A 144,179-nucleotide genomic window follows, 5' to 3' on the forward strand; every position below is an offset into this window, starting at 1 on the left:
GATTTTCATTCACAGTAACGTGGCGATCGTTCTCGTCAACGAAAAAATATGGGCCAATTACGCCGCCGGCATGTAAACCGCACCAAACAGTGATTTTTTCGGGATGCAACGGTGCCTCATGAATCACGTGTGGATTGCTTTCTGCCCAGTAACGCATATTTTGCTTGTTGACAAAGCCATTGAGCCAAAAGTGAGCTTCATCACTGAAGATGATTTTTTGGAAAATTTATAAATTTTCATAAAAAATTTGCACGATTATTTTCATAAAAAATTTGCACGATTTGCAATCGTTGCTCAAGTGTGTAGCGTTCCATGATGAAATGTATACTAATGAAGTTTACAAATGACAAGCGAAAAATAAAAAATATTGCGTCGTTCGCCCTCCCTATCGGAAAAAAGTTGAAGTGCACCTATTGAAAAACCCTATATTTTGACCTTTACGCGCTCCATTGCCTTTCTGTTTGTACTTAACGCAACTGTCTAGCTCACAAGTGTCAAATATAATTGACGTACGACGCCATTTGCAAAAATTCTGCGCCACCTTGCATTCATACAATGCAATGTTTTGTGATGGATACTCTGTGAATTCGAGATTCGCACGTAAAAGAGATTTTTAATGGTGAGTTGTAATAAATTTTAATTGACTTCATTATTAATATTAATTTATGGAGAAAGAAATATATTAATTTTGCGTACAATTTTTGCGCAAATGGTTTAAAGCTGTTTTAAGGTCCAACCCTGAAGCTAAAGGGCTATACTACGACTGCTAATGTGTCGACTATTTCTATGATTTTATCGACATTTTCCACACTTTCGACATTTTCTTTAACATCCAAAATGCCTCAACGGAATCGACGAAACCAAAATTGCACGCAATTGGCTGTTACGAAGGCGAATTGAGGACTTTCTGTAACATTCTTCCGCTTTTACAGTATCGGCACCATTCTCAATTTATGCGGCCTGACTCAAGAATGATAGAGAGAAGGGTACTCAATTCGGCTTGAACCTGGCTTGTGTTTTCGCCTTTATCAAAAATCTAAAATATACCAAATTTTCTCTTTGTTGACTTCCCTTGTTAACACCCTGTAACACACAATTAAATAGAACAAAGAAAAAACTGCAAACGATTTTTTTTAGTGTGAAATGCCACCTTGACAACTTGCGTAACCCTTTAATTGTTTGATCGATACTTTACGGGATATCGATCACTACAGTCATCTACCGAGAAAATCACGCATTTTAAGGTTATATACCAGAGCAATGTAATTTAGCGAATTTTCTTTATTTTTTCACCTGAAGCCCTGCAACCCATAACGGGCTTCGCAAAAACAAAACTGAGTCCAGAATTAAAAAAAAGTTTTAGGCGTATTTCTGTGGAAGTCGATGGTAAAAATTCTCCATGAATACAAAGTCATGGTAGAAAATGTAACTGCCCGACGAGAGTTTGATGCGCACAGGTAGCGATCTCGAGCGAAATGCACTTGAAAGTTTAAACTCGTTTTACTCGAAACTACTTTTTTCGGCATTTTCTGCATGATAACTCAATTTAATATTTTTTGAAGCGGTTTTCTTAACATTCGAAAGTGTTTTCTTTATAAATTTGATTTTTGATATTTTTATTAAAAAATTTTATAAACATAATAATAATATATATAATAAAAATGTGACATTTATGACATAAAACGCATACTTTTTTTAAATGCCGTAAGTTGCAAAATTTTTCGAAATTCAAAAATCCGGCTCGGCAGATTTATTATTTTACAAGAATTTTTTTTACTTTTTACAGATCCATCAACATTTCAAGGAGAAATGATGCAGACCATGGAGCAACTTTTTTCCACGTGACTTTTTATATACTAATTTTTGTAAAGAAAAATTAAAACAAATTTTTTTTAAGGTTTAGGTACTAATAAACAATGTATACAATTTTTTTATATCTATTTCTATTGTTATCTCCTCTAAGAACAGTTTTTTAGCACATTTTTGGTGCTGCTGGACGTATGCAACCCCTTAACTTAAAAATTACATTTTATTTTTTTGAGTTCTCTTTTAATTAAATAATTAATTTTTTATAACCACTTGAAAACTGCAGCTTTTTGCAAACAAAGTGGAAGTAATTCCAAGTTACAATTTTGCTTACTACTTTTTTTTATCACTCTTTAACAACTTCTTGGCATCCATGTACGGCAGTTGCCTTTCATATCATGCGCACGATAATGAAAACACAGTAAAATAGTAATGAAAATGGCTTTATTATTTTTCATTGGAGAAGCTGCAACATGACCAAATTTTCCGAAAAACCAGCCGAACAATTGCTTGGAGGTGATTCTACCGCGACCAACTTTTATTGGTCTAAGCTCGTCTTGAAACATTTTGTCGATTGTTATATTCTTTCCAACACATATGCATAGCTTCGTCACCTGTTACGATGTCATAAACGTACTTTAAGAGGGGCCTCTACTGTAAAACTTAAAAAAAATCGATTTTTTACTTTTTGTTGAAACATACTCAGAAACAACTCCAGAATGTTCCATGAAAATCTTAAAAAGAAATCTTGAATAGTTTTCAAGTTATAAAAGTTTTAGCAAAGCAGGTATAAACTGAGCGCTCGAGCGGTTTACGGTCATATGCGCTTGATAATGCGCTTGTTTAAGCGTGTTTTTCTCGAAACCACGTTTTCAAAATTGCCCACATCACAGCTCCGTGAAAAATTAACATATCAAGCTCAAACTTTGATAGTATATTTTTAACAATATTTACTAGTTTTTAACGCTATGGTGGGAAAAAATTTATTATTTATAACCCCTTTTTTAATAACAAAATGGCAACAAAAAAATGTCGATTTTTTAAAAAACTTCAAAATATTACAAAAAAAATTTTTTTTTTCAAGTAATAGGCTTAACAACTAAAAATAATGATATATAATAAAAAAAAATTGGTTTTTTTCATTTCAGATTTTTTTAAATGCGCGACAGTGTGGGCAGATTTCAAAAGGCGTTTCGGGGGAGCGGCTGTACAGCTGCCATTTTGAAATGAAAATAAATTTAAAAAATTTTTTTGTACACTCAAGACCTGTGTTTATGTAACCCTAAACTTTTTTTTACTAATTAAATTAATACAAGTATGAAAACAAAATCCATGAAAATTTGATTTTTACAGTAGAATCCCCCCTTAAACCACCGCAGCTGAATTTCTTCATTATTTCCGTATGTCAACCGACACGAGTCCTTTTTTGGGCATTAGCCGAATTATACGGTATCCAACGAGAACAACCTATGTATTCAAATTATCAAACTCCGCACTCAATATATCGACGAATTGCTAAGTCTCTAAAAGTCTATTAAAAAGATCATCACCGTCTCTTGTGCTACGCTTATCTATAAGCCCATTAACCCACCGATCTCCTCCTCCTATTTGTCAGAGGGATCTACAATTTTATGCCGAATCCAAATGGCAGATTGTTTTTTTATGAGGAGCTTTTTCTTGGCAGAAATACATTGGAAAATTTACCATAGCCTGCCGAGGGGCGACCGCTAACAAAAAAAGTGTTCAGTCATTTGGTGTTTCGTGCCGGGATTTTGATCACGGCCACTTCCGAATTACATATAGTCACGTATCAACAGATTCGACTACGACGACAAACATTTAACTATGCTTAACTATTAGTTTTTGAGAAAGTAAGAATTCAGAATTGCCTAGGAAAACATATGGAGAACATCCGCCATCGAGAAGTCGAAGATATGAAAACCATATAAATCCCGATTTCAAACTTCGAGCAAATTAAAAAACAAAAATTCAACTAATTTCCATTAAATTTCAAAGCATTTGATCTAATTAAAAAAAATCAAGTTCGTAGTATTATTGCCAATTATATTTTGATATAATAAAGAGGAAGTTTGAAGAGGCTCACAAATTGCGATGGTTTCGTTTTTTTCTGACGCTTTTCGGCATTTGCTCCTAAAAACAATGCTCGAAATTTTTTTATAAATATCTGAATGAAAGTTTGTGACTCTTCACCAGTTCCAGTGATTGCCCAGCTCATATTAACTATCAAAAAGATTTTGTTGTATGCTTAGTGGGAATCGCAGAGTTTCATACATTATGAGCCAACCAGGGCGCCAAGTACTTCAATCTTAACCCTATTTTCAGCAGCTGATTAGGTTGAAGCTGGCGATCGAGCAAAGGTAGGCAGAATTAACGAATAGGCAGGGTGTTGTATTTCATCAAGACAACGCTCGCTTGCGTAAATCTGTAACGACGCGTCAGAAACACCAAGAACTCGGATGGTAAGTATTAATACATCAACGATATGGTCCAGTCCTCGCACCAAACGATTATCCTTTTTTCAGGCATTTGAAAAATATTTTTAAAGGTATGAAACTGGCCCCAAAATAGGCCTGTTGAAATGAGTTGCTCAGATTTTTACTCAGAGAAACGAGAAATTCCGCGTATTTGAAAACTTGCTTCCAAAGTGGGCATGTGCCAATAAAACTGTGCATCCTTACGAGGCTGATTTCATCGTTGAAGTAAGGTGAAAAATGATCCGAATTGTTTACTTTGTTCCCGAGATGAGCTTCGCTTTTAAAGGATAAATATATGACACTTATAAGCAACGATAGACGCAGCAACCTGTTGAAAAAGTATTTTTTTAGCTAAAGCGCGGCTTGCGCAAGTGAAAAACTCCACATACTTTTTGAATAAAATTTACACCATCGAGTGATGAACTTTTTGTTATTATTTTTCATTTCTTGCGTGCAAAAAAAAAATTACCTCAAATAAAATACACAACAAAAGCATAGCTCGGTGATTTCTTCTGGATTCGCCTGCACAATTTTGGTTCGAAAAGAAAAAAACAAAGTCACATAAAATAATATTTTTTCTACTCCACTCTTCAGTTAAACTGTAAATTGTGAATCGGAATTCGTAAGCAAATACACTTTAATCCCTGCGTGCGCTATTCTCTCCACAGCTCCATGTCTGTTGCATTGCCGCAAAAAAATTGGGAGTAAAAAAATGTCCAATGGTGCTAAAGCTCACGCAAGGCAATGGGAAATCGTACTTAATATTATTTAATTTTTAAACAAATGCCTGTACGCCCAACTGCAACGAATCATTGCGCAGAACAGAACAGAGAGGGAGCGCAGTTGGGAAGCGGTAATGTAATGCTGGCCATATGAAAAAGTTGAATTTAAAAGCCCAATATTCCACTTTCGCAGCTGTGCAAAAACAAACTCAAATAGGAAAAACAAACGAAAAAATCGCGACAATGATAGTCAAATAGTGGCTTAACAACAAAAAAATAAAGAAAAATTGCACTTAACTTCTATTTGAATCAGCTGCCATCAGAAACTATAAGCAACTCGGTGCACCATGGGCCAGAAGCCGCTCAAATGTGGCGAAAATATTAACGAATTGGTCGACTTTTTTTAAACTTCACATAACGAAGGCCACTAATTATGAATCTAAAGTTAATTTTTCAAAGTTCAAAATGGCGCCAGGATTTATAAAAAATAATAATACGTTTTTAATTAAACTTCTTATAGGACGCTATCTGTCCATAGCTGGATGAAAGACTTATTTCGGTTAGTGGAAGCAGCGCTTACAGTTAAACGCTGATGAGGTGCTTTACTTGAAATACTTATTCATATACCAGGTGGCGCAAAATTAATCACCTTATTGGAAATAATTTCTTAATAATTGACATTTGGGAACTAGACAGCTGCAGTATACAAACAGACAAGCAATGGAGGGCGTAAAGATTTAGGTACTCAAATTACTCAAAAATCAATCATACAATCATTTTTTTGTTTTTAATTAATTAAATATTTTTTTTATTTAGTAAAAAAGTTATTCAAAAATAACATTGGATGTTTTACGCCACCTTATAAAGGGTTTTTCAATTGGCGCGGGTCGATTTTGGCGCCCTGTGGCAGCCATTTTGTTTTGGTGATATCTGTCAAATCTTTTGTTTATTATTCAGTTGTTTATGCCAAATCATCATGGCAAGTTACACGATTGAACAGCACGTTCAAATGATACAACTTTATTATCAAAATGAGTGTTCATTAACGCAAACGTTGCGCGCATTGCGCCCATTTTTCGGTAGACGTGGGGGGCCCTTCAAAGTCGACTCTTCAACGTTTGGTGGCCAAATTTGAGACGACCGGGTCCGTAAACAATCAGCCAACACCCGTACATTCAAGGAACGCAAGATCAGTCGAGAACATTGCCGCGGTCCGTGAAAGTGTACAGCAGAACCCGAGGCAGTCTATTCCTCGCCGTGCACAAGAACTTGGCCTTTCGCAGACTTCAACTTGGCGAATTTTGCGTCGGGACTTGGGCCTACACTCGTACAAGATCCAACTGACCCAGGAGCTCAAAGTTGATGACCATAGACAACGCCGTTTGTTCGCTGACTGGGCTTCGAATCGTTTGGAAGAGAACCTCAGTTTTGGGCGAAAAATCATCTTTAGTGACGAGGCGCATTTTTGGATGAATGGCTGTGTTAACAAACAAAATTTCCGTATATGGGACGACACCAATCCACACGAGGTTCACCAGGTGATAATGCATCCTCAAAAAGTTACCGTTTGGTGTGGATTTTGGGCCGGCGGCGTCATTGGTCCGTACTTTTTTGAAAACGACGTTGGTGAGGCGGTCATCGTCAACAGCGAGCGCTACACAACGATGATAACCAATTTCTTATGGCCCATATTGAACCATATGGACCTAGACGACATGTGGTTCCAGCAGGACGGCGCTACGTGCCCTCTACCCGCCCTTATTGAAACACCCTTTATTTAAAGAAAAAGCTCCATGCAAAACAACAAAGTATCAGCGTGTTATGACCGCAAATAATATTTTTTTATGCTGTATTCTAAAATTATCGCAGATTTTTTATTCGCTAAATATCAAAGCTAAGAATGCAATTTATAAAAATTGAAAAACTTTAAATTAAAAAGAATTTTAAGAAAAAATAAAAAAAAATTAAGAAAAATTAAAATTTTCTTTTTTTTTAATTTCAAAAGTTATTTATAAAAATTACCAAAAAAAATTAAAAACAAATTTGCAATCTCCACGTCGCGCACCCTAAGGACTTACATTGAGAACTGCAGGCGTTACCACACAAGCAAAACGGACTTCAGACTGACTTGAAACCTACGAAACTTGCCAACAATGCGAAGTCTTATCGTCCTTTGCCCAATATTGAAGACACTTGACGCCACCCTACTCCGACGATTCACAAAACACCCGACCCCTGCCTCACATGAACATAGTTTCCGCAGACTGCACAATACCCCACAGCACTCACCGCCATAAACACAGCTCAAAACAAAGGAGGATAAAGAAAGAAGTGTCGCAGGGAGGTCTGCTTTCACTCTTGTTTTCAAATTTCTATACCAACCACCAGAGTGAGTTTGACTCCTATGCTGTCGAGTGTTCGACAATGGGGTCCATTGATGACATTGATGACTTGTGTTGCAAAGCGAATATTTATATCCCCAGCAATACATTCACAATGAGGCTTCAGTGCTCCCGGTTAAAGAGCACCGTAGTATCATCAGCATCACCGCTGCAGACATTTTCAACAGCTTGAGCCACCTTCCACGCTAGTCAGGAGACACCACCTCAGCTACTGGATCGGACAGTAAATAGACAGACATCAAGCGACATTCATCAGGAGTCTCTCACCACCTTCCTAAACTGCCGACCCCCGAATCTCGTCATCGGAATCCAACCACCACCCATTGCAGATGACGGGCCTTAGCTGGCTCAGCTTGGCTCACTTACGGTCTGGATATTGTAGTAGGTCAAACTCCCGCTTATCCATAATTAACTCCAACATACTTAATATACATATGCCAGTCATGTGAAGGTACTACGCACGTTACTAACCATCTATTCACATGGCCTCTGAAGTCAACTCACATAACACCCATGACCCTCTGGACCCAACCGGTCGAAACAGAATGTTCCCTGAACCCACCGTTCGATGAGTTAAACGATGACGATCGGTGGCTATTGGCACTGGTATGGCTTAATGGACTGCTACAATAAATCACATCTATAACATTTTGGATGCGAGCCTAAAAAATTGTATAAAGTCGCATAAACTCCTCGGATTGTATACTCTATGGAATAAAATGTTCCTCAAGTCGTTTTAAAATAGTGGTTAATGGATGTTGATGGTTACTTAGTAGAACGCCAAGCGCTGAGAACGGTGGTGAGAGTTATACATTTCATTTCACTTCTAGTCCTTCTTCACAGTCCAGTCCATTTAATCAATTTCAGGGCCTGATCGCTAAACTTTCGCCGCTTTTGGGTGGCTTCTGGCCCATAGTGCGCGGCCACGTACCGTAAGTGCTTACACCAGCCATCAGCCAATAGAGTTGCATAAAAAATGTATACTGAAACATACACCAAGGTGTACCTGTTAAATTGGAATGCAAGGTGTGCACAACGTAAAACAACAACGTATGCGCCTGCAAGTATGCAGTAACCTGTTGTGAAATAAAAATAAAATATTTAACACTTTTAGACAGGCGAGGAGCGCGCGGTGTGCACACGAAGGGCAAAACAAATGCGCCACTTGCTCTCCACGGATGTGCATGCGAGGTTAAACAAAATAGGATAATAAATTTCAATTCCGCCAATACATAACTGCTAGCAAGGATAGTGCGAATGTTAAATGGGAAATTGCGAAAAATTTGCATCAGTGTGAAAATGGTATTGATGCAGCAGGGCCGGTGAATGCGAAATGCATCCGCACAGGAGCCAGAACTTGAGGTGGGAGTAAATGATGTGCGCCTGATACAAATGATTTTAAAATTGGCAGGATGGCAACCGCATCAAAAAGGTGGAACAGTGTGAGTGAGAGGGAAGGAGAGGGAAGGTGAGAAAGGCAGTTGTTGTAGGAAAATAAGCGCGAAGGTGCATGTCTGCGCGTTTGACGAATCGTAGAAAATTGAAATCACATTTATTAAGCGAAATTCCAACAGCGCAACGGGGAAAATCTTGTCAAACGTTGTTTGTGGATGTTGTAAGCTGGCCAGTGCAGCTTAGCTAGCTTGCTGTTTGCTTTGCGATTTTCTTTTTTATTCGAATTTTCGTTTGCTTTCGCTGGTAATACCATTGGATAGTTTGAAAAGCGGATTAGTAAGGGGTTTGTAAAATATATTTTTTGTATGAAAAAAAAAATTAAAAAAATAAAATACAATGAATTCCAACGTTGCATTTGCACTTAAAAATTGCGCAGCTTTGTAAAGTGAAAAAGTTTAATTAAATGTAGGCTCATAGAAACTGCTTTAACTCGTTTGAGAAAATCAGCTTAAAAATTTGGTAATGAAACTAATCGAATATTTCTTCTTACCTCGCGAGAGCTCTCAGTGTAAGCTGGCTCAAAACGCTTTCGAATGCAATCGGAAATACAAGCAGACACAAGATTTAATGAGAAAGTTGAAAATGTAATAAGTCGAAAAAGTCACGAGGACCTTATCAAGACTACAACGCACTATGGCCACCTGTTGCACCGGAGCTTCCCCGACTACTTCAGGCCTGGCATTAGATGCTCTGGTTAGTCTACCACCACTTCATGTTTCCATTCAAGGAGAGGCCTTGAAGGCGATCTGCAGCCTGAAACACAATGGGAATTGGTACGGCTCCTGTCCGGCATTGGACAACAGAGAAGGCATGGACTTCGATCCAAAGATTTCCTCCATATCCCTTGATTCCATATCATCAGAAGTCATACTTGAAAAGTGGTACAGGGAGGGGCTGCCAGAGGTTCAATTGTGGTCAAACCATGAAAATGAGCCCAGCAAATACTGTTGTATTCGTATTTTCACGGATATCTTCAAGACCGTGCATGGTTTCGGTGCTGTGGTGTACGTAGAGTCCAGCGGGACAAAACTACACTTAGCCCCTGGAAAGTACGCATCTGTGTGTCAAGCGGAGGTGTGTGCTATTCAAGCAATAAACTTTGTTGTGGAAAACAGATGGAGAGGCAAATCTGTATCTGTATGCAGCTACAGCAAAGCTGCGCTCATGGCCTTAGACAGCCCTCCAACCACCTCAAGGGTAGTTGTGTCCTGTAAATTCAGGCTGAACTGATGCTAACACGGGTCCAGGGTATCACGCGTAAGAAGACCTCTGACTAGGATGACTCTTCTGCAGCCAATCAAAGCCTCGGTTAGCAAACAGGTTATTTCAACCCACAAACGAGCCTGACAGCCTTAGAGAGGCAGCAGATGGACAAAACTGATGTTACCTGTCACGTCCGACCGACTACCGCAGAATCTTCTCTCATTACGCAGCAGGGACTGTAGGCAACTGCTTGAACTGATGACGGGCAACTTTCTTTGAGCAATGCACATAGAAAAGGTAGACTTTCACACAGTGCGCTCTGCCCAGCAAGAGGAGAGGAGAATGAGTCCGTGAACCACTTTCTGTGCGTCTGCCTGGCTTTCGCTCGAATCAGACTTGAGGTCTTTTCGGGGCGACTTCGGCTTAGTAAGCAATACAAATTACTCTCTCAAATGTTCTGTTCCGAGTCCGCGCGGGTGGCCTCGGATGCGCAAAGAAATACACAGAATGTTAGGATTACTCGATTTATCTTAGGTCAAAGATGCGCATACTATTATTCACCAACTTTTGTCCATCTTGAAGGCAATTTCATAATTCCGCTATGAAAGAAGATCTCGCGTTTATTTCCTAAAACCTTGCCAGCTCATTTTTATACACCTATATTGAGATCAATTTGTATTTTTCAGATGAGTTTGAAAAACCTGAAAAAATTATAACCATTTGGTGCCAAGGCTGGCACTTTCCATCTAAGCTCTCAGTGCGGCCGATGCGCCGTTAAAAATGTGCACGAAACCTTGATGGCACGCAATACCCTTCCTATTCGTCAGTTCTTGCCAATTCTTTACGATTGCCCGCTTTAAGCTGGTCTGTTGTCGACAGCAGAGGTTCAAATAGATTGTTTGGTGTGGCAGGGGCAGCTCATAGTGGACTCCCTTCCAATTCCAACAAGCAAGCATACAGAAAAACCTTGTTAACCTTTAATTCTAGCTTTTCGATCATTTTGGTTGGCTCACCGCGTATTAACCGCTTTCCTCTTTAGCTCTTGTTTTCAATTTCAGAAAAACATCGCAGACATGAATTCGGTCCAAAAGTTTCTTTTGCCCTAGCTCGTGTGACACCCACATATGGAGCTGTTCTTCAAACCATCCTTCAGACTAATCTTCGGTTTTTGGGCAATAGAATAAGTGCTCACATCTGGTCCGGTTCAACGATTTCTCTGATATTATCGACCATTGACGTAACACAATGACGTGTTCCGGGCAGATCTATGTTAAGAAGCACTTCGCCCTGTTTGTGGTGTGCGTCTTGATGTTGTTCCACAAATGGAAGGACCTACAGTTTTAATCCGACTCCGACTGGTAGGTAATTTTTGTATCATTGACTGACGAGAGGCGGCCGCTATTAGAAAAAGCTTTTCTCTATAACTTGGTGCGTCATGCATGGAGATTCGAAGTTGCGGACTAATGAATACGGCCGCCAACTTCGATAACATTCGGCTCGTTAATATATAGTCTTATTCTTTTCTTGCCTTCTCTGGTGTCCCCCAAGGCAGTGTCCTAGGTCAGTTACTGGTCATTTTCATTAATGATAATTCTTTCTGTGTTTCCAAGTGTAATTTTAGTGAATTAAAAGGCCAAAGTGTATACTTTGACTCCAAGCTCAACTTCACCACTCACATAAATTCTATTGTTTCTAATCTTTCGCAATGTTAGCCTTTATTCGACGAAATAATTTTCCGTTTCTGTTCCTTATACTCTCAAACTCTTGTGCTCGTCCTATGTTCGGTCCAGTTTAGAATATGCGGTAGTCCTTCGGAGACCGTTTCATGCAATCTACATTAATAGATTAGAGAGCTTTTGTGCGTTTTGCTTTGCTTTATTTTCCATAGAACCAAAATTTTTTCTTAAGAACAATTTTTGAATGCAATCGAACCGCTGAGTGTAAGGGAACTCCACGCAATAGAAAGATTCGTGCACTTTAACCAGGAACGCAACTATGACAACAGAGGCATGGCTATGCTTTCTGATATCCAGGTAGCAGTCAAGGCTCCCAACTCTTTCCAAGTTATATCAGAACTGGTGCTGAAATGTTTTGATGAGCTGCATATCTTAGGCCAGAACAACCAGGTACGAATTGGAACGATATATTGTCGTCTAAGAAAGTGATTCCTTGTAGTCTTCCTCTCCTATGTAGGAAGTAGAAAATACAATCTGTACTGTATTCGCTTCAATCAAAATCATGCCGTCTCATGAGATGTCGGCATCTGCTAGTTCGCGTAACATCGACGTTCTCCAAGTATGTTTTGGTCGACCGCGACTTCTGCTCCCCTGCAGGTTCCAGTCAAGTGCCGTTCTCGTGATGATATCTGGTGATTTCCTCAACGTGTGACCTATCCATCGGCACTTTCTGCGTTTTATTTGCCTAAGAATGGATTCCTCAGTTCGTCGTTACTGATGGTGTTTGGCCAGAATATTCTGCAAATGATGCGGAGGCATTTGTTGACGAAAGATTTAACCTAAACCGACTTAAAGATTGTATGGAACGAAATAATAGTCATTTAAGAATCATCACAGAAATCCTACATAACAAGGAATTGTAGCTTAAATTATTGTCTTACAAAATTGGAAAAACTTTAAAGACATGCAGGTTATGAAAAGAGGAAGATGAAACTGTCAATCATGTTTTGGCATCGTGTCCAGCACAGAGGCATAAGCGAGACAAGCACCTGGGAAAACGTCGTTACCGAAGGAGGAAAAATAATAAAATAGGACAAATACTAAAATTTATTGCGGATGTTTGGCTCAGCGAAATAGTCTGGCTCCATTTTGCGGTATAATAGATCGTTCACGGCGCAGTGCTAAATTCTCTCACAATAATAATAGATAATAACCGCCGAGTGCAAAAAAAAATGCTGCTGAAAAATACAAATTTCAGTTAAAACAACAAATGCAAGTATTACCATTATTTATTTGTTGATATTTCCACTTCAATTATAAGCCACCATATTAGGAGAGTTATGCCCTTTTTTGGACCCCTATTACAGAGAATCTCCTCACCCGCTTATCATTCCTTGTTCATGAAAAAATTACTGTCACAGTTTGAAATATGTAACTTTTGGGCTATGAAGAATTGAATAATATATTAAATCATAATTTTTTTTTAAATATAGGATTTGTTTGAATATCAATCCATGCGGCGATTTGTGAAAATATTGCAACTTTAGTAAATGTCAAAGGAAGAATATTCGAGAACTTCGAATTTTAACATTTTATGCGCAGAAACTGGCAGCAGCCAAATTGTAGATGGGAGAAGAAAAGTCAGCAAAATCGTTGTGGTTCTTATTTTTTGTAAAATTATAGCTCATTATGCTCACATACAGACACCAATGCACAGGCATTGAACGTTTCAGAATACGCAAAAAGTGAGAAATATATACATATCGCCCAGTTGCAACTGAATTATTTTAAAGAAATTTGCCGGTTTTATCTCTGCTCGCTTCTTAAAAATGTCGGTCATAAACCACTTTTTTCCGCAGAAAACTTTGGCAGGTTGCCTTTATCAGTGATTTCCAAGCTATCTACTTCTAAACTAACAAAAAAAAATTTACCTGCTTCTTCAAAGTTTCTCTATTTGCGCCGATCCTTGCTTGATTTCTTTCAGTTGCTGATCTTGAGTTTCCCTGTGTCATATTCTAGTTCGTCAATCTATCTTGATCTTGGTCTGTCTCGTGCTTTCGTTGCAAATATTTTATCGTCAGTTATATTTCGTTGAGCTCTCGTCGGGTCTATTCTTACGACATGGCCTAGCTATCTTAGTCTTTGAGCTTTGATGAATTGTACAACATTTTGTCTGCTTATAAGTTGGTCCAGTTCATGGTTCCAACTTATACGCTACTCGCCGTTGTCTTGGACTGCACCATGTCTCCGATCCATAGCAAAGAACTGGCCGAACTATAGATTTATACTTACAGCGAAATTTTGAAAGGTCTGTTCAGCAGCTTCGACTTAAAAAGTTTAATAATACGTTGCCTGTATCTCGTCTTTGCAAATATTTTTTAGTTTGGTCGTTTCTAACATCGTTCTTGCATTCCAGGTTCCGAATCATGTCCTTCATTTCATGCCAAAGTTCGTCAACTGTATCAGGCTCCGGATTTAATCTTATTCGTTGAGGTTGCAATAATGTTGTCGCGCTCTGGCAAGCCATAAAGCAAGAAACGATTGAAATTGAAATCACTAAACGTAAGTGAAACTGGCTTGGCCACTACTTACGCAGATCAAACAAAGACATCACCAGCAATGCAGTTGAGTGGAACCCGCAGGGCAGCCGCCGCAGAGGAAGACCGTCAAACACATGGAAACGGATGAGAGAGATGGAAATGGAGATGAAGAAGAACGAAAATAATTTACTGGCGAAAAATCGAGACCAGTGGAAACAATTTGTTGACGCACTATGTTCAGAATATAAGGAATTCCATATAAGAATACTCATTGCGCTGTTATGGCTTAGTTTAAACTCCAAATACGTGAAGGTTTCACCTCTTCAAATTCATATCCCCGATTTTTATTGTACCAGGTAGCACATCATTTTTTCTGAACATCAACATAAATTTTGATTTTTCCTCGTTAATGCTCATTCCAATTTTACCGGTTGCCTTTTGTATAATATATCACAGAAAGTATTTGATAATGCATTAAAATCCAAACCGTGCGGAATATCCGAAACTAGCAACAGAGCGGCAAAAGAGTTTAAGGGCTGTAGTATTACAGCAATTACATATTGAGTAACACGAAAAAGCCCATATTCTTTTATTTGGGCTTTTCAAGTCTACCTATCCCCTTAGGCGATATTTTAGAGGAAATTTGTCTTACTTAGTCCACCTTCGTTCGATAACGCATCCCAAAGCACCGAACAGAACAGCCAAAGATACTTACTCACATTTATTCCACTCCCTTTCGGATGACTCATAAAAGAAAGATTTAAAATGTTTGCTTTACTAAATGTGACAATTATTTATTTTAATTTAGACTTTTTATCCATAATCATTAGGTGTAATATTTTTTTGTTTTGTTTTTGTTTCTTTTTTCCACTACGCATGTTTTCTGCTTTTGTTTTACGTTTGTGAATTTAAATTCAATGTATTTCTTGTGTGTGATCTCTCTCCTGTTGTTTTACGTTTGTAATATTTATCTTAATTAAAATTTAATCGTAATTACATTTAGTGCTTTTTTCTGCTTATTAATTATCATAAAATAATTCTATACTTTTAATTAGTATATAAGTTATGCGTGGTTTCGATAGGTTTGGGCATAGTCATTTATTTAAATATACGTACATTTATTATTGTTGTTATTGGTTTGTGTTGTTCTAATCCTTTATTCCACGCAATGGTAATTTGAATTGCTTTCATTGTGATAAATGGAACTATGTTTTGTTCAGTTGGTGAATTGCATATGTTGGATGAGGGTTTACATTTTTTATTGCTAAATATTATAATTTAAATTTTTTATATTTTTGTGTTTTTATGTTGTTTTTTTGTTTCTTATTCGGACACGTATTTTCCTTATGTATATTAGTTTTTATGTGTTTATTATAACTTATTCCCCATTGTATGTTCCGCTTTGCTCATGTTTGCGTTTTTAATGGGCATCGCAATGCAAATATGTGAATCTCTGTTAGAGATGGCAATACCGAAATCCGTATAAATCTTAGTTTTTCTTAATTCTCGACAATCCCGAATTAGTTTATCCCGAAATAATCTGATACCGAAATTAGATAATCCCGAAAATATAAAATCTTATTCATAGGTTTACCATCACTGAAATCTCTCTATTTCGTAGTATTTTTCAGGTGATGGCAGTCCCGTAATTATATTAGTTAATCCCGAAACTAACTAATCCCGACAATATAAAAACTTGTTCCCAAATTTACCACTAACAAAGTTTCTCCATTTGTTAATAATTTTCTAGTGTTGACAATACCAAAATTAGCCGATCCCGAAATAAGCTAATCTCGAAAAAATAAAATCTTATTGCCAAGGTTACCACCAACAAAATTTCTCCAATTCTCAATAATTTGCAAGTGTTGACAATCCCGAAATTAACTAACCCCGAAAGCAGATAATTTTGCCAGAAGGTCACTAGCATCCAGCATTACACTACATTATATAGCGCATAAAATAAATATGCCTGCTCAATTGCTGAATTGCTTCCAATTCAAGGGATTGCTGGATTTTGTCCGTATTTTAATGCTTTTGTGCTAAATATCAAAGGAAGTGAAAAAATTTAAGAAGAATAGGATGCAAATACAGTGCACTCGCGATAACTCGAACTAATTAAAACAGGCGCTGTTCGATTTATCGAATTTGTTCGACTTATCAATTGAGTGTGCTATGTTAAAAAAACAGTCATCGATATCGATTTTTTTCAATTAAATTTATTTATTTATTTACATATGGATATGAACATGAATATGTTTAAAATAATTAATTCGTTTCAATATTTTTCATCAAATATTTGGCAGTCTTTGCGTCAGTTACACAAAAAAAGTCAGCTTTAACAGAAAAGTTAGGCCGAAAAGAAAGTTGTAATGTGTGTTTGTCTTTTCTTGCCTGCAGCAATGTTGAATATGACTTTTTCACGCAGCAATTGAAGAGTGTTAACCTTTGCGGGGCTTACTTGTTCAGTTGTGGCCCACTGAATTACCTTATTGATAGAGCTAACTGCCTCCTCAGATGATATCCGCTCACATATCTCAGTTGTGTTGTTAAACTCAGACTCAGAATCACTAGTTTCAATTATTACTTCTGTGTCGGTAAATTCGGCACCATCATTCCATTTGTTAACATCATAAAGCGTAAATTCGACCTGTAAATTATGTTTTTCATGTTATGTTCTTTCAAGATGAGTCCACTTATTGGGTAATCCTTTTTTCTTTGGCACAGAAACCATTTGTATAAAGCGGCTTTCATTTTAGGAAACTCAGAAGCTTTTAAAGTTCTCCTCTTCCCAGGACCCAAAAACGTGTTGTTTACTGCTTTTAAAACTACCTTGTCTTTCTTTTTTATAAGACTTATGGTGGACTTGGCTACCCCATATTCCTTCGCTAGAGAAGTAACACTACATCCACGTTTAATTTTGTTAAGGACTTCAGCCCTCTCTTTTAATGTTAAACACTTCAACCTTTTACGATCCATTACTCACATGCACTGATACACTACAAATGACAAATTTAAAGCAATTTGGTCAATGCAAGATGTTGTTCCCAGAAAACTAACGGGATATTAACGTCGAAATATTCATATGGACAATACACTAGTATACGTATAATTTATATACATATACTATTACATATGTATGTATGTACAAAATGTACATGTTTGAAAAGAATGTGTGTACAAATAAATTTGTTTTTTTGCTCGAGTTATAGCGCTTTAATATTGTTCGAGTTACAAACTAGTCAATAGGGAAAAAAATGTGTTCGAGTTAGCACGTCGTTCGACTTAGCGGCTATTCGAGTTACCGCGAGTGCACTGTACAAGTGTTAAAAAGTTCCGGAAAATTATTTTGCTGAATTTATTTAACCGTAGATCAGCCCTACAAAAAGCTTTACAATTCTATACCGTGTATCTTTTTTGATACATACTGAATTATTATTAAAAATGAAACAAGCCAATGTGTTTTTAACTAGATTTTGAGTTAGTTATAAAATTAAGCTTTATTGACGCATTTTGTACAAATATTTTCCACATGTTTGTCTTTACAATAAGGTTTTTTGCATTTGCTGCAATATAAAGAGGTCCATTTGTATTTATTTTCTCCGGAACTATAACACATACAACATCTTGCTCGATTCTTTTTTTCCAAACTTTCCATTTTAGCCTTTTTTGATGATCCAGCTTCGTTCTCGTCTGCACTGTTGACGACGCCAGTAAAGAAAATCGACGAAAGCATGCCAGTATGAGTACGTTGGGATTGTTTTTCAACATAAGGTTTAGCTAATGAAATAGCAAGTTCATGAAGAAAACACTTGCGTTTTGTGTACTTCGTTGTAGACTTCCAGTTTGGATCTATTTCATTATATATAATATATGAGTTTAATGCTGAGATGTCAATCATATTGGAAAAAACTGCCATAGTCCAATGATTGTTTTTTCGCTTGCAATTGTAACAGGTTAACATTTTGTCCACCGTATCAACTCCTCCTTTCGTCGAGTTATAAAAGGAAATTAATTCTGGGAATTTTTTTGAGTTACCTAGAACATTCGCGTCGTGGTGCATTGTGCTCATAACAATTGTGCATTTGTTTTTATGGCTCATATACGAAACAAGAGTAGTGTCCGGAGTAAATGCAAAAGTTGAATTAAATCTAGGAATGTTTTTGCACTGAAGTAACTTTGGAGGAATGGATCTCTTATTTTTGCGCATTGTTCCAACCATTGTTAGATTTCGTTTTAAAAGTTTTTGGCCCAAAGTATGCGACGAGAAAAAGTTGTCCATGGTAACGTTGTGACCTTTCAATCCTTCCACTAAATCAAGTACGACCCGTTCGCCTTGGTGGCACTCTGGAACTCCAGTAATTCCTTTTCCCAAATAAAGCTGTATTTTCCAAACATAACATGTTTCGGAATCAACGGCCAACCAAAACTTTATACCGTACTTCTCGGGTTTCGACGGAATGTACTGGCGAAAACCCAATAATTGTTCGTCTACTGTGATGCAATCATGAGGATTATAGAATGTAGGGAGTACTTTTACCCACCGTTCCCAAAGATCGCGAATTGGTGCAAATTTATCTTCACTTCTTCTCTCTCGTCGACTAAGTACGTCATCAAAGCGTATAACTTTCAATACATATAAAAATGTTTTTTCGGTCATAATTGTGCGAAATATAGGTCGCCCATATGTAGTATCGAATAAATCATGCAAAGTTTCACTTTTAGATCTATATAAGTATTCCAAAAAAATAATTTTTGATTTATGATAGCCAGAAAATGCCAGAAGTAGATCTTCATCAATTTCTAAATGCTTATCTCCATGCAATTCTTTCCCATACTTATTCGAATTTTCAATTATTATTTTCGTAATCGATGTAGGGAAAAATAATAGCATGGAATCTCGGATGTTTCCAACTCGGCTAGATGCGTTTCTTGTTACTCCTAAAAGAAGTAAGTCAGTATGTAAATTGAAAAATCGTAATATAAAAAAGCACAGTTAGAAACCTGGTCTGAAACTAATGACGTGTTCCGCCCTTGAACGACCGATGGTGTTTGGCTCTGGATTCCATATGGTACCATCTTTTGCAGTATATAACGGATCAATATCAAAGTTGAGACCAATATTCTCAGAAATATCTGATAAAAAACTTTCATTTGAGTCATTTTCAAACACATAGTCCTCCGCCTCAGTTTCTGAATTTCAAAAATTTCCATTTTCAGATTCATCGTTTGAACTGTTATCTAGAACTTCATTCACCAGCTCCTCTAAAGTTAAATATTGCGGACGCGACATTTTTGAACCAAACTTCACTAACAAAACGTCCGAATAATGTCAAAACAAGGATGAAACTAAAACTATTCGCACGAAAAATCATTAAAAATTTCATATGTATCAAATATGATACAATGAGTAGAATTATGAAGTTTTCGTTTTTCTCGCGGCCTACTTGATTTTAAAATTTGAAACTCAGTTTAAAATGCTTATATCAACGGAACAAACAAAGTCATAAAAGTTGAGGTAAGTGTTGCCAACGTGGACGAATTTATTGGCTTCTAAAGTATGAAATGTATCATTTTTGATACAAAGAACGATCTACGGTTAAAATCTTTTTTTTTTGCGAATTTGAGAAAATTTTAATAATAAATGCAAATTCGCCTAATTATTTTATAATTAAATTTTTATGGTTAAATTTCAAGGGCCGATATTGAATGTGAACCATACAAAAATACTTGACGCTTATCTACATTTCATTTGACATTTTTCAATTTCAGACAAACTCAATTTGAACCATGGAAAGATACACTATCGACCAACGCGTTAAAGTTATTCAGGCTTATTATGAAAACGGGCGTTCAAATCAAAATGCATATCGAAGAAAATCATCTTCAGTGATGAGGCACATTTTCGCCTCAGTGGATTCGTCAATAAGCAGTATTGCCGCATTTGAGCGAATGATAATCCAAGAGTGATTGCCGAAAAATCAATGCACCCACAAAGAGTGACTTTTTGGTGCGGTTTATGGGCCGGCGGCATCATTGGGCCGTATTTTTTCCAAAATGATCCCGGTCAGGCAGTTACTATTAATAGTGTTCACTATCGTGAGATGATAACGAACTTTTTATGGCCCGAATTGGAAGATATGGATGTGGACGATATGTGGTTTCAACAGGACGGTACCACTTGTCACACAGCTAACGAAACAATGGCTCTTTTGCGCGAAAAATTTGATGACCGAATAATCTCACGTCGCGGCGATGTCAATTAGCCGCCAAGATCATGTGATTTGACACCGTTGGACTTCTTTCTTTGGAGTTAGTTGAAAGAAAAGATGTACGTCAATAAGCCAGCAACAATTCAAGAGCTAAAGGATGAGATAATTCGGCACATTAACGGCATAGAACCTCAATTATGCCTCAGCGTCATCGAAAATTTTGACCATCGGATGGAGGTGTGCCGCCAAGGCCGCTGCGGTCATTTGGGCGATATTTTGTTCCGCACGTAGTTAAGCTATACCAATATTATTGTATCATAATAAAGAGAAATGTTAATAATTTTCGAAAAAAATTGTATTTTATTCAAAATCAACACCGGCCCTTGAAACTTAACCACCCTTTATATTTATAAACATTTTGCCAATTTGCTGTGTACGTTGGTGAGCAGTATACAGAAAACGCAACCAGCCACTTCAGTTCAAACTCACAGGTTAAATTTATCTTCAAGTCAAATAGCAAAAAATCTCACGAAATATATATTATCTACCCGAAGGGCAATATTTTGTTCTAAAATTTACGCGATAGGTGGCGCCGGGGTCGAGATATCTTTAAAAATCGCATTTGTGGTCCTATCTGGCTCATGGTCCTATCTGAAACATAAATGAGTCTATTAGCTGCTGACAAGGAAATATTTTGCTCCAAATTTTACGCGATAGGTGGCGCCGGGGTCGAGATAACTTTAAAAATCTGACTTATAATGCAATTCGGCTCAAACTCAATGCGAATATTAGATAGAGGAAGTGAAATTTGTATCTTAAATTTGATTGAGCCACTGCGAAGCGTGATCGGCTTTACTATTTTTAAGTAAAATAGTTTTTATTGGATTTACAGCATTTATTAATTAAAATCACTGGTCCAGTTTCGGAACTATATTAAATATGATACGAAATGGATATTGAAATGTTTGAAATTCTCATAAATGAAGCAATTTCATTAAATTTTTTCTAAGAGCTTAAAAGTTACTTTACAACGTGGTATCGAAGTTGCTAATAATCGTTTTTACCTGCAATTAACTCAATTTCATTGAATTTTTAAAGAAAATTAGAACTTGGAATAAGTCCTGAAATTTCGGAGTCAAATTAAAAATATCTATTGCTTATAGCGAAGTTGTCAATATTCGTTTTTACCTACAAATTAACTCAATTTTATTGAAGTTTTGCTTAAAGTAATTAAATAAAAATTAGGGATCAGTCCCGAAATTTCGGGCCTAATTATTACTATATATTCCGGACATTGAAGGTGCAAATTATCTGCAAATTAACTCAATTTCATTAAAGTTTTACTAAATATAAAGAAATAAGAACTCGGGATCAGTCCGGAAATTTCAGGATTTAATTAAAAATATCTATTACGGACACTGAAGTTGCTAACAACCGTTTTTACCCGCAAATTAATTCAATTTCATTGTAGTTTTACTAAACGTAAACGTGATTAAATAAAAGTTCGGGGCAGTCCCGAAAGTTCGGGATTAAATAATATAATTTCGGGATTAAATATATAATTAATAATAATTGCTTTTACCAGCGTCTTTGTGGCCGCTATTAAATTTTAATGTTTTTCGTTCTCTCAATTAAAACTATTTTCTCTCCGTTTTTCATTATGTCGTTGGTTGCAGAATTTTTTTACCTTAAACTCCATAGAAACGTATTTGAGCGCTGCTTCTGCAACTCATTAAGATTTTTAATTTAATTTTTATTGCAAAATGCAAATATGCGTTCACTGATTTCACTTGCAGGGGATGCAAATTGTATGTATTACTCTGCAATCTTTATTAATTTAAAAATTATTGTGTGCGTATCCGATTAAAAGTGGACTTCACCATTCAAATATTTTTTTTATTATTTTGACAATTATGTGCAATTTTGTGTGTGTGTGTGTTGATATAAAAATAACATTGCAAACAATGTGTTAATTTTCTTTTATTTAACTATATTTTAGCTAAGAGTGAAATATGTATAAAATATGCCACTAAAATATATGAAATTCAATATCTACCTAAAGAAAATGCAAAAATACACTTAGGTGCTGTTATCTATGTAAAATTACTAAACTATTAAACCATTTAAATTTTATTAATTTTATAATTATTATTTACTTGTTTTGTTGTTCTTAATGGCAGCTTTCTGGGTGTTATTTGTTGCGCCTACGATTTGTGGTAATATTTTTTAATTTCATATTTTTTTACATAGTCATAAATTTCAAAATTCATTTTTAGACACATACCCATACATTTATTTCAAACAAATTCACTTAGTACTTATAAGGGCTAACACAGCGAAAGCTAAATACAGTATTTCTTCCAAACAATGCCAACTCTTTAAACGGGTAAAAGCTTCTAACAAGCGTAAATCGGCATATTGAACTGAGTCGCGTAAAGTCCCGAAATATTTTCTGGATTGTGACTTTACTTCGTGACTCTGGTGTTGTTAAGTGCATTTTAGTAGGTTTCCACAAAAATCCCGAAATCAATTTTATTACAACGGGATTATATAAAAAATATCCCGTAATAAAAGTTTCTAGATACCCAAGCAAAAGTTTCAATTCGTTGATGAATGAACCACTAACTTAATATACTAAAACTTCGATAAATCCTAAAAAACCCAACCCTTAAACGTTCTTTAATACAGTGCAGAAAATGTGAACTTTTTTTCACACATATGAGAAAACTGTTATCTGAGCTGAATTATTTGAGAACCCGCATTTTTCACTTCAAAAATGTCCCTTGCAAAGTTATGCTTCAATATCTTTGAAGACTTTCGATTTACTTATGTGAGAGAAGCACTGCCGCACATTGAAATCATGGACATTGATGCCACAAACAAGTAAAGTTATTTAATCCGAGATAAATTAATTTAAATACCTCCATCTCAACCCACTCACAGAGAAATATCGTATTTACGCAACTGAGTAACCAGAATGCGCTTCAGACCAAACAAACAACTTTTGACAGCTATTACAAAAACTAATTAATTTGCCACACTTACGCGCACAAGGGATGTGAAGCCATGTGGCCATAATTCATAAGCTACGAGCATTGGCATGGTAAATAAATATTTAATTTTGCAATGAGTTAAATTACTTTGTGCTGCATGTCCTTGAAATCGCGCCACGTGTCGAGTGTGGTAATGAAAATGAGTTTGCAGTTGGACAACCAATCACAAAGAATAAATTTGATATGAGTAAAGAAAGGAGAGGTTTCAGTATTCAGAAATCTAGCTAATACCAAGGGAAGTATAACTGATTGTTTTCTCTTTCCGTCCTTTTCCTTGCAATATTTCTTTTTAATTATTATTCCTTGGCTCAATTTTCTGAAGCTTAAAGAAGCTGCCTGTTTCTAATCTCACTCACCACATTTTTGCTTTATTTCTATATATGTATGTATTTACTTTGTGTATTGGAGTAATTTTTCAAATAATAATCTAAAATCGAAATTTTAATTGAATCCCGAAAAGCTCTTAGCAAATTTCGAAATTAATTTTTAGACACATTCTCATACACACACATATGTACATATTTCAATAATCACAATTCCAATAATCGCAAATCAATTTCTTCAATTTTATTTCTAATAATCGCAAATCGGAGTATTGAACCAAGTCCACTCTGACATTGTTTAGTGACACATTTGCTTAGTACAACAACTCTCACATTTGTTTAGTGCAAAAATCGTGAAGCAACCGAAGCACTGTAACAGCGGGATTAGAGAAGATTTATTTTCCCAAAGCTACCAAACTTTCTAAGAAACAAAAGTTTCTAGAGAACGAATAATAAATTTCACTGCCTTCATGAAAAAATCCACTTCCTACTAAATCTTAAACAGTGCTGTTAAGCTTCTCCTCAAAGAAAACTTTAAACATTTCAATTTATGTTACAGTTTTATTAAGGGGGGTTTTACTACACTAGAATCTAGAATTTCGAAAAAAGTCTAGATACCTTTTTCTGCATATTTTCAAAATCTAGACATTTAGGAATATGTCATTAAGAGGATTTTTTAAAATTCCTATTATTTCATAAGTTTTTGCCTTTTGGGGACATGGCATCGTTTCCTATACATTTTGTCTGAAATCTTTGAACGCGTTTTTCTCGAAACTACATTCACATCAAAACATTTGACACGATATCTCAAGTTCTACTGAACCGTTTCGCTTGAATTTTGGTATGAGTCATCTCAGTACATATCTCTAACGTAAAAATTTTATTATTTTATTAAAATTAAATTTTTTTTGGTATTTTTAAAAAATTCATAAATGTACAAAAAAGTAGGAAAACATGTTTTTTGCTATTTTTAAACAATTCGGAAATGTCCAAAATGTAGGAAAAATGTACTATTTTTTCGGACAGCCGTAATTTAAGAAAAACAAAGTCTTTTTCCACTTATTCTCAGTTGTACGTTAGTGGCAATCATCTAAATTAATAATATTTCACATTTTTTGTTTCAGATCATTAGAAAGCTTGCAATCATGACAAATTTAGCGCCCCATTTATTTTGCACCCCCCACTTCAACAGCTTATAAAAACATCAGTTTTTATTTTTTGTCTTTTTTATGCATTGTTAAAAGATTAATAAATGTCTGGTAAAAAATGGATAGTAAGTATTTTTCGTTTGTCGTTTATAGCATCCGCAAAAACATCTCAAATTCATGCCTCTGCACTAGAATACCCCCTTAACTGATCTTAAAGGCTGTAGGCTACACGATAAACCATGTATGCCACACATGAGCTGGCAAAAACTATAGCATCACTTACATATGACAATCAGGCTGCTGAAAATCCATAGAACGCACTACCAATTAAAAATTTCCACTATCTCAAGCTCTGATTGGGAGCTATTAAGTACCATGCATACGGGATGCCGCAAGGTAAAGTATGTGGTGATGGTATCCCAACCGATTTAAGCTGACAGACAACCCCTACTGCCCACACTGCTCCAACACAATCGAAGATGCGGAGCATGTTATCATCCAAAGTGACCATTTTAAAGACGAGCCTCAAACACTGGAAGTTTTACTTGCACTCCCGTTGCAAGTAAACAATCTGATACCAGTCATGTATGTATCAATCAATAAATGGAATTCTGTGAAAACTTATTCAGCAAAGCAGCGCCTCCTATATGTGGGGTGGGCGACTGAAGCGTAGAAACTCATGAGTAAGGAGTCAATAATTGTGTGACTCACGACGATATCAGGCGGGAACAAATCGGTACTAACAAATTTGATATCGCATTCTTCCGATGTTCCTTTCGCTTCAAAAGGCGGAGCAATTGAGACTATCGATGACATAAAGCCTCCATATATCAACAGGAACTACTTGTAGTAAATAGACACAAACGCGGCACAGATAGAGGCATAAGAAGACGTGCCTCTAGCAGGAAGCTGGCTACAAATATGCTGGACACAGACGTTTTGGACCCCCCCCCCCCCCCCCCCCCTTGAAGTAATGCGGAAAGTAGTTCCGGGAAGGGAGTCTCCCCAGAAGAAGAGAAGGGATTGTTTTAGTGGTCACACCACTTAACACTGTAGACGACGGTCGCTGTAAGTGCGAAGGCATCTTGAAAAAAAAAAACATGTAAAGCATGCATAGGATGTACCCAGCGTGCAATTAATCACGATTTAGGTGTCTTGATGTTACATTCTTTACTTCGTCGAGGGAGTTTGTTGCGCAGCGAATCAGCGATTTACTATAACTCCTAAAACCGCGCATCTTGAATTATAACTACAGTTTGCGCCAACAAAGCTTCAAGTTACCATATTAGTGCTGTGGTCTATCTAAAATTACTGTTGATCAAAAGAGTTGACCTAACCCATTGTACAAAAATACAAGTAAAAACATTCTTCTTCTTCCTATTCTTTGACAAACATCCTTGGTGTGAGCTTGAGAGGCAGTCAAGTGACTGATGGTGCAAGGATTTGGTATTTTTGCTTGAGCGTATTGACGAGGTTGCAATGCCAAAGTAGACTTTTTATGGTAGCATTAAAATAGAAAAAAATTCAAAATAATAAACTTAACTTGGATATAACAAGATTTTTAATATATTTCTTAGCTGTAATAAGGCTTTTTATTAAGAAATATCTGAGTTTTTACGTAATTTTTTGGACTTTTTGATACGATTTTCTATGAAATTTAATCATTCCTTATGCAACCATGTTATATGAAAGAGCGTTTTTAAATCAGCTGAATTCAGCTGTGGGCATTATTTGGCAACCAGCTGAGAGTGTTTTTACTTTTGGGTCTGTACAATGACCTAACCTAATCTAACCGTTGGACCTACAAACTCATACCACGTGTTGATGAGTGGTTACTAAGAAAACATGGAGACACCGTCTACCACCTTTCACAGTTGCTCAGCGGACATGGCTGTTTTCAGGAATACCTGCCCCGTCTTAAGCTGGCAGACAGCCCTTTCTGTCCAAACTGCCCAAATACAGACGAAAACGCAGAACACGTCATGTTTTATTGCGACCGCTTTAGAGAGGAACGAGCTATACTGGACCAAGCCCTGGGTCATCAACCGTCCTCCAGCACCCTCATAAGAGATATGTGCGCAACGTGGGCGGAAAGTGGGAGGCAACGCAAACGTTTGCAGGTAAGATTATGACGCGACTTCGCCATATGGACTGGGAACGCAAAGCGTTTCAGCAACAGAGAAGGCGGACAGTCTCTGACGAACCGACAACAAGCACAGACGTTTGAGTGAAACACTCAGTACAGTATCATACAGAAGACAAGACGGTAGTGAATTAAGATAACACTACTGCAAGCTTTCCGATGCCTCCTTTACTTTGGACCACCTATAAACATAGTGGGAGTAATTGAGACTATCGGCGGTGTATAGCCTTCATACGCCTACAGGAGAGGAACCTGGACGCGGGTACCTGTTGTGTCTTCGGACATAAACGGGACTCTAACCAGAAGTTATACTTTTGTGGTCCCTGGGTAGAACTAGCCGAGGTGAAGATTGTTATAGTATATATTAGTGGGAGCGTGCCCCACATACCATTGGATTAACGGCACCTTTGAGATGTTTCTGACATTTTGATTTCAACCTCCTTACAAAAAAAAACAAAAAAAAACAAAACCTAACCTAACAGTGGAATTAATGCTCTTTATCTCTTTTTTTTGTGCTCTAGCCTGCTTATGTGCTAGCTAAAGACTCAGCTTTTCAGAAAAATTGTGCAACACTAATGAGCTCCCTTTTCCATATCTTTCACCCTCTTGACAATAAAAGGTAACAATTCTATGTGCCACCTGGCATCGCTGTTGATCAGTCAGCCAAACCGCACCTAACCCCGTGTAAGCAACGTTTCATGTTTTTATTTTTTGCCACATTCCCGCTAATGCGCTAAATATTAGAAATTTTGAAATTAAATATTTCTACACCAAGAAAATGTTTCATCAATACCACCATTTTGAAGTAACCGAGTCTTTTCGTCGTATTCGTTCTTCACTAAGGCAAAATGTAAAGCAAAATTAAGCAAAGAATTGTATAAGCAACTTAATTATATTCTAATTCGAAACTATTCATAATTACGTACTTCCATACCAATATAAGAAACCTGCTAAGCACCGCGCCATTTCCAGCACTAATCATAAAAAAAGCTAAGCACGAAATAAGTCACTTGTGTTGCTCTGTGTTTCACATGTCCCATATTCCAATATTTTTAGTAGTTTATGTGCTTACGTGTTTACGAATTTACGTTTCACATTCGTTTTTCGTTTTACCGCATACCATACACATATTTTTTTTTTACTTCTTTGTTTCTTCGCCTACTTCTTTCCATGCAGCATACATTTTCAACCATAATTTGCAACCTTAACTTTTAGTTTACATCGATTTCTATGCGTTTATTTGCCTTTTAATCTAAATATTTCGACTACAAGCTTTCTTCTACTTGTTAGACTCTGCGTCATTGTATGCGTCTGTCAATTTTGACACTAACTTTTACATTTTGTTACTTACACATAGACTTAGGTATGGCTATTATTCTTATACTTCATTTTTCATCTTACTTCACCGTTTTGTATATTCCGTCTTTGTTTTTTTTTTTTGTTTTTGTTTTTGGTTAATTCCTGTTTTACGTTTTCCTTTAACATTTACGTTACGTTAACTTTCGTTTACAGACATCTAACTTAACTCATACGCTAACATTTACTTTGTTGGCAAACATTTTTCTGTTACTCTCCTCTCACTTAAACTTAGAGCACAAGCGCAACTGTACGACTGGCGGCTGTTACATGTGTGTTACACACACATACAGGGTATCTCTAAAAGTGGTTAAATTTTCTTTGCTATTCCTATTGCTATTTTGTATATTCTTTTAAGTTTTGAACAATCCTATACGTTCTATATAGAGTCATTTGAATTTTCGTTTTGAATTTTAAATATTTTGTGTAAGTACTTAAGTTCAGTTTAAGTTTGTTATGTACGCTTATTGCTCTCTCTTTGCAATAAAGCATTTATATTGGTTTTTTTATTTTAATATGTAATTATTTCTTAGGGTTATTTTCGTTTCAATTGTTACCTGTTAGAATCTAATTGCCACTGGGTTGCATGGGATGTATTTAAGTGTAATTGTAAATTTGTAAAATTCATGTCACGTAACTATTTGATTATGCGTGTAATTTATGCACTGCAAATTACATTATGATTCCTCGATTATTTGGGTTTCGTTTTTTCACTTGTTGCTTCTATTTCTCCTGCCATTTTTTTTTACTTGATTTCAACTCTTTTTTCGATTCGTTTACTTCAACGCAGTTGCGTTACTTACTGTGTAAACATTTAACATTAAAACAGTTGCATTACGTCGCTTACGTTTCTGCATCAAATTTGCGGTATTACTACTAGCTTTTTATTTTGCGTGATTTGAGTGATACGAGTAATATTTGAGTGAGAATGCTGCATTGTTGAATGAGAAACTTATACTTTGAGTGTGTATGTGTACTATACATACATACAAATGTCCTTAATTCTGTGCCTAAGATGAATGTATGGAAGTGCATTTTGAGTGAATTTACGAAAAAAAGTTGACTAAGTATATAATTTTTGAAGGTACCACAAATTGTGAAGTAAATGAGTGCATTTGTGAGTGAATTTACAAAGAAAAAAGTTACTTGAGTGTGTAATTTGAGAAAGCACCACAAATTGTTAAGTAAATGAGTGCGTTTGTGAGTAAACTTACAAAGAAAAATGTTATTTGAGTGTGTTATTTGAGACAGTTCCAGAAATTTTGAAGTAATTGAGTGAGTTTTTGAGTGAATTTGCAAAGAAAAAAGTTACTGGAGTGCGTAATTTCAGAAAGTTCGACAAATTGTGCAGTAAATGAGTGAATTTGCAAAGAAAAAAGTAATTTGAGTGTGGAATTTGAGACACTTCCGAAAATATTGAAGTAAATGAATGCAACTCAGTGTGAATTTACAAAGAAAAAAGTGGCTTGAGTCCGTAATTTGAGAAGGCACCACAAATTGCGAAGTAAATGAGTGCGTTTGTGAGTGAATTTACAAAAAGTGGATTCCACAAATAGCGCCCTTGTGAGGGAATTTACAAAAAAAAAGGAAAATAATTTTTCCATTGAGATAGTTGCACAAAATGTGAGGGAAAATGATGTATTTGTGAGTGAGTTTAAAAAACAAAATGAATGGCAAACGACTTACTTAATTCGAGATAGTTTTGAAATAAACTGATATTTCAATGAGTCAAAGTTAATAGCTGAATGCTTTGAAATTTATTAAAATATGGCAAAAAAATATAGACATTTTTTTTATAATAATAATAAATTTATATATAGCGCGTAGATATTACATATATGGCACATTTTTCAATGCATTGCTTAAGTAACCACTCAAAACTGAGTTATTTTATGGCGAAAGATAAAAGACTCACCTAAGAATTTGTTTAATGAAGTGAAAATAGAAAAAATATTTGGAGATTAAGGGTGAATGGCATAGAATGAGAAAAAAACAATAAACAAATAAGTGAAATACTTCAGTAATTTCAATAAAAGATTTTTATATTTTGTACAATACCGTAAGTGAATAAATATTATTATAACTGATGGAGATTGAGTTGTTTTGAGAGACACATAGTCTGCTACAGTCTGCTAGTCTGAAAATTACATTTCTGAGTAAAGAAAGTATATATTTTAAGAGTATGAAAGATGAGTGGCTTTCAATAAAAAATACCAGCAAATAATACAAATTTAATCGAGTGAACGACTCAAATGCTGAGTGGCTTTATAACCTACTAGTAATTTTTAATATCATGAAAACATAATATTGTTGAGTGATTGCGAGCTAATGGCATCAAAACTGAAAGAATCAACAACCCAATAGTACAAATTCAATTGAGTGAAACTCCTAAATTCTGAGTGAATATAAAACTTCCTATTCACTTGTAGTAACATGAGTGAAAAAACCACACATGTCGGGGCGATGGATGGTGAGTCACTCTCTTTATAAAATAAGAAAAAATATACCAGCAAATAATACAAACGGAATTTAGTGAACGACTGAAATATTGAGTGACTTTATAATTTCACAAGTGATGTTATTTAATGTGGGTGACTTTGTTGTATGCGCGAAAATTACAGGGAATCTATCAAATAACATAAATACTTCAGTAATTTAATTAAATGAGCAACTCAAATACTGAGTGATTTTAAGACGTTTTTAATAACTTGAGTGAAAGCATAATATTGTTAGGTAATGAAAGGTAAGTGTGATTGGCAATCAATCTAGTGCCACGTAATAAAAAAATTAATTGAGCGAACAACTCAAATACTGAGTGACTACACAGCAAACCAATGATCGTGTTTTAAGAGAAATTGGTTTTTATATGAGTGAATGTTAAAAAGAATCTGGTACCAAATAACAGTAAGTATTTCTAAGCAAGTTTTTATTTGAGTGAAAACTCAAATACTGAGTGATTGCATAACTGAATAATCTCTTATAGCATGAGTGAACAACTCAAATTCTGAGTGACTTTTTAACGGACCAATGATCGTGTTTTAAGAAATTGGTTTTTGTATGAGTGAAACTTAGAAAGAATCTAGTATTAAAGAATAGAAAAATGTTTTTGAGTGAATGTGTGCAACTAAGTTTTAAAGGATTTAAAACATATAGTAATACTAGTGTCAAATTGAACTGAGTATTTGTGTAACGAGTTTCATGTGAAAGCGTCATCATTAAGTGTAGTTTCTTAGTTTGTATCATTTCGTCGAAATGTAAACAAAAAATTTTTTTATACAAAGACTATGTCAGCTTTTGTGCCTACAAAACTTCATTCGCGGGAAGTATTGCTATTTTGCTTCCATCTGAAGAAAAGTGCAGCGGAAAGTTATCGGATGCTGTGTGAGGCTTACGGTGAGAATGCTCCATCAATTTCAACCTGCGAGTACTGGTTCCGACGATTCAAAAGTGGTGACTTTGACACAGCCGACAAGGAGCGCGAGGGAAGGCCACCAACTTTTGAAGACGCCGAATTGGAGACAATTTTGGACGAAGACCCGTGTCAAACCCAAGAAGAACTTGCGACAACGTTAGGCGTGACTCATCAAGCCATTTCAAAGCGGCTGAAAGCCATTGGAATGGTCCAGAAAGTCGGAAACTGGGTGCCTTACGAACTCAAACCAAGGGATATCGAACGCCGTGTCACTGCTTCCGAAATGTTGCTTCAACGATACAAAGAGAAGTCGTTTTTGCATCGCATTATTACTGGCGATGAGAAATGGATTCACTACGACAATCCGAAGCGCAAGGCAGCGTATGTTAAGCGTGGCGAACCCGGACCATCGACGCCAAAGCCAAATATCCATGGCAGCAAGGTAATGCTCTGCGTTTGGTGGGACCAGAAGGGAATCGTTTACCACGAACTACTGAAAAGTGGTCAGACGATAAACGGAGCACTCTACAGACAACAACTTATGCGATTGAAGCGAGCAATTGCGGAAAAACGTCCGGAATGGGAAATCAGACATGAGACATTGATCTTTCATCATGACAATGCCCGGCCGCATGTCGCACAAGTGGTCAAAACCTATCTCGATGGTAGCGGATGGGAAGTTCTACCCCACCCGCCTTATAGCCCAGATCTTGCACCATCAGATTACCATTTGTTCCGGTCGATGCAGAATGCCCTTATGGGAGTGCGTTTCACTTCGGTTGAAGGAATCCAAAATTGGCTTGATGAGTTCTTCGCCTCCAAAAGCGAGCAGTTTTATTGGGACGGAATCCATGCATTACCAGAGAAGTGGGAAAAAGTTATAGCTAGTGATGGACAGTATTTTGGATAAAATAGGTTGTACCAATTTTTAACAATAAATTTTTGAAATCGAAAAAAAACCTTTAAAACTTAGTTGCACACCAAGTATGAGTGAAAAATAAAATATTTGGGGTAATGAAGCCTGAGTGACTTTACATTTGAAAATATCTAACACCAAATAATAGAGAAATTAAATTGAGTCAACTACTCAATTATGGATAGCCTGCATAACTTACCGATGACCCTTTTTAAAGAGAGTTTTTTATATGAGTGAGAATTAGAAAGAATATGATATGAAATAAAAGAGTTATTGAATTGACTGAACCACTCAAATACTGAGTGATTTCGCAGCTAAAGGAATTTCTAACACAGTAAATGAGAAGTAAAATATTCTCGAGTAATAGAGGACGAGTGACTTTGAATTAGAATGAGATTTCTCTCAAATGGTCAAAATACTGCAGTAATTTAATGGAGTGAACAACTCAAATACTGAGTGACTTCTTGATATACTAATGATTTCTTGAAAATCAGGGTGAAAAATAAAATATTATTACATAAACAAGGTTGGATGCCATTTAATGAGAGGAAATTTTTTTCCAAAGGACATACATTTTATATTTTAGTTATTAAATTGAGTGAACCACTCAGTTACTGAGTGATTTCAAAGCTTATTATGTTTTTTAATTTACATATGAGTGAATGATAAAATATTATTATTTGAAGGGGGACTTCAAATGAGAAGATATCTGCTACTAAATTTGCAAATGCTTCTTTAAATGAATTGAGTGAAAAACTCAACCGCCAAGTAAGTTTCGTAACTAATTAATGATGTTTTTAGTGTGAGCAATTTTTGGAATGAAAATTATTAACAAATACTTTAATAACTGCATTGAGTGAAAACTAAATTAATGAGTGATTTCACAACTTATAAACGATTTCGTTTCAATATAAGCAATTTTTTAATAAAAGTTGAATTTCTAAATCAACTAGTACCAGAAAGTAGAAATACTTCAGCAATTTAGTGAAGTGAAAAACTCAAATGCTAAAGATTTTAGAATTTTTAAATGATGTTTTTGAATGATATCAATGAAAAACTGTAATCTTTTCAACTGATAGAGGACGGGTGACTTTAAAAGAGAAGCTGTTTTTTACCCAATTAATACAAAAGATATATTTTCGTGAATACTAAACACTTTGAGTGATTTTAGAGTGGGTCATACAATGGCAACCCACTCAGATTTCTTCATCAAATGCATATTCTGGCGCATAATAACAATACATAAGATTGAGTAATTTTAGTAACTCAATATGCATAATTTCAAAAATTGAGTCGAGTGAGTTAAAGTCCTTTGTGCGTGAGAACATGCATAGTTTTATGAGTGAGTGCCTAGTAGTGAGTAGGTATATGAGTGCAAAATAGTATTGAGGCATGAGTAATATTTACAATGCTTGAGTAGTGCTTATTTGTATATTAGAGTGAGTTTTTGAGTTATATTGTGGAAAAAAGCTAAAATGTCAGTGCCATTTACTTTTATCTGCTGCATTTAGCATCTGCATGTAAACTCTCTTTCACTTGCCTATTAAAATTAATTCGTTAGCAAGCTTTGTATTTACTTTTCAATTTACTTAACATTTTGACTGCCAGCGCGAGTGTTTTTCGAGTGTTTCTATGTTTTCTATGCGCACTTTTCTTTAGCAATAAAATCTTTTCTCGTTTCTATGTATTTGTGTGTATATTTTTGCAAAATTTTAAATCTATATGTTTTTTTTCTTCGTTCGGCTGATATTCTTCCAGCGGCAATTGGCCCGATTCCATACAAACACCAAAGTAAAACTAATTTCAATTTTTTATTGTAGTATCTTCGCATACACATAAGCCGTACGTTAACTGTCAATTACATACAATACATATTGATTTACCGTTATCAATTCATCAGCCACAATAAAAGCTGCAACCGTTCGCCTTCCTCTACCATGCCGTTCGTACACTTAACCCTTCTCCTTGCAGATGCTCTCCAAATTTCAAGTTATACTACTGAAAATCGGTAGTCAAATATCGTTCGTTTTGTTATTATTGTTGCCACCAGCTGTCATCGTCTTTTGCTGATTATTATTGTGTGTGTTTGCTGTTGCCGCCGCGTGTGTCTCGACGATAGTCACCACATCGACGGAGGTCATTTGTGCCTCCATTGCCGCCATGCGTTGTGCTGCTGCTGCTGCCGCTACTGCCGCCGCCGCTACACTTTGCACTTGTTCGATTGTCTTGTTTGTTGTAATAGTCTGTTGTTGTTGTTGTTGCTGAGATGTCAGTACACCACCAATATTTACTGTAGTTGTGTTTGCTGTTATAGTTGTTGTTGTATTTGTGTTTGTTGTAATTGTTGTTGTTGTTTGCGCTACATCCATATTCAATTGTCGACTGATCTCCATATCAATGGCCTCCGCATCTTCCGGATAACGTTCGGAGCAGAAAATGGCGCCCTCGCGTAACAGCTTTAACAGGTTAATTCGGTCCTCAGCGTTTCGCTTTGCACACAATGGTCTGCATTTGAGAGGGATGAGAGAAGCGAAAAATTAGATAAGATTAGAAAAGTACGACAAGCGAGCGAAAGCGTGCTGCGATGAGTAATGCATAAGAAACACAAGTACGAGTGAATAAGTCTCAGGACCCTTCCCATCAGTAATGGCTGAAATTTTGGAAGGTGCACTGGCTACACCCAGTAGTTGGGCTGCCAGTTGCGGTCTCAGAGGCACCTTTGACAAAACGGGGTTCATGCTATTCACCAGGAAATAGAATACAAACCTCCACCTTTTAAGCTTCCAATACTAAACAACCAGTGTCTTACACTCGCATCTTGGTGTAATACTAGACCCCAAGCTCCACTGGCAGCTGCACATAGAAAATCGAGTTAAGAAGGCCAGTATAGCCTGATACGCCTGTACATCTATGTTCGGCAAAAACTGGGGTCTTAAGCCACGTGTCGTACTTTGGATGAACAACTTAGTGGATCTGCCAATTTTGGCATATGGTTGCCTACTTTGGTAGGTAGCTCTTCAGAAGGACTACAACACCACTAAGCTAGAGAGAGTGCAGAGAACTGCATGTGTGCGCATCACTGGTGCTTGTAGAACATGTCCCACTGCTGCGCTCAACTTTTATTCTGCACTTACTTCCTGTGGATCTGCAATTTAAATCCATTACTTCTCAGAACGCTATTAGGTTGAAGGAGATTTGCCATTGGAGATAATTTCCCGTAGGACATAGTAGCATCTTGAAGCAGATCTCCACTCCCTTCTCTGATCTTCGCACTGATCTCTCCATCCGCAAACTGGATTTTGAGGGTTGTGCTATGGCTATCTTTCCGAGCAGGCAAGAATGAAAAGGGTCAGCACCGAAGCTTGCACCAGTGTCTTCACTGGCGGATCCAAGATGGAATCTGAAGTGAGAGCGGGGGTTTTCTCTAAATCAGCCAGCATTTCGGTATCCTTTAAACTGCCAGAAACGAGCAGCGTTTTTCAAGCAGAGGTCTTCGCGATCCTGCAAGCATGCAAAATGCTTCGGGATCGCTGTTGGGAGGGAGACATTCATTTTTTTTCCGATAGCCAGGCTGCGATCAAGACTCTGTTGTCGCCGTATTGCAGCTCTCTTCTGGTGAGCTCCTGTAAGGAGGAACTCAAACATCTCGATCGAGCAGGAAACATCTCCCTTATCTGGGTTGCTTTCCAGAAAGCGGTCGACAGAACCGGTTTCAGCCTCAATACAATATAAACAGAACGCTTATGGTTATGGGAATCCACCGCCATTCAATTTCCAAACTCATTTCGGTGTTCACTGGTCACTGGGTGATCGGTACTCATGCGGAGGAGCTTGGACTTCCGCACAACCCCTATTGCAGAAGCTGTGGGGATCCTGCAGAGAAAGAGACTATTGAGAGAGACTGTCTGTGCAAGTTTCCGGATCTGGCGACTAGGCGCTTGGGATTCCTTAGCGTACCCTTTGGAGATGGCCTGAGGAAATTCTCCAGCCTGGATCACTTTTATCTCCTCCACTACATCTACAGTACTGGATGGCTGTAAATGGTTCTCTTCCTACCCTTTTTCGCAGGTAGTAGTCCACGTTATGGTATCAAAACGGCACGTAAGTGCCTCTTGAAGTGTGCCTTGAGTACTCTTGCCATCTTACCTACCTACCGACCTACCTAAATAAGTGTCCAAGTATTTGAGCAGCGAAATATCTGCTTTTCTCATAGTCGCACATAAAAAAGGGAGTATTTCAGATAATGCAGCAACAGGGTTCTTAGAACTCTACAAATGAGTATGAATTTCTTTTTTTATATTCGATCCACTTATTTTAAACTCGTTTACTCAATGTTGTGGAGTTAAATGGGCAAGCTGGAGTATGAAATGAATGAGTGAATGAGTGAGTGTACAATCAGAAAGTTACGCAATGCAACAACAAAGAAGGTATTGAGTTATATATGTATGTTTATTCGTATATAATATAAGCTGTGCATTACTAGTGCTACCAGATTGTTTTTTTTTTTTTTTTTTTTGTGAAGCCAATAAATTAAAAAAGTGATATCTAAAACGAAACGAATTTTTTTAAAATAAAGATTTTTAAATATTATTATACATAAATTACAAAAAAGTATTCAATGAAAATAAAATAACATAAACATGAATGGAATTCAGTTTCGTTAAGGAATTCAGTTTCATTACTACATACATTATATTTGTATTTACATATATAATAGGGTGTTCGGCCGAACAGGTCTTCCTATTTGTGGTGCGCGATTTAATGTTTTCCACAAAAGTGGGGACCTACGGTTTTAATATAAGTCGCCTTCGAATAGTAGATAGATTTTTGGTTTTCATGCAAAACTTTTTCATGGAAGAAATACACTCGGAGGTTTGCTATTGTCAGTCGAGTAGCGATTGCACTTAAAAAAACTCCTTTTTTCAATTGCCGTTTCATGCTCACGCTGGGTTTAGAACTTGCGCACCTGCGAATGGTAGTCACGCAGGCGGTTTCATTATTTCTCATAAATTGCTTCGATCATTTTTTTTTACATTTGCAATCAGAAGCCTTATTTTTTTAAGAAACCTCTTGTTCTTACAATACCAAAGATGGCTGAAATTCTAATCATTTGTTATTTTGCTTTATTTAAATTGATTTGGGCAAATATTCCTTCAATATTTCCTGCGGTCACTGAATTCAAAGTATAGCTGAAACCATTTGTTTCAAAAAAAGGCACTTTTCACCTCTAATACGCCCTTTTTTGTATTAAAATTTATATTTTAGACTAGGAAAGCTGTGATGTGATGTAATTCGCGCCATTCTTTTTCACCTGCCAGCAATTATTCATTAATTCTTTCATTTATCATATTCATTATCGAATGAAGAATGCTCGACGTCGAAAAACTGCACTCGCAACAGGCAGCCAAAATATTCGCCACTCAACTCCCACCCCTGCCCTCAGGGAGTACTGCCCAACAAGTCGGCATGCACGAACGATGGAGCACCATTTCTCGTTCTTTACGTACCGCCGCCGGAGAAAGAAGAAGAAGAAATCGGATTTCGGCGCGCCTGAAAAAACAATTGGTACGACGAGGAAGGTCATGCTGCCGCAGAAAGAAAAGATGCTGCCTATAGAGCCACACTGCGATCGGGCGAAACGCGAGCCATGTGCGATCGTTACCGGGAGCTGAAAAACAAAAATAAGCGTATTATCCAAATGAAAAAACGAGAGGCTGAATTTCGTGAAATTGCAGGCCAATAGGAAAAACGCCCGAAAGTTCTACCAGAAAGTTCGGCGGTTTACAGAAGATTTCAAGGCCTGTAACAACACAGGCGGCCATCTGGTGCCCAGGTCATACTTAAATTATGGAGGGAACACTTCTCGAACCTGTTAAACAGTGATTGCTGCGCGTGTCACAGAGAATGAGAAGATTCCGATACCCCAATCGTTGACCAGGAATTTGTCGTTCCGCTACCCGACCATGACGAGGTGAGAATAGCGATAATGCGGCTAAAGAACAACAACGCCGCGGGCGCCGACAGACTGCTGTTACAAAAACTTTCAAGAACATTTTTAATAAAATATTTTATCATTTTTTGAACGATCGACATTTTTAATTAAAAAAAAATTTTTAAAATTTAAACAAAAATTTTATTTTTAAAAAATTTAAATTTTATAATTTTTTTTTTTTTAATTTAAATTAAATTTTGAAAACTTAAAACCAAAATTTGAAAATTTTGAAATTTCTTTTTTCTTAGTTTAAACTTTTTTGACAATTAAAAAAAAGGAAAAAATTTTGAAATTTTGTTTTTAAAATTTTGATTTCTTTTTTTACTTTTAAAATTAAAAAAAAAAATAAAAAATTTCAAATTTTTTTTTTATTTAAAAGTTTGTTTTTGAAATTTTTTTTTGGTAATAAATTTTTTGAAAACATTTTTGTTTTACTTTTTTCAAAAATTTTGATAATTGTAAAAAAGTAATTCGCACAAGTTTTTTAGTAGAAAATCTTTTGGAATTTTGTTTACAATTTTATTCGAAAACTCGGCATTTGTGATTTTTGTAAAAAGCCATTTAACATTTTTGGTAAAACATTTGTTTTTCAAAGCTCGTTACTTTTAATTTGTTTTTAATTAAGATAAAATTAAATTTTCAGTTTTTTCTTTAAAATGGTATTAAAGTATATAAAGGATGGTTAAATTTCAAGGGCCGATTTTAAATGTAAACCACTCCTAAACGTCAAGTTGTTTTCTACACCTTATTTGAAATTTTTTAATTTCAGACTAACTCAATTTGAACGACGGAAAGATACATAATCGAGCTACGCGTTAAAGTTGTTCAAGCTTATTATGAACACGGGCGTTCAAACCAACTTCGTGATTTTTTCGGTCAATTTTATCGTCCAAATATGCGTACAATCGGAAAAATTCTGCAAAAATTTGAGCGAACCGGGTCTGAAGGAGATGTGAAAATACCAGTGCATGCTGGTACAGCTCGTACTGCAGAAAATATTGCTGCTGTTCGCGATAGTGTGGTTGAAGAGCCGTCCACCTCAACTCGTCGTCGTGCCCAACAATTGCACCTCTCACGCTCGTCGTTGATGAACATTATGCATAAAGACTTGCATTTACACGCTTACAAGGTGCAATTGACTCTAGAACTAAAGCCTCTTGACCATTTTAAGCGTCGTCAATGGTGAGAATGGTGGCAGGCAATGGCAACAGTGAATGACCAATTTTCGAAGAAAATCATCTCCAGTGATGAGGCACATTTTCACCTCAGTGGGTTCGTCAGCAGAATTACCGCATTTGGGCGAATGATAATCCAAGAGTGATTGCCGAAAAATCAATGCACCCACAAAGAGTGACTGTTTGGTGCGGTTTATGGGCCGGCGGCATCATTGGGCCGTATTTTTTCCAAAATGAGGACGGTCAAGCAGTTACAGTGTTCGCTATCGTGAGATAATAACAAACTTTTTATGGCCCGAATTGGAAGATATGGATATGGACGATATGTGGTTTCAACAGGAAGGTGCCACTTGTCACACAGCAAACGAAACAATGGCTCTTTTGCGCGAAAAATTTGATGGCCGAATAATCTCACGTCGCGGCGATGTCAATTGGCCGCCAAGATCATGTCGTTTGACACCGTTGCACTTCTTTCTTTGGGGTTATTTGAAACAAAAGGTGTACGTCGATAAGCCAGCAACAATTCAAGAGCTAAGGGATGAGATAATTCGGCACATTAACGGCATCGAACCTCAATTATGCCTCAGCGTCAACGAAAATTTGAACCATCGGATGGAGGTGTGCCGCCGAGGCCTCGGCGGCCATTTGGCCGATATTTTGCTTTATACGTAATTGAGCCATACCAATATTATCATAATAAAGAGAAATGACAATTATTTCCTAAAAAAATTATATTTTATTCAAAATCAATACCGGCCCTTGAAACTTAACCACCCTTTATATAAAAAAGTTTATTCAAAAACGAAATTGGATAATTAATTTCGTGCCTCAATTCATAGACGTTTTTTTGTGAATAAATTATTGTATATTGCCAGTTCATGTGAGGTACCCGACTTTTTAATTTGTTTTTTTTTTTTTTTATAATAAACACCGCCATTCCGAAACACAGAATACCTTTAATGTCAATCAAAATTCCACAACTCAGTTATTATCAGCTTTAAAGAACACCAACCGACAGACCTTCTTTCTACCTGCTTTATCCTCCCAACCACAACAAGTAATTAAGGACAACAAAACACGCTTTTGATCAGTTAAAAGCGTTTACTTTGAAAAAAAGGAAAATTACATCAACTTGAAACCACACAGTTTAATCAAAAAGTAGCACAACAGCACGCAGATAAGTAAATGAAGGTAAATAAATATTTAAAGAGATGTCTGCATCATTCCTGTGCGTGTAGGTATATGAACCAACGCACATATGCAAATAGGAATGCGCGTGAAAGCAACCGCCGCAGAAAACCATTAATTCAACGGTGTTTTTGAATTTAACAGCGTACAAAAACGCACAAATGGTCTTGAGTTATACAATATATATGCACGTTCATAAATGTATGTATGTATATGAGAAGTAGTCTGTATTTGTCTAGCCAGACGCACTCCTGCCACGTTCCGCTTTATGAGCTGGTTCACTTGTGTGTGTTTGTGTGCAGATGGCTGCGTGGTTTGCATGCAGATGACGTTTTCATTATTCAAACCGCACACAAGCGTGTACTTGTACATACGTGTATATGTATATGTACATATGTGCGCGCATAAAATATTGTACAAATGCATATATGCATGTAAAACAAAAATATTGCTTCGTTAGAGACATGACCAACGAGCCTGTGGGACTGAAGCTCGAGGCATTGGAACTACCTTGAAAGTGACAGCTGACCATCAGCTCAGGCGCCATCACAAATGATGGGCTGCAAGGAGGCTGTATGCTCGGACTTGAATGACTGTACGGTTGTACAGTAAAAACAGCTGTGATACCTATACATACATATATGTATATATGTGCATATATACAATAGAAAACTTTAGCCGAAAGGCACACTGGCGAGGAGATGGTAGCATTCGCTGGCGTTGAAATGCGTTTAATTGCATATTTGCATACAAACATAGACACACATACATGAGAAAACCCTTGAAGAAAGAATCTAAGCTTCTGAGTAAGCATTTCAGTTCAAGAACTATGACTTGAATATACTAGTTCGAGAGCGACTAGTATGGTACTAGTTGCAAAATTACTAATTAGATGCGTTTACAAAGCAAATATTAGAAAAAAATTTACTCCAAATAAAAATCTGTTTGATGTTCTGAAGATGAGGGCACGCAACGAGGAAATAAATTTTGTTGGGATACTTTTTTTTGAGTAATGAATGTTAGAACTCCAACTTATCATTGCTCGACTGATCGTCCTTCCAGTCAATCGAAAGTGAAACTTTCAAATATTTAGCAAATTTTAAAAGACTAAATAAAATTGATTAATAGAATTTGAATTTAAAATCATATTTCAGGTAAAGTAAAGTTAAAAAAAAAAATTGAGAAATAGAAATTATAGCAAACGAAAAAATTTTATGTAATATTTTAATTCATAAATAAATATTTTTGAATTTTTAATTAATCACTTTTTTTTATTTTTCTTACTTGTCTAATCATCCACATATTAAAAATTCAATTAATTATTACTTTAATGAGGGAACAAATATAAGATAACAGAACATTTAAATAAAAAACCAAATGAAATTGAAAAGCGGATCTTTAATTTTATATTTAAAATCAACTTTTTTAATTTTAAATTTTATATTGATATATATTTATTGATATATATTAATATTTTCAATATAAAATTTAAAATTATATTTCATGAGATGTAAAATTAAAAAAAAATAAAATCATTTCGATAAGTAAGTAAATCAATTTCCATTTACTTTTTCAGGTCGTCCAAAACGGGTGATTTTCGGCACAAAATGGACTAGTATTTTTTGGGTCAACTATGAACTAGTTCGGTAAGTGGTATAATTTGGCGGTATATTCCGTGTAGTATCCCTAACGAATAGCGGAACTTTAATTTTACATGTTTAATAATTTTTTTTTTTAATTTAAATTCTTAATATACATTTTCAGACGTAAAATTTTTAAAATTAAAATTATAGCAAGTCTAAGAAAACATTTAGAGGAAACAATAATGTACTAATATTTTGATTCATAAGTAAATCAATTTTCATTTGCTTTTTCAGCTTGGCCAAAACAGGTGATTTTCGACACAAAATGGCCCAGTATATTTTGGGTAAATTAAGAACTAGTTCGGTAAGTGGTATAATTTGGCGGTATATTCCGTGTAGTATTCCTAACTAATAGCGTAGCTTTAATTTTAAATTTTAAATATTTTTTTTATTTAAACTTTTCAATTTATATTTCATGAGCCGTAAAATCAAAGTCAATCAAGTCGAAGAACACATTTAGAGAAAACGTCCAAAACTAGTGATTTTTAATACAAATTGGACTGGTATTTTTTGGGTCTATTATGAGCTAACTAATATAATTTTGATATATATACTGCGTAGTTTGCTAACTAGTAGCCCTAAAAGATTTAGGCGATGGAAACTAAACATACAAAAACTTTTTACTAAGGGTTTCAACATTTTTTATATAAGCAAAAGAGAACACACGGCTCGGCTCTTCATCTCACACTCACAAATTTTATGTATATGAAGGAGTGAAACCAATAATGAGAGACTCAAAACATATAATTGGTTTGTGCAGCCTAAATTTTTTAAGCCGCTGATAAGTCAGAAACTGACCAGAGTAGGGTAGGTTAGGTTAGGTTTTTATGGCATTCGGTTTAGAATAGCCAACTCACTTAGATCATACAGACCTGTTGGGATACCACGGGAACCTCTGTGTTTATTCATCATGGAACCATTTAGATGCTCCTCCTCTATTCTAACACCGGATAGTTCCGTTAGAGAGAGCCAAGAGAGTATTTTCCGAACAAAGTTCGCCTACACCTATCTAAGGCTGGACAATTACGAAGGAAGTGTTCTGCTGTTTCTTCCTCTTCCGCGTCTCTATACTCCCTCGTCTTCTGTAGTATTCATGAGAAATCTAGCAGAAGTCTAGCAGAGTGCCTACCTAACAGCCATTGACCAGTGACACAAGCCACGATCTTCGAGATGTTCTATCTTGAGATGTTGAGCAATTCTTCTGAGCTTTTCTTATCTATTTGCGGCCAAATTAGCCTGGTTGTAAGACACGTGTTTTTTTCTCTACATTACTTATTGGCCTCCTGGAGAATATTATTTTGTATCCTTAATTTACGACTTGAAACATAGGAATTCCAATATTGGAGCTATTTTCAAGCAGTGAAATATTGAGTACAAATCTTCCGGCTGACTCATCAGCCTCGCAATTTTCTTCAATATCTTTATGTCCCGGAGCCCATATAAGACTGGCCTTAAAGACGGTGCTAATATCATTTAGAGCTGCTAGGCATTCCTGAGCAACCTTTGATCTTAGTATAACTGCCTCCATTGGTCTGATGCCCGCCTGACTATCCGAGAAGGTAGCGTAGTTTTTGCTACGGCGTTTGTCTTAAGGTACACAGTCAACCTCTTTATGCCTAAGACTTCTGCCTGGCAGACGCTACAGTAGTTCGAAAGACGTGTAGATAATTTTGTTCTAATTCCCTTGAAAAAACTTCATAGCTTACTTTATTTTCTAGCTTGGATACAGATAAAAGTTTATTTCGCCTCTTCTCCATGGTCTTGAGTTTGCCACTCTCTTCTCCTGTCACTGTTCTTGTAGTTAGTTTAGTGGTGCAGAGGCGAAGTGGTTCGATAACTGCTATGATGAACGATTCATTGCCATTTCACCGCCATTGAAAGCATTGAAAGCGAACTACTTTCTTCTGTTGCAAAGCCAATTGGTAGTAAGCAAGTTCACAGCTAGTGGGTCTGACTGTCGGGTATTTACACGCAAACATACACACACATACATGGGTGTGTGCGGCTTAGTAAGTCACACAAGCATTCGGTGTTTCTGCTATCCACACACAATACCACGTACGAGTGCATTTCTATGCGAAAAACGTTTCCATTTATCACACTTTATTAAATCATTTGAAGCTGCTAGCTTTTGTCGCATGCAATACATATCCTTTCTGACCGCCTAGTTTCTCTGCTTTTCAATGGCAGCAGCCAGGGTAACATGCTCCATAATTCAATTGCCTGTTTCGAGTCATATTTTTCATTGCCACATCTGCTGAATTTCAATCACCTGCTCACCAACTGCGAACGAACACACTCTAACCACCAGGTTTTTACTCAGCGCTCAGCGTGCAAGTCAACCAAATAGGCTCGCTTGGTTTTTTATGGCCTCCAACTATCTCGCACACCTTGTGCACCCTTTCAGCTCTATGGAAATCTCATCAACTACTTTTTCAGGCTGCCACTTTTCCGGCTGCTCACTTTGACTACCTTCTTCCATCTCTGGCAACTATTTTTCGTTAGCAATATTTTCTGTCTCTTTTTTTTTTTAATGAATTCACCATCCATTTTGCGGTATGAATAAACTATGTATATCGCCCCGGTATAGTTTGACACAGCAAAGGAAATTTAAAATGCCTGTTCATGTCCTGCCCGTTCGCTCGTTTGTCAAAAATTTGATAAATTATTGCTCGCTGCAGTAAAAAAATGTTCTATGCGAATAGGGCAGAAAAGGAAATTCGTTAATGGTTCGCTGGTACGGCGCCTATTAAATATTACCAGCCGCTATTGGCAAAATCGAATTAAGAGTACAGCATACCATATTCTGGGGAAATAGTTTAATGTAAAAAAGCCTAGTTGAACAATTTGCTTTCTGAATTTTAAATGCGAACTTAAGGTTTTGTATTGATTTAAGTTTTTCCAGAGAGCAGCAGTGAAAAAATGATTCACTAGTTAAGTGCGCAAACAAATGGAATTTTTTAGTAGCTAAAAGTTTTGTGAAAAAAACGAACTAAAAAATGTGTTAATGAACTGCCCGTTAATTAATTAAACCGCTTTGCAAGCGTGTTGCAAAAAAATTTGGTTGAGTTAGAAGGTCTGCTTATAAAAAATAGTTACCCCAGTGGCCACAAAAGTCCATTTCACGGCTGACTGCCATTTCTCGACTTATTGATTCGATGCCGTCAACCGAGGCAGGGCCCATTTTGCAACCATCCCTTTTGGGCTCTTAGACTGACCACGTCCCACTAGAACAAACTACCGCCAAAGTGCTGCGGTAGTTTGTTCTAGTTTGTTCTTTCGGGACGCCCAGAAAAACTCCTGGTACATCATATAAATCTATGAGGCGGTATCATTATCCACCATCCGTGAAGCGCCCGATGGAGGGCCAGGAACTCCACAGGGACGAATAAGACGGAACCTAAATCCCAAAATTTTGAATGTCTCCTTCGATAGTTTCTCTTCTTCTCGACTCATATAATCCTACGACAAAAAAATGTTGCTGGCGATATTTAAAGCAATTGGACCGTCGGTAATAAATTAATCTGTTCCCGTCTTTTGGTGTGATACTAATGATTCACAGTGGACAAAGCCGCAGACCTGTCAAAATACTGGCTGCCAAAAGAAAAATCAGCACAGTCACGGGATTTCTCCTGATGTCATCACCGCGGCCCACAGAAGACAGAACCGCGGCCGCGGAACACAGTAAAATCTTCAATAAGTAAGTTCTGCTTGGAAGTTACGGCAGGAGTCACCACTGGCGACATTTAAGCCACCTCCCAGGCGAGTCGCGAGCCATCTCTTCGACTACACCGATGAGATCCAGAACCAAGCACGTCCACAATTACTAGATCGGGCAGTATATAGACAGGCACGATTAAACGACATTCATTAGGAGACTCTAACCAACTTCCTGAACTCCCGGCCCTTCAACGCTGTTATCGGAATGCAACCACCACCCATTAGAAACGAAGAGCTTAAACTATCTCTTGAGATCCGCGTGACTTTGGCTCATTTATAGTCTGGATATTGTAGTAAGTTAAACTTCTTCTGCTTTCCCTACCCAGCCTGTCATTGAAGAAGCTCAACATGATTTTTATGCTATGGTGGGGCAGTCTCAATTATGGTTTTGATATTGTAGCAAGTTAAACTTCTCAAAGTTTTCTGACTGTGGGACTAAAAATGCCTTCTCTTCCCACCCTGTCATTGAAGTAGCCGGTCGGATTTTTATGTTATGGTGGGGTAGTACTCAAAAGTACGTTGTTAGCATCCACTTTTGGTCGCATTGTTTTTCTCTTTCCGCAGAGGGTGGACGCAAATGAACTCTTCCACCAAAGTAAACGAAAGTATTGTACTTGTCAGCGAAGTCTCTTTTCCACCACGAAACCGGCACTACCGATCTCAATTCAGTATAGAACACCAGTACCAAATGTATTAAATGGAGCTGGTGTCAGTTATCTCCTTCACCTTCGGCAATTAGGTCATAACATAGATAGCACAAGGCGAACAACTCCAGAATTACCAAACTCATATGGCCTGAATGTAAATGTTTTAGAAAGGCCCAAGAATGACAGTGAGCGGTTCGCCATTGGCCTGACTAGACATCAGCATATTAGCACCAGTCTCAGGAGGCTCATGATTACTGCAGAAGCTCTAGTGGTTAAAAGGAATATAAGGCAGTTAGGCGCCTTCGTATAGAACTAATCTGGAGTTGCCTGAGTATATTTTTCTGCAAAATTGCCCAACCACAGCAGCATAATTAATTTTATCAAGTGCGTTGGTTGCTTTTTTAATGGGCTTCTATAGGATAGGGCGTTATATGTGGTGGCACTCAGGTGTTACGTAGACCTTGAGTCTCTTGCCTACTATCTTAAGCTAGCCAAATCTGACCTTAATTATACAATTTTGTAATTCTTCAGGTAACTTTACTAAATTGTGTTTTTTGGTTTCTTTTTAATTTTTCACATTTGTATCTAAAATTCTGTTAATAAACTTACAACAAATTTATGTAAGCTAAGCAGTGGAATAAGGGAGTCCCTGTATGAGGCATACTCGTATTTGTTAAAACAAAAATCAAAAAAATGCATACAAATGTACAACAAAAGTAAGTGTCTTGAAAGCTCTATGTAAAAGTACTACAAAAAAAATTTATATATATAAGTACAGTAGGTGCATATAGTATGTGGAATCTCATATAACGTAAATTAGATAGAAAGAAAGAAAGCACATCGAGACAAAGATGTTGGGGGGGATAACCACCACATCTGGGCCTCTCCCCCTAACCTGCCTGAATCCTTCAATTGCTCCATGAAGTCCTTGCCCGTTATATCCACTAAAGAATTGGGATCCATATTCGACAAAGAATCCAAGTCCGGATCACTCAAAACCGACACATTGCACAGGTTGTTCTGTAGTTGTCCGACCAATTGTTTGATACGCGCCGTCTCAGCCGCAGCATCCGTGGTATCGCCAGGCTGCTCAACACCACCACCACCACCACCAACGCCTACACCATTGCCACCACCACCAACAATGCCGCTATTGCTGCCACGATGACAAACATAGTTTGTGGGCTGCAAAGAAAAGGAAATGGGAAAAAAGTTAGATGACATTGAAAAATATGGAAATTTGGATAAAATTTGTGTGTTCAAAGAGCTAAAGTATGGTATATAAAGTGTATATCTAGATCTTATAAAATAAAGTACCAAAATATGTATGTATGTACACTAATAACTTTGCGCAGTATACTTCGATTTACATCAGTTTGCTTATATTTTAAAGCAAATCCCTCTCGAAATGTTTTTTTGGTATAAATTTACAAAATAGCCGCGCCTGCAGGCAAAAAATGCTAGAAAAGAGAAAATTAATTTTTCAACCGATTTGAGCATGGTTTTTTTTTTGCTATAAAATTTTAAAATATTTATTATAAATACTATCCCATAATATTAAATATTTATTGTACAAGGTGGCGCAAAAGTAACCTTCCGATGTAATTAAAAAAAAAAATTAAAAACTTTGATTCTTCTTGTGGATTATTTTTATTTGGTCTTTTAATTTTTTTTACATCGAGTCGAGAATATGATGTCATGTAAATGGCCGCCGCCACAGTTGATTGCCATTTGAGCCCTTTTTATTACATTTTCCATCACTTTGGCCAAAACTTCCGGCGATAGGTCCTCACATTCTTGACGGATATTGTTTTTAAGAGCTGCAAGAGTCTAAGGCTTGTTGACATAAACCCGCGACTTCAAAAAGCCCCACAAAAAGAAGTTTGGAGCGGTCAAATCAGGCGATCTTGCTGGCCAATGCAAATCGCCAAAACGGGAGATTAGGCGCCCAGGAAATGCATCCTTCAGCATATCGGTTGTGGCACGTGCAGTGTGTGCCGTTGCACCGTCCTGTTGGAACCACATGTTTTCCAATCCCAATTCATCAAGTTGCCTCAGAAAGAACTCGTTGATCATTGCTTTGTAGCGCTCACCATTCACAGTAACCGCTTGGCCCGCGACGTCTTCGAAGAAAAAAGGTCCGATGACTCCTCCAGCGAAAACAGCATACCATACAGTGACTTTGAGTGGGTGTAATGGCTCTTCGTGAGTTACACGCGTATTTTCAGTGTCCCAGAAGCATAAATTTTGCTTATTTACGTACCCGCTAAGATGGGTAAAATCATCTTCCTCTTGGTGGTGATTAAGGATGGCTTGAGCGTATGTTAGACGCGATTGGCGGTCAACAGCTAACAGCTGATGCACCGTCTGGACTTTGTACGGAAACATTTTCAAATCTTGTACCAAAATTCGCTGTAAAGACCGCCGATTGATACCCATTTGCGTGGCACCTCGGCTACAGCAGCATTATTCTTTGCAGAACGGCTACTCCGGGGTCTGCCACGCCTGGCAGCATCTCGTGTTGTGCCAGTCTCTTCGAGGCGAGCGGCTAAACGTCGCAGTGTTTCACCAGTAGGCGTTGGACGGCGAGGAAACCTGCGACGAAATTCACGTTGTGCCAAAGTCACCGACCGATTCTTGATCAAATAAATAGTCAGCAATATTCCGCGTTCTGGAGCAGTATAGCGTAACATTGTTTATTAACGTCTATTTCGCATGTGTTTACTACACAAATGTCAAAACAGAACTGAAATTAGGGGCCAATTGCAAAATTTATAGCATTTTCTGATAGGAGGATTACTTTAGTGCCACCTGTTATTATCTATCAAAATGGCGCTACAGGTCTACTTGAGGAGCGCCAGGCTGGCACTTCAACCATTTCATTTCATTCCACTGCATTAATCGCATTTATTACTTACTTTATACTCGTATTACTATAAAAACTTCTAAAACAAAAATTATGTACATTTGAATCAAGCGTATTTGTGCTCCAATGTTGACCTCATTTAGGTACCTACTTGATTAAAAAGTGTCCAGAATAACCGCCATGTGACGCTCTGTGTTAACTGATTTCAGTTCTGTGTTTTTTTTTTTAGGTTGCCATATCTGTGTGGCCAAGTGGGACGTGGTCTGCCTATTCCTCTACCAGTTTGTTGAAATGGATTCCAGCGTAGCGCTTGTTTAGCGACATTATCGTCATTTTTACTTAGTGTGTGGCTAATACATTGCCATTTCCTTTTTTGATTTCCAATGCAACATCCACCTGGTTAGTTTGCGCCAACAACTCGGCGTTAGTTATTGTCCGAGGGCAGAAAATTTGCAAAATCCGACGAAGGTAGTGATTTATGAACGTTTGCAGGCGCTTCGTCGCATTCGCAGCTATATTCCCGGTGGTGCAATCATATAAAAAAACGAATTTGACGTTCGAGTTGAAGATGCGCAGCTTGGCGCAAAGGCCGATACTGTTGTTTTGCCGCCATGGAGCGAGGATGCCGAAAGATGATTTAGCTTTGCTAATTCTATGTGCGATATCCAACTCAGAGCCACCATCTGCCGTGACCATGCAGCCAAGGTAGCCGAATTTGTCAACGGTTTCGAACCCACTATCAGTGGTTCCGATATGGTGTCATTGGCGTTTTCGTTTTTCCGCCGTTGACTTTGAGGCCGCTTGGTCTCAACTTCTCCTGCATGGTTTATGTCAATAATTGAGGTCACACAGCTTGCTTAAATAAAGTGAACGAAACTTGATCCATAACAGCAAATTACCCTCAGAGAGCGGGCAGAGGACTTGAACATTGCTAATGAATCCATTGTCCTCAATTAGTTAATAATTAGGGTTTGCGTGGTATTGCTGTAAAGTTATTCCTAAAAATCCTGAATTTCATGCAAAAACAATGACCGCATTGATGTCGCCAAAGACACGATTTCTAAGACTATGATTTCCAACCCAACATTCTTCCAACGCATCATTACTGGAGACGAAGCCTGGGTTTATGAGTACGACACACAATCCAGACAACAAGCGAGTAAGTGGAGAGCTCCGAATTAACCAAGACCAAAGAAACCACGTCGTTTTCAGTCAAAAAATGAAGCGATATTCACTGTTTTTATGTATTACAACTGCATTTTACACCACGAATTTTCGCCAGAAGGTCAAGCAGTTAATAGGGACTATTATTTAAGTATTACGAGACGTTTACGTCAAGCAATTAGCCGAAAAAGAAAGGATTTGAGGGAAAACAACTAGAAGATTTTGGCACACAGTGCCATCAATATCCGTGAATTTTTGCGCAAGAACGAAATGAATACCAGAGGACTAAAATTTATACACTTGTCCTTTTTGACAACAAAAAAAAACAAAAAATGGGCTTAGTTTATGTGAACAGAAAAAAAATACTGGCAGTTTTATATTTCTATTTTACATACTAAGATTCGTAAATCAACTCTTCATTGGAATATTTTCATTTTGGGACTCACAAAAAAGTCGTACTTCAGTCAAAAGTCAGAATGTTCTTATAGAGGCTTGCTCATATCTGCACGAAAGAGCCGAATTTTGTCTGACGGTGTAAAAAGACAATTTGTTTAAACTTACAATGTGTCTGTTATTGTCTTCGAATATAAATGAATATTACAATAATATTCATACTCATATTCATACTCATATTCATACTCATACTCATACTCATACATATACTTATACTCATATTAACATTCATATTCACACTCATGCTTTACTTTTTCATATTCATATTCATATTAATATAATACTCATATTCATACTCATACTCATATACATATTCAGATTCACACTCATCCTAATATTCATATTCATACCCATCCACGGAATTATAATCATATTCATATTCATACTCATACTCAAACTCATATATATAGACTACCTCTTAATTAAATAATAAATAAAAATATAAATGTTTTAATGCCGAAAATTTCTCAGCGTTTTGAATTTGTATTTTGACCTATTTTAAGCACCCGGTTTTGGTTGTATTTTATATGGCACTGTAGGCACTTCCCTATTTGTTCGTATTTCATTCCTCTACCCTTAGCATTTTATCTATGTAGACTATGCATCATAGACAATTTTTTTACGCCCACTGAATATTTTATTTTTGGCCAACTTTATTTAAACATTTTTTGTTTTGGTTTTACTTTGTTATTCCTCTTTTTGAAAAAGCACAACAAGCACAACAAAATTGCACCAACTTCCTGCCATGTATTTGCTCGTTTTGCCAAGGCAGCAGTTTGTCATGACTTGTCATTTATATTTATGAGCTTTGGAGTTTGAATTATTGAGAAGAGCGTATATTACAGTAATTCTTGTATGCGAGTGTGAGAATGCGAAGAGAAAATTTTTGCTGACCTATGGAAGGAAGGACGTGCGAATGTATGTTTGTGTGCGGAACAATTGTAAAATTTGTTTGTCATTGTACGAGTAGAGTTTGCGAAGGTCTGCGGATTTATGTGCACAGTTGGAAAATAAAAAATTTCATAGCACAAAAACATCTTACCCGTTGGTCGAGCACTTGGAATTGTGACAGTAATGAAAGCGCAAGTTTTTCAGATTTTTAGTATATCTTCAAATAATTTTCTCAACTATGAAAGCAATTTTTCCAAAACTTTCGCAGTTTTTTAGCTAAGTAAGACTTATAATCTCTAAATACTTCTATGTAGATAATAAAAATGTGGAAAATTTCTTCAAAGAGCATCACGCAAAAACAAATTCCGCGACTTTAACATTTTTACATCGTTGGAAAACCAATGAATTGTGGAAAGCAAATGGCTTGTGAGTAACACTCATTTTAACTTGGTGCTCCCACCTGTTTGAATTAAAGAAAACTAATTTATCAGAGAATATATGCACAAACATAACAGCAGAGGTCTCTAGGCATATATTTAAAACAGAATTAAAGAATTAAAGTAGAATTAAAAAAAAAATTAGCGTTTCCACCTGAATTTTATTGCAAAATTAGCAATTTATCCCATATTTCACTTAAATATTATATTATACTTGTTTAAACAAGCTTTAATAAAAAATATTTTAGCTGGTGTTGCCAATTATTTTTTGGAAATGAACTTATTTATTACAAAAATGTGTTAATAGAAAAAAAATTTGAATATATGTACATATAGGGTGTTTTTGTTAGAGGTTAGGTTTTCAAGTTGTCACTACTTTTTTCGTAGATGGTCTTTTTGACAGCTGTCACTTGATTTATGCTCAGTTTGGTTTGCCATTTCATAATGAATAGACTTACACCTGAACAACGTTTGCAAATCGTGCAAATTTATTACGAAAATAATGGTTCGGTTCGCGCGACGCATCGAAGAAAATTTTGTTCAGCGATGAAGCTCACTTTTGGTTGAATGGGTATCATTTTTAAAACATAATGGCAAACCCTTATCTTTATAATAAAGCTAAATTCTTGGCCATAACATTAAATTATATACGTTTTATTTCATCTTGAAAACCTAACCTCTAAAAAAAAACAACATAAAGGCAAAATAATTTTAAGCCAATAATATTTTTAAAAGGCGTTGCCATATAATTAAAAAACAAAATTAATTAACGACAAAAATTCATGACGGTGAATAAACGAAGCTTGCTTAAATAAGCCTTAATAAAAAAAATATTTTGGGCTGGGGTTGCCACCTATTTGTTTGGAAATTGAGATATTCAATACTAAAGATTATTAATTGTTAAAAAATATCAATTCATAGATCAATGAAAATGAAAAAATTCAAAAATTTAATAATATTTTTAAAGAGCGTTGCCATCTAATTTCAAAGAGTAAATTTAGTTAATAACAAAATTTAATCAGAGCTATTTAATTAAATGTGTTGAAACAAGCTTTAATAAAAAATATATTTAGAACTGGAGTTGCCACCTATTTTTTTGGAAATTGAGATATTCAATACAAAAGTATATTAATTGTTAAAAAGTTATCAGCTTGCTTGAATAAATCTTGATAAAAGAAATATTTAGAGCTGGAGTTGCCGCCTATTTTTTTGGAAATTGAGTTTATTAACAAGTTTATTAATTGTTAACAAATATATTTTCATAGATCAATGAAAATGAAAAGATTCAAAAATTTAATAATATTTTTAAAGAGCGTTGCCATCTAATTTCGAAGAAAAAATTTAGCTAATAACAAAATGGAATTAGAGGTCTGAAATCAAACTCGTATAAACAAGCTTTAATAAAAAGAAATTTAAACAGGAGTTGCCACCTGCTTGTTGGACATTAAGATTTATTACAAAAGCATATTAATTTTTACAAAATATATATTCACATATCAATGAAAATTAAAAGATAGTTTTAATCCAATAATATTTTCAAAAAGCGTTGCCATCTAGTTTTGAACAAAAAATTTTATCAAAACAAAATAGAAGTATTAAATGAAATTTGTTTAAACAAGCCTTAATAAGAAAAATATTTTGAAATGGTGTTGACACCTATTTTTTATAGAAAAATTGTATTCCATAAACTTTTTTTTTAATTCAAAACTGTTCAGAGACTGGGAAATGGGTATTAAAAGAAATATGTTCGAAAAAAAGAAGAAAATTTTAATTAAAATTATTTGCGCATGGCGTTGCCACCTAGCTCTTAAAACGCAAATGGTGAATAATAGAGCTGATGAATTAAGTAATGGGATGAGGGTATTACGCAAATTGTGATGGAAAATATTTTAATTAAAAACATTTTTTGAACAGCGGTGCCACTTATTTTTTAATTCAAATAATAATCTAGTATAAACTATGTACTTTAGGGCGAGTAAATTTTTTTTCGACATCGACAGATTCTGCATAAAATTATAAGAAAAAAATCTGCTTCAAGCCCCACAATTTAAAAAACTATTATTTATGAATGTTATTAATTTTTTGACGTGATAACGTTTTATAATTCGACTTAGCCGGCTGCACGCACGAAAAAATGCGTCGTTATTTTGCTCATGCGTCGTTACCTTGCTTGAACTGCAAGCGAGAGCGCGGAACGAACGACAAAGAGCACAATCGGCCCCCGCATTCGGCAACGTTCGACATCTGGCTCTCTCCTACTTGAGTGAGCATATATATGTATGTATATGTATGTATATGCGCATTTGTATATAAATTCACATACTTGTATTTGCATATGCCTTCTTCCTGTGTGCATGGTAATGAACCATTTCTCTGTTGAGAATAGGACGATGATAGAAAAAGTAGGAAATGAAAAAGGCAAATCGATGATGGTGCCTCTTCGTGTTGTTGACTTATTAACGTCTGATGCACAATCGAAATTGAAGATATCTTTCATGAATTTGATAAATGTTTCGTAATTTTTCACGTTTGTGTAAATGTAACTTGACCTATTCCATTGCAATTCCATTTACCTCCTCCTCTATATCCATACAAAATATCTATCAAACAAATAAAATTAAAATTTTGTTTTGAAAATTGCAACCATTCCATCAATATTTTCTTATGACGTTGTCACGTTAAACTATCGTCAGTACCGACTTTACAGACAACCTCTTTTTTTAATACAAGTTTGTACTTGGTACGAAGAATTTATTTCTGATATCTATTCTTCATTTTCCCTCTATTTTCGTACTAATTAAAGATAGCTTCTTTTAAAATTTGGCCTGGGGAGCTCAAAATTGATTTTAGAGCTATGCACTAATTGACTTTTTTTCAAAGAATCCTATGTAGACTTTAAATGTGCCAGGAACAATGTCGAAAAAATCACTCTATACAAATTGACCTGCCCTAATGTACATACATTAAAATAAAAAAACCTCAATTATAAAAATTTCAACAAACAATTTCAAAACAATAAGAAAAAGAAAATATTTGCCTCTCCTTTCGAAATATTTCATGTTGTGAAGTGTTTTATAAGTATTAAATACATGAAATATTTTATTAATAGACAACCGCAGCAGATGGCGCTAGCTAATTTAATTTAAAAAAGGTCCTTTTACATGGCAGAAGTAGATTCGGAGATTTCGTTATTAACTGTCGAAGAGCGGCCACTATTACAAATCAGAAACTTCTATCAAAAATGTTTTTCTATCAACTGGTGTTTCATGCCCAAAGTTTCGAATCTGTGCACTTCCTAATAGCAGTCACGCATCAACCCATTCGGTACGGCGGCCGAGGTATAATAATGGTGACTTGTTTGAATAAATTTCTTCCTTTTTCCTTCTTTCTTCACTTGTGAACGCTGCTCTAATAACTTTCTCTTCTCATCGCTGTTCCTATTCTTTCTTCCTTTTCTATCTGGAGTATCTATACCTAACAGCTTTTTCGCACCTCCAAATAGTTTTCTTAACTTTAAACGCCTTTGGCTGCACTTAAAAACAATGCGTGACTCAACGACTTCTGTCAACAGCGTCTTTTCATGTTTTAATACCCACAGCTGTTTGTTTTAGCCTACGCTAATCAGCTCAAGCATATGCAAACCCACTCGTCGGTGCTTATTCTCCATATTTTTCTAAACACTTTTCAGCTCTTTAAGTGAACAAAATCTCCTCCAACCAGCAAAAATTACTTAACGCAATTTTCCTAACTGAGTTAAAAGTCTAACCAAGCATTAACTAAGAAAATGTCCTAACAATGCAATGCAGCAGAAAAAGGAAGAGAGGGCGAAAGAGGCAGCGAACGATGCTTGACAGCAGCAACCCGAATTAAGTGTAATAAAACTGTTGGTATTGTCAATGAAAATTAGCACACTTGAGATGCTTCAGCAAAGCCAAGTCTTAATCGTATTCCATGGCAGAAGTACGAATTATCGATATGTAAGTGAGATAAAATCTGTGAGTGCATGCGTGCGAATTTTTGCAGGCAAGTAAATGTGTGTGTAAGAAGACGCCTCTTAGCCCATTCGTTCGCGTCTTGAGTAGCTTTTGATCCGGCGCGGCTATGTGCGCCAATCCTGGCGTTTTTATCTGCCGGCCAAATAACAAAAAGGAAAATGAAAAAATAAGAAAAAAGGCGCATTAACGTTAAAAATTATTTTAATTACTGAAAGTATTTTTCATGCTTTTGTCTGGTTACTTTTTGCCTTTCTCTTTATTGCTTTTTTGCTTTATAATTTGTCTGTCGTATTTTATTAATGAAGTTTGTATGTAATTTTATGGAAGTTGGCGAAAAGCCTTCAAATGCTAATAACATCAGGCGAATCCTGAGGATTTTTTTCTGGTTTATTAATTTTTTATTATGAAAAGTTTACAACTGCATGGCTGCTGCGAACTATTTACTTTGGACATGAATAACTATGTGGCAATTGAGTAAAGTTTTGGGCTGTTCAAAGTGAAACTTGGTAATAAAGTAAAATTAAGTAATTTAAAAATTATTGCAAAAGGGGCTTAGTGGGTGAAAATAAGGGGTTTTCAGTAGAGTAGTGCTACTTTTTAGAACTCACATCGATAGTTTTTCTTTATTAACCATTTTTTCGCACATGATTAAAAAAAAAAGCGATGGAATTTTTAATATGGATGTTCTGGCTTTAAACTATTCCACTGGCAATACCAGAAAAACAGCAATAACAACCGATTAAGGTGCAGGCTATCAAAAAGTGTGACCTCTCGTATGCCGTTTGTAAAACCTACTACTTTAGTAGAATCTTCATTACCTCTTCTCAGGACGAAACCGCATACGAAATTTTTTCGCGTTCTCACGAGAGTCGGTTCTAAGTTTCCGGAGCGACACGGATTGATATCCGGCCATACTTAAACGGGAAGTGTTTATGCTGCTACTAAAAACACAACGAGTTTTCTCCAAAATAAAGGTGACTTTTCAACTCGCTCGGTGCGTGCATTCGATTTCCGAATGAAGTGGCGTATGTATTTAATTAAAGTTGTAGTTGTAAAATCGTAGTTTTAAAGTTTTAGTTGTAGTTTTAATTTTCTACTTTTTAGTAGCCCGTAAGCATTTAGGTTACGTATTTTTATTTTGAGTGCCCAAGGCGGAATTAACACACTACCAAGAGTTCCTGAGGGCGAAATACTGGCAAGTAAATAAAGCAAAGAAATAACCGCAAAAACATTTTTTTTCTTTTTCGTCCGGTCATGAGCTCACAAAATAAAAATATGAAAACTTAGTTTTAACTTTATTTAAGGAGATTCATTCCGCACAAATAATAAAGACAAGCAAACCCTATTCCAAGGCACTAAAAATGAAATAAGCACTTTGTTTTGCGCACCGCAAATTCTTTTGGAAAAAGTTTAAAAAATGTTGCATATACTAAGGCGCAGGGAACTATTTGCTGTTTTAGTTTCTATAGAATTTTACGTTCTTTTTGAGCAGGTTTTGTCTGAGAGGGACCCTAATTAAATTTTTACAGCAATAAATTCTTCGAACAATTTAACCCTCTAACGATCTTACAAATACATTGTTTTTCAAGTTCTATAACGAAGGGTTAAAAGAACTTTGTTTCGCAGGAGCTAATGGGTCAAAATGTTCTATAGAAATTTTGCACGTCAAACTCTGCTTAATGCGGTTTTTAATTACTTTCTATTAGTTGAGTTTTTGAGTCTAACTTTTTTATGAATTTAGGATATTAAATTCAATTAATTTCTTTAGAAGACATCTCAGAAACAAATGCAAATATTTTTTGCACATCAAAATAGCTTTACAAGGGAAAGAGTTTTACTTTCAGATTTCGTGACACGACCTTTAAAACCAATCTTTTTATTTAATTTTTTTTTTTTTTTTAATTTTTAACTTTTTGAAATTTAAAATGTTGCTTTGCTTTAGTTTTAAAATTTTTAAGTTTAAAAATGTTGTTTTTTTTTTTAATTTTAAAATAATTTTTTGCTTTTTAATTTAACGTTTTGCTCTTGTCAATTTTAAAAAGAGGACATTCCAGAAATAAATACGCATTTTTTACGCATCAAAATGGCTTTACTTTCAAATACTGTAACGACCTTCAAAAAACTCCTTTTTAGTTTTAAAACTTTTTTTAATTTTAAAACCTTCCGTTTTTAATTCTTTGTTTTAGTTGTAAAACCTTTTTTTTTATTTACATATTTTTTTGTAAATTTTAAACTTTTTTATCTTTTTTTTTATTTATTTATTTATTTATTTAACCTTGCAGACTGCAAATGATACAAAAAACACATAATTAAAGAAAATTAAAAAGAAAAATATTTTCTTTAAAGATTTATTTTTCAGTACCAAGGAAAGATTTCTTAAATACAATTAATTTACAATTTAATTTGCTTAATTTTATTTAGTTATGTTTTTTTAATTTGAGAATATTTTTTACTTTTTCAATTTTATTATTTTCGAATTTTTAAATTTCAGAATTTTTTTTTATTTTTTAAGTTTTTTAAATTTATTTATTTTATTTATTTATTTTTAAATTTTTTTTCTTACTTTTTATTTTTATTTATATTATATTTATTCAACTCTTTTTTTAACTTTATTTTTTTTATCACAAAACTGTTTCATTTTCATTATTTATTTATTTATTTATTTAACCTTACAGACTACAAATAATACAAAATATTCTATTTAAAAAATCTTTGCTTGGTATTGAAAAGTCAACCGTTAAAGAAAATATATTTTTAAAATTTTTTGATTTTTTTGATTTTCTTTATTTTTTTATTTTTTTTAATTTGAAAATATTTTTGTTTTTAATTTTTTAAATTTTCTTACTTTTTAATTTTAGATTTTTTTTATTTTTTTTTAGTTAGAAAATATTTTTTATTTTTTTAATTTTTCAATTTTCTTAGTTTTTAATTTTAGAATTTTTATATTTTTTACTTTTCTTTTATTTTTTTTTAATTTTTTCACTCGTTTCTTAATTTTTTTTATTTGCTTGGTTGATTTAAGGGTGACCCCGCATCGGAGTGCCACATAGACCGCAAGTTGAGTCCGTTGTGTTGCCCTAGAGCTCATTATGTTATATGATTTCCCCACCTAACCGAGATTTTTATTATAGATTTTGGTCAAAGATATTAATTCGTTTCGAGAATTTGATGAGCGATTCGATTTTCAGGTTCGAGAGTACTGAAATATTGTCAATTGTTGGAGAGCCTAGAAGAGCGAGTCGACTTCTGGCTAGACCGGGACAACTGCACAGCAAATGCCTGCTCGAAACTTCCTCATCTTCGTCCTCGCAGTATCTGCACAGGTCGTTTTGAGGAACCCCGAGCCGACGTGCGTGAGTGCCCAAGAGGCAGTGGCCGGTGATAAGAGATATTATATGACTTAGTTCGCGTTTTGAAACACTTATAAGGGTTTTTGTCTGTTTCAGATTGTAGGATGGCCAGATTTGTCTGGTCGTAACGCAAGTAGTTTCCACTCGTCACCTCCGATCAGCAATGCTGTGAAATTCTCGATCAATGATCATTTTACATGTTGAGAGCGGAATGTGGATTGTGGGTAAGTTACTAACATTTGATTGCGCAGCTCCAGCTCTTGCGAGCGCATCAGCTTTGCTGTTACCTTCGAATCCACTGTGACCCGGTATCCAGATAACTTGGACAGAATTCTGAACACTTATCTCGTTAAGAGATAAGAGACAGGATCGAACGACATCTGAGTGGGTGGAAGAGGAACTGAGTGCTCGAACGGCCGCTTGACTGTCAGTTTTATTTGCTTTATTTATTTATTTTTTAAATTGAAACTATTTTTTATTTTTTTTATTCTTTCAAATTTTTTTAAATTTTTTTCAGTTTATTTTTTTTTTTGTCTCAAAGCTGTTTCATTCTCATTTTTATTTATTTATTTAACTTTACAAACTAACATAATACAAAATATTTAAAAAATCTGGTCTTAGTAGCGAAAAGTCAACTTTTAATGGAATTTTTTGTTTACTTTATTTTGTACTTTAATTTTTGTTTATTTTTTAAATTTTTAATTAATTTTTATTTTTTTAGTTTTTTAATTTCTTTTATTTTTTTAAATTATTTTTTACTTATTCAATATCTTTTTTTTTAATTTTTTGGTTTTTGTTATTTGGATAGAACCTAAAAATTCTGTCTTTTAAGCCAGAATATCTCGAAAAAGCTGCTTTCTGCGTTAAAATTCGAATTAACTTTATTAAAAACTCTCTGAAAAGGTTAGTCAGTTTGGCGAAATAAAGATCGTTCAAGTTTAAATCGTTAGTTACATAACAAAACATAGCTAATAATGTATCCGTGCTCTCAGTAGCATTCAAAAAAATAAATGTATAATAACGTAAGGTCATTGCATTTCAGAGATATGAGACTGACTTTCTGCAACGTTTGTGTGCGCAAAATAGCTGTTAGTATCAAAATAGTATCTGGCTAAAAAGAAATCAGCCGCTGATCTACCCTACACTTCTATTATAATCTTCTCTATATTTTGTTTCTTTATCTAGTTTTAAATGAGAATTCTTATTGGAAATTTTTCCGAAACGCCTTATTACTGCTTTATTTCCTTGCCCTTTTGTGTGCCACAAGTTTTTGCTAAAAAATCTTGCTTTTAAAAATTTAATAAAACTTTTTGAAGCCAAACTGTTGCTGAATTCCTAAAGCGAAACGCAAAGTGCTAAGCTACCAAGCGACTTTGGCTAAAATGAAAAAACGAGTGAAAGTGGCACAAGCAAACTACTTCAGAGAATAATTTTAGCTTTCGCAAGTGTGTTACCAGCGGCATTTCGGCATTTCTTCTCAGCCGACTTGTCCACGCAACTATGCAAATGACAGAAGTGAGGATGACAAAAACTTCTGCACGACAGTCCTAAAATAGACGCATAGCTACTTATACTCGCATATAAAGCAGAAGTTAGTTTTCGCTTCGAATGCTAACTTATTTTGACAGCCACTCACAACTGTCAAAATATATCTAAGTGAAAGCGAAAATATAGAGGCTGCGTTGGTGACAGTGGAAATGCCAGAAATATTAATATAATATTAGAAGGCATAAATAAAAAATCAGCAACGTTGGAAGAGGGTAAAACAGACATTTAGAGATGAGGGAAGCGTATAGAAAGAGGAAAACTTCTTCATAGTTACCAGAAAATGAAAGTTGTTGTTGTTTAACCAACTTAAGATTGGGTTTGTAGGAGTAGTAAGTGCAGAAAAAGAACTGCAAAAAAGAGGTGATAAACTAAAAAAATGGGCATAGTAGTGCTAAATATTCGGTTCGAGGATATGCGTAAGCAATACTTAAAAAATAGAAATTTAAAAAATACTAAACTAAAAGGAAATTAAAGAAAAGTGTTTAACAATAAAAAAAAAATGTGCCTTCATCCTTAAAAATAGGCACAGAATTATACCCGCACGAGCAGTGTCAAATTTTTGCTTGCAACTATGCGGAGAAACACTGAAAAACACCTAAAGGTATGCAAAAAAATATGGGGAAATTCCTAAGCTTTAAAATTGCCGGGACTAATGGTAATAAAAAGCACCGATTGACAAAGCGAAAGATAAGCGAAGATTGATACGCATTCGCATTGCTGCAAAACGCCTAAAAACCTGTAGCAAAGGCAACAAAAATACGAAACGGAAATTGGCAAAAAGCAGTTGGAGAAAAATAATTGCGCTCAAGAGCTCAACTAAGTAGTGCCTAAAGGTATGCTGAAAATAAAAATAAGCAATGAAGTAAAAAAACTGGCAAAGGAATGGCAATTCAAAAGGATTAAACTGATCAAAAAGTAATTACTTGGCAAATATCATTGCCGAGAGAAAAAAACTTCTAAGCCTACACAAAAATCTTACCAAAAATGGAGCTACAATTTTTTTCAATCTGAAATGTTTTCAATAGAGCTTGATAACGCCTCAAAGTATGCTACGTTACAAAGGCAAGATAAAAAAATATACGAAAGAGTTAACAAATGTAGAGAGGCGCATGAGGATTACATTTTGTATGAAATATGAGCAAATAGCGACCATTTGGGACTAAGCTTTGGACACTGACTTGATGGTATTCATATTACTTCATTGGGGCGATGGCTTTGCTGGATGGATGGATTTGCTTTATGAGCAGTCATTAATTTGATACGGATTTAATTTTCAGACTTCAATTAGAACTTGGGGCAGGTATCAGCACGCTCGACCTTTACTTTTTGCCTATTGGTTTTGAATTTAAAATTAAACACTTAATAACTAAAGAATAAAAAAACAATTATATGAATCAGGTAATGATTAAAGTCTTTGCTTGCTAAGCGTTTCTGTGCTGCTGGGGACATTCGGACACCTCTCACAACTTCTTTCGATCCATTGAATATAAAGGAAAACGATTCTACCGAAAATCCTAGCACAGACTACGTTCAGTGACTACCGGCACCCCTCTAGCAGGCGGATTCTGCAGTTGTAGGGTCAGAATCTAAATTTATTTAAAACTCCAATTGTGACAGCGGCCGCCATATCCGAATGGGTTGGTGCGTGACTACCATCCGGGAGTGCGTAGGATTGAATAACCGTGCATGAAATACCAATAGCGGTCGCCCCACGATAGGCAGGGGCAAGTCTCCGAGTGTATTTCTGCCAAGAAAAATCTAGTCAAGAAAACCATTTCCCGTTCGGAGTCGGCTTAAAACTGTAAGTCTTCCCATTTGTGGAACAACATCAAGACGCACACCAAGGAGAAGGAAGAAAAGCTCGACCTAACACTAAACAAAAGTGTACGTGGCAACTTTTTATTTTAATTTTTTTTAATATGTCAGCACAGTGATTCTTGCAACTCAAGGCATTTTGTACGTCGGCCTAAACACCTACGAAAATCGACAGATTGGTTGAAAAGTTCAAAACGAAGGAGTTCACCGGCGCCGATTACTTTTAGTCGAAAGGACAACGCAGCTAAAAGTGACTGCATGAGCGTTAAACCCTTACGCTTAGCTGAAATTTCAAAGTATGCCTCTAAACCAGGCTGCCCCCGCATTGCTTACTCACACGAATTCTCACAGGGTGGCATTCGTACAATTATACTCGGTAGGCATTAAGAGCAGGCTTGGCTTCGATTTTTCATTCAAATGTTCAACAAATAAGCCATGAAAACTGATGCGATCAAGTAATAAGACAGATAACGCCTGAAAATATGCACGAAATTAAATAAGAAACGTTAAGCAAAAAATAAGTGAACGAAATCTTTCGAAAGGCTGAAAAAAGCTGAAGATGCTACACCACACTCTGCGGAAATATTTTATGAAGCCAACTAATTGGAAAAATATGGAAAAGCAAAGTCATCGACTTTGCAAGTCCAATACCTAAGCAAAACTACACTCAAGTCATTATATAAATATTATTCAAAGCTGAATAGCTAACGAAAAACCAAATTCGAATGTAAAAAATTCAAGCTAGTCATTAATCAAAGCCAAATCTTTAAAAACAAAGTTTAAGTGCCTAAAGGTATATTACAAATTAAAGCATTATGTAACTTCAGTAAACAAAATTTGTGTAAAAAACTTTGTAGCTAGTCAAACATCAAAGCCTAAAACGCAAAAACTTAAAGCGCCTAAAATTATGCTGTGAATCAAAGCACTGCATAACTTGCGGAGTGATGCAATACACGAAATAGATAATAATGGAAAGTCCAATAAAACACATACGCATACCCAGACATCGCAAGCTGGCGCAAATCTGGTAATGCGCCTACAATTATGCTATAAATAAGAATAGTAGAGCGAATTAGGCAAGCAAAACTCACAGCATCAAATACGCTTGAATAGCAGTGAATAGCAAAGAAAATAAAGTAGCTCAAGCAAGCAAACAAACATAAGATGCCAGAGCGCCTATAAGTATGTATTAAGCAAATTTAAAATCAAGCTGTGTGACATTAGTAGGAAATGCAAGAAGAAGCATGGTGAGCGTGTAAGTTATTTACATGTACAGTTAACAAACCTAAGCCGCTTATAAAACAGTTCTCAACACAACGCAGAAGTAGTAGTAAGTAAGGCAAATGACGGCACCTCAGTAATTGGAAAGTTTCCAATCGAAAAACCAAAAAACATCTTTTGCTTGCACTCAAGAAGAAGCCTAACACAGTTGCACAGACAAGCTTACGTAAATTAAAAAATAATAAAAATTAACAACAACAACAACAACACATAACTTACACCTACATAAATACCGACATGAAAGTCTGAACTTCAACTCAAAGAGGAAATGTGTCAGGAAATGCCGGTTTGGCAATGTTTATATACAGAAGAAATATGGCAGAAAATAAGCAAAGTGAAAAAAGTGGCAGAGCGCGCCATCTACCGGCGCAGCCTTGGCTGACAGTCAGGAAATTGAAGCCGACAAAAAGCGGTAAGGACATTAAGATGAAAATGAAGAAAGCGGAAGGTAATGTCTTATGGCAGCACACATACACACGCGAGTATAGTCGTGCATACAGCTGTGGTCATTAAAATAGATACGCTGCCCTTATCTGTCGATTCTCTTGCGCCGAGGGTATGAAAAATGGTAAAACATATTTGGATGAAACAAAAATAAACTTATTTGGAAGTGCTGCTGGGCGAGACGTCAGACGTTCTAAACGGCAAGAGCTCTCCATGCGGTTCACAAAAACAAACAGTGAAGCACTGTGGCGGCAATGCTTCCCTTGTATGGAGCAGAACCTATTCACCTCATAATCAATGAAATGGCGGTTATTAGATAATGACCCAAAACACTCATCAATGTTAGATTAGATTCGATTAGATTCTATATGAGGCATGCACTTCGATCGCATGGTCTTTTCTATCCTCTAGTCATCACAGTACCTCATCCAGACCCAGTTCCCTTATTAAGCACAGGACAGAGCTAGAATGGCTCCACGAAAGGGTACTGATGTGTAACATGATAGCTGATGCGTCTCATCTCTCACTATCAATCTCCTTGCTTTACATTCACGATGGTGACGCTGTTAAGCTTAACTCGAGACTGCGTAGGCCAACATCGCAGGGAAAATCGCAGTGAAAAATAAGGGAACAAATAAAGCAAAGTGAACACCGACCGAAGACGGACTAGGGTCTCGAAGCCGACAACCTTCTCCCACAAAGCTACAATAATTGTCGCGAAACCGCAAAAACAGCCTTGCATTGGTAATCAAGGCCAGCGATGATTACAGACTTACGGAAGCAGTGGTCCACCCACGCTAAGAAAGAAGAAGAAGAGCGGGCGCGAATTAAGTGTATGTACCCTTCCTCTGGCTGCAATAGACCAAGATGTCGCAACCTTCTCCGCGCTATAGCGCTGCCTTCCAGGAGAAGACAAGAGTCCGTACACCAAATCCCGATCATGTGCAGATGTCTTCGCAGTCTGCAGTGGCCTTTGAGAATGACCGTAAGCATTTTTTCTAGGGGTGGATTATGAGTTTTTTAAACCTCTTTTGGTTCTACCCTCCCAGTAGGGATTTTGCCTGGCATAGCTTCATAGTTTGGTGCCAGCAAACCTTCCTTATTTCTAGCTCTGCACTCCTAAGCTTCTGCTTGATGGTGCGTTGTCCCATGGCGAGGAAGAGCTCGGGTCCTACTAAAGGCGAGACCACAGCCTCTCTCGCTAATGCGTCCGCTAATTCGTTTCCAGTTACACGCCTGTGTCCTGGAACCCAAATTAATTAGATGCAATTAGAATTGATCTCAAGGACCAGGGAATTGATCTCACATTAGCATAGGGCCAGAGTGGCATCTGACTGCCACTCAGAATGGCATTGTGTTCATTCCCGATATTCCAGCATAAGTTTATGTCTACACATAGACAAATGGCATACAGGGTTTGATTGAAAAGTAATGAGCCTTATTTTTTTTAAGCAGTTTTATTAAACCTTTTTGCTTATACAACTAATATTCTTCAAAATAGGACCCTTGAGCGTCAATACACCGCTGGAAGCGGTCCTTCCACTGCAGGAAACATTTTTTAAACTCATCCGCCGGAATCGCGTTCAATTCGGCTGTCACAGCTTTTTGGATCGCCTCGATGGAGTCGAAACGCCTCCCCTTCAGCTTTCTTTTCCCGCACATTGTAATAAGTTAAATTTAACTCTTCACTGATCTCACGTAGACTAGCACGATGGTCAATGTTCAAAAATTCGCGAACCCGGTTCACATCTTCGTCTGTTTGCGTCGTCGAAGGCCTTCCAGATCGCTGTTCATCTTCGACGTCCTCCCGGCCTTCCTTGAACGACTTGTGCCACGGTTTTACCTAGGCACTGGACAGAGATTGGTCCTCGTAAGCCTCCTTGAGTAGCCCAATGGTTTCGGTACTCGTTTTGTTTAGCTTTACACAAAATTTGATCGAGTAACGTTGCTCCAACGATCGCTGCATTTTCGCCACTGCAAAATCCTAACACGCTTTTAAAACAGCTTTCACGCGCGGAGCGATGTTGACTGCACCGCTGTTGCCAGCGAACTGGGACCGGTTTCTAGTGGAAGGGGAAGGTCCAACGATCATTTTCCCCGACCAGCCGATTCGGTTGATCGCTTGGCAGACGCTCCGCGCGGGAAGGCCCATTACTTTTCAATCAAACCCTGTACATCTTCGCTTGGAAAATGCCTCGAAAACTATCCATCAGCACAGAGTGCTTGGTTCTGGGGCCATAAATTCCAGCGCCTATGCCTTCTGGGGTCTTCGAGCCATCTGTGTATCAGTTCATTGCACACTCCTACAGTTTCTTTTCAGCTCTCTTGCAGTCAACTCCAGTTTAACTTATTGTACAGTTCAATTCTGAACTTTTTTTCGAATTTCATCACCTTAGTGATATCATCTCTGGGTAGCTGGGTAAGTGGGATCTGCAGCCTTAGCACTTCCATGTCTTTAAATGGCATCACTTTTCTGGTAATATTCAGCAGCATGCGCTTGGTTGATTGTTGAATAACTATATGGAGCGGTGTCTGCTCAAGCATCACCTCCACCGCAGCTGTAGGGCAGGTCAGCAGCTCCTCAATGTTAGTATCTGAATCGTTTTTACAAAATAATGTTAAATTTATGGATTGGCCACGCCAGTCACCCGGCCTAAACCCCATGGAGAACCTTGGGGGAAATTTAAAGAAGCGAATTGGGGAAAGGATTTATGGCAAAACATCGGAGAACAATGGCATTCCATTTGGAAACCTGCCGTAGAATGGTCAATTCTATGCCAAATCGAATACAGAAAGTTACTGACAATCATGGCGGACCCATGGGTTATTGATTAAACTTCGATAATTAAATCAGGATTTTTAATAAATCCATTAGTTTTTTTGTATCGTAACTTCTGATCGTAACTATTTTCTATTTCGTACCTATTTTAATGACCACATGCATATTTCCTTTTTGTTCTTATTGACATCAGTTTAAGTTTTCAAAGATACTTGAATTATTATTTACATTTTTTATATTAATCTCTGAAAAAAAAGCCACATACCATTGAATATCTGTTATTAACTTAAAAATCTTTCATTTTCGTATGAATGTGGGGGTACCTATTTTAATGCCCCTAGCTGTATATGTAGGTCCACATTTGCACAACTATACGAGCATATAAGTAAGTAAGTATGCTCGTAACTTTTATTACAGACTTTATTGCCAAAGCAAACAGGTTAAACAACAGCATCCCAACGCACGCGCCCAAGCTGAAACGAAAAGCAGCTTGAGGGTGATTTGCTACTTGCAACACTTTACAGCTTCTGCAGATGCCATATGTGCTCGCAAATAAGAGGTAGTAAAAGTTGCGAGATATAAGAAAATTGCGCAATAAGAGAAGAGGAAAGCAAGCACAAATTGGGATACACACACATATACACTTATTTGTATATTCACATGCATGCGAGTATATTCGGCACGAGCATATTTGCTCACATTCTTCCGTCCCCCGGCTTTGCACTCCCTAATGATTTTTGGTTGCTTGCACGTACGACTTTATAATTGAATTTTTTAAACTCATTTAATGCAATATTTGACATTTACAAGCAAACACAATTTAATATCTCCCAGCAGTGAATAAATTAGAGGTCGAGTAAAAAGTTGGACTGCGAAGCTAAAATATATTAGTTAGGATTATTCGATTTAGATCAAATATGCGTTGTTCGATATCCTTTGTAAATTTTGAGAGCAGTCGTATAATTCGGCACACGAAGGAGGCTTCGTTCCTACTGGTAAAAAGAAAAAACTGTATCGCTTTCTATGCTATTTTATTTTATAATATAAATATAGTTTTTCTAGTGTTTAAAAAGTGCATAAGGACTCAGCGCCAGATGATTTCTTCTCGGATGTTTTCTCATATAAGAGGCTCATTTGAAAAGTCCGCTCAAAAATAAGAGCTACTTAATTGTTTGGGGTAAGCCTTTTTTATTTTTCGACAAAGTCTCCTTTTAGGCTCATACACTTTATTCAACGCTGTTCTAGTTTGTTGATCCCTTCCGCGTAATAGGATTTGTCCAAGTCTGAAAAATAGCCATTCGCCTCCTCCATGCAATCACCTCCTCCTTTGAGTCAAATCCTTTTCCCGCCAGTCATTTCTTCAAATTGGGGAACTACCATTTGTTCAAGGGATCCAAGTCTAGAGTCCGATCTTTCAACCACTTTCGAAGACAGTGGGAGGAGTGAATACTATCGATGGCGTAAAATCTCCATACGCCCACAGGAGCGGAACCTGGACGCAGGAACATGTTCTGTCAATAGACACAAACGCGGCTCCACCTTGAACAAATGCTAACGCGGTTCCAGGGTGGAAATCAGCCGAGGAGGAAGAATGTTATAGAGTTAGTGGGTGCATACCATTGGTGTGACGGCACCTTTGATAATGTTTCAGACATTTTGATTTACACCTCCTGATTAGAAATAAAAAACAAAATCAAAAAACAAAGTCTAGAACATAGGAGGCATGTGAAACGAGTTGATACAATACTTCCATTAATTTTGCAACCACAATTGCTGAGGCGTGAGCAGATGCGTTATCGTGATAGGAAAGGAAAATCACTCGACTTCCTCAATTCAAACGAATGCCAAACACAAGGAAGTAGACCAAACTGGCTGAAATCGGTGTGTGTTCTTCCAAGAGATGATACTAACTAAACACAATTATATAAATATAATTCATACTACAAAAAGAAACCAAAAAAAGCGAAGCTGCCTTGCCAATGTTGACGCAGAGCTTCAGCTGTCTCGTAAGACCCGCATAACTTTCGTTCAATTACGGTCTTGGTATTACAGCTGATTAAAGTCTTACATATCCAGAATCGACAGATCGACTAAATATACCTATGTCTGGCATGTAAAGGTCCCTCTCAAATCCACCCACCTAACACCCCTCTCCCTCTTCGCCCAATTCGTCGAAACAGCACGCTATTTGAGCCTACCGTCAGATGAGTTAGACGATGACAATGACTGGCAAAGCCTGGTGAACTGCTACAACTACAACAACAAGAACAACATTAACAACAACACCACCGAGGCAAAAAGCAAACTTTGTAGAAAATTGCTCAAAGTTTCATCAAAACTTTCAACCAGAATTTTTAGAATTTTTCTCGGTATCCAATTTTACATTCCATTGAATTTAAATATCACAAAGTGCAAATTTCAAGTGACTGTAAATACAGTTGATTCTTAAAAAAAAATTTTTTTGGCTAACAGTGCTAACTTTTTTCTTCCTTATAAAAGAATTCGAGCTTATACTTTGACCAGTTCTGGGCGACCGCCTGCTTCAATTTTGTCAGTTCTGTTAGTTGACATTATAAACTCGCATTGATTACTTTCGGCCGATGAGAGCAGCTGATAGTAACTGCTTACATATTCCCTACCTATCCCACAAAGTACACCCTTCTGATCTTTAATCAGAGCTGTGGGATCAGTAGGGCCAGCTCACCACGGCTTTACCACAATTTTCTTCAGGTAATGGTTTTGAAGGTAACCCAGAAGCTGTTGGGTGGGTGTTTTCCTCTATATATAGTAAAAAAATGTGGAGTAGGCGTTAAATGGAGAAAATACACAAGGCCACGATCAAACAAATTCTCAGTGGTTTTATCTATTTCTTTAAAATTTCCGAATACTGCTAGTGTTTTTCAGACAGAAGTCTTTGCGATCCTGCAAGCATGCCAAATATTTAGTGAACGGGCTGGGAGCATGCCAAGCTGCATTCAAGGCTCTGGCAAAGCCATGGTGCAGAACCAAACAGGTAAACTCCTGTAAAGAGGAGATCAAATCACTTGACTAAAATTTCTCTGATCTGGTTTCCAGGAAATAAGAACATAGAAAGAAATGAATTCGCTGATGAGCTTGCCAAGAAGGGAACGATTGAATTGGTCTCAGAGATCTCCTACCCAGTCATGAGTATCCCCTGATTGTTGTTAGAGGGGAACTACAAAACTTGTTTCTGAGGAAAGCCCAGAAAAGGTGGAGCTCCATTTCTTCATGTGACATTTCGAAAACTCTATGAGCCCAGTACAATATACGGAGAACTCAAAAAGTCCAGGGTACTCCCCGCCATTCGCAGATGTGCTTACTGGACGATCGGCTCACACGCGGAAAAGCAAATTTTACAATTTAATCCCCATTGCAGAAGTTGTGGGGACCTTTCAGAAAAGAAGCCTGTTGTACACTTTCCCTGTAAATGTCTGGGTTCATCAGCTAGGCGAATAAGGTCACTGGGTGCTCCTTTATACGACCACCTTGGACAGTGCGCCAACCTTAATCCCATCAATCTTCCCATTACATCAATAGCGCTGGCTGCCTGTGGATATCTGCCTGTTGGAGGTCTCTTAATGGTATCTAAACGGTGCTTTAGTGCTACTTAAGGAGTGCCAGAGTTGTACTTCAAACCATTCCACCTACATGTCTACCTACCTATGAACTCAATTTTTATAAAATAATATCTTCTGAAATATATTTTACACTTCTGTGGCATGGATTTTAAAACACATTTAACTATTCTGAAATATTATACATTCTGTGCCCTTTTGATAAAGCAACTTAAGTCGACTTAGCGCTTTTTTTTGTCAGGCACTAAATTGCATACTTTTCTCGAAATATTTAAACAATCCTTCATTTATAGCCTTAGCTGAAGTAACCATCAAAATAAAAGTTTAATAAAATACAAAAATGTTCCATGGCAACTCAGAATATTTTAGCCTGAACAGAAAGCCACTCAAAGCCACATAAGTGGTTTTGTTAAAAATTCACAAGTTTTTTAACTTCTAATAAAATATATTTTTTGCATTTTGAGGTACACTTGTGGTCACATAAATAAGTCACTTCTACTTTTTACAACATTCGCAACATTTTTTTTGCTAAATTATTTTCATTAATTTTGTATAAAAACATACGAGGTGTATTCAAAAAGTATCGCGAATTTTGAGTTTTCGCAGGTTACGTATATTCGAATTTCAATTTTTTTATGGCGATATGTTCGCACTCATGTCTCTCATATTTCGGCTCGTCTTCGATTTTTACCTATTCAAAAAGATGGATCAAAAAACCTGTATCAAATTTTGTGTGAAAAACGAAATTAAGTGCGCGGATGCATTCCGAATGTTGACTGTGTTATACGGAGAAGCTACTTTGCACCAAAGCAACGTTTATCGGTGCTACAAAATATTCTCAGAAGGCGGAGAAGTTGTGAACGACGAAAAGCGTGCCGGACGCCCGAGCACTTCAAACAATAGACGAAAAACTTTGATGAAGGGAAGAAAATGGTATTGGCCAATCGTTGAATCACCGTTAGAGAAGTTCCTGAGGACCTAGACATATCGATTGGCTCGTGCCATTCGATTTTTTTCAATAATTTGGGCATGAGACGGGTCGCCGCAACATTCGTACCAAAATTGCTCAATTTCGACCAAAAACAGCATGGAATTAGCAATGTTAATGAGATGTTGGACTCTGTCCGCGACGACCCAAATTTGCTTCAGAGTGTCATAACTGGTGACGAATCGTGGGTTTATGGTTATGACGTGGAAACTAAAGCTCAATCATCTCAATGGAAGCTGCCGCACGAACCAAGACCGAAAAAAGCGCGCCAAGTTCGGTCGAATATAAAAGTTTTGCTTACCGTTTTCTTCGATTGCAGGGGCGTTGTGCATCATGAGTTCTTGCCACAGGGTAAAACGGTCAATAAGGAATATTACCTGCAAGTTATGCTCAATTTGCGAGAAGCAAACCGCCAGAAATGCCCGGATTTGTGGAAGAACAAAAATTGGCTCTTGCATCACGATAACACCTCTGCTCACACATCGTTGCTTGTGCGCGACTTTTTGGACAAAAACAACGTACTAATGATGCCACAACCACCGTATTAAACCGATATGGCCTCCTGTGACTTTTTTTATTCCCAAACTGAAGAGGCCCATGAAAGGTCGACGCTACGCTACAATTGACGAGATAAAGACGGCTGAACAAGATAAAAAAATATTTTTGAAAGTACTTCGAAGATTGGAAAAAAACGTTGACACAAGTGCACAATATCTCATGGGGATTACTTTGAAAGGGACAAAATAGGTATTAATGAATAAATAAACAATTTTTGAAAAACACGAAATTCGCGATACTTTTTGAACACACCTCGTACTTCATTGTCTAATAAAAACCTTATAAATCAAAATTGTCAGTTTTGTACACAATTGAAAAAAAATTAACAAATTTCAAGAAATTTTGATAACTATGGTAAAATTTTTAAGCAGAATTTTTAGAAAATTTCTGAATATGTAGTTTTATAGTCCATTAAATTTTAGTATAACAAAGTTAAAGTTTGAAGTCGCTTAAAAATCGCGTTGATTTTTCACAATTTTCTGTTTTTTTATTGTTAAGAATTTTCTGCCATATAAAGCAGAAAATATTTGGCATCAAAAATTAACAAAAACAATTAAGCATAAAAATTAAAAAAAAAGTTTTAAAAAAAATGAATTGACTTAATTATGTAGCCACGAGTGCACATTCAACGGTTTTCTAAGTAATATTGGCAATACTCCAGTTATGTTTCGCAGTTCACCCGAATAAGACCAGTTCGTTTCTAGTGGTTTTCAATACCTTACAGTCCATTCGTCTAACTGCACACAAGTCTGAATGTATGTATTTGCTACATTTGTTTGTTTACTCGTTTTTCGTTCGAAACCTCAGGCACTACATATCCGCTTGTACTTTTGAGGCTTACACAGGAAGTATCTGTGTTTGCGCTGAAGTACATTTTTCTCATCATTGTCCCACACTGCTTTTCACATTCGGTTTACGCAAAATGTTAGCGATGTTTGTGTAAACCATAACAACATTGAAGATATAATAATTAAATTAATGCATAGATGTTTTTGTTGTTTGTATTTGAAGAAGCTCACCTGAACTTGTCTTACTTCATTAAGAATAAATAAAAGTACATTCAAAAATAACAGCGGAAAGCAATTCTTAAAAAAAGATATTGTGGAGTAGCTGCACAAGAAAAGATTCGTACTAAGAAATTTACGTAAAAGTAATGCGAGGAAGTTAAAATCTACACATTTATATAAAAAAAAATGATATTGAAGCGCCCATTTAAAATTTAAAAATAGTTTAAAGTTTTGTGATTATTCACACTCCGAGTGACTCTACCGGCTTTAAGGTAAATTTAGTGACAGAGTTTTTCAAAGCATATTTTTTATTACCCCAAAAATTTTTACGGCAACGTCGCTTTGGCTACGATATTCAGCGAAAAGCCATGTCTATGCTTCTTAGGGTTAATACAGTTCAAGCCACTAAGCGCCAGTAAGGTAGCGCTAGAGTCGAGATATATCTGAATATATTGGGTTGTTCGGAAAGTAATTTCGTTTTTTTGTGGTGAAAATAAAAGACGATCTTCGTATAATGAATAAATATTTAATTAAATTATATATTGGCCATTCTGATCCACTACCTTTTGCCATCTTTCTGGTAGTAGCATGATTCCACGCTCATACAACTTTTGGTCTTTGCTGGAAAAAAACTGCAACAGGTGATTTTTGACATGTTCATTTTAGGTAAAGGTTTTACCGTCCAAAAAATTTTGCGCTGACCGAAACAAATAAAAACCCGAAATAGCCAGGTCTGGAGAATATGGACCCGCCATTGGCAGTACATCTCATCCAAGCTGTAAAAGCTTTTGGGGAGTGAACAAACTTGTACGAAGTCTTGCATTCAGTTTGTCCAGCTGAAGGCATTAGACTTCCGAATTAATTGTTGTGTTATCCGGTAAAAAAAAAGTGACTCCTCTAAAATCCCACCAAACAGACAGCATCGTCTTTTTTTTGATGGATATCGGCTTTTGAAATGCTTTGAGCCGGTTCATCTTTTCTGCTCCATGATCTCTTGCGTTTGACATTGTTATACCTATACAGCCCAGTAATGGTGCGCTTCAAAAATGAATAATTTTCGTGGCCTTTGAGGTGTGAAGCACAGACGTCAACGCAACGACACAAATTTCTCTCCGCACGATTATGGGGAACTTATATATCGAGCTTCTAGGTTAAACTTAGGCCTTTCAGGTGATCATAAACAGTCGAACTCGATAAATTTAACCTCTCACCGATCTCACGTGTTGTTATTCGCCGGTTTGCATCAACTAATGCCTTTATCGCGTCTTTGTCAGTTTCAACCGGCCTTCCAGAACGTGGTGCATTTTCAACATCAAAACTGCCGGATTGAAATTTCGCAAACCAGTTCTGGCACTGGCTTATTGTCAACACATCTTCTCCATACACATTGGTTAATTTCTTTCTGACTTAAACAGCATTTTTACTTTTTTTATAATTAGTAAAAAAGTAAAATATGACGAAAAAACTGCCATATTTAAATGGACACCGACCAAAAACTACTTCGTAAAATCAATTCAACTTATTCACACACAAGCCTTGCTATATCAGCTGTCAAAACATATAATGACAATGCGACTTAAATGTGAAGTTAGCTGTGCAAAAATACAATTAAATCCTCTGTCGGAAAAAAAACGAAATTACTTTCCGAACAACCCAGTAGTGTAACTCAGTTCATATTCCAAATAATGTGGTACTCCTTCAACGAAGGTATGAGTTATTAGCTTTAAAATGTAAAACTAGCCATATACCGTCTCCTATTAATACAGGGAGCACGGGTTAGGTTAGGATAAATGGCTGCCCTTGCGTTGGGCCCCACTTGAACAAATATTCAAAAATGGTCCGTCGAGATACAGGGAGAAGAAAACAGAACGGAAGGAACCAGACACGAAGAAGGGGCTTTGGATTAGAGGATGACGACCAAAAGTGGTGATTTACGTTCCCATCAACCGCTGGAAGCTACTGATGAATTTCACCAGATGTGTGACATTTAAACCCGTCATATCCGTAGGTATATCGAAAAAGCGAAAGCCCAGATATTTAAAACTTTGCCCGACGAGAGCAGGGGAGTTGATATGAAGATGCTGAGATGATCCACCTCGCCTTCCACACAGCTTCAGCAGAAAGGACTTGAAGCTATACCAACCCTCACCTCACCTCAGGATAACTCTCAAGGACACCTAACGTACAATGTCCGGTCAGGTTACATACAAAATTCAAGAGCTGTGTCTTTGTTAGCCTTAAAACTTCCCTCGAGCGCCCGCGGTCTACCCGTGGCCAGTGTTTTCTGCTTGGAAAACACTACAGTGCTTCGGAAGCCTACATTTGAGCTTGTTGGGACGCTCCTTGCAGAATACTCCCCCGCCAACTCTTCTAAGCAACTTCTAGCCATCCGTAAACATATTTCCCATGCCCTACCTCCAAATATAGCACCCCGCCCACTCCTCTTTTCAGAAAATATGAATAGAAAAAATTTCACTTGGACCTAACGAGGATATACCACAATCCTGCACCATGGGGATGAACTCCAAGTTTTTAAGCATACTAGAGTATCCGTATTCCCAATCTGATTGCGGCGCGTGCAGGTGCAGTTTTACCACAGATGCCGCATTCAACATAGCGTTGAGCGCTAGAGTATGAGTGATCGGAAGCGCCCCACTGATTCCAATGAGAGTAGACCATTGTATCCTCTCCAGCTTCTTAAATTATGTCAAGCTTTCCAGCGAGTTCCACCAGACAAGGACTCCGTACAATAAAATTGGCTTTATAATTGTGTTATAAAGGCAAAACGAACCTTTAGGCGAGAGCCTCCATCTTTTGCCCATAGTGCCCCTGCCGCCATGCATGGCAACTGTTGCCGTCTTAATCCTCTCCTTAATGTTGGGATCCCAAGTACAGGACACCATGGGGCACAAAAGGCTATGAGGTCGAAGTACAAACCTCAAATCAAATCTTTCTTATGAGGATTTTGAATAACTCTTTTCCAGGCCATTTGGTTTTTCGCTTAGGGCATTTTGATGCGCCAGCGAGATTGCTTCGTCTTACGCCCCCAGACTACTTTTTGTTGAGTCACTTAAAGGTTTGACTACTTGAGGAAATAAACTGCAGACCGTTCAGCGCCCAAAAACTACATTGGTTGAAAAATTTAGAGCTAACGCCAGAATACTCGGCGAAGGTTATTTAGAATGCCACAAAACTAACCCAAATTCGCTATAACTCTGGTGGTGGCCAGCTATAAGATATCATTTTCAGAAATTGAAATTAAAGGTATTTCAAAAATACCGCCTAGATGTCAGTAGTGAACCATTCCTAGACGGTACATTTTTTGTATGCCATCTTTGAAATTTGTCAAAGTAGACAGATGCACAATTTTATGCGATAGAAAAACGCGCTAAAATAATTGAAACTTATTGTGAAAACTGTCGATTGTAAAATTCGTGATTTTCAATTCGAAGATTCGAGAAAAAATCAGAAAAAGTTTCAGTTCAGCTCACGACACTCGTTTCGTGAAGTTTGGCAGGCGAACTCCCTCCCTGAAAGGTGCACATCACAGATTCATAGCTGATAATGAATTTATTTTCAGAATTGTAAATCCGTGGCATCATCATCATCATCAATTTCTTTAATCCCGAGTGGAATATAGAGCCTCAAGTTTCAGTTGTAGAACCATTTTCATGCAAACACAAATTTTGCATCTCCAAATCCGACGTGTATACTGCGATAGCCCGTAGGTACTACTTGGAGACTGTACTTGTCCCAGGTTTAAATTCATGTTTTTACATCTGTAGCTCGAAAAATGTGGAGTACATCCATAAGTTACAAGTCTAAGGAAGATCTGTTGATCTCCGCGTGTAGGATGACCAGATATTCAATAGCGTGAGCCCACTTCTAACCTGAAGAACAAACGCGTTTTGTAACAGCTCGCTCCGAGACAGACGCTTCGAACTTCGGAAGGTCTTTAAATTGTATATGTCAAAGTAGACCCCCCCCCCCCAAACTTCGCCTCTCATTAGACCCGACCATGCCGCCCTCGCAGATTGGTTACCTGTCGTTGTTATTGTTGTAGGAGTATAAGCATTCACCTTACATGTACGGAGAATACTGCTGGTATGACAGTCCTCGGTCGGATATCAATCCGGGTAACGTAGAACCGACTGTTGTGGAAATACCTCGACTTCTGCTACGGTTGTTCAAGTTTCCAGGGTGTACTAGGTAAAGCAGAAATCGAGACACTTTATTTCAAAAGATCACTTTGATTCCAACATGTGATTCCTTTGAGTATAGAGGGAACGAAACCAGTAAAAGTTCATTTTCAAATAACGAGGACAAAACTTTATTTGGTCAAGTTTGCGCAAAGCTTATTTTTTTAGTCAGCAAGTGTTATATTCAGAATTAAGGTATATTTACATACATCGACGCCATGTTCGTTCAGTACTAGCGTCGTTCAGTGGCGATCAGTTATACCAATTCACACACATTCATATACATAGTTGATCAGTGAAATACACAAAATTATCGTTGCAGACGTAGAAATGTATTTACAAATCACGAAACGGACACTAAAGCAGCTCTGATGGTAGAAACGTCACTGTAGTGGACTTGCCAGTGGACTTGCTATCGGGCACTGATAAATCACTAGAAACGGAAACTTAGTAAGCCAGAGATCATCATCTGTATAAGCCGGAGCGTACATGGTAGAGGTATTAAGGGAGTGAAGAAAATAATCAGTTACCAAGCATTAAGGGGATATTCTAGTGTAGAATTCAAAAAAATCTATTTTTTTTTTTTTGCATATTTTCGAAATTTAAAAATTTAACAATGTGTCATTAGAGGATTTTTTAAAATTCCTATTATTTCATGAGTTGTAGCCTTTTTGAAGACATGACATCGGTTCCTCTAGCTCGAAACTATAACTTTTCATTAAGTACTTTAAAAAAAAATCGGTATTGTTGAAAAAATATGCAAAACAAAATTTTTTTTTCAAACAGGCGCCATATTTTGAAAAAAATTTCTTTTAACTTGTCCAGGCCATTTAAGCTTCCTTGACAGCCAAGCGGCGATAAAAGCAATAAATTCATATAAATTTTAATCTCAAAATGTTCTAAAAAGCAGAGAAGGCATAGAGAGATTAGCCACAGACAGACGGTTGCATGTCTATTGGGTACCCGGACTTAAGAGCATTGCTGGACACGAAATTGTAGATGAGATTGCCAAAAGCGCTGTTTACAGACAATCCGAACAAGAAAACGACATACAGAAACCTTTAAATACGGCATACAAAGACATCGCTGCGGACATGAAAACATGAAAACACGAATAGACAAGATATGAAATAATCTAGCCACTTACAAAACCGCGAAAATCATAGAGTGCAGGTAAATACGTCCGATCCGTACTAGCTCTGTCTAGAAAAGAAAGCAGAACTATCGTAGATATGCTGACAGGCCACAATTTGCTAGCGGCACACGCATACAAGAAAGGAACTACAAACAACGTTAGCTGCAGATTTTGCAATGAACTGGAAGAGAGGGAAACGCTTAAACACCTTCTGTGTTCCTGCCCTGCATTAGCTAGAACCCGAATGGAATGTTTAGCAGCTCTACAATATGAGAGGTTAGAATGAGTATCGGGGATAGAGCTCCAGAGTTTAGATTAGATTAAACGTAAAGGTCTAGCTCCATCTGGTAACACTAAGGATCAATAGTTCTATGTGATGGATTTTAGCCAGCCATGTCAATCTAACCTAACCTAACATAACTTGTCCAAGGCTCATTCGGTGGCCGCATCTATAACAATTAAGAATCCGTTTGGATTTTATTTTTGAGAGCAGCAAGAGGGTTGAAATCATGCACGCCAGGACACGCTCGTTTTTTTGACCAACTACTTTGACTGCGCATAATTTTGTGAATTTAAATTTTTTTGTTTTTGGGTTAGTCTTTAATGTAATAATTACTAATCATTGAAGAAATGTTAAAAAAATGGATAAAAAAATGTTTTTTGTTTCCTTTGTACAGCGCTTAAAAAACGGGCGAAGTTCATTCCTCTACACTAGAATACCCCCTTAAGGGTAGATTAGTTATTTCGTCTAGAAATTATAACGGAAGCAGACATCCGTTTTTTTTTTTTTATTATTACAGAATTTACTACGTAGTATTTCATTTAGATGCAGCAGACTTATTACGAGTTTATACAAAACGAAGTAATGAATTTTAAAGCGAGTGCATAAAGTCAAGCACTCCAATGGGAGACAGGAAATGCGTTGTAAGAGAATTGCAGAAAGTGTGTACACAAAATTTAAATAGCGAAATTTCAGAATCCCGAAATTCCGGGACCTAGAAAGATCGTTGCTTTTAGGCACCAAAAATCCCAAGATTAGTTTATATAGTATGAATCCCGAGGCCCCTTTTAATCTTCTCAAATAAAATGTGGGGCAGATTTATAATAAAATCTGTCTGCAAGAATCTCATTGCTTTTTTTTTTTGATGAAAATACAACTTTATTCTGAAAAAATGGTTACAAGTGAATCACTAAAGTATTGCCGATCGCTGGTTTCTACTTTTCCCCATCTTTCTGGTAAATCTCGCATACCGTCGCGGTGAAACTATTCATCTTTTGAGGCTATCCAAAGATCAAGCCATTTTTTGATGTCTGAAACTGCTGGTCAGCTAGGCCATGTGCCACCGATCGGAACAGGTGATAATTGGGCGGCGCAATATCTGCAAAATATGGCAGGTGGGGTAAGATTTCCCATTTCAGTATTTCCAGGTAGGTTTTAATGGGTTTGGCAACGTGAGGCCGAGCGTTGTCTTGGTGTAGAATCACTTCTTCTCCGCGTATTGCGGCCGCTTCTCGCGCAGTGCGCGGCTTAATCTCATCAATTGAAGTCGATACCGATCCCCAGTGATGGTGTCGCTTGATTTTAACAGTTTATAATAAATAACACCAACTTGGTCCCACCAAATACATAGCATAACATTCTCAGCGTGAATATTCGGCCAAAGCGACGACGTAGAAGCATGACCAGGCAGTCCCCATGACTTTCTTTTCTTTGAATTGCTGTAATGAATCCATTTTTCATCACCCGTCACGATGCGATGAAGAAAACCCTTTCTTTTTTGCCGCTGGAGCAGTGTTTCGCAGGCGAAAAAACGACGTTCAACATCCCTTGGTTTTAACTCATTGGGTTCCTTATGTCCCCTGTTTCTGAATAATTCCCAAAGCATGCAATCGCTTGGAAATGAATTGGCAGGTAACTCCTAATACTGAAGCAAGCTCTTCTTGTGTTTGACACGGATCCTCATTCAGCAATGCCTCCAATTCAGCGCCATGAAGGTTTTTGGCCTTCCTTCACGCGGACAGTCGTCAACATTAAAGTCACCATCTTTGAAGCTACGGAACCAAGCTCGTCACGTTGTTTCACCTAAAGCAGCATTTCCATAAAATTTTTGTAGCTCTCGATGCGCTTCAGCCGCCGTTTTTTTTTCGAATGATTTCGATTTTTCGATTATTCGGCACAAAATCAGACATTTTCACAAAACCAAAAGTATATGGTACCAAAACAAAATCACTAATGTGTCGAAGCAGTTTGGCTTACCATATGTCTTAGCTTGGTTTATGATGCTTAGGTTATGTTAGAATCGACTAGCACACATTGCTGGCGGCATCTATTGACAAACAGCGGGAACCTAGTTGCGCACCAATAATATTTTCTCGTGTTGCCGTGCATAAAAACATTAGACATTTTCCCAGTATTCAAGAAAGTTATGATCCTTTATGAGTACCGAAAATATCCCGAAATTCTGCGACCAAAAACTAACTTTAATATTGGTATCCCTAGCATATGAAACGTGTCGGACTGCATTTGCCGCCATGTAAGCAAGATGAGAAATCGAGTTTTTAATTACGTTCAAGAAACCAAACGAACAAAAAGGGATATGAAGGAAATTTGAGGAATAAAATATTAATATAGCTAAGCAAAATTAAACTAAGCGGCTGCAATGGCGAATGATATTGAAATGTTGAGTGGAAACCTTGAAAGGGAAAGAATGAGCTGGCATAGGAGCTGAAGGCGGAAGTAAGCACTGAAAGGAATGTAAAACGAAGATGAATATACCATAGAAGCAACCGGGTGCTGAATGGGGCTTAAGAAAGAGTGTTAAAATATATTAAAAAAGCGATTTGTAGATAGAAAAAATGTAGATTAATGAAAATAAAAATGGATGCGAAATTGATACTAGAAATGAGAAAATAAAAGAAAACTTGAGTATTTTTTGTTGTGGTTGCATCTCAAATTTAAGAAGACAAAATGGAAATTCAATACTTGCATACTATTGTGGGTAACAAATGATAAAAAAAAGGTCTGTTTTCTAAAGCGATCGCTTCTCAACAGGTGTAGGCAGGCCTTCGCTTGTATTTCTGCGTTGAAAAAGAGCTTATTTTAAAAAGCGCAGGAGTAGGAGGAGGAGGCCGCAATTTGGACCGGTATTTTTATTATACTTTTAAGTTCTAATATGTAGGCAAATACCCAGAGCTCAACTGTATAGAGGACACCCTGTTGGTGCTTTCTGACAAACATAACATCTAATCCTAGAAAGAGCAGAAAAGCAGAAAACTAACGTGGAAGCCCAACTTTGAAGGATAGATTAGAAAGATAACAGTCGCCTAGTATGCATGCAGAGGCACCATTGGCAATAGATGTGGTCTCTTGCTTCAAGTTTTATGTTGAGGTAGAGTAGTATAAAGTTAACTCTGTTATATGGGGAGCTGTCTGGTGGAGCTCACTGAAGAGGACAACGTCAGCTAAAAAGCTGGATTGAGCACAAATGTTTGCCCCCATTGAAATCTACTAGTGCTCTAGCGCTTAGCGTAATGCTAAATATGGGACCTGTTGACAGAGCAGGCAAAACTGCCTCTCCCCGTGCCGCAATCAGACTGAGAGTTTCGGACTACAAGCTGATTCTAACTTACAGGCATTCAAAAATCCTCAGAAATCTTAAGTTCATCCCCCCGATGACTGAGCAATGTACGCGCTCGCTCACACAGACACATTTCCTTAATGGAGGAGTGAGCGGATTACAGCATTTGGAGGCAAGTGAACCTGTTCCCAGGTTGCTCGAAATTCGATAGAGCGGCTGGTGAAGTAATATTCTGGGAGGAGCTTCCCATCAATCTCAAGTTCAGACTACCGCACCACTGTAGTGTGTTCGCAGCGGAGGATCAACTGATTTGCTGCTCCCTTTCTTAACAAGTATCAGTGAAGCAAACATTTACTCCGACAGCTAAGCGGCAATTAGGGTCATTTTTGCTCGACGATAGCGAGCTCAAGACTAATCGGCGAATGCATGGGTTTCCCTTAGATTGCATCTGATTTCTTTGATATCAGACGCATAGAGAGCACTCAGAGCTATTACAAGAATGTGCTGCGCGTATAAACTAGCTGGACAGGGGACCCAAGAGATGCTTGCCCCACTAAATGCGACAAATCGATTCACACAGATAGTCAAGGATCTGTGGTCTGCTCCTGGAAAGGTGGGCTTCGCGTGAGCTCAGCAAGTGCTGGGCAAATACATAAGCTTGCAAGGCCGCGAAAAACCTTTTCGCCACGGATGGAATGAAAGCGCTGGAGGGAGCTTCTAAGTTTAACAAAGCCTCAGTTCTAAAATTTGATCGGTGCGCTTACCGGACACTGCTCCGAACATATGCATGTTCCTAGACTCGGCATCAGTTCCGAGTTCTTTTTGCGGCAGGATGAGATAGAATCATCTCAGCACACCTTACTTAGCTGTCCTGCTCTCTCGTAGCATTTTGGCTCTCCCTTCTTTTACTACGCCTGCAGATATGGAAAGTCGAGATATTAGCCACCTGATAAATTTCATGGGTAGCAATGAATCGGTTAACTCAACCGTTATAAGTTATCCTTGTAGAAAAGGAAGAAGAAAAAGTCGAGCACATCTTTGCAATTCTCCAGTCTTCGCTAAAATCAGAGCAGGTTGCCTGGGTAAATATATTTTTCAATTCTCTTACAGAACTGTCTGGCGTGGAGATGGGACCAATCCTGCACTTCATACGAACCTCAAAATGGTTCCATGAAAAAAAATAAATGAGGTTCCCGTATCGCACAGTCGTATCACAATGGACCTGTAAGATTTAAGTGAGTTGCTCATACAGACTGACTACAATCATAACCTAACCTAATCTACCATTCTGTCCTCATATCCTCTATATTTGCTCTGCACGGTCTTTCCCCTAATTTTCTCTCTACAATGGATGAATTTGATTCCACGCTTACAGTGAACAAATTATTCGACAGAAAGCTCACTTTCGCACTTTCTCTTTTAAATGAGAAGACTCCAAGCTTCTCGTAGAACGTAGAACTTCTGAGGGGTCACTGCCTGTTAGTAGCCACATGCTCTCAGTTTGGGCTTTTGCAATGACGAAAAAGTATTTCTGATACTTTTTACTTCCGAATCATTAGCCCAACATTATGCAGTCCATGGTTGCGTCCAATTCACATTTGATCCGTTTAACTTTGATCTACTTATTTAAATAGCTAACTTACTCAACTAGGACTCCGTTACCTCAGCACGCAGTATATTGAGGCATGCGAAAGAGGATGGATTACAAGGTTTTGACATCCGACGCAAAATCGTTAGAGTAACTTCGGCTACCACGGCATCGGGCACTTGGCAGCAGAATTCTATCCGCTCATTTCACACGTATTCACGCACTCGTCCCATCAGTCATTTTTCAGACGGCACCGAAGCAATGTAGGCAGTGGCTGCGTTAATTTTTCATGCATTACAAACACACTCCCAGTTTTTGCGGACCTCTCTTGTCGACAAACAGCTGTCACCTCTCCGATTACATCAGCAAAACAGTTGATCCCTTCAAAATCACTGAGAGCCCGTTAACGGTCTAATGTTGGCCACATCTCTGTATTCTGTACATCGTGGAGGCATACGGCATATCTTTGCTTTCCACTTCTAAACTAATTGCACGGTTCCAATGTTCTTATGCTCTCTAACAGACTTGAGGGAATAGAGGAAACTCGGTCCGCTTGCGATGCACTATTTTCCATTTCCACCAAACCACTTTTCTGTTTCTAGTCCTTTTTTGAGCATCTCATCAATCTTTTATACCAGTTTAACTTCAGATGGTGGAAAATTATTTAGTTTCTCTAATTCAAAGAGATCCAAAAGTAAAAACTTGCTTCAAGACAGAACTTCCTTGCTGCTAGAGAAATTTCTGTCAGTGCTACTTTTATGACCGCCCTAAGCTTTGGCTAGGGGGGAGAACTGATTATATCATGCTAACGGTGGCATTCAACGGGAATATTGCCAGCTAGTACACTACACAGTCTGCACAGATGGTTCAGAACTGGATTGTAGCGTTAGAGCTGGTATATATTATCTTCGATTCAGTATTGAAAAAGCTGTTCGCCTTAGAAATACTTGCAGTGTTTTCCAGGCGTTAGTACTGGCAATAGAGGAAGCTTGTAGTTACTTATTACATACTTATATTTTCGATACAATATCGCTATTCGTTCAGATAACTAAGCTGCAATCCCAGCACTGGTCTCAGTTACAATAACCACTAAACTGTTGGAACAAAGCAGGAATAGTCTTACTACTTTGAGTGTAAACCTTACATAAAGTTACCTTAATCTGTGTCCCGGGACAACGGAACATTGAAGAGAACGTAAAAGCGAACGAACAGGCAAGAGGGGGATCTGCCAAGAATAAAATTCTTTCAGAATCCGTATTCACACATCTGAGTGCAATTAAGAATGCAGTTTCCTAAAAATATCTATAAATCACAGAATCCAGATGGAGGGACCAGACAACATGCAAAGTTAGCAGAATATTATGGCCCACCTTCAACCAAAAATAAAAGTCGATACTGCCAAATATGAAACGAAGGGATGCCAGCAGACTCACGACGTTGATAACTGACTTTCGGTATGTTGGGGACCAAGCATGCAAAATGGGCATTCCCACACACAACGGCTTTCCATTTCCTCTGTGAATGCCCAGCCTTATGGAAGGAGAGAATATCAACCCTTTCCTTGTCTTCCTTTGAGAACTTTAAATCCCCTGGACCTAACGGAATATATCCAGCAATGCTTAAAAAAGGAGGAGACAGGCTGATTGAGGCCCTGAAAAGGATCTTCACAGCCTGTCTCGCATTTGCTTATATACCATCCCAATGGTGACGCGTAAGAGTAGTATTTACTCCGAAACCAGGAAAGGATGACATCGTTCATGATGACATGGACATTGAGGGGGCTTTTGATAATGCCACTTTCGGCTCGATGTGTTCTTCTGCCGAACGACACGGAGTTAATCAACCCATTGTAAAATGGATATATTCCATGCTCTCTGAGACGCTGTTAACCGCTGGTGAGAGCAGTGACGAACTAATCACAGTCAGGGCCAAGCAAGAATGTCCCCAAGGGGGTGTTCTTTCTCCGCTGCTGTGGTCGGGACACAGAGAAATCTTTAAGTTGCTATCTGAGCAGTAACCACTGTTTTTGGCACCTAAAGACGACCTAATACCCACAGTTTCATTTGGAAGGAAATTTGATGTCAGATTTCCATTGCGTGAACAATGGAGCAATCCAGAATGCATTCAGGGAGGTTTGACGGATATTTTCTTTACCGATGAGTCCAAGAATGAAATAGGGTCTGAAGCCGGTTGGTACTTAAACGATAGTAATAAGTATCACTATGCTATGGGGGGAATGGCAACTGTTTTCCAAACAGAAGTTTTTGACTTCCTAAAAGTAGCCGAATGGATAATCGAGAGGAGATGAAGCGGGAAACAGATTGGAGTTTTCAGTGACAGTCAGGCTGCATTGAAGGCCCTGGAGAACGCGAAGCAAACCTCAAAGATTGTTCAAGAATGTAAGAAGAAGGTGAATTCTGTCGCAAGACAAAACAGGCTTGCACTTATATGGGTTCCAGGACATTCCGGTGTTCAAGGAAACGAAATCGCCGACGAATTGGCCAACCGTGGATCAGCGGTGCCCCCACAGGGGCCAACGCCAATAATCGGAATCAGTTCCACAGGAATCATGAATTGGAATAGGCTATTATGTATGCAATCTACATAAAGAGCGATGGTCCCGTGTAGAACACTGCAAAACTGCAAGGATCTTTGTGACAAGTCCGAACAGAAAACTGTCAAACTTTCTACTAAAACTTAAAAGGAAAGACATTCGGTTGATGGTCGGCATCATTACAGGGCACAACCTATGGGGTCAGCATATGACCACCATTGGAATCATCGAGGACCCGGTATGCCTGTCATGCTTGGAGGAGGCGCATAGCACTGAGCACTTTCTCTGTGAGTGTACTGCCTTTGCTAGAGTGCGACTACGAGTATTGGGTTCCGATGTTCTGAGAATGAGAAATATTCGTTCTCTAAAACTGGAGGATATTTACAGATTTGCCAAAGAATCTGGAAAATCCTCACAGGACTAACTAGCTCTATCTCTGTCTCTATTCTTTCCTATCTCTTCCTCTGATACTTTTCTCGCTTTTTTAATCAATTTTTCTTTAAACAAAACCATAAATGCCAAAAAAGCACTGTAGTACTAAACTCAATGAATATTTCACTAAATTTACACCTACATTTACATATCCCTACATATTCCAATACAAAATATTGTACTAATATCCAAAACATCGTGTCACTAAAGTTACTAAATATTCATACACTGTCAGTATTTTTTCCTGAAAAAAAAAACAAAAACCTATTTCTCCCATCCTCCCACAACCTCTGGCCGCTCACCGCTTGCTGAACTTTCGAAGTGCCTGCATACAAATGAATGTCAAAGCAAGCAATAAAGTTGGATTTAATGCAGTGCAACACTTTTACTCATTGTTGTTTGTGTAGAAAAAATATTTCCGAAAAACATGAAAGCAAGCATGTTAATTGCACCAGGCAAAAACGTTATCAAAAACAATGTAAACAAACTTTTGCAACGAATGTAAACTAGCCAACAAACACCGATTGCAATAATAGTAGCTGTTTCCTAAAAATATGCAATACGTAGCATATGAAAAAAAATTAAATGGACGACTCAACTTGTTTTTAGTTGCATGACACTTTATGCATTAGAGTAAGGACAGATATGGGAATGGGCGGATGTAGCTGAGCAAATTTGCTAAATATGGCTACTAGATTTTGGGCAAAAAGAAGAGCTGCTTCATCAAAGGGGATTTTAGGTGTGCAAAAACAAACCTTGCCGCGCTATTTTCGTCAAAGCAACAAAATCCATTAAATTTTCTTTTTTTGGAAAATAAAATTCTACAGTTACATGATTTTTAGAAAATTTCAATCCAGTTTTACTTCATTTTAATACAAGGTGGCGCAAAATTTATCATCAATTTTATTTTGGAATAACTTTTTTACTCTTTAAAAGAAATTATTTTAAGTGATAGAAGTCTTTGTTTTGAGCTTTAAGCACGCCATTGCTTGTTTGTTTGTGTGCTGCAGCTGTCCATTTCACATGTGTCAAATATGATTGACGAGCGAAACCATTTGCAAAAGTTATTAATCTACTGATTGGGCGACTAGTTTCGTGCATTTTTTTGTATTTTTGCCTTGGAACTGTGTGTGTACTTCAAAAGCCGAAAATACCAATTGTAGAGGCGTTTATACAGGGTGGGCCAAATAAGACCTACTAATGTTAAACACAATTAACTTTTGCAATAATCATTTATTTTAGTTAATTGTTTTTATACATTGAATATATTTTATGGAAATTATGTATGAAATATTACATCAGACAAATGTCCACCATTTTTCTCGATACAAAGATTGGCTCTTCTTAACGCGTTTTCCATTACACCACATAATGTTTCTGGTTGAAGGCTCAGTATTTCGTCTCGAATATTTTGCTTTAGCTGTCTAATAGTCTCTGGTTTATTAAGATACACTTTGTCTTTTAAATATCCCCATAAAAAGAAGTCGGGCGCAGTCAAATCTTTCGAACGAGGTGGCCAAGGGAAATCTGAATTTTTGGAAATCAGACGTTCACCAAAAATTTCACGCAGCAGGTCCATAGTTTGCCTAGCAGCATGCGCAGTTGCTCCATCTTATTGAAACTACAAATTAGAATATTGTTCCGCCATTGGCCGCAACAAGTTTTCAATCAATATTCTGAACGAAGCTCCTGAAATCGATTCCGGCGTTTCATCTTCACTTTCGAAGAAATTGGACCGATAACTCTAGTGGCCAGAATACCGCACCAAATAGTACATTTAGGTGCAACTGATGTTGGTGTGTTGCCCTTGGATTTCCAGAGCCCTACAATCTACAGGTTTGTTTGTTGACATAACCATTTAAATGGAAATGCACTTCATCCGACATCAAAACATTATTTAAAAAATCAATTTGTGTGGCTAATTATGCAAAACGAATAGCGCATTGTAGTCGTTGTTGGTGGTCTTGCAGAAGCAGTGCTTGCACAATTTGAATTTTGTATGGGTACATCTTAAGACCCATCTTTAAAATTCTACGCAATGTCGTTCTGGATATGCCCAATTGGCTGGAATGAGGGGAGTTGAAACAAATGAATCATCTGTAACACTCTGCCGCACAGTTTCCACGTTGTCTTTAGTGCGAATATTTCGATGGGTACCCCGTCCAGGACGGTCGGCCACTGGATACAGTTCCTTAAAACAACCGACCAAACTCCTAATCATGAAGGCTGTAGGAGCTGATCTGGAATTAAAATGGTACCGATATTTATGCTGCATTAAAACAATTGATCGTTGACAAGAATAGAAAAACTCGATAATTTTAACGCGTTGTGTTGTACTGTAAGGTTCCATAATAAATTTCCAACAATTCAATAATAACCTACAAAAAGAGAAAAATAAATATGTCAAGAAATAAAAAAGTTATTTGTGCTTAACATTAGTAGGTCTTATTTGGCCCACCCAGAGATGAGAATTAACTGCAGTATCTCTACATCGAATATATCAGAGTCCCATAAACTGAGTTAAATACCCATACCACAGAAACTTATTGACGAGTTTTCACTATTTATTTGTTTCTTATTTAATTTGAATACATTTTTTAAGAAAATTTAGTTTATTCTCCTACAAAAACCAAATAAATCAAAGTTTCAAACTTTATGCAAATTAAAAAACAAATCAGCAAGCTTTCATAAAAATTGTCTTCTCTTTCTTTTTAGCATAACAGTCCTTGGTGAACCATTGCTGCATTCACAACCTTGCACCATTTGTCTCTATCTGAGGATACCTCCTTCCACCGCCGCACGTTTAGCTTTTCAAGGTCAACTTCAACGTCTTCGATCCATCTTTTTCTGAGGCGTGCTCTGCCTTTCGAGTTGTTCTCTCCTTGGACATTCTAAACACGTGTCCGAGCCATCTTATCCTCTGAGACTTTATAAATCATATCACAGTTTCGTTTTTTGCTAATAGTTTCAGCTCATGGTTCTATTTAAATCGATAGGTACCATCTAGCAGCCTTATAGGTGCATATATTTTTGTTTCAAATAGCGTTAGCTGATTAATGTCAGTAGTTTTTAGCGTCAAAGTTTTGTATATCCCTTACTTTTGGTCACGAGATAATAAATTAGACTTAAGCGACTTCAAATTAGAAAAGTAAGTCTTATTTGCTGCTAAAATTCTATCATTTGTTGTCAATGATGTATCCTTATTGACTGATAATTTGATACCCAGATAGGTAAATTCTTGTACACCCTCGCATGCACAGTTTCCAATCATACCTCAAACCGGAGCTGGATTGGACCATAGACTTCGTTTTCTCCGAGTTCATTCATTAAAATTTTACACTCTTTAGTTAGAATCATTCCAGGTTTGCAGTTTTAATAGCACTCTGTGAACGAATTAACGAGTATGCAGAAATCCTTGATTACTATTACAATGCGGATTTCGTAGAGGAAAATCAACAATCGTCCAATGCTTTGTTCTTAGCCAAATGTTTGTAAACCATCACGAATATCGGCTAGATATCCACGGCCTTTTCGTTGATTTCCAACAAGCTGGATAAGATAGGACAAAGATAGGATTCACTGTATATTGCTTAGGCTTAGAATGCCAGCCAAACTAATAAGGCTCATGATCTCTACGCTCTATTATTAAAAAATAACAAATTCGGTATAACTCGAAATTAAACGAACTTACTCAGAGTACTTCAGTACTGGACTTCAGTGCGCATAAGCTGAGTAGGTAATGCTACTCGTGTGCCTGCTAGACGGACCATAAAGTGAGCCATGACAAGGAAGCTAATGGGCGTGAAGGCCGAAGGCAGACCGAGGAACCGATGTTATGTAAAAAAAATGGATTGGTAAAAAATTATTTTGTTCAAAACTAAATTTTTTCCCCTTAATAGCTGAGAGGATTTCCAAATGGACGTAGTAAACGAGCAGGCATTCAAGTGCTATAGTAGATGCAAGAGTAGAATTTTGCACTGATTTTTCATTGGTTCGCTGTATGCATTTGAACATAACTCGAAAATTTGTGGGTATCCCACTATAAAACTGGCTGTAATCCAAACTATAAGTAAAAAAGTTCCAAGGAGCACCAGGAGATTTGGTGGCTCCAAACACTCAGGCCAAAAAGCCCACTGTATTTAAAGCTCTGGAAAGGGGGTAGATAGTCAAGGACGGAAGAAAAAAAGTATCAGAGAAAGAGATAGGAATGAATAGAGGCACAGATAGAGATAGTTAGTCCTGTGAGGATTTTCCAGATTCTTTGGCAAATCTGTAAATATCCTCCAGTTTTAGAGAACGAATATTACTTATTTTCATGACATCGAAACCCAAAACTCGTAGCCGTGCTCTAGCAAAGGTAGGACACTCCACTGATTCCAATGGTGGTCATATACTGACCCCATGGGTTGTGTCCTGTAATGATACCAACCATGTTTCTTTCTAATTTTTAGTAGAAAGTTTGACAGTTTTCTGTTCGGACTTGTCACAAAACACTTTGCAATTCTGCAGCGTTCTAGATCGGACCATCGCTCTTTATGTAGATTGCATACATAATAGCTGATCCAATTCATGATTCCTGTGGAACTGATTCCGATTATTGGCTCTGGCCCCTGTGGGGGCACCGCTGATCCACGGTTGGCCAATTCGTCGGCGATTTCGTTTCCTTGAACACCGGAATGTCCTGGAACCCATATAAGTGCAAGCCTGTTTTGTCTTGCGACTGAATTGAGCTTCTTTTTACATTCCTGAACAATCTTTAAGGTTTACTTCGCGTTCTCCAGGGCCTTCAGCCTGACTGTCACTGAAAACTCCAATCTGTTTCCCACTCCATCTCCTCTCGATTATCCATTCAACTACTTGTTGTGACAGTTGCCATTTCCCCCATAGCATAGTGATAGTTACTACTATCGTTTAAGTACCATCCGGCTTCAGACCCTATTTCATTCTGGGACTCATCGGTAAAGAAAATATCCGTCAAACCTCCCTGCATGCATTCTGGATTGCTCCATTGTTCACGCAATTTCCTTCCAAATGAAACTGTGGGTATCAGGTCGTCTTTAGGTGCCAAAAACAGTAGTTACTGCTCAGATAGCAACTTAAAGATTTCTCTGTGTCCCGAAGTTCCGTCTTCTTGCCAGAAACCATATTTATGGAGTCTACACATTGCTTTTATTGCTTCCTGTTGTATCTTAAGATCCAGGGGGAGCAGATCAAGCATAGCATTTAGGGCATCACCAGAGGTTGTACTCATGGCACCCGTGATGCATAAACATACACTTCTTTGTAGCCTGTATAGTTCCCGGATTGTGGACTTAACCATGCTCCGTCGCCACCATACCATAGAAGCGTAAGTGATTTCAGGTTTCAGACCCCAGGTTTTACCAAAGGCTCTACGGTATTGCTGAAAAATCCTCAATGCGCGATTCACCTTCAGTCAAACGTGTGTCTCCCAAGTCAGCTTCTTATCCAAGATTACGCCTAGATATTTAACTTCATCGGAAATACCAAATGTCACACCTTTCAGTGTTGGAAGACTGAGTCCATCCAATTTCCGTTTTCTCGTAAACAAGACTATGGTTGTTTTGTTCGGATTAACGGAAAGACCTTGTCTCATGCACCCGTCATCGATTTTGTTAAGAGTCCTCTGCACTTTCGCGCAAAGCCTCCTCAAGAATTTATCCGATGTTAGCGCACAGACATCGTCGCATATGCTTGGACATCAAAACCGAGTTCCTGCATCTCCGCTAGTAGAGAGTCTAAGACGAAGCACCACAGCAGCGGAGAAAGAACACCCCCTTGGGGACATTCTTGATTGACCCTGACTGTGATTAGTTCGTCACTGCTCTCACCAGCGGTTAACAGCCTCTCAGAGAGCATGGAATATATCCATTTTACAATGGTTTGATTAACACCGTGTCGTTCGCCAGAAGAACATATCGAGCCGAAAGTGGCATTATGAAAAGCCCGCTCAATGTCCACGAACACGCCCATTGTGTATTCGTTAGCTTCCAGCACGGCTTCAATCTTGCTAACAAGATCGTATATGGCAGATTCACATGATTTTCGACTCTGGTTAGCGTGTTGATTTCTACTAAGCTGACTTAACTATGAACAAAATATAATATAATATGAAAATTTTTAAGACAAAATTTGTTTAAAGTTAGTTTTATAAGTACATTTTAAGTATATTTTTTTAGGAAGCAACTTTGTGAGTACTGGCCATAATGAAGGCTATAAATAAAAACTGTTACAAAAAAATCGAAAATTACTGAATCTGTTTTTTTAATTATAAATAAAATAAATGAAAATAAGCAAAATAAAAGAAAATTTGTTTGACTCCCTATGGCGTTGTCCCTAAGCAAGGACAGGCGGGCAATCCCACTATTTAGGACTGATAGCGGGCGGCTAACCACCTACCCTGTCAGAAATCAAAATAGATTAACAAAACCAACGAAAGACTGAGTCTTGTCCCTATGTTCCCGAGAGGAGTGAATACGGAAAAAAACAATGGTCTAAATAGGAGTAAAAGGATCGCATATATATATTTTCTAAAAAAAATTTTTTTTACCAATTTTGTTTTAATATTTTACCAAAATAAATGAAACTTTTTTAGAAAAAAAATTTATTTAAGTATATTTACCAAAATTTTCGGCATTAATCTCAATATTATCAAATTAAAAAGAAAGTTCCAGTTAACTTCTTATTAAACTGAAGCCAATTTTTTAGAAATATAAGACCAAGTACAAAATACATGGACCATTTGACATGGGACCGCTCCAATGCTAATAAAACAACAGTGACATCTCTCAGGCTTTTTCAGCGTCACTTCTTTCACTTAAAATGTCTAAGTACAATCCCGGGTCAATCGTTGACCGGAACTCCAGATGAAATATGATAAGTAGGAAGAAAAGGGAACCAGTAGGGGAAATCTAACTTTCCTGTGCATTAGATAAATAGTCGCACTTCGCTCTGCAAAACTATTCTTCACTATACTTAATCTGGTTTCAATTCTCTAATGAATTCCATGAAGGCAAAGAGTTGTAGTGAACATAAGTGCCCTTGAGTGAGTCCTTGGCCTCACTGCAGGGAACTGATTTCCTTGTCTCTTCGAGCTGGCGTAGTATTCGAGCAGCAGATGCGTTGGTGTATCTAAGATTGATATTTAAGACTAAGTTAAGTTATTCGACCATATCTCAAGCCTGTGTAAATGGGTATTGCAGAAGGTCTTTCTTAGGGAACAAGTGCTACTTTTGGAGAAGAAGTCCGTCTAATCAAAGCTTCTGTCAATTACTATGCTGCCATTTAATTTGTAAGAAACCTAAGAAAGTAAATTTCTAGAAATTTTAATTAAATTATGTAAAGCTTAAAAATCGCATTATTTAATGCTGAAGAGCAGCTAAGAGGTTAATTCAAAGGTTACACTTTTTTGATTGCTCCCAGGCAGAATTCAGTGATCGCCACTAAAATAACTTGAATGCCCTGCCCTGCTATTTGAGTCCGTAATTTGGCTCTCTAGCTTCAAAGTTTTATATCCTTCACACTCATTTCTTCAACTCAAACTTCTTGCTTTTCATCTATGAGCTCCACAACACACCTGATTTTTTAACTGCATGACCATTTCGACCTTTGCCGACATTCACCCTACGTTAAGATAAAAATGTAGTAAAAATTTGCAAAGCAAATGTAATTAAACTCATCGCCTAATAATAAGCGACATTTTCATAAGCATTACTTCGAGCACCAAATTTGGCAATGCAATGCACTTGAAAAGCTTTTAATCCACTTCAGTAAGCTCAGCGCACCACTGGGTCACTACTCACTACGAATACAAACCTGGAAATTGCAAATAAATCAACAAATTTCGAAGCAAACAAACAAAGTTGGAACCCAACTCTCAGTGGCAGCGTCCATATAAATGCTTGCTCATATACCTTAAGGAAAGCGAGGAGAGCGGGGAGTACTACACAAAATGAAAGGTAAAAGTTAAGGATAAGACAACTGCAAATGATGCCATTAAACATTTTGGCAAATTAAAATGAAATTTGAGATCGGAACGATAAGTGGCAGGCCAAGTTAGATAACAAAAAATGTGAAAACTAAAAGTTCTGAGAAACTATAAAGGGGAAAGCAGTTCTACTCACAAGGGAAGCCGATGCGCGCACAAAAGCTTTAAGGATGAATGGAAGTGCCAGAAGGTCATGAAAGGAAGTGAGTCAAGTTTATGCCATTGAATGCGATCCAAAATAGACAAGCATTCAAGCGCTTAAAAGTATGCAACAGCAAAGTGCTTGGTTTCATTTTCATGCTCCCTACTTTTTATAGTTATGAACTTTTAGCATAAAAGTACTTAAAAATTGTGTGCAAGTGGCAAGAAAATAGTGAATCGGTACTTAGGTAAGTTATGGAATGGATACCAACAAAATGGGCTAGAAATACAAATTACTATAATGTAAAGTGATAACGGGGGTATAAAAAGCAATGCAAAAGAATGAGTAAAAAAGCGCAAAGCTGACAGTCCAAAGCTGTTGCAATAAGTGAATAAGGCGAGGGAGGAAAAAGTTTGAGTGTAAGAGACAAAAAATCTGAAGCGTATGAATACGCATGACATGCACTACAAAGTGAAGTGGAAATAAAAATTGAGAAGAATATTTAGGAAAAGCAAAAATGACAAAAATGGAAATTTGCAAATACAAATTGACGAATTTTATGAATAGAAAATTCCGAAAAATAAGCTTAAGTAATTCTGAAATCAACAAAAAATTTTTTTTCACTAACGCTGAAACAAATGCGTGAATTTTTTTTATGCTGAGCAAATGCACAGCCCGTCAGCTACAAGGTAGGTAGGTTAGATGACAAGAGTACCCCAGGTCCACTACAAGTAGCACGTACGTGCCATTTTGATGCAATAATGTGGACCACTACCTGCGAAAAATTTAGGGAAGAGAAATCATCTACAGCCATCTAAAGCTGTTGATGTAGTGTAGGAGATAAAAGAGATCCAGGCTGGAGAATTTCCTCAGGCCATCCCCAAAGGGCACGCTAAGGAACCTCAAGCGCCTAGCCGCCAAATCCGGACACTTGCACAGACCGTCTCTCTCAACAGTCTCTTACACTGCAGGATCCCCGCAGCTTCTGCAATAGGGGTTGTACGGAAGTCCAAGCTTCTCCGCATAAGTTCCGCCAGTCACCCAGTGACAAGGTCAGCTAGAAAAAGTTATAAAAACTTAACAGGATTTTTTAGCAACTTCAAACTTGTATGTTGAAAATTGTTGTATGAAATTGTGATGAAGAGTTGGTCGAATTTTTCTAATTTTTCTATAAATTCTGTAACTTTATATTTATATGGTGTTTTTTTTTACACAGAGGGCTATACTTTTATATTGGCTATGGGAATAATATTTCCCTTTCGACGGTTGCTCACCTTGCCGCGATGAAAGGACTTAAGTAAGGTATCTCAGGTTCAACTATGTTGGATAGGTCTTTGGAGAGACTGCGAAAACTAACATGCAACCAATTTCCAAGTCAAGGTGTGCTTGGAAACGTGCCGAGGCCTGAATGGTGCAGGGAATCAAATACCTGGCCGCCTTTGAGAATAACTGTGACCTTACCGCGGTATAGAGCGCTGCCGCGGAGGACCCCATTATTTCCCCTTGACACTCGTAGGTTGTGGAACTTGACGCACGTTAGGCAAAACATCCGTAAGAACCAGATGATTACTGGTGATTTGAGGGTGTATACGGGTGGTCTCGATCGCAGTAGTTGACATTGGTTTGAAACGTAAAGATCTTTTTTTATCTGACATCAAAAATGTCTACCTTTGTCCCGAAAAAACAGCATTTGCGGGAAGTCCTGCTGCATTATTACCTTTTAAAGGAAAGTGTAGCTGAAACGTGGCGTATATTGACCAATATTTGAGGTAATTAAACCCCATTAAAGACAAACTGTAAAGAGTAGTTTCGACGCTTTCCAAACTGGCAATTTTAACGTGGGTAATAAAGATCGCGAAGGAGCACCGAAAAAATTCGAAGATACTCAACTACAAAAATTATTAGATGAAGACGCATGTCGAACCCTTGGTGATGTGTCTAAAGAGCTGGATATTAACAGATCAACCGTCGGTAAACGTTTGCACGCGATGGGAATGGTCCAGAAAGCAGGTAACTGGGTTCCACATCAATTGGAAAAGGAGAGGAATGTCGAAGACGTCTGGTGATGCGGGAGATGCTTCTTGAATGGCAGAAGAGAAAAGGTTTTCGGCATCGCATCGTCACTGGCGATGAAACATGGATCTTTTATGATAACCCTAAGCGTCGAAAATGTTGGAGGCTGCCAGCTGAACCAAGTCCATCGACAGCGCAAAAAAATATGCATGCTTATCTATTATGAACTCCTTAAACCATCTGTAACCATCACTGGCGATCGTTACCGACTGCAGCTAATGTGTTTGAAATCGAGCTCTCAAAGAAAAGCGACCGGAATGGGACGGTAGACATGACAAGCCGATTTTGTTGCATGACAACGCCCGGCCAGACGTGGCTAAATCGGTCCAGAAATATTTAGAGGGACTGAATTGGGAAATCTTGCCCCTCCTGCCGCATTTCCCAGACATTGCACCTTCGGAGTACCATCTGTTCTGGTCAATGCAGTCAGCCCTTATTGGAGAGCGGTTCGCAAACTGGCTCAATGAAAGGCTCAAGTCAAAAGAACTCGATTTTTTCGTCAGAGAAATCCGCAAGCTGACTGAAAGATGGAGTAAAGTTGCAGCTTCTAATGGCATATACTCGTACTTCACATAATTTCATGTGTTATTTCAGAGTTCGTAACTTTGGCTAAGAAAGGACGAAAACTTATTCCCATACCCAATAAAAAAATAATGAGCATTCAAGAACAAAAAAATCATCAGAACTGGTCAAAATGTTGATGATGATTCTATATTTTGTTGCGTGCTATAGGTGACTGACTGTTTAATTAATTTTTTTTTATATTTAGCCCCTTTTATTGCAAAAATTTAGTTTAATTAAAAAATTAGTTTGCATTTCTATTCATCTTCTCCTTCTTCAACAACTTTTTTTCTTCGTCTACACACCATCTTGTGCGATTCTTGGCACGGTACTTTAATGTTTACTTTGGGGCGTAACTCCTACTCTCTGCCTCCTAACAGCGCTTACAAACGCGGGTGCAGGGCAGCAGTGCGTAGTAGTCTAAGTTCTAGCTGAAGCTGCGCACCAGCTTTCTTTTTTCCCCTATTCTGCGCTTCTTTAACATATTTGTATTTGAGTATCGTGATTTTAAATCGTTGAATGTTAATTCTTTGTATTCAGACATGGGTTCTATAAATTGGAATGAATGTTGGTTTCTTAGTTCTGTTGATAATAAACTTGACTTCCTCAACCGTAACCTATCCTCGTTATTTAACATGCATGTTCCGCTTCGTTCTGTAAATGTTTTAAATAGTTCATGTCCTTGGTACAACTCGAAAGTTCGAGCTGCCATTAGAAAGCGCAACAAGTATTATGCTAAGTGGAGAAAAAACTTGACGGATACTTCTTGGCGCCGGTACAAGGAAATCCGGAATGAAACCATTGCAATAATACGACAAGCGAATCGTTGGTACAATTACTCAAAACTTGATCCGTCACTTCCAACAAGAGAACTGTGGTGCAACCTAAAAAAATGTAAAATTCATGGCAAGGAAAGTCCCGAATGTGAGATTGACCTTGATGAACTTAATGACTACTTTATTAGTGTTGGTAAGAAAACAAATTGTGCTCCTATTTTAAAAGAGTCCTCACCTTGTGCTACTCTAAAAGAACAGTTTCAATTTATGACAGTTAGTGAGGTAGATGTCCTGAAAGCTTTAGTCAAAATAAAGTCTAATGCTGTAGGCGACGATGGCATCTCGCTAAAATTCATCCGTATAGTCATCCAATATATAATAGAACCCCTTACCCATATAATAAACCATTGCTTGACTAGTTCATGTTGCCCAGCAGCATGGAAAAAGGCTATAGTTTTCCCAGTCGCAAAAAAGACAAATGCTATTTATGCTGGTGACTATAGACCTATCAGCATACTGCCCGCATTTTCCAAAGTTTGCGAAAACTTGATGGCCACGCAAATTTTATCATTTGTACAGAACAATCGTCTACTCTCTCCACTACAATCTGGCTTCAAACAAAGTCACAGTTGCTCGATTGCAATGGTTAAAATACTGGACGACATTAGAATTAGTTTTGACAACGGAGACTTTGCTTACTTGACTTTTCTAAAGCATTTGACTCAGTGAATCACAAATTGTTATGTTTGAAGCTTAAGGGGGAGGTAGGGTTTAGCGCTAAAAAAAAACACTTTTTTTGTGAATTTTTTACAGAAGTATGGCTTAAGATACTTTAATAAAAACAGTTACATGTTATTGTACATCTTTTCAATAAGTTTTTAAAAAATATTAATAATAAAATATTGACAAATAAGCCCATGACAGAGTTTTTTTGGAGATATGTTTTTCGAGAGGTGCTCTGCGGTGCCAATCGGCATTCGTCGTAGAATCATCTGAAACTAAAAAAGTCGAATTTTTCAGTTAAAGTATGACGTAATGCTCCCCCCTACATTAATAAAATTTTTTTTTTTAATTTTTGTAGTTTTGGTGGCAAAAAAACGTAAAACGAGCCATATTTGTAAGTGAAAAACAACCTTAAAAAACAAAAAATAAAAAAAAAACAGTGTAGGGGGGAGGTATTTTTGATTTAGAAAACGTGTGCCAAATTTGAAAAGAATCGGTTGAATAGTTTCGGAGTTGTGATTGGCACCGACTTTTAAGAAGTCGTTTCGGGAAAAACGCGTTTGAAAAAATGACTCTGAGAAATTATCGATGCTCCGCATTCGAGGTAGAGTGCCTACAAAGGCTATAACTTTGAGAGTTCTGCTCCGATCCACTTAAAATTTTGATACAACATTCTTGAAATGATTTACTATAAGATGAGTGAAGAAAAAAAATTTCGATTTTGTGACCCTACCCCCCCCCCCCTTAAACACTATTTCGGCTTCAAAGACAGTGCGGTGAAGCTCATGGCCAGCTACCTTGGAGACAGAACGCAGAAGGTCAAGACCAGTAAATCAACATCTTAGTCAAGATACGTACACACTGGTGTTCCGCAAGGGTCTATCCTTGGCCCACTTTTATTTATTTATTATTTTATTTAGTATTTTTGTCAATGATGTTTTTAACGTTGGTCAGTATGTCCATGCGTGTGCTGATGATATACAATTGTACTTGATCTGTCTGCTATTTCTGTATGGGCTAATGAAAACTCTTTATGTCTGAACGCGTCAAAGTCATATGTCTTACCTATATGTAATAGTGTGGTGCATGTTGACAATATCCCTAAATTGTGGATAGGTACAAGTTCCCTTACCTTTATGGATAAGGGAAAAAATTTGGGGTTTATTCTTAACACGCAAGTTACCTGTGCTGACCATATAAATAGGGTTTTGGGGAATATTTATGCTACATTGCGTAAGCTGAGAGTCTCTGCACCATTCACGCCAGAGCAAACGTGGCGCAAATTAGTTCTCCAGCTAATTATGCCTCTCATTACCTACACTGAGGTGGTATACAGCAAACTCGACTCCTCATCTTGCCATAAACTTAATGTGGCATTTAATAACGCCACGCGGTATGTTTATGGGATTGGCAGATATGACCATATCTCTGCATTTCGATCAAGGTTACTGGGCTGTTGCCTTAATAGTTATTTGTCTGCTAGAAATTGCATATTTTTGTGTAAACTTACATTATTCAAGTCTCCTCCCTATCTAACGGAGAAGTTGATACCAGTTAGGTCTCGCAGACACAACAAATTCATCGTTCCAAAATTTAATTACCTACCATCATCTAGATTATTTTTCATTAACGCTGTTAAAGTGTGGAACTCATTACCCGACACTGTGAAGGCTGGACTTAACAGATTTAACTTCAGGGCACAAGTCTATAATTACTTTAAAAGAGTTTGACTGCATTTAGGGCATTAAATTTCTCTCTACATTCTCTAATAACTACTTTTGTTTTTTCTTTCCTAAATCTTTCTTTTCTTTTCCTATTGCTTCTTTTCTTTTTATTATTATAGTAAGTTAAATATATTGGATTGATTTATAAATGAACTGGTGTAAAATTTAGATTAAGAAACTTGCATGTTAAAAATATTCCAGTTGTTTATAATATTGTTGAAGTACTATTAAAAGACCTTAGTCTTACTACGTACTATTTATATAAACAAATAAAATAAATAAAGATTACCCTCCAGCCAATAAGGCAAAAACCACCCAGCAGTGGGTAATAAACCATATTCCTGGGTTCATAGATCCATTGGCCATTGGTTATACAGTTTGTGGCCATAATTGGAAAACATGGCCTGTGGAAGACCACACAGGAAATTCAAAAGTCTCAAACAATCTTTGGTTCGAGCTGTGACGGTCAATTTCCAAGGAAACCTTGCGTGCCGCAACAGCTGAATGGCCTTATCGTTTGAAGGCTTGTGTTGTGACCATTTCGAATGAAAAATTAAATTTTTTTTTAATATTTACTTGATTAAATCAAATTAACTTCATTAAAAAAAGTATTATAATTTCATATCTATAACGAACTGAACTTGTAACAGAACTTATGGCAGGACTAAGTATATTAATATAAGAATAATTAATATTTTTTAATTTAAATACCCCTTTCTTGTTCATATTGTATTTTAAAAATATATCCCTGCATTTAAATTAAGATTTTTTTTTTCTCAATATTTTTCCTGCATTGGCAGTATTTTTCCTCTCACTTACATCAATCCAATGTTCGCCTGGAAATACCGCAATTAATTCCGTATTTTCATCGAGCGTACGAAAATATTCCTCATCATCAATTTCAGTGCCATCGGAGTCCAAATGTATGGTTGGCAGCTGGTCATCGACATGCTCGAATTTTTCAGCCACCTTCGAGCGCAACTCCTCAAGCGTGCCAGCGACTACGGCCTTTTTGATATTGCGCGTGACATCCTTGATCTGAAAGTTTGAAAATAAATACCAATTAAAAATAAATACTCGGAGCATTTAAATACAATAAAAGTGTTAAAAACCGTTAGTTGTTTAACCGGATTTTCACGCCAGAAAACAGCATTAAAACTTCAAATAATGGCAGCCTTGAAACCCGACACGGAGCCGCTTTTGCCAACAAGTGCTACTTGGGACTGAACATTGGGTTTGGTCTCGTGAGCTTCACCCGTACAAATATCTATCGATTTGATATCCATAGATAGTCAAGGAAGGGAAAGCAAGACAAAGTGAAAAGGAACTTCTGAATTTGCGATCATCAAATCAAGATTTTTATGAAAAAGTTTTACCGCGAGGTGACGCTGAATTCAAGTTATTACTAGATTTCGTATTATTATTTATAATTCAAGCGTACATTATTTGTGATGTTTCCTATTCCAATTTTTAATGAGGATCTTTTTCATGATTCCACAGTGGATTTCCAACCCGGCTACTATCGAACAGCAGTCACCCGTAAACCATTCGACTATGGCGAGGTTAGATAAATAAAATCGAGAATCTTATTATAGTCCGATTTAAGGGGGGACCCTGCTTTAGAGACTTCAAAAAATTCAATTTTTTTTTACATAAATGTCTTCCCAAACTATCCAAAAATGTGTCCTCAAAATTTCAGAAGCAAATTCAAAAATTCAAAGAAATTGTAAGCAAGCGTCGAGCAGGTATACGAGCGGCCGGATCGCTCGAAGTGCGATTTCTTGGTTTTTTATTTTTACGATTTTTCCTAATTTGCGGGAAAGATAGGGAAAAAGTTAAACGTCCTATCGAAACGAGATATCATTGATTGTATTCGGAATTAAATTCTCTTCTAGTTGGACCTAAAAACCTTAAGAAAGTTGTGATTAACCCACTTTTTAAACAATCTAAAATGAATTTGTTTTTCCAAAAAAATGATTTTTTTTTAATAAGAGAAAAATTTCTGAATTTCTCACTTTTTGCTTAATGTTCTTGATTTAACTAGAAGCTATACTATGCTGAAATAAAAATTTTTTTGGGTTTTTGGTTTCAGATGCAAATTGCAAACTGCATCTTTCCCGCCGCACGACACATGCACACTCGAGGCGCCTCGGCAAAATGCTTGTACCAGGCATAACATGAAATATATTTTAATGAGAAAATTTGAGAAGACTGTTGAAATATACAACAATAAAACCTGAAAGTTTCGTTTCAATCGAATATTTCTTTCTTTCCCAAAAAAAAGGCAAGAAAAAATCGATTTTTTGAAGCCTCTAAAGCAGGCTCCCCACTTAACTTATATTCAAAATATATATTGGTAATAGGAAGAAGAATACCTTAAAGAAACGGTTATTCGGCAGGTGATGATTATATGATGGGAGGGGATGCTCGAGCTGTCACCGTTATTGAGCAATCAGGTAAGCGCACCCGGTTTAATATGAGTAGGGAGGAGTTTTGGTTAAGGAAGAGTGATCTCATCCAAGAGCATGAAACCATTGCCTTTAACTCCTACTTTCTCAGCTACCTAAGGATGATATCACTAACTAAACTTATTAAATTTGAGAACAAGTTCAAGATCGAACTGGACCATAAAGCATGCGGGAGCTCACCTGTTCTAGAAAAGAAACCCCAAGGAAAGAAGTTCAGTGCACCAGGCAGGGCTAGTTTACTTGGCAGCAGCTCTTGGACGGGATAAACCCTAGTCATTCGGGTACATAGAACCGGCTGTCATGGGATTGTCAGCATACTGTCATCAGCCTAGTCACGCCATGCCTCCTGATGTCTCCCTGCAACGCCTTCACAACGGGGCTTTCATGCTCCCGGTGAAGGAGCACAGTAAAATGCTCAGCAAGCAATTTTTGCTTAGGAGTTATCGCAGGAATTAGCCTTGCTGGCATTTACTACAGCCAGAGCCACCTCCCAGGTGAGTCAGGAGGCATTTCTTGGACTAAACCGACGGGATCTAGGACCAAATTGGACTGCAATTTCTGGATCTTACAGTATGTATTGGATGGGTAACTAAGTAATTGCGGATTTCATTCATAGATGGCTTCAGTTGAATTTTTCGGTTTTCAGACGTAGTACAAATGTAAAACACATTTTGTTATTTGATAGTTGGCAATTCAGCTGTCAATCAGTAAAAAACATTTTTTGATCGGTTGCGTAGTTTTCGTTTGGTGGTCGTTGAAAAATGGAAAATCAAAAGGAACATTTTCGTCATATTTTGCTTTTTTATTTCCGCAAAGGGAAAACCGCATCCCAAGCTCATTAAAAGTTAAGTGCTGTTTATGGTGACGATGCCTTAAAAAACGGCAGTGTCAAAATTGGTTTGCCAAATTTCGTTCTGGTGATTTTTCACTCAAAGGTAGCTCTCATCCGAGGCTTTGTAATTCTTCTCACCACTTAAAAGGTCCCAAACCCAGCGCACAACCAGCTATCCTGGAATGTTTCGCCTACCCAGAGGATACGTGGGCTAATCCCGGACGTTGTGAGCTGCTTGAACCATATGCAGAAGAATCGTTCTGGCCACTTCAAAGTGAATGGAGAAGATTTTTCACTCAAAGGTGAAAAACGCTTTGGTCATCCAGTTGAAGTTGATGACGCCCTAATCAAAGCAATAATCGATTCGGATCATCACAGTACAACACGGCATTGAAAATCACTCAAAACAACTTGGCTATGCTCAAAAACTCGATACATGGGTTCCTCACTAACTGAGAGAAACGCATTTAACGCAACGCATTAAGAGCTGCGATTTGCTAAAGAAACGTAATAAAAATGATCCATTTTTAAAACGACCGATAGCTGGCGATGAAAAATTGGTTATTTGCAACAATATCAAGGGGAAATAATCATGAACCAACTCAAATAACATCAAAAGCTGATATTCATCAAAAGAAGGTTTTGTTATCAGTTTGGTGGGATTACAAAGGAATTATCTACTTTGAACTCTTACCACCCAACCGAACGATCAATTATGAAGTCTACATTGAACAACTAAAGAAATTAAGCAATGCATTTGAAGAAAAGCGGCCCGAATTGACAATTCGAAAAGGTATTGTATCCCATCATGGCAATGCAAGGCCACGCACATCTTTGGCCACTCGGCAAAAATTATTGGAGCTTGGTTGCCATATCGACCATATAGTCCTGACCTTGCACCATCTGATGACTTTTGGTTTCAATCTTTGCAAAACTCCTTGAATGGTAAACATTTCAATAATGATGATGATGTCAAATCGTACCTGATTCAGTTTTTTACTAATAAAAGCCAGAAGTTGTATGAATGTGGGATTAAGATGCTGCCTGAAAGATGGCAGAAGATCATTGATCAAAATGGGCAATACATTACAGAATAAAGTTATTTAGTTCCATGAAAAAATTGATTTTCTTTTGATCTTTCAAAAACAAAATGCGGATTTTTGTTGACTTAGTTGCCAACCCAATAGATAGAGATTAAGCGATATTCGTCGAGAGACTCTCAACACCTTCCTAAACTCCCAAGGTATCCCACAGGATACTAACCACCTATTCACAAGGCCTCTTAAACTCACTCACCTAACTCCCCTCTCCCTTTGGACCTAACCCGCGCAAACACCACGTTTCACGGGCCTACCGATAGATGAGATATACGATGACGTTCGGTAACTACACCGTACTGGTGTACCCTAAACTGGTATGCATATACACTATGCCGAAGGAACCATACCTCTAAAACGAATTCTGATGTCCCCCAATTTGGATCGAACTTTTTAGTTTCTTTTCTCATGTAAAGGCCAAAAATGGTGATATTTTGAAATGATTGTATGGGGAACCCCCCAGGGGAGTTCCAGGGGGTCTACCACTGGCATGGGTGGATCGGCCGTCCAAAGTTAGTGGGGGTCGGTCATACATTTGGACTCGATTGGAGCACTCTAAATGGGTCAAAGTGGGATTTTTCGTTCGACCCAAATTGGGGGACATCAGAATTCGTTTTAGAGGTATGGTTCCTTCGGCAAAGTTTCTTATTTTGATCCCTTGAATACGATTTTCACAGAGCAATGAGCGATATTTAAATCGACCCGCCCAAATATACACTCAGCCCAGCCCAGCTTCATCAGAGGTTTATTGAGAGAGCTGGATTTGAGTGAGGTACTGTGGTGAGTAGAGGGTACAGAAAACCATGGACTCGAACGGCATACCTCATTTTGATTCGTTCACTCATTCACTCATAGCCGCCAAAACGTCATGGAAAAATCATACCAGGCTTAATTAAAAACCCATTATATCATGGCATCAGCAGTAGCTGCTTGAGCGCTGGAAAGTGGAATTATTTCACTCAACAACTCACCTTATTACAAATCACCAGTTTACTTAGCGCAAGTGATATCTATTGAAAAAAAATCAATTGCCGTAAGTGCAAATAGTCTCTTGTGTAAATGGAAAGTAAGAGAATTAGATAGATAATCATCCTTTTTATCTTCGAACTATATTTTTTTGCTACTTTTTGAAATTTTCCCACTGCAACAATGCCCCTGCATTACTAAAAGATAAAACTGCAAAAAAAATACCAAAAATTCCGAAAGATATTTCACTTACACTTTAGCATTTTCACTTCATGCACTCGCCTTATTTTTTCTGTTCATTCCTCTTCTGCGATGCCATCTTCTACTCTATTCGGTCTCACTTGCATTCCTTGCCAAATAAGCAAATTCAAATACAGTTTTCTCTTGTTTGATTTCCACTTATCTAAACACAAAAGGGACACTAAATTTGCTGAACCGTCTACTGGCATGCAAAAAGTGCAGAAAAATCGCATCCCTCCATCCCCTAAGAGAGCAAAAAATGTAAGCCAAAGTGAGCTTGAAATTTCTTAACCTCATTATATTTTACTTAAATTTCGCTTTCATCTTCCGAAGGACCATAGAGGAAAGTAACGGTAGTATTTAGTTGTTTGCACCCTAAAAAATTAATTATCCCTTCTTTCTAGTCTTGCTAAAGTGGCGATTTTGCGGCGTTAATTATTGCTTCAGGTGGTGGTTGGGTTCTTTTTCTTTAATGCAAGCAATCTGAAAGGAATGGCGATTGTTTAATTACTCTTTGACTCGGCGGTTGACTTGGAGCCAAGAAGTGTGTAGAAAAAATATGCAAAGTAATGCTATTTTGCGATCGCTTAAAGCGTACAAGAACAAGAAAAGGAAATTAAAAGTCATATTATTTTATTAAATTGTTTAAGAACTATGTAACATATTTCTACGAGGTGGATATTTTAATGGCTTGCGTCTGAATTTTTGTTTTTCATGGAGTCAACCTTTTGCAATTTCATTCATATCGCCTCAAGGAAGGAGTGAGCGGGGTAACATATGGAGAAAAGGTATGACAAAAATGTTTCCGGTTGGCTCAAAGTTTGATGGAGGAGCATTCTTCAAAGAGCTCCCCATCAAGCTCAATTTTAGGCTTACGAATCACTGTAGTGTTCTCCAAGCGGAGGCGGCCGCAATTAAGAAAGCAGTGGATTGATTGCTTATTTCTATATTTACTGTAAAGGACATAAATATTTACTCCAATAGCCATGCGGCAGTTAGGGCCCTAGACTGTTGTTGTTGTAGCAGTATAAACATTCCCCATTCTTACATACGGGGAATGCTGCTGGAGTGGCAATCCTTGGCTGGATATAAATCCGGGTCGTTTCGGTAACGTAGAACCGACTGCCGTGAGAACGAGGGCCCTAGACTCATTGTTCGTGCGTGCGAAATTAATCGGGGAATGTTTCGACTACATCCGAATCCGATGGTTCGACTTGAGGCTCATTTGGGTTTGCGGTCGTAGTGACATATAGACAAGTATCAAAAAATTTTAAATATGAATATAGGAATTATAAGTAGAGTAAAAAAAAATTATATTCAAGATCTCCAAGAAGCAATAGAACAGTCGTCGATAAGAAACCAAAGAAAATCAAAAAGGTTAGGCAAGAATGAGTGGTTTAACAAGGAAAGTGAAGAAGCAAGAATTTCGTCATTTCAAAGCTTAAGTGTCCTTAGAGAAAGCTATAATGAAACAAATAAATTGTTATACTACTTAAAAGCAAATAAATATTTTAAAGAAGTATGTAAAAGGAATAGAGAAGAATGGTATAACAGGTTTATAAAAACTATCAACAACATAAAAGATGGCGATCGCTGGTGGAAATTTGTTAAGATAAAGCGTGAAGCTTTGGAAATAAGTCTCGCCATATCAACGCATGAATTTAAGATTTATTTTGAAAATCTGCTGAGCTGTACTGCTAATGACAAGGAAATTTTTTATGAACATAATTTCCACGCCGACGATTTGCTTAAGGCAGTTTTTTTCAGCAGATGAAGTCGGATCTGTGCTAAGCAAAGTTAAATTAAACGAAGCTCCAGGGATTGATAGAATTCCCTACGAGTTCTTACAAAATGCCCCCGATACTTTCATTACGGCTATGGCAAGTGCTTACACAAATCTTTACGAAAAATGCAAAATACATAGAGGGCGACCGCCGTAGCCGAATGCGTTGGTGAGTGACTACCATTCAGAATTCACAGAAGGTAGGTTCGAAACTCGATGAAACACCAAAATTAAGAAAAACATTTTTCTAAAAGCGGTCGCCGCTCGGCACGCAATGGCAAATTTCCAAGTGTATTTCTGCCATGAAAAATCTCCACACCACAAATAGGAGGAGGAGCTCGGCCAAACACCCAAAAAGGGTGTACGCGCCTATTATATATATAGATACATAGACGAGGCTTTTAGAACCAGCGTAGTTTTTCCTTTTTTCAAAAAAGGGGATGCTGCTCTAGTCGGAAAATAGAGAGGAGTTTCATTTATGAACTGCGTGGCTAAAGTTATGATGGGCATAATTAACGAAAGAATAACCTCTTGGACTGAAAGAAACAGTATTTTAAAGGAGTATCAAGCCGGCTTCAGAAAGAATTACTCCACAGTCGACAATATATTCAATTTAGCCGCTATTGTTAATTGAAAATTCGAAGAAAAGAAGAAGAAAGTTTACACATATTTTGTCGACTTAAAAGCGGAGTTTGATAGAGTAACAAGAAACGCCTTGATATATAAGCTGCACCATATTGGTCTTGCAACGAAACTAGTGAAGTTCATAAAGAATATATACAGCGATACAAAGACAGTTGTATGGGATGGCTCAGAAATTTCAGATACATTCAAAACAAACACAGGCGTCAAACGGCGATGCTTATTGTCGCCAATACTATTTGCTCTTTACATAAACCACTTACATGAAAGATTTGAACGAGGATTAAACATAGAAGAGAAAAATATTAGAAATCTAGATTTCTAATGTATGCGGATGATATTATTTTGTTAGCGGATCAAATTTAGTTTACTTTACTTTTATAAATACTACTACTACTAGAGGCAAACTGCTAGGTCGATGTGCTGGCCAGACAGGGGATCTTGGAGACATTTTTACCGCGAAATGAGAGGGTTCGAATTCCCTTGAGAACCTATGGTCTACACCTGGAAAGATGGGCCTCGTGTCCACTCAGCGAGTGCTGGGTTAATGCGCAAATATGCAAAGTCGCGAGATCTTTCTGACCTAGGGTAGATGGAGGGCGCTCGAAGGAACTTCTGAGGCTAACAAAGCCACAGCTCTCGCATTTGGTAACCGTTAGGTATCCATGCGGTGGGATTTGGAATTACTTCAAGTGCTTTCTGTAGAAACTGTCTGGAGGATGAGGTGAAATCATCTCAACACCTTCCTCTGAGCTGTCTTGCTCTCGTCGGACTAAGGTTCAGACATTTGGACCCTCAACTATGGATATAACAGGTTTAAATATCACACACCTGGTGGATTTCAGCTTAAAGCGGTTACTGCAAATGTAATTAGTCAAAACCTTTTCTTCTTATATATTTGTAGATGAAAACCGAAGTATCTGAGACAAATTTTCAGAGTACTATAAACATCAAAAGCGGTAAACTGGTAGCAGCAGGCTAATCATCTACCCTGCCAAAAACCAAAAATAGATTAACCAAACCAATGCAAGACTGAGTCTTGTCGCGGCCCTATGCTCCCGAGTGGAGTGAACAAAGAAAAAAAAACTTCATAAGTAATTTTCTAAACAACATTCAAAGATTTAAAAAGAAATTGAAAAGTATACAATGTTTTAGTCGAAAGTGCCATGAGGCTCAGCCTCCATTACTCTGTCCCATCTCCCCGCCTTAACGCTCGAAAATTACTTGAGGGCAATGCATATGTCAACGCCAGGCTTTATAAATTATCCGAAATTTAGTGGCACTTGTCAACTACCTCACACTAATGAAATATTTCAACGTGCCCCCCTATTTATAGCCTACATCTCGGATGCCAGACACATTTTCATATGAGAATAAACTATGTAACGGGTGATTTTTTAGATATTATCTTTTTAAACAGCTGGTTTGACTGTCAAACATCTTCAGTTTGGTCTATAATTTAACTATGAATCGTCTTACAAACGAACAACGCTTGCAAATCATTGAATTTTATTATAAAAATGCGTGTTCTGTTAAGAAAGTTTATCGCGCGCTTCTTCCATTTTATGGTCAGTTTAATCGACCCACTGAAGCGGCTATTCGAGCTATTGTGCCTAAATTTAGAACAAAATTTACATTATTGAACATCAAACCACCAACAGGCTTACGTAGAGGGCGAACTGAAGAAAATATCGCAGCTGTATCGGCCAGTGTTAATAATGACAATCAATTATCGATTCGCCGCCGTTCGCAGCAATTGGGCCTCTGTTACTCAACAACGAGGAAAATTTTGCGAAAGGATTTAGGTGTGAAGCCTTTCAAAATACAGCTGGTGGAATTGAAGCCGAACGACCTACCGCAACGCAGAATTTTTGATGAATGGGCTCTTGGAAAGTTGGCCGAAGATCCACTTTTTTATCGAAAAATTGTGTTCAGCGACGAAGCTCATTTTTGGATCAATGGGTACGTAAATAAACAGAATTGTCGATTTTGGAGTGAAAATCAGCCAGAAGAATTGCAAGAGCTACCAATGTATCCAGAAAGGTGACAGTTTAGTGCGGTTTATGGGCTGGAGGTATCATTGGACCGTACTTCTTCAAAGATGCTGCGAATCGTAACGTACTGTGAATGGTGAGCGGTACCGTGAAATGATATCCAACTTTTTTTGCCAAAGAGCAAGAGCTTGGCCATTTGAAGCGCATTTGCATGAAATAATCTTCAAACATTAAATCATTTGGACTGTACTATCGATTTAAATAAAAGTTTCATGAATTTTTCTGAATTCTACGTGTATTTTTTTGAAAAACTTTCCTATAGCTCTTAAAAAATCACCTTTTATATGGTCATGAGGACTGCGACTAGTGTAGCATATTAAAGGGCTCGTAATGAAACTTCACTTATTGCAGCTTTTAAGTGCACTTCACAATTGCATGCAATGCCTAAAATTATGCAATAATTTAGTATGCGAAAATTTTCCATCGAACGAAAATGTGATATTACTTTCGAGGTCCATGATAAGATGGAATCGAAATGCTTCTTCAACGGTGGTCATATTCTTAATCTTGTGCCTAAATTTTTACTTTAGAAAACTTTAATTCTTTCATGAAATTAAACGAAATTTAGAATTAGAAATTCATTGAAGTAACAGAAACAGCCAAAAGATTAAATTCCTCTCAAGAAGGGGCTGAATGCGCTAGGTCACATACCAGTCCCAGGCATGCATGTGTGGCACATTACGCCCTGTCACTCGTCATACAAAAAATTAGTAGTAATTTTTTATCGCAATTATAAAATTTATTTTATTTTGAGACTTCCGCAAAATATGCCGAAAAAATATTAAGATTTACGTGAGCTGGACTAATTTTAAAAATGCCTCCCAAAATCTTTTACTCTTGATTTCGTTGATAAAATAGTTAAATATTTTTATGCGCACCTTTTAAGTTTAAATTCTTCTATCATTTGAGAAGATTTTTTCAAAAAACTAATATATTTACGAAAGACTCGACTTTTGGAGAAATTTTCAAATAGGTTCAACTAACGCAAATCTTTATATTTTTTGGAATATTTTGGTGGAAGACTTAGAAGATAATAAATTTTGTAGTTCTGGTGAGAAAATCGCAACATTTTTGTTGAGGCATCCAAATATATATACAAATACACATACATATGCATTTATGGCAAAATATAAATTCGGAAAATGCGTGAAATTTACCGAAATTATTAATTTACACTAACAAACCGTGCGAACTCCGCTTCGCCACCAGATGGCTTCGTTTTTTGTACAATAAAATTTCTTTCGGGGATTAAAAGATGAAGAAAAATTATTTTATTTTGTTTTATATTTGAAAAGGAAAAATTTTATTTCATTTCACAACAGTAATGAATTCATTTCGATTACTAAAATGAAGTGTAATTTAGTTGAACTTCTCTAAGTAAAAAATGAAAGTGAATCCAAAGTAAATACTGAATCGAAGCTTTATACGTGTCCGCAAATTATGCGTTTTATTGAAGTGTTCTTTGGTAAACCACATTTTTTGTTCTGCTGTCTGACGTTAACACAAACAAAGCGGATGGTTTCCCAGCTCGTGAACACGCAACGTATAGCTGCCCATGTGAAAAACAATGATTTTCTAAATTTATCCCGCAAACACTTAGCGATTGAACTTGCGATTTGTTAATTGTCATTGCGAACGCAAGGCGAACCGGAAACTGCAATCGTTTGAAGTCAAACGGAAGATCAGTCGGAATCATTGGTATTCGAGGAATACATACATTTTCACCTGCGTACTTTCCGTTAATAATGGTTGCCTCAATCAAATTCGGCATAAGTCTTTTCACCGCAAGTCGAGTGCCGTTGCAAAGTCGCGGTGGATTCAAATTACGCAATAGCATAATAACTGAACCAACTTTGAGTTGCAAGTTATGTGGTGGAAATCCTGGTAACTCCAGAGAGTTCAAAAACTCCGTTGGATAGTTTACACACTACATCATCGGGATTTGTTATGGAATCAACGGATTTGTATGTCACCAAATCGCCATTGATTTTTGATTGAATGGTGAAATTCAGTGCGGTGTCCACCAGATGCTTTCCATTTCAATTCAACCCGACTATTCGGGACATGTTCTTCGATTTCGATGTAACTCAAATATGTTCCTCTCTGGTCAAAATAATGAGACACGTATTTTTTTGTTCGCCCGAACTTAGCCAAGCATAATTCTCATAATGCTCCCTAACGTTTGGGAAAACATTTTCAATAAGAGCTAATTGAGAGTCTACAAATCGGCAAAAGTCGGTGGTAAGAGTAATTAATGAAGCTGTCGCATCAACTGGGACTTTTCCATTTCCTGGGACTTTTCCATTTTTTGGAAAATTGTGCAGCACTTTGATCATTTTGAAGTTGAACTCTCATATTAGTGGTTAGCGATAACGTTTTTACGTTATTCCACAAAGGTGATGCCTTCAGGCAAGCATTCAATTCATCTGCAGGCATTCCACGGGGAATTACGGGCAACGTCTGCCAACAATATCATCAAGCCATCAAAGAAGTTAGTGTTTCGCCGAAGATCCTTCAGTGTGAAGTTAAGGGATTTCTTATGTGCCATTGTGCACTCATCTCAAACAATGAGCTTGCATTACATCAACAATATTCCCATTGCGCTGGATCGGGAAATACTGCATGTTGGAATATCAATTGTGTTTAAATTGAGTGGCAACTTAAGCGCAGAATGTGCAGTATGACCGCCATCTAGAAGAGTTCCCGCTATTGCAGATGATGCTAACACCAAAGCTATGTAACATCTTGATCGAATAGTGGGCAAAATCAATGAAATGACAAATGTTTTTCCCTGTTCCTCCAGGTGCGTCCATAGAAGAATAGACAACCAGTATTATTGTCCACTGCTTGCATTAATGTTTCGTATACTTGTTTTTGCTGTTCATTCAGCAACGGACATTATTTCGAACGAATTTCTGCAATGTATCAACATTGTATTGCAGCTCTCGATTTAATTCTTGGTTGAATGCATCGTACATCGATCGATTTGGCGCAAACATTCCTTCTTCAATCAGTAGCTTATTTGCATTAGTCAAACATTGATCCTCAATCAGAATGAATCCTTCATTGTGTCGCACGTCGTCCTCTCGGCATTTTGGACTATGCACAGACTGGTGAATTTAACCTCAAATGTACCATCCATGCCTTAAGGACAAATGCCTGCTGTTGAAGTTGAATAAAAATTTGCACAATTCGCGTGATTGATTTGATGGTTTCCAATCGAACTGTTAGGAAACGAATAACTTCAACCTCAATTTCACAATTTCACAGTGAACACAATTCCGGTTTTAAGTTAGCGTTTGAAAGAAGGCGCGCAGAATAAATGTTACTTGAAATTAACTGAGCAGAGTACATGCTATAAAATTCACGGAGCCCGAGACCTTTCCAACGAATGCAAAACCGTGGAAATCGGCTCTTGCGTTCAGGAGTTATAGCGTCAGGAAGGAAAACCCGACTTATTTTTATATTATAGATTAATGAAATAATTTTAGTATTAATCTAAAATATTTTGAATAATCTCCAAATTCTTTAATAAAACTTAAAAGAATTTAAAAACATAAAAAAAACAAAAATTGAAAAACAAATTTAAAGAAAATGAAACTAAAAATAGTAAAAAAATAAATATAAAATTAAAAAATTAAAAAAAAATAAATAAAACTAAAAATAAAAATAAAAATGAAAATAAACATAAAAATAGAAATAAAAAATAAAAAAATTTAAATAACAACAAAAAAATTAAAATAAAAAAAAATAAAAATGAAATAAAGAATAAACATAAACAAAAACGAAAAATAAAAATTTGATTCCCCTTTGAATCCGCACTTGAATCACAACACTGAAGCAAAATTTGCTAATTGAACTTCAGCAGTCAACATGCCAATGCTGCGCTCAGAGCCTAAAAGTATGCAACGTAATTCATAGTGCGCCATTTATTGAGCATCCGTGTTGCCGCCCTTGTCCGCGCTAACACCATGTGGCATAACAATTAATCAAACTGCCAATAAGAGCCTTAATATGTAGTGGTGGTGGGAAATTTATCGCCTGAGGTTGGATCAAAAGGGTATGGAGCTGCAGATACAAACCTATCCTAATGATGGAATACTAATGATGGAATACTAATACTATAGATGTGCATGTATGTGTCTGTGCCCTTTTGGCAGAAATTACTTATTTGATCTTAGCCATTTTTGAGTTTAGGCCAATAAATACTAACCCTTCATATACAAACTTAATATTTTTAATAAACTTTTATTTTAAATGGATTATTTTAGCTACGGCGTGATTGATTAGGATTTGATTAGCATAGTTTTGCACTCAAAACCAGCAATTAAGTGAGTGACAGTTAGAAAACTCAAAATCGACTTAGGTCCACAAAAGTCCACAGATACGTGCATATGTATAGGTAGGTACGTTGCAGGCATACTAAACCCCATATACTACCGGTAAACAAGAACTCTGAAGCAAACTTACAAAAAAATGCATCAATATCACGAGCAAGCGCCTACAAGTATGCAGTAGAAAGTAAATAAAGCATGATTTATCCAAAAGTGCAAGAAGAAATACGAAAGGTAATTGAGAAAGGGAAGAAAAAAATTAGGCAAGGGAAATCAAAAGAGAGAAATTGGATCAGAAGAGGATTGTGAGGTGAAGAGGGAGGGCATGAATGAACTTTAAGGGAGGAAAGAAGTGTGAAGAGAACCAAATGGATAATGAAAACAACAGAGTGGTTGGTAAAACGGGTAGAAGAAGTGTTTGAAAGTTGACAGGAAATGAAAACAGAAAGTAGTCAGAACAAAGGAGCATTGTGAAGTGAGAAATTAGGGGGAGCATTAACTGTAAGAAAGGGTGAGAGAAAAGAGGTGAGAAAAGAACAACGAAGAGGTTGGTTAAATTTATAGATGAAGAGCACTGCACAACAAGGATAACCAGCGTAGCTACATAACTTCCAAGCTGAGAGGTATTTATGGGGCTTAGAAAGGAAAATATTTAAGCTTTTCAAGATATCATTCAGACGCATGAAATTTTAGGAGTACTAAAAGTGTACTGAATTCCAAAAAATATGTTTATATGTTTGTATGGTATTTCCACTGGCGACTTTTTCTCTGAATCTGTATCCATATACATACATACATACCGTCGTTGAAAAATACTTAAAAACAATGCATTGGCAACCATATATGCGCATGTTTTACCGAGTAAGGAGCCGCAACAGTACTTTTTGCGCTTGAATATATTGTATTTGCTGTATTCGCATTCATTGAAATGCGTTCATTTATCTATTTCTCTTGAAAGGTGCGCATTGATTTATTGCACAATCACAAACTTTCCATAGTTTCGCTAATTTTTATGCAACCTGCAGAGTCCAAAATGCTATTTATTATCTTTAATTCATCTTATTCCATTATCATTGCCACTATTACATAAGCGAAGAGTGCCATTTTCGTGCCTTCACAATTCCTTTTCGGTACACTTTGCTACATTTTGCATTATAACAGTTATGAACTAAGAGCAAAGTAAATAGTTTGAAACTAGACCCAAAATATGTAGTCCAAAACTAGTTCAAAAATAGTTCGTTCGTAACTAGTTTCAAAATGTGTAGTTTGGAACTAGTCTCAAAACGTACATTTCGAAAACTAATCTATGATAGGATTCTTGGCAAAAATGCATACGCAACTGCCTCCAGCGCATGCAAGCAATGCTACGAAATAAGCATTGAGAAAAAAAGCAAAGTTAACAAGAGCACTTGAAAAAAAATAACAATTCTAAACTCTCTGAAATTTAAAACTGTCCAAAAACACAAAACCAATTTAAAGTCAACGTTCCTTATAACTTTTTCTGGGTATTATTTGTTCTTTTTTTTGCAAACATTCGCGCATATAAATGATTTCATTGCTTCAGTGAGTACTAACTCAGCAGCGTTAACAACAATAAAAATAAAGCAATAGCAACAACATCTGTGTGGCTTAAACAACCCACACATGTTGCATGTAGCAGACCGAGAGGCGCCAACAGATATATTTATCCAACGACGCGGTAAACATTCGAAATAGTAATTTCGACACTGAAACAGTCAAAACAAACAAGGCGAATAAAAACATACTCGCTACCCACACAGACACGCTCGCACATTAGATAAAACCATAATTGCTTTTACTGGTATTGCTGACGCTTTAGCTGTCATTGATGTTGCCGCAAATGTCAATAGTTTGCTTGCTAAGCTCCTCTCATCAAGGGCACAGCATGAAAATTTGGAGAGGCTGATTAGTGTGAGTAAACGAGTAGAAATGCTTCGGCGTACCACTTCCACTGCTATGCTAGTATATTTATTGTCTGTAATTACAATGCGGTTGTGTCTGTGCGTTGCTGCAAAGGTCAACTACGCTTAGCAAAGCCCACACATACACATAATAATAACTCATTAAGCGCTCAAATTAAGATAGATAATGTTAGGCCCGCAAGTGGAGCAGAGGCACGTAATCATTTGATGGATTGTGATTTTTTATATCATTGAAATGGTAAAACAGAAAATGTGAAATTGAACTGGAGATTTTGTATCTATTTAGATTAGGGCTGGTGGTGAGGTTAGGTAAGGAAATCTTTTTCCGAGGATTATTTTTGTAAAACATTTTAAACCTCCATCGACCTTAAAAACTTAATTAAAAATTGCCAATATGGCCAAGAAATAATGGTTTAAAATGTTTCACAAAAGTACAGGGTTGCCAATATTCGACGGACCCATCTCGCAACCCTGTATATTTTGACAGAGACGTCAGATCGCTTAATGACATACCGCGTTGGAAGCGTCAGTCCAAGTAGATTTTTACCATGGAACAGTACACGCCACACGAGCGCTCCCAAACTGTTGACTGTCGACTGGTGATGCTCTTTCTAATCCAAAGAGGCTAAATCAAAACCGACCAACAAGACGCCGCCAAGGACATCCCAAAATCGCCTTTCTCAGCAGTTGGGCATTGCTCGGACCACTTAACAACGAATTATCCGCATTGATTTGCATTTATTCCCGTATAAGATTCAATTGACGCAAAGATTGTTGCCTGCGGACAAGCCTCGTCGATTGGAATGGGCCCAAAAAACGCATGGGTCCGTCGAATATGGGCAACCCTGTATACGTCACTAAATTTTATTAAAGACTCTTGAAAGCCATTGTAGGGACAATTTTTTGAATTTTTTATTGAATTTTCAATTGTTCATAAAATTGGTTATAAAAATGCGATGTAAGTCAAATATGCGCCGTTTTGTTCGATGACGAGTTCCCAACGAGATGCCAACTTCATAATGCCCCTCTTGTAGAAGCTCGCTTCCCTATTGTCAAAAAACTCGGAGAGCCAATTTTCACAGGACTCTCTTGAGGACAACTTCCGACTACCAAGCTCGTTCGCCATGGACAGAAATAGGTGGTAATCACTTGGTGCGAGATCCGGACTATACGGTGGATGCAAAAGAACCTCCCATCCGAGCTCCCGGAGCTTCTGGCGCGTCGCCAAAGATGTGTGTGGCCTGGCGTTGTCCTGATGGAAGACAATTCGGCCTCTATTGATCAAAGATGGCCTCTTCTGCATGAGTGTTGCATTCAAGCGGTCCAGTTGTTGGCAGTACAGGTCCGAATTGAGCGTTTGGCCATAGGGGAGCAGCTCATAGTGGATGATTCCATGCCAATCCCACCAAACACACAGAAGAACCTTCCTGGCCGTCAATCTAGGCTTGGCCACCCTCTGGGCAGCTTCACCGCTTTTCGACCACGACCGTTTGCGCTTCACGTTGTCGTAAGTGACCCACTTTTCATCGCCAGTCACCATCTGCTTCAAAAACGGGTCGATTTTGTTGCGATTCAGAAGCGATTCGCATGCATACATATGGGCAAAAATGTTTTTCTGCGTCAAGTCGTGTGGCTTCTTTTTGAATCCAAGCTTCTTCAAATGGTTTATAACGGTTTGATGACTCATGCCCAGCTCTTGGCCGATGCTACGGCTGCTACTATGCCGGTCTCTTTCGATCAGTTCAGCGATTTTATCGCAATTTTCGACGACAGGCCTTCCGGACCGTGGCGCATCTTCGATCACCTCTGCACCAGAACGAAAACGTTGAAACCATCGTTGTGCGGTGGAAATGGGAACTGTATCGGGTCCATAAACTGCACAAATTTTATTGGCAGCATGAGATGCATTTTTGCCTTTATCGTAGTAGTACTGTAAAATATGGCGTATTTTCTCTTTATTTTGCTCCATGTTTGCGACGCTATAACTCACGAACGACTAAAAGCAAACAACAATTAATCAAACACGTGTTAGCACTTGAAAAGAGCTTTCCAAAAAGCTCTAGCGTGAACCGATGCTACGTATACAACTAGAACTACGCGCTTGCAAAGACAAGCTTGCGGAAATACCGCAGGACTTTTTTGACAACCTATATTTTAGATCAACCAGAAGAAAAATTAGGGAAACTTCTAAGCACTGTGTAAAAAAATATTGTCGTTTAGAAGCTAAACGACAGCTGGTCAGCTCTTTTTCCTTTCTCCCTAATAGCTTTACCGCATTTCTTATCTTATACTTCTTAGTTAGTGCAGTGTTGTCAGAAATTAAATTAAAAAAGGTGCCTACAGTTGCTTGAATAGCTTGAACCGATCCATGACACTTTCTTTTCATCTCGAAATGCAATTTCTAGAATCCATCGTAATCGCAGAATATCCAATCAGATAAATGCTGTGAATGGTGTAGCAAAATAATTTGCCTTTTACAATTCAAATTTTGAGCGATGATACTGAAGAAGCTATTGGTTTTTTGGTGATCTCTCAGCTTGTTTGTCCCAACTACTGAATTAATGATTCAAAGACCTAAAGACACGAACAAATTCAATTATATTTCAGTGCTTTCACGGCCTGTTAGGATCATTAGACCCATAGAGTCATGCCCTACTAGTATCGTTCTGAGACGTAATACTATCCACTCGATTTTGAAAGCCTCACTAAATTCCGTGTTATTCATCTACAAAGTATTCACCCAACTGAACACAAAACTCTTGCGAGATTAATAGAACTGTTGTTAGTAGCTACTGTGGCCTTCTTTTCAACTTATGAGCGCAAAAAACGCAGAGGTATTTAAAAAAACTTATTCTCGCACACTAGTATGTCTCCCCTTTTCAAGAGATGCCATTCTGTTCCTAGTAGTGCCAGTACAGATTGATGCTGTCTTGTCGAAGAGGTGGTAAGGATCTTCAAAACTCTCGAATACACGAGTTAGTCCTTATTAACTTAAACACCACAACAACAGCCAAAATATCTACAAAGAAGGTGTAGTTACCGGAGTGAGGCCCATTATGCTTACCAGTTTTGATGCCACCTTAGTTGCACTCATACAGCTCTCGGCGGCTTAAAAAAGACTAAAGTTGACTGCCAGTTGTAAGCATTCCCATGGCAGCCTGCTTTACGTACGGGAATGACTCGGGTTCTCGCCAACCAAGGCTGCCGCCTCAGCACACTAGGCCTGTCTAGTGCGCTTAACCGCACCTCTCGTTTATCGACACTGGAGTATCTTCATGCAACAAGAACGCTTCCAATACTTTTCCTTCGGAGAGGAGTTAGGATCGGTTAGGTTGGAATGGTTGCCCAAGAATGGCCACACTTGGACGAAAATAAACGGATTCGTCCTTTGTGATTCCATTGTGAAGGAGGTAAGGGGACAGATAAAACCGATGGGTTGAAAGAAAAGGGCGGGGAGAGGTGACGGCGGGATAGTTTGGAGGATGGGTTTAGAGTGTGTGAATTATGAACGATGACTGTGCTGCGTTTGCGTCAACCGCTTTGTGCTGCTGATGAAATTCATAAGGTTTGTAATGTCAACGCCAGCTATTTGAGTAGGCGTATCAAAGAAGTAAGAGCCAAGATGCCTAGATCTTAACCCCGCCAGAGCAGGGCAGCTAAGGAGAAGATGCTAAGATGATACCACCTCGTTCTCCATACATCCGACGAAAAACGACTCGAGGTAATTCCGAGGTAAGTCTCACAGCATGCACTCCTTGCGCATAGTGCCCTGTGAGAAACCCACGGAATTCGAGAGCTGAGATTTTGTCATCATCAGAAGCTCGCCCAAGTGCCTCCGATCTACACGTAGCCAAAAGGATTTCGGGACCTTTCAAGTTTGTGTACTTTTCCAGCGCTCGCTGAATTGGCGCGAAGCTCATCTTTCCAGGAGCAGACCGCAGGTAGTCAGGGAGATCCCAATTCACTCCCTTCGCGGGGAAATCACCTCATATGTCCCTTGTCTGACCAGCTCATCCGCCTCCCAGTTTCCCGCAATGTCGCTGTGACCAGGAACCCAGACGAGGCTTATGTCAAAAAATTGGGACGCAGTCGAAAGTGAGGCCAAGCATTCCCTGACCAGTTTCGAATGCACCATCACAGGGGTCCAGTAACCCGAAATTGAGTGTGATGGGGAGCTCCTCGCAAAAAACAAGTGCAGCCCCCCCGTGGAGAGTGGATAAAGTTCCGGGTGGACTAAGCTACCCTAGCATTGATCCGTTGACAATGGGATGAACTAAAGATGCTTGAGTGCCCATAAGTGAGGTTAAGCCCCAACCCCGGCAATTCTGCCTGCGATGTCTACGGGTACCCCATTTAACATTACGTTGAGCGCCAGAATAGAAGTCGTTCGAAGCGCCGCACTGATTCCAATGAGTGCCGACCTCTGAACTCTCTCCTACTTCTTCCCCAATGTCGTCCTCTCTAGTGAGTTCCACAATGATATTGTATAGCCAAAAAACAACTCTAGGCGAAAGGCCTCATATTTTGCCAATTGTGCTCTTGCACTCATACAAGGCGATTGTTGCCTTCCTCACTCGTTCCTCAATATTGGGCTTCCATGTAAGCTTACTGTCAAGGATGATACCTAAGTACTTCACAATGTCAGAAAGCATCAACGGAGCGCCACACATGTGGCAGCATGTTGCTCCCGTCATGTAGCGTCATTAGCACTCACAGCTTGTACCTCACGTAATACGCTGGTGCAGCCATCTATCACCACAAATAGAACCTCTACAGTTCCTCGGAGCTCGCCCGAGCAACATTTCGCCACAGGTTGAGGTCCAAGATGAGTGCGATTTCTTCATAGAAAAAATTAACAGTATAGTGGCATACTCATTCTCCATGATTTCACCTTCTTCTTCAGTTAACCATTTCTTGAAATAGCAAAATATTTCAGCACTAAAAGTAGGTTTGTATTTACAGCTTACAGCTTTATAGCAGCAGCCACATTTTTAAGTTAAGAAAAATTCCAATTTAATTCACCATAAAGCCAAATACTTACATTGAAGAAGTAATATAAAAACTTTCGGGTTTCAAATGTATGATCCTCTCCTACTAACATCACAACTCACAAATGTTTACAAGGTAAATTCATGTGGTGAAAAGCCACAAAGAAATTGTAAGCACACAGGGTTGTATGACCAACCAGGCGTATGAGTAATTGAAATGTCATAAAAAGAGCATTCGCCTAAACGTTGGCCTATAAAAATATTTATGTACAATTTTACGATGAAGGTAAAATATTTGCAAATTTTGAAAATAAAAGCAAATAATATCGAATACACGTAATCCACAGAGTTTATTTCGAGCAAAGTATATTAATTTAAGTGCATAATGGATGTGCATATACAGGTATGTACTTGTATGTGTGCGTACAGGTATGTAAGGTATTGCAAGGAGTGCCAGAACTCATGGTACTTACTTTAATTTTTAGTCAAAAATACCATGAAAAGAGTTACGACTCCAACGAAGATAGCGGACAGCTGCGAACATAAAAATTCGTACGATAAACTCGCTTTTAAAGGATGATGAGCTCTAGCAGGCATAAAATTTAGTGTTTAACCTACTTTTTTTGCCAATAACACAAAACGTGTGCATCTTTAAATCGCTAAGAGCTCATACTCAGCAAAGAGTGTATAGTTGAGTCATTGTTGTGAAGGTAAAAAAGCATTGGATGTTGAAAAATTGCCGAGTGTCAAATTTGTATCCTACGAGGGCAAGTATACACGATCCGGGAAAAACATAAATCCGAGACCATGATTTGCCAAATCCGCTGTTCGATATTTCATGAAGAATTACAGGCTCGGGTACTACAAGAGTAACCAATTAAAAACGCCATAAATTTAGTTTGGAAAATTACTTTTATTCAGTTCAATGTAAAAAATGTGTGAAGGTAATACAAAACTAAGAATCGGTTTGCTTTTGCTCGATATGGCCAACTTTTACCATGACTATGGCCGTGAGATGGTCCAGAAACGAATCGCAAACTGCCCAAATGTGAGTTGCAGGTATTTTGACCCACTCGCGGACAATGGCTTTTTTCAGCGCCTCGAGGCTGGTGAATCTTTTAGTTCGGACTTTCCTCTCCAAAATAGCCCAAAGAGAATAATCCATTGTGTGGACGTTAAGAAGTTCGAAATGTTTTTTTTATCCATTTTTGGTTCACTCTAGCTTTATGAGAGAGTGCCGAGTCCTGTTGAAACGTCCATGCTCTGCCACCGAAACGTTTGTCTGCACATGGCTTCAAAGCAACTTCCAGAATACTTATATATATGATTGGCGAGTGCACCCTTTTTGGGTGTTTGGCCGAGCTCCTCCTCCACTTTGTGGTGTGCGTCTTGATGTTGTTCCACAAATGGAGGGACCTACAGTTTCAAGCCGACTCCGAACGGCAGATATTTTTACGAGGAGCTTTTTCATGGCACTCGGAGGTTTTCCATTGCCTGCCGAATACTTACCTGTATAAAATTATTCCCAGAATCTGGTAACCGGAGACTAAATTTAATATTATCCCGAAATTCAGGGATCCCGAAATTCAGGGATCCCGAAATTACATCAAAAATATCCCGTTATCTTGACATTAAAATATGAAATCATTTCAAGATTCTGGTAACCCAAAATTTAATTTAATATTAAAATTTCGGGATCCCGAAAGTACATCAAAAATATTCCAGGATCCCAAAATTAAAAGATATAATTCTTTCCAGAGTTTGGCAACTGGAGATTAAATTTAAAACTACCCCGAAATTTCGGGATCCCGAAATTACATCAAAAATATTCCGGGATCCCAAAATTAAAAGATATAATTCTTCCCAGATTTTGGCAACTGGAGATTAAATTTAAAATTATCCCGAAATTACGTCAAAAATATTAAAATTACATTATATATCTAAATTATATAAAAATTACCCTACAACATTAGACTACTAGATATATGTTTTATATTATGGCGTTGTGTAGCTGACCCTACCCTTGTACTCGAAGTTTTTTTTTATTCATATTACCAGAAACCCGAAATAATTTTAATAAAAATATATTTAAGCATTTACAAGTAAATGATGCGCATACATTAAAAGAAAAGACATTGTTGTATGTTATTGTTTTCGTAATTTGAAATCTATCTAAATTTTATAGTATCTATATACAAATAGAAAATAATGTTTGTGTCACCCACTCGAAGCAATCGCCAATAATGGTAATCTTGGCATTTCTGTACAGGTATCACAAAAATAAAATGTTTGCCGCCTCCGCGTGGAATTTGTCTATTACAACATACTAAACAATCTTTCCTGGTTGCAGCATGTGTGATGTGTCGGTGGTTGTTGAGCCTACCCTCCATATTTAGGGTCTGCCCTCCTTGCAGGGGAATCTCGATATATGCTGATTTGACGAATCCAAAATTGTTGGTGGACCAATTACCAACAATTTTACAGACTTCAAATGTGATATTGGTTTTTCATTATTTACTATATTTTTAACACACTTCTATTAACACACTTTTATTAGCTCGGGTTGTATGTATGTAACGGAATCTTTGAGCTTAATTTTCACTGGCTTCTAAAAATCTGATCGACTTGGAATTTTGCACACCTATCAAGGACCGATGACAATGCAATAATTTGATAAAAGTTTTCCATTATCCTTATTAGGATTGCCAGGATTCATATTTTCAGATGAATTTGGTTGTTAAATGAAAAATCTTTATTTATTCTTGTAAATCAATTTCATCCCCTTCAAAATAATCCCCTCTCGGTGAAATACACTTACGCCAATTCGGGGATTTTTCCAATCCCCGAAACATGTCAAATAGTCCATTTCCGGTATAACCATCAGCACCTTCTTCGATTCAGCTTTTATCTCCTCAATTGACTCGAAACGCGTTCCCCGGAGTGGTGTCTTGAGTTTTGGGAATAGCCAGAAGTCACGCGGAGCCAAATCAGACGGATACGGTGGTTGCGGAACGATATGCGTGGAATTTTTGGCGAAATGGTCACGAAGAACGAGTGCAGTGTGAGACGGTGCATTATCGTGATGCAAAAACCAAGAGTTGTTGGCCCATAATTCTGGTCTTTTTAGACGAATTGCTTCACGTAAACGACGCATAACGCTCAAATAATATTCCTTATTAATAGTTCGGCCAGGTGGAAGGAATTCATAGCGCACCACACCACGAAAATCGAAAAAAACTGTCATCATGACCTTTATTTTTGAACGACTTTGACGTGTTCTTTTCGGTCTGGCCTCGCCTTTAGCACGATATTCGCTTGATTGGTCGGTTGTTTCAGGGTCGTAAGCATAAATCCAAGTCTCATCTCCCGTAATGATGCATTTGAGCTTGTCCTGATAGTCGGAAAGCATTGTTTCACACACATCAATGTGAGGACTTTTTCTCCAAGAAATTGAGAGTTTTCGGTACCAAACGAGATTTGACTTTTCGTAGGCCCAAATGGTCTTTCAAAATGGTTTTCACAGATCCTTCTGATATTCCGATCATATCAGTAAGGTCTTGGCGGCCGCCGTAGCTGAATGGGTTGGTGCGTGATTACCATTCGGAATTCACAGAGAGGTCGTTGGTTGGAATCTCGGTGAAAGCAAAATTAATAAAAACATTTTTCTAATAGCGGTCGCCCCTCGGTAGGCAATGGCAAACCTCCGAGCGTATTTCTGCCATGAAAAAGCTCCTCATAAAAATATCTGCGGTTCGGAGTCGGCTTGAAACTGTAGGTCCCTCCATTTGTGGAACAACATCAAGACGCACACCACAAATAGGAGGAAGAGCTCGGCCAAACACCTAACAGAAGTGTACGCGCCAATTATTTATTTTTTTTTTTTTACTTCACTTTATTGACGTGTTGGTCATCTGTTGACGTCCATGGTCGTCGGGAGCGCTCCAAGTCATCAACACGTTCTCGACCCGCTTTGAAGTCTTTGTACCACTTATAAACATTTTTCTGCGACATGGTCGAATCACCAAATGCCTTCTGCAACATGCTAAACGTTTCCGCAGCCGAAATTTCATTCCGCAAACAAAATTTGATGGCACTTCTCTGCTCAATCAAATCAGACATTGTAAAAATCGAAAAATGCACTATTGGTCGTTTGGTAAACACAAGCGTAAATTTATTACTGATAATGACATTCACACGAAAGTTGGCCCAAATGTTATTAACAGTGCTGCCAACTCACGAAAAAAATAACTAAAGCGAAATTTTAATCCCGCGAACTTTAACAAATAAATTAACCTTACTTTTTGCTCACAGTAGTAGATCTTCTGTAGAAGAGTAAGAAAGACAGAGCTAACGCGCGGTCTACGCATGCCTGCACTCTCCGAGTTACTCTTACTGATTTTGTGAGTCTACGACGTACTCTTTCGAATTCGAACTTGCTCGGGCACGCGGCACTGCAGTAAGAATAGAAGGCTAAAACGTTTTCAGGGTAGTTGCATTCTCACTTTGTATAGTCTTTACACATGCGTAGATACTAAAAGTTTCATACACACAAATTTACTCTATTCAATGTTCATATAAGATGAAATAATTTTCATATAAGACGTAATTTGGTTAATTACAATAAAATAATCAAAACATAAACTTTGAAATTATTTTACGGAACAAAATTTTGGCAAATAAAGAAGAAATTTATCATGACCATAATTTCATTTATAAAATTTTATCGCTTAAAGTACAGTTCACAACAAAACTCAACTAAAAAAAACCAAACTGGTACTTTACATCTCGTTTTGATTGTGTCAATATAATCCACGGTCTCCTTTTTCTGTGCTGAGAGTATCTATTCTGTGTCAAGGCCATTGCTGGCCTTTCTTTGGACATATAGTCGGTAAAGAAGAAGTTAAATATAACACAATTAAATCGGACTATAAATCACTGACTAAATGAAAACAATAATTTTCATTCAGGAAAACAAGGCTCGGACTTCAATCAGGGATCTATATGGGAAAAAGTATGTAGCATATTGATTATGTCAGTATATTTTGCTGTTACCTCTCCGTTTCAGGAGTGGGGTAGCCGTTTCTCAGGCTGCCTCCACGAAATAAGTTCTTCATCCCGATTACTTTTTTATCACGGTCGATAACTGCATAGCTTTAGACTCACAGGCGATAAGAAAGGAATTAAATATAACACGAATATATCGAATCATTAATTCACTGACTGCAATGATAACAATAATTTTCATTCATAATAAAAAATAGTTAAAAAACAAAAAACTACAAAACACGCTTTTTTGCTAATCGAACTAAAAAGTAGAAAATAAATTTTAATGACAAGGAGACCTATAATGAAGTAATATTAGAGTTAAAAGCGTGGGATGCATTTTGCTCCACTTTCATAACCTTCTGTACATAGGTAGTTGCCAATAGAATGATTGTAATTTTTACTATATTATATCAAGCAATTTGAATTACTCTATTTGTATCTTAATTTTTGTTATAATTCTGTTCTGAGGTAGTTGACTATAACTGATCGTTCGATTCGCTATTACTTCATTATAGGTCTCTTTGTCATTAAAATTTATTTATAAATAAGTATTTTTTGTAATAAGTACTTGGCGGCCGCCGTAGCCGAATGGGTTGGTGCGTGATTACCATTCGGAATTCACAGAGAGGTCGTTGGTTCGAATCTCGGTGAGAGCAAAATTAATAAAAACATTTTTCTAATAGCGGTCGCCCCTCGGCAGACAATGGGAAACCTCCGAGTGTATTTCTGCCATGAAAAAGCTCCTCATAAAAATATCTGCGGTTCGGAGTCGGCTTGAAACTGTAGGTCCCTCCATTTGTGGAACAACATCAAGACGCACACCACAAAAAGGAGGAGGAGCTCGGCCAAACACCTAAAAGAAGTGTACGCGCCAATTATTTATTTTTTTTTTACTTGTGACAATTGTGACCATAAAAATTACCAAAAAATTCTCACATAAACATGAAGCGCAGAAGAAATTTTAGTCCCTTTGGTGTTCAAATTTTTCCGCACGCAACTGTATCTTCGCACAAAAATTTTGAAGAAATAAATTATATTACAATTTATGCTTGGCGCCAGACTTGGCAAAACTGAAAAATCCTGGTTCGGAGTAGGGAAAAACTAATACAATATTCACTAACTTTTACGATCCCAAGGGCATGGAGTTCATTCCACCAAACAAAACCAACCTTGAATGCATAATTCTATGTTGCGAACACAATTTTCGCATATTACCTTTAAAAGAAATTAATAAAAATATTTAGCACCTGCAAGCTATTTTGACATGAAATATTCCATCTGTACACCAGGCATCAGAATAAAAGTTAAGCCTTAAACAGGCAATGATGACCATAAAATTTCCGCACACACAAGTTAAGCTTAAACGGCTTAGCAACAGCGGTAGAACAGCTGTGTAAGCATCGCATTCGTATGCGAAAGCGATGAGGCAGCCATTAGAGAGTAATGAACATTTCGATTATGGGGAAATGTTAGACTTCTCTGCTTTTAATGTTTTTTTTTATTGATTTTTCTCAACAACAAAGTCAAAAGAGCAAATAACAACAAGGTATTTCAAGTGCAAGTTTCTAGTTATCTTTTTAGTAGTAATCATCTCTTTTAATTAAATCCCTTAATTTTGTTACTATTGGTTCCATGTGTAGAAGTCCACGCAAGTGGGGAAAGTTACTGATCGCCATTCACTTGGGAGTGGCCAGGACGATTCTTCTACATATGGTTCAAGCAGCTCACAACGGCCGGGATTAGCCCACGTATCCTCTGGGTAGCTTCCGAACACCCGTTCGGGAGTGAGCTAAAGTGAGAAGGCGAAACATTCCAGGATAGCTGGTTGTGCGTTGGGTTTGGGACCCGCCACTTAAAAATCGCCCCCAATGAAAACTTTAAAAAAGCCTCGGATGAGACCTCCCTATACTGATGACGACCCCTGCAAACGAACTAAGGACTATGATTTGAGGGCATGCACCTGGAATGTCCGGTCCCTTAATGGAGAGGGTGCCTCTGCCCGGCTGGTTGATGTCCTCGTGAGAGTAAAGGCTGACATCACTGCCATCCAAGAGATGCGATGGACGGGGCAAGGTAAGAAAACTATAGGACCTTGCGACGTCTACTACAGCTGCCATGTAAAGGAGCGCAAATTCGGTGTTGGATTTGTTGTGGGAGAGAGACTTCGTCGCCAAGTACTGTCGTTCACTCCGGTGGACCAGCGTCTCGCAATAATCCGCATCAAAGCGCGATTTTTTAACATCTCGCTAATTTGCGCCCACGCCCCGACGGAAGAGAAGGACGATGCGACCAAAGATTCCTTCTATGAGCGCTTGGAACGTTCCTATGAGCGCTGCCCCCGTCACGACATAAAAATCGTGCTTGGCGACTTCAACGCCAGGGTGGGCAAGGAGGGAATTTTTGGTCCCACAGTCGGAAAATTCAGCCTGCACAACGAAACATCCGGTAACGGACAGAGGCTGATCGACTTCGCCGGGGCCCGAAACATGGTAGTCTGCAGCACCAGATTCCAGCATAAAAAGATACACCAAGCTACCTGGCTGTCCCCTGATCGAAAAACGCGAAACCAGATCGATCATGTTGTGATAGATGGAAGACACGCTTCTAGTGTATTAGATGTACGTACGATCCGAGGACCCAACATTGACTCGGATCACTACCTTGTTGCAGCCAAACTGCGCACGCGCCTCTGTGCAGCAAAAAACGTGCATCTACCTACGCAAAGAATGTTCGACCTCGAAAAGCTGCAATCACAACAGACAGCCAGAAGATTCGCCACTCGACTCTCACTCCTGCTCTCAGAGAGTACTGCCCAACAAACCGGCATCCACGAACAATGGAGCAACATTTCTCGTTCTCTACGTACCGCCGCCGAAGAAGAAATCGGATTCCGGCGAGCCCGAAAAAACAATTGGTACGACGAGGAATGTCATGCTGCCGCAGAAAGAAAGGATGCCGCCTATAGAGCCACGCTGCGATCGGGCGCAACGCGAGCCATGTGGGATCGCTACAGAGAGCTGAAAAAGGAAGAGAGACGTATTATCCGACAGAAGAAACGAGAGGCCGAAATACGTGAGTGCGAAGAGCTTGAGATGCTGGCCAACAGGAACAACGCCCGAAAATTCTACCAGAAAGTTCGGCGGCTTACAGAAGGTTTTAAGACCGGGGCGTTTTCCTGTAAGAACAAAGACGGCGAACTGGTGACCGACGTACAGAGCAATCTTAAATTATGGAGGGAACACTTCTCGAACCTATTAAACAGTGACAGCTGCGCATGTCACCGAGAAAGTGAAGATCCCGATACCCCAATCGTTGACGACGGAATTGTCGTTCCGCTACCCGATCATGACGAGGTGAGAATAGCGATAACGCGGCTAAAGAACAACAAAGCCGCGGGCGCCGACGGACTGCCGGCTGAGCTATTCAAACATGGCGGCGAGGAGCTGGTAAGGTGCATGCATCAGCTCCTATGCAAAATATGGTCGGATGAAAGCATGCCTGCCGATTGGAATTTAAGTGTGCTCTGCCCAATCCATAAGAAGGGCGATCCTGCAATTTGTGCCAATTACCGCGGGATTAGTCTTCTAAATATCGCCTATAAGGTTCTAGCGAGCGTATTGTGTGAAAGGCTGAAGCCTACCGTCAACCAACTGATTGGACCTTATCAGTGTGGCTTCAGACCTGGAAAGTCTACCATCGACCAAATATTCTCAATACGCCAAATCTTGGAAAAGACCCATGAAAGGAGAATCGACACACACCATCTTTTCGTCGACTTCAAAGCTGCATTCGACAGTACGGAAAGAAGTTACCTGTATGCCGCGATGTCTGAATTTGGTATCCCGGCAAAACTAATACGGCTATGTAAGATGACGTTGCTCAACACCAACAGCGCCGTCAGAATTGGAAAGGACCTCTCCGAGCCGTTTGATACCAAACGAGGTTTCAGACAGGGTGACTCCCTGTCGTGTGACTTCTTTAACCTGATGTTGGAGAGCATCGTGCGAGCCGCAGAACTTAATCGCTCAGGCACAATTTTTTATAAGAGCGTACAATTGCTGGCGTATGCCGATGATATTGACATCATCGGCCTTAACAACCGCGCTGTTAGTTCTGCCTTCTCCAAACTGGATAAAGAGGCAAAGCGAATGGGTCTGGTGGTGAACGAGGACAAAACGAAGTACCTCCTGTCTTCAAACAAACAGTCGGCGCACTCGCGTATCGGCACCCACGTCACTGTTGACAGTTATAATTTTGAGGTTGTAAAAGACTTCGTCTATTTAGGAACCAGCATTAACACCGATAACAATGTCAGCCTTGAAATCCAACGTAGAATCTCTCTTGCCAACAAGTGCTACTTTGGACTAAGTAGGCAATTGAGTAGTAAAGTCCTCTCTCGACGAACAAAACTAACACTCTACAAGACTCTCATCATGCCCGTCCTAACGTATGGCGCAGAAGCTTGGACGATGACAACATCCGATGAAGCGACGCTTGGAGTGTTCGAGAGAAAGATTCTGCGTAAGATTTTTGGACCTTTGCACGTTGGCAACAGCGAATATCGCAGACGATGGAACGATGAGCTGTATGAGCTTTACGACGACATAGACATAGCGCAGCGAATAAAGATCCAGCGGCTACGTTGGCTGGGTCATGTCGTCCGAATGGATACAAACGCTCCGGCTTTGAAAGTATTCGATGCGGTACCAGCTGGTGGTAGCAGAGGAAGAGGGCGGCCTCCTCTGCGTTGGAAAGATCAGGTGGAGAAGGACTTGGCTTCACTTGGTGTGTCCAACTGGCGCCGGTTAGCACGAGAAAGAAACGACTGGCGCGCTTTGTTAAGCTCGGCCAAAATCGCGTAAGCGGTTATAGCGCCAATTAAGAAGAAGAAGGTTATATTTTTCATGCTAAATTTTTTTCTTTACTATTTTTTAAAAACATATTTAAAACCTTATAAATCGAAATTCCAAGACTTTTAACACCCTGTAAATCCATAACAAATTAACACCATCTTTTATGTCGGCATGTAAACGCTGAATAACTTTGTCATTTAGCAATCCATCGACTTCAACATATGTACATGTTTTCGATACGTATGTAAATTCAGTACAATTCAGCCATGCATCGCTTTACACCGAAATAGTGACGCTATACTTTGGAAATAGTCATTCTCTTGTTCTAACTCAACGCGCATATCGCAAAAAGTATCGCGGCAAACAGGCACCGTCTGACAATACTAATCGTCGTTTGGTGTCGAATTTTTTTGAGCCCGGGACAGTAGAAGATCGTCAACATGCCGTTCATCAACGACCAAGACGTTTCAATGGACTTGCTGAAGCAGTGAGGGAGAGCGTTGCCCAGGAGCCAACAGCGTCGTATCGTCGTCGCGCTCAGCACTTTGACGTCGGTATAACCACAACGCGGCGCATTTTAAAGGGTGATTTAAATTTGTTTCCGTATAAAGTGCAATTGACTCAAAGAATATTACCGACAGACCATTCACGGCGCTTGGAATACAGACAAACAGTCGCTCAAATGGTTCAAACTGAACCCAATTTTTGGAAGCAAATTTTATTAACTGACGAGGCACATTTTAACCTCTCTGACAGCGTGAATAAACAAAATTGCCGCATTTGGGGAACTGAGAATCCACACGAGATCGCTGAAGCGATGACGGGAAAGTAACTGTTTAGGGCGGCATTTGCGCCAAAGCCATCATTAGGCCATATTTCTACCGAGAAAACGAAGCGGTCGATGGAAACTGATACCGATGGATGTTGGCTCATTATGTCTGGCCGCAAAGGCGTGGGAATGGTTTAGACGGTTACTGCTTTCAACAAGACGCTGCGCCATGCTACACTGCGAGTGCAACAATTGAATTTCCGCAACAAAAATTCCCAGGACGTCTAGCGTCAAAAAGAGGCGACATTGACTGACCTCCCAGAAGATTTACGTCAACAAACCGCAGACTATTGACCAGCTTAAGGCAAACATTCGTGCCGAAATCGACGCTACAAAAGAAAGCACCAAGTGCGTGCATTCGCTAAACCCCGCCCGGTGTGGCAGTCCAAACAAATTCGCATGACAACAAAAATGTGGATTTTTAACTCCAATGTAGTTCTTCTTCATGCCTGTGAAATATTGTGTCTTTGAGTGGAAATTGAACAAAAGCTTTAAGCAATTATGCGCTGCCTAATGCGCCTTCTACAAATTTGGTAGCTAAAAAATTGGATATCCAAAACGAAATCTTCTTCTTCTTCTTTTTAATTGGCGCTATAACCGCTTACGCGATTTTGGCCGAGCTTAACAAAGCGCGCCAGTGGTTTCTTTCTCGTGCTAACCGGCGCCAGTTGGACACACCAAGAAAAGCCAAGTCCTTCTCCACCTGATCTTTCCAACGCAGAGGAGGCCGCCCTCTACCTCTGCTATCACCAGCTGGTACCGCATCGAATACTTTCAAAGCCGGAGCGTTTGTATCCATTCGGACGACATGACCCAGCCAACGTAGCCGCTGGATCTTTATTCGCTGCGCTATGTCTATGTCGTCGTAAAGCTCATACAGCTCATCGTTCCATCACCTGCGAAATTTGCCATTGCCAACGTGCAAAGGTCCAAAAATCTTACGCAGAATCTTTCTCTCGAACACTCCAAGCGTCGCTTCATCGGATGTTGTCATCGTCCAAGCTTCTGCGCCATACGTTAGGACGGGCATGATGAGAGTCTTGTAGAGTGTTAGTTTTGTTCGTCGAGAGAGGACTTTACTACTCAATTGCCTACTTAGTCCAAAGTAGCACTTGTTGGCAAGAGAGATTCTACGTTGGATTTCAAGGCTGACATTGTTATCGATGTTAATGCTGGTTCCTAAATAGACGAAGTCTTTTACAACCCCGAAATTATAACTGTCTACAGTGAAGTGGGTGCCGATATGCGAGTGCGCGGACTGTTTGTTTGAAGGCAGGAGGTACTTCGTTTTGTCCTCGTTCACCACCAGACCCATTCGCTTGCCTCTTTATCCAGTTTGGAGAAGGCAGAACTAACAGCGCGGTTGTTAAGGCCGATGATGTCAATATCATCGGCATACACCAGCAATTGTACGCTCTTATAAAAAATTGTGCCTGAGCGATTAAGTTCTGCGGCTCGTACGAAAAACGAAATCAGAGAACGAAAATGGAGCTCGATTGACATTGGCGTAAAGGCGGCACTGAAAGCAGAAAAAAAGCACTGAAATGGAGTACTCATGGACAGCGTAGGAGACGCGGACTTATAGGTACTTGACGACGTCTATACACTGTCTTTGCACGGGGAATTTATAGTCATGGACAAAACCCTAACTTGGCAGCAAGTGAAAACTAAAACCTGAGCCGTACAGAATGGAAAAATTTTACTTTGGCTCTATGCTCCGGTTTTACATACATTACTGAAACGACCCAGACTTATATTCGGCAAAAGACTGCTACTCCAGCAGCATTCTCCGTTTATGTATGGGGAATATTTGTGCTGCCACAACAATAACAACATCATGATGATGATGATGATACGGTGTTCAGCATTTGGGTCCATGTAAAAGACTTCCGAACATGAAAAAAATTTCGCACAAAAAATATTGCAAATATTCTAAAATGATGAAGTGACTTATTTATGTGAGCACAAGTGTATATGCAGTAGAGGGTACATAATTGTTTAAGATTAAATGATCTTTTCCGAAAGTGACTCGCCCTCTCGCTTGTAGATGCCAATACGTTTAGTAAAATTTTCGACGAGATTTATTACTTTTTAATTTTTTTATTTAATAGGAACAGTTTGGGCACTTTGACGCTGAATTGTAACTTTCAAATCCTCAGTTGTCGTTGATTTCTTCACATAAACTTTTTATTTGAGATGATCCCCCTTAAAATAGTCTAACGGCATTAAATTGAACAATGAGCGGGAAAATTGCTGCAAAATATTTTAAAATTGTACTTCCGGGAAATTTCCTTGTTCCAGCATTTTGTTAAAACCACACACCACCAATGTCCAACCCATCAATAATAGGTGAAAAAATACTGTCAGCTTATCTCACGTCGTGGCAAAATCGCTCATTGGAATGCAAAACTGCAGACCGCAGTACCCGTTTCCACGACTTCGTTCAGTTCTAAGTAACCGGAACGATCCGGATTTATAAGTATATATGTACAGCCCAGGACTGCCCCTTTAGCAGCATTCCCCATCAACGTATGAATAATGTTTATGCTGCTACAACAACAACAACCGTACTATCAGACTCCAATCGTTTCCACGACTTTCAGTTCTGCGTAACCAGAACTACTCGGATTTAAATATGTCCGGCCAAGAACTGTCCCTTTAGCAGCATTCCCAGTAAATGTGAAGGCAATGTTTATGCTGCTACAACAACAACAATAACAACACCCGGGATCCAGTAGACGGGGTGGGTCCCCATACGGTAGAACAAACTTCTTTTCGCTACCCAGTCTAGTGCACAGACGCTTTCATGTCTTGTACCGAGCCAGCCGACTCAAATTGTCGATTAACAGTTTAAGTCACGGATCTGTAGAACGATTACAAAAGCCAAAAATATTCAAAATTTAGCGAAATTTAAAACTTTCACTGTTACACCATTTGCGTAGTATCGACTACTTTAATTTTTTTTTTTTTACATTATATTGTTGGCAGCAGGCATATTGCAAATAGTGAAACAATATCCGCTACAACCTCCGCATGTGCAAAAATAATCGCCACGTGGCAAGCATAAACAAAAGATGTACACCCGCCTGGAAGTTATTTATACTTCTCACACGAGCCGCATACGAAAAAATATGTTGTTTTTCTGCCTACACACAAATATGAACTCTTACTTGTACATGGGCGCAATTCTTAGGAAAGAATGTTCATTAATCTCATCATTTATTTATTTACTTGTATCATTGCAAACATATAAGTCAAGCGGCTGCTTTGCAAATAAAGATAATTATTTGGTTTGTATAATAATATTATGGCATACAGACATGAACATCAAACTCAATTATCTTCGTGTTGTAAATGTATATAAGTATATATAGGTGTGCATAATAGAATTCTAACAGCAAGAAGAATAACAAATTAGCCCAAAGCGCCTACGCCGGCGTACGGGTGGTATGAGTAATGTGGAATGGAATAAACAAGTATCTGGCAGAGAGCATTCAATATGTGCGTATGTGTGTATGGGTGATTGAAAAGGCGTTCTGGGAAAATAAGTATTGGAAATTAAAGTCGGCGGTGAAAACGAGTTCGTACCTTTTGTTCAAGGTAGGCACGCTCAGCCAACATGCACACCACCTTAAGGGGTTAAGGGTAGTCAGAATTTTCCATTTAACCCCCATTGGAGAAGCTGTGTGGACCTTTCAGAGAAGGAGACAAGGAGACTGTTGAGCACTTTCTCTGTAAATGTCCGGGTTTGGCAGCTAGACGACTAAAGTCACTGGGAGTTCCTTTCTTCGACAGCCTGGGGCATTGCGCCAGCCTAAACCCAATCAATCTTCTTCATTATATCAACAGCTGTGGCTGGCTATAGATATCTGCCTGTTTCACTGGAAAATGTACCTAAAAGGGTCAAATTCTAAGTTAGGTACCAAATAGTTTTTTTTTGTTGGAGGTCTCATAATGGAATCAAAGCGGCGCTTCAGTGGTACTTGAGGAGTTCCAGACTGGCTCTTCAACTATGCCACCTACCTACCTACCTAAGCCATATATCCCAATGTTACGTTAATTTTTTTGCGCTTTTCTTCGAAAGACACAAAAAAGGGGCATTATTTGTCGAGCTGGAGGGTTAAAATGTCCCACAACAATGTTTCGCTTTAACTTTTACGCAGAACTCCGGGACATGTCTTGCGTATTAAATATAAAAATCACTTAGGTCTGTCATATGCATCCGCAAGTAGTGGAGTTTGACCGGTTCTAAAAAAACTCCGACTCGCAACTCGCGGTTATTTTTTATTCCTTTACTTGAAAATATTACCAGAGCCCTGTAATTTTGGAAAACGATTGTTTTTGTAGCACAGTGTAATTACTATTTTTACTTTTTGCCTGTTGGACTTTGAGCTTAGCACTATGTTTTTTTTTTCTTAGCGGCATCTCAGCTTCAGTTTCTTCGCTCTCCAGAGGAAACTCCTTTGGACTATTTTAAGGAAATTCTTACCACAATTAGATATATTAATTTGGGGGAAAAGAAATCCATTATTTTCTCGGTAGACGGATGTAGTTATCGATATCTCGTAAAGTATCGATCAAACATTTTAAAGTTTAAAGTAAAATTTACAAAACACGGAGAAGGGTCGACCGGTGTAGGTAAACTCCGGACACAAACCGTGGCAACAACGCGCACTACTCCGAGCGCTTATCACCCGCACAAACGCAGCGATTCCAGGACCGCACCAACGGCACAAATTACCGCAAGGCAATACTAATAAATCCGACGCCGGAATGGTTAGCAGTTTATAGTGCGCACAAGTAAAGTTAAAAATTGGCACCAAAAAAACCCCAAAAACATTGGGACCAAAAAACGGCACCAAGGAAATATAACGCCAAAAAGTAGGGGCCAAAAATATATTTCCTACAAGTTTGCACCAACAAACAAGCGCCAAAAAGTAGGCAGTGTTATTTCTCACTAGAAATTAGCAACCACAAGAAAAACTCAGGAATAATAGCCTAAGTTTGTATCTAAGATATATATAAGATATGGCTCTCTCTCTCCTTTTCCTCTACGTTATATCGTTTTCCTCTCTCGCGGAACGAAAATGTCCATTAAGTTCATTAAATTTTGATAACTAATTTCAATTGGCTCAAAAATCATGTCGATTTTTATAAATTTTCTTCTTTTTTTTTTGCTCCCGCTCGGTGCATTTTCTTCAGATAAAAAAATTTCGATCATTCGGCATATGGATAAAAAGGCAATGACCGCCAGCAAATCAAAAACAAATCTTTAAAAATTACCTTATTTTTTAAGCCTCTTCATTCAAAATTCAACCGACTAAAGACTGCACCCAACACATTGATACATTTTTTGTTTCTTTAAAAATTTACTCTCAGTCTGGTTATTTGCGGGAAGTTTACTTCCCTTCGAAAAAAACTTCTGCTGCGACTAATGGGATGCTTTTAAATGCTTATGGTTAGCCTGTCGTCTTTTTGATTGGCGCGAATTTAACGGAGTTTGATAAAATGCGCCACTTGTTTTTTTTCTCGTGCTAACCTGTGCCAATTGGACACACCAAATGGAGCCAAGTCCTGGTCCACCTGATCTTTCTAACGCAAAGAAGACCTCCCTTTTTCTCTGCTACCGTCAGCTAGTGTCGCATTGAATACTTTTAGAGCCTAAGCGTTTGTAGCCATTTGAACGACATGACCCATCCAGCCGAACTGCTGCATCTCTATTCGCTGTACTATATTCATGTTGCCTTATATCCCATACAGCTCATTGTTCCATCGCCAGCGAAACTCGCGGTCGCCAGCGTGCAAAGATCCTAAAATGCTCCGCAGACTCTTGCTCTCAAACACTCCAAGAAACGCCTCAACGGATATTGTTATCATCCAAGTATCTGCGCCATACAATAGGACGGGTCTGATGAGAGCATTATAAAGTATTAGTTTTGTTCATCGAGAGTGGAATTTACTACTCAACTGCCTCTTTAGTCCAAAGTAACACTTTTTGGCAAGAGAACTTCTCTGTTGCATTGCAAGGCTGTCATTGTTATCGCTGTTAATGTTGGTTCCTTAATAAACATTTAAATAAAAATCTCTTACTACTTTCAAATCATAATTGTCAACAGTGACGTGGGTGCCGAAACGCGAGTGCGCCGACTGTTTGTTTTGCTGGCAAGAGATATTTTAACTTGCCCTCGTTCACCATCAGACTCATTCGCCTTGCTTCTTCATATAGCTTAGAAAAGGCAGAACTAGCAGCGAGCTTGCGAAATATGAGATAAAACGCTAAGGCTATGATTAGACCGCCGGATTAACGAAACACAAGCAAATGGAGGGCAAGGCTTATTAAAGACGTCCCCACGTGAAACAACAGGAACCACGGTGAAGTCAATTTTTAAACAACCAAAATGCTTTCGGGGAACGGGTATTTCTAGAAATACATGTTCAAAATAGGGAAATGCGAACATTGGGAACAAAAACGTCGCACGCTGGAAAATGCAGTCGATCGCGTACCCACTGAATATGTAATCGAAAAGTTGCTAAGTAGCGAGGAAACGTGGGAGATCATCAGTGGTTTCGCGGAAAGAATTATCCAGATAAAAAAGCGGGACCTGGACGCAGGCACCTAGGTATAGACGTTTGAAATGAGAAAGGTAGAACGCCACTCTGAAGGAATGCGAAAGTGGTTCCAGGTTTCAAAGTAGGGGGAGTTTTTTTATTTAGTATCCGGACATACCATTGCTGCGACGGCAGCTTTAGTGATGCATTGAGTATTTTCCACCCTCTTACCTGCAAAAAGAAAAAAACAAAAGAACAGCGCACTTGCAAAGGCCGATGCTGCCAATATCATCGGCATACACCAACAATTGAACGCTCGTCTAATAGATTGTGCCCGAGCGATTAAGTTCTGCGGCTCCCGCAATCTTTTCAAGCATCCGGTTAAAATGTTTCTAGAAATGCAAAACGGTGGAACACAGAAATTTATCATGCATACGCAATTGGAGAGAGTACTCGATGAAGACTCGTAAAAAAAAGTAATTCACAGAAACATTGGCTGTTACTCAAAAATATATTTAAAACGTCTTAAAGCCATGAAAATTATGCAAAAGCAAGGGCAATAGATATCGTCCGAGTTAAAGGACAGGCAGTAATTTCATGTGAAGAGCTACTTCAAAGACATATGTAAATGGAAAGGGTTTCTGCGTCGCATTCTAGAAGATGATAAAATATTCGTACACTAAAACATTCGAAGCGCTGAAAATTATAGAGAAACCGGGATGACGACCAAACGGAACAGTCGATTTTACGTTACCGGAAGGACCCGGATTTATATCCGTCCAAGGACGGTCACTCCATCAGCATTCCCCGTGTATGTATGGGAAGCATTTATGCCGATACAACAACAACAGCGACCAAACCGAATGTACACAGCGTTAAGTTTCTACTCTGCTTTTGATGGAATCCACTCGGTGTAATGTAGCTATTGAGCTATTAAAATCACATGAAGCCATCAAAATGGGCCGGTTTTTGAATGACATTAACGCGTCTGAGTAGAGCACTGAAGTAAAAATGGGTGCAGTGTTAAAAAGGAAGGGGCAAAGTTATGTCCCATAATGATAACGCTCGACCTCATGTAAAAAAAGGGACGAAGACATGATTAGAAGCAATAAAATGGGCGTTCTTACCTTACACGCCGTACTCTCAAGACGTCGCCTCTTCTGAATATCATTCACTCCAATAAATTACACATACGCTGACTCAACATTCATCATCATAGAGAGAAGACAAAAATGTATTAATACATGAATCGCTTCAAAAGGTGAGGAGGTCTTTCGTTGTGAAATTCGTGAGCTAACTGGAAGATGGTTGGGCACAACAGACAGTATTTCGAAACGTAAATCTGTAATATTTTTCTTTTAATAACGCATTAAATTTCAGACATGCGTCAACACTTAATTTCTTTCTCTTTTTTATAGGAAAAATATCACTGCAACAATTTCTCTAATTATATTGGAACTTCTTTAACGACTTTTACGACTTATTTCTTCCTTGCAAGCACATAATTTGACTGTTTTTCTATCTTATTCATGCATGTTTTGAAAAAAAAAAAAACTATCCCAAAGCAAATGTAAGCAAAACTCTTTGCACGTGGGCGGTTTTAGCTACCCACCCGCACACATTCATATTCTTTCGTATACTTTCTCCATTTCTCCATTTTTCATATTTTCTGTAATCCACCGAATATTTTCGCTGACATTTGACTTTCAACGCATTGCCAAAATATATATCATATCTTGAAGAAAAAACAAATCTTCCTCTATTGGCACTGTAAACAACTGTGAGTGAATTTATGCGTGAGTGGTTGCTGAAAATGGATGTGCACACTGCAATGATTGCCGTGCCATTGTCTCAGCAGTCGGTATTTCGAAAATTTGAAACATTTATGTGCATTTAGTAAGCTTGGATGAGTGGAAGTTAAGGAAACAACTCAGCAAATAAAAATATAAAAAAATCTGAACATATGAAGACATAAGGAAAAGAAATGTATAAGCAATGTAAGAAGTAGTATCTTTAAAGTACCGTATGTTATTTTACGTATGTTATGTGCAAGTATGTGGCGACGCTACAGTACGAGTACGATTCGCTAGAACAGTATTTTGCACTGATACGCTGTAAGTAATTGAATATAACTTAAAGAGTTATGAAAATTCCAGACGTTAGTGAGCATAGTCTCGAATTTTAATTAAAAAAAATAAGAAAACTATCAAAATAAGGAGAAAAGTCTTTTTTTAAATATTGAAAAAATAAATTTTTTTCTGTTTTGAAAAATATTTTGAGCGTTAGTGAGCATAGTCTGAAAAAATTGAAAATGAAAAAAATAAGAAAATCATCAAAAAAAGGAAAATGTTTTTTTTTAATCTTGAAAAAGTATTGTAAAAAAAGGAAAATTTTATTTTTTAATTTGAATAACATTTTTTTTATTTCAAGCAAAAGAAAAAATTTAAAATTTTCAACAAGAAAAACTTTTTTTTTTTTAGTTTTGAACAATTTTAAATTGTTTCTTTTGTTTAAAAAAAAAAAAGAACAAAAAATTTGTTCAAATTAAAAAATAAAATTTTTCCTTTTTTCAAGATTTAAAAAAAAATTTTTTTTTTTGGTTTTGAACATATTTAAATTTTTTCTTTTGTTTAAAAAAAAAAGGAAAAAAAATTTTGTTCAAATTAAAAAAATTAAATTTTTCCTTTTTTTATTTTTTGGAGATTTAACAAAAAAACATTTTCCTTGTTTTGATGGTTTTCTTAATATTTTCATTTTCATTTTTTTTTTTCAGAGTAATTTAAATTTTTAACAAAACATTTTTTTTACTTAGAATAATAAAGAAAATACTAATATAATAATAAAGAAAAAATTAAATTTTGAAGAAGAAAACTGTTTTTTTCTTTTAATTTTGAACAACACTTTTTTTAGTTTTGAAAAAAAAAAGTTTTGTTCTTTTAATTTTTTTGAAACAAACAGTATAAATTTTGAAAGAAAAAGGTGCACAGTTTTTGGTTAAAGATTAAATCCAAATTAAAAAAAATTTAAAAAAAAATGTTATCCAAAATTTAAAAAAAAATTTCTTTTGTTATTTCTTATGTTTTTTTTTTGTTTTGTTTCAACTTTGTAAGAAAAAATTTTGTTTTAATTTTTAACAAAAAAATCTTGTAACTTTTCCATACAAATCAATTGCGTTCTTCTCAAACAAAATTGATGAAAATGATAAACAGGGCCGTAGATATTTCACTTTATAAAACTAAAAATTACTTAACAAATTACAAATTTATTTCTGTTTTGCAAAAATTTTTTGAACAAATTTTTTTTTAAGCTTTGAACAAAGTATTTTTTTAAATTTTGAACAAAAATTTTTTTTTTGAAATTTCGAACAAACAAAAACTTTTTTTGAACAAAAAAATTTTTTTTTTAATTTTTTTGCAAGAAAACACAACATTAATTTTGTAAGGAAAAGTCACAAAGTTGTTTTTTTTAAGATTAAATGCAAAATTTAATGCAAAATTAAAAAAAAAATAAAAAAAAACTTTGTTTTGTTCAAAATTAAAAAAAAAGTTGTTTTTGCTCAAAATTTACAACATTTTTCTTTTGTTATTTCTTTTTTTTTTTAATTTTTTATTTTTGCTTAAAATTTTTAACAAAATTTTTTTTTTTTAATTAAAATTAAAAAACTATTTA

The 144,179-nt window shown here is 37.7% G+C and overlaps 1 protein-coding gene across 1 annotated transcript; it reads right to left on the reverse strand.

Annotated features, from left to right (window-relative positions):
* Positions 1 to 34,651: 34,651 nt before the first annotated feature.
* Positions 34,652 to 102,987, reverse strand: LOC128868869 (DNA fragmentation factor subunit alpha). The gene is made up of 3 exons (XM_054111426.1): positions 102,706 to 102,987; positions 48,120 to 48,409; positions 34,652 to 35,364 (listed from the first exon to the last, which is right to left on the reverse strand). Exons 1-3 carry the CDS (start codon positions 102,970 to 102,972, stop codon positions 34,872 to 34,874), a joined length of 1,050 nt encoding a protein of 349 aa, XP_053967401.1. The 5' UTR covers positions 102,973 to 102,987; the 3' UTR covers positions 34,652 to 34,871.
* Between the last annotated feature and the right edge of the window lie 41,192 nt (positions 102,988 to 144,179).

The sequence above is a fragment of the Anastrepha ludens genome, chromosome 6 (assembly GCF_028408465.1).
Source record: "Anastrepha ludens isolate Willacy chromosome 6, idAnaLude1.1, whole genome shotgun sequence".
NCBI classification, from domain to species: Eukaryota; Metazoa; Arthropoda; class Insecta; order Diptera; family Tephritidae; genus Anastrepha; species Anastrepha ludens.

Bases quoted from the DNA above. Each gene is read 5' to 3' on its own strand.
- LOC128868869 (XM_054111426.1), bottom strand. From the start codon at position 102,972: ATGCTCCGAGTATTTATTTTTAATTGGTATTTATTTTCAAACTTTCAG. The intron at 48,410-102,705 runs GTAAGTGAGAGG...TTTTCTTTGCAG, and splicing joins CAGGCGAACATTGGATTGAT to CCCACAAACTATGTTTGTCA. The intron at 35,365-48,119 runs GTTAGGGGGAGA...TCTCAAATGCAG, and splicing joins CAATTGAAGGATTCAGGCAG to ACCATTGTGTGCAAAGCGAA.